The sequence below is a fragment of the Excalfactoria chinensis genome, chromosome 1, assembly GCF_039878825.1.
Source record: "Excalfactoria chinensis isolate bCotChi1 chromosome 1, bCotChi1.hap2, whole genome shotgun sequence".
In the NCBI taxonomy this organism is placed as follows: Eukaryota; Metazoa; Chordata; class Aves; order Galliformes; family Phasianidae; genus Excalfactoria; species Excalfactoria chinensis.
In genome coordinates, this window is record NC_092825.1 from 17,075,259 (window position 1) to 17,203,704 (window position 128,446).

General features: G+C 38.0%; 2 protein-coding genes across 6 annotated transcripts; one reads left to right on the forward strand and one right to left on the reverse strand.

Annotated features, from left to right (window-relative positions):
• Positions 1-28,152: 28,152 nt before the first annotated feature.
• BRD1 (bromodomain containing 1) lies at positions 28,153-91,673 on the reverse strand. Of its 4 annotated transcripts, none has more exons than XM_072327090.1 (13): positions 90,030-91,673; positions 79,718-81,098; positions 67,874-68,030; positions 64,242-64,373; positions 63,461-63,589; positions 62,357-62,669; positions 61,291-61,551; positions 57,652-58,140; positions 39,950-40,085; positions 37,924-38,051; positions 35,062-35,171; positions 32,845-32,999; positions 28,153-31,687 (listed from the first exon to the last, which is right to left on the reverse strand). In XM_072327090.1, the coding sequence occupies exons 2-13, from the start codon at positions 81,082-81,084 to the stop codon at positions 31,504-31,506; spliced, it is 3,561 nt and encodes a 1,186-aa protein (XP_072183191.1). In that variant the 5' UTR covers positions 81,085-81,098; positions 90,030-91,673; the 3' UTR covers positions 28,153-31,503. The 4 variants fall into 4 exon arrangements, with proteins under 4 accessions (XP_072183191.1, XP_072183192.1, XP_072183193.1 ...); XM_072327091.1 differs by lacking the exon at positions 90,030-91,673 and adding an exon at positions 85,172-85,505; XM_072327092.1 differs by lacking the exon at positions 90,030-91,673 and adding an exon at positions 85,172-85,296 and having other exon boundaries at positions 57,652-57,756.
• Positions 91,674-95,581: 3,908 nt separating this feature from the next.
• On the forward strand, positions 95,582-118,855 carry ZBED4 (zinc finger BED-type containing 4). 2 transcript variants are annotated; one of them, XM_072327095.1, is made up of 4 exons: positions 95,582-95,776; positions 96,590-96,691; positions 101,062-101,135; positions 114,430-118,855. In XM_072327095.1, the coding sequence occupies exon 4, from the start codon at positions 114,838-114,840 to the stop codon at positions 118,354-118,356; it is 3,519 nt and encodes a 1,172-aa protein (XP_072183196.1). In that variant the 5' UTR covers positions 95,582-95,776; positions 96,590-96,691; positions 101,062-101,135; positions 114,430-114,837; the 3' UTR covers positions 118,357-118,855. The 2 variants fall into 2 exon arrangements, with proteins under 2 accessions (XP_072183196.1, XP_072183195.1); XM_072327094.1 differs by lacking the exon at positions 96,590-96,691.
• The last annotated feature ends 9,591 nt before the right edge of the window (positions 118,856-128,446 follow it).

Consider the following 128,446-nt stretch of genomic DNA (forward strand, 5'->3'; position numbering starts at 1 on the left):
CTTCAGTAATGAGAAGCAGAGATTTAAAAGAAGTGAGCTGAGTTCCATTAATAACATTTCATAAACTTTCTTTCTGTATTCTCACCCGAAACTGTGTCCTGCTCTGCACAGCAAACCAAGCAGCTGTCATATGACAGTGACAGACCGTGCCATACCTAGATGTAAAATAATTCACTTGAGGCAGAAAAAAATAGGAAAAGCCTATGTTCTGCTGTCCTTCCTTTCCAAAATACATTTTTATACAAATTTATAAAACATAAAAGAATTTTTCAATCTAGTTCTTCTTTAAAGGAGCATCCACAAATGTGCATGCCTGATTATTTTCAGTAATTAGTTCTTAATAAAGACATGTTTCTTCAACAAAAACTTTGGAGAAGTTTGAAATAGAAGCTCAGTGACTAAAATTCATCATGAATTGAATGTAGGTACATAAAAATTCCATGAAGCACATGACAAGTCCTGGAAAGCAATCCAGTATGTCCCACATCCTTCACTGAATGAGGTACTTCTGGTTTCAATGAGTCATCAGCTGACCAGGTATTTCTTTACTCATATCATGAAATGCAATGAAGATGATCTCCTCAGCTGTTACTACAAAACAAACAATAAATATATCATTAATTTTTTTAAAAAAGTTGTTTTTAAAAAAGGGGCTTGTTTGTCTTAATTGTCTTTATCTGCAAAAAGGAACTTCACAAAAGGGATTAATAAAACACAGGCTCTCTTTTCATTTTATGAGATTGCTGACCATCAGGGTGAAATAATCCTCATGTGTGATTATACTGAATAACCAGATAGTCAGCTATGCCATCTCAACAAAGCCTAATCCAAAACTCTCCACCAAAAGGAGACATAAATTAAGAAACAGACTCACCATCAAATAAAACAATTTATTCCTCACACAATTTTCGTGTTATTGTCATTGTCCGTTTTAGTTCTTGCCTTTCCTGCTCCTTTTGCCAAATCCAATTTATTTTATTTGATCTCTTCTGTTATTTCTGTGCTGTGTACTGTCTAGTCATTTTCACCCTTTTTAAAATACCATCTCTATTCTTTCTTTTTTTCCCTTTTCAATTCTCTAAAGGATTTTTTGCACTCATCTCTTTCTGCAATCTCTTCTATATATTGTCTAAATATTGTGATCAATCTTTCATCTTGAACATGCACTTCAAATACAAAAAATGTTTCTTTAATTTTTCAGCTCAATTGCTTTCCTACTACATTGTTGTGATTCCTAGGTTTCAATTAAATTAAACATTAGCAATGTATGACTAAGTTGTTGTTAAGATGTTAACTGTTTCCCAATTAAAAAACAAACAAACAAACAAAAAAGTTCACAGACAAGGAAGTCAAATGTTTGGTATGACTAATGTTAATGCTTTCAGCGATGCTGAGCAAATGCAGGGAGGATCTCTAGTCTAAAGTATCAGTAACTTAGAAAAAGATTGCATTCTTCACTTTTACACTGGTACAACCCTTTAACTTTCAGCCTTGTCTGGATTTGCACATGCATGGCTTTGATGATTTTGAATAAGACAGGCCTACAATGCACATTGGAGCCCAACAAGCACCTCTCTGCTTCTGCACTGACAGCTACATGTCCATCAGGTGACATGCTGGCAAAACAACTCAGCTCTGAAAGCAGTAAAACTGCATCTGGGCAATGCTGCATCTGACTAAATAAGCTCCATCTGCCTTGCATGACTGAACTACAGTATAACACAGCTACGCTTCATTCCTTCTGGACCCCTGGGTCTGCTCTGGTGCCGCCCATAGGCTTACCTAAACCAGCTAAGTAGCTTTTACTTGGTATAGCTGGGCTTTTAAAATGACCAAGGACAATTCTTCATTCTTCCATTTTGCAGTCTGGCTGATGGGTTTTTGTTACCTGAAAAGAACCAAATTTGAATACATATCAATAACAGTGATGTAATTATGTAATATTTTATGAATTGTTAGTTAGGTTTAAATATATTTTTAAAGAATATATATGTTCTCTTTATTGTTGCTATGTAGCAAGAATTTCCATGGGCTGAGAACTATGTGAACCCTAAAATAAAGGCGTCTTTCTGACTAGAAACATGTCAGAACTGCTCTGAATTCCATCTGGAAAAACATCACTGAGACACTTTTGCCTGAAATAATGTGTATCTGGGGATCATCTCCACTGTGGTCCACTCTGTGGGCTGCAGGGCAACCTCTGCTCTGGTGTCTGCACCATCTTCTCTGACCCTGAAGTTCTCTGGGCTGTATCTCACACTATTTTTCTCTACTCTTTGAGGTGTTTTGACCCTTTCCACAAAATGTTTCCCCAGAGGCACTGCCATGCTGGCAGAGGGGCTCAGCCCTGCCTTTGGAGAGACCATTGGAGCCATCAATAACCTGTAGTTTGGCATGAAGCAGCCCGGCCTCTTCTCACAGAGCAGCCCTGCAGGGGCACAGACACACAACACAATTTTTTAAAGTACTTTAGCCCTGGGATGGAGGCATGTGCTTTTTGTGAGCACCTGGATGTGAACACAGGAACATTAAATGTGCCACCCCAGAACTTAACACCCCAAAACGTGACAGAACCGCCTCAGATTATAGCTTGTTGTCAGCCATTTACGTAGAGTCTGTCAGATTTATGTGATTTACATTGGCTAAGGCTGTGAACCATGAATAGAGGCAGCATTATTTGAGGGTTATGCACAAACACAGCTGAGCAGAATTTTTTGCCATTTATTTTAGCATCTTCAGATATTTTTGTCATTTTGTCCATAACCACAGAGAGACATATTTATTACTTGAAATGCTGCATTTATTACATTTTCACTCCTTTGATTTGTTTAGCTCACAACAGGGTCAGTAAGATGTTTTCTCTCTGCGATATTTCTTAGATCAAAAATACACTGTGACATATTCTAAAAAAGGTGCAACTACAATTATTATGTCTTTCCTTGTGGTAATAATATACTCAAATATCTTGCAACAGTCATGGCATTTACATCAATTTCTGTTTTATTGTAGGCCAAATAGCCTTGTATGCTTATATTAGTGTTGTTTTAAGGACTGTAGTATGGTAGATCCCTAAGGAATCTGATCTGAAAGGTGAAGAAATATCTGCAATGGATTCAAGCATATCAATGTGTTCAGCAGCTCTAGCTTTAGCAAATGGCTCATTTTGAGGTATTCCTATAAAGAGTTAATACAAAATCATGAATTGTTTGAGTTGGAAGGGACCTTTAATCCAGCCCCCTGCAATGAACAGGGACATCCCCAGCTAGATCAGCTCTCTGAAAGATCTTACAAATTCACTAGCAGGAAGGGCAACTGAAATATCCAATTACCCACCCCTCCCCACCCACAAACAAACAAAAAAATACTCAGATATAGTAAAGTCAGCTTTTTTATACTAGAAAAAAATTTATTATTTATCTTTATATCTGTTGTGCATAAGTATATAAGGTATAAAGGTGAGCTACCTGTGCAACAGATTAACTATTATCAGTCATCTTGTTTATTAAAGTTGCCCCTGGGTTACTTCAGTGTGCACTGTAAGGGATGGGATGAACACATCCTTTGGACTGTAGAATCAGCCAGAAACTGGAAAACACTGTGCCTTCTTGATATAATTTCTTTGTGCTTCACCAGATCATTTCTCTCATAGTAAACTCTTGGGTACTTTCATAACAAAGTAGTTTCTCCCTTTGACCTACTTTGAAAAAAGATCAAAAAGCTAATTTAGACTAATCAGAAATGTATATTTGCTTGACCTCTCAAACTAGCATCAGATACAGAGAGCCATTTTCACAGTACTGAAATTGCTCAGTATGTTTTCATTTTGGTTGAATTAAGTAATAAACTCACTGCAATTAAATATATTCCAGAATTATGTATTGTACGTTCTTCAGCAGATTACACTGATGATAAACACAGTGTTGAATGTAAGAACTATGACTTTCTGCAGCTGTATAGCTTCTGTTTCAAAGATCTTAATTTTTGTTTACTTCATCTCATAGTTATAAAAAGCATATAAATAAATAAATAAATAATGGAATCCTTTAGTAGTTTTACCACTACTGGCCTAATCTGAATATTGTGTAAGATGCTATTCACCAGCAGAGGATTGCAAAAGGTCTTCTTTGAATATATCAACCTTCAAATGTCTTTATAAGACTTAAATTGTCCTTAATATAGTGTCTGGACTAAACTAATTATCCTGAATATCAAAAGGTTTCCAGAAATACAATCATTAAATGTTTTTCCTTTTCCTGGCATTAAAAAGCAACTCCTGGCTTTATTAGCATAAGTTTTCTCTTTAATTGGGTGCTAATGATGGTGCTTTTTCAAGGATTTTCATAGTGAGTACCTTGGGGTAAATAAACACATAAATAGGTTGGGTAAGGTTTGCGGCTGAAATCTCAGGTTAACAGCATCATTATAAAGAGGACATACAATTAGAACACTAAGTATTTCCTTAAATCTCCTTTGGTGCTTTACATTTCAAAATGACTGATAACATGACCAAAGTTATTAATATATGCTCAAATATTATTGAAAAAAAAGGGGGAAAAAAAAGACTTTTCTCACAGCTTGAGTAAACCTTTAAATGGCCAGTTACTGAATTCTAGTGATGTGTTCTATAACAGCATCCTTGTCCATTGTTTTTCCTCTGAAGCGAATTCAAATTTGAGTAAGCTACTCTAGAAGAAAACTCGAAGTAAACTATCTCAAGCAAACGGAATCTGTAAAAACAAGCTCTCAGACCAACATGCTTGATACACATTTTATTCTACCAGATATTAAAGAGTTTGCTCATCGTAGTCACAAATGGCATTTGTTGGTACCTCAAGTCCTTCCATAATTCTGATTATCTGCTACTTTGTTCTGAAAGATTTCACAGAAGAGATGAAACCTTTTTTTTTTTTTTTTTTCCTTTGTAAGTTAAACGGATTCATGATAAAGCTTTTTCTTTTACCTTTTTGTTCCAGTAATGCAGGAGGAATGGAGGAGTGAGGGCTGTCACTGGTGACATTTTAGGCACAGGTTTGTCAGTGATAGAGTGCTACATAGTCCACATAGTCCAACACTGTCTCAGTCTAGTGGTACCACAAGTCATTATTCTTTAGGAAAACCCATAACAGTCTCCTGTCACCAACCTTCAGACTGTGAAAGCATTGTTTTCCACCAGAGAATATCTCTATTCCTGTTCTCAAAACATTATGACTTCTGCTTAGCTATTCCACAAGGAAAAGAACACATCAAATTATTATTGTGTTTTATGCACTGACCTTAGCAGCAGGAGCTTTAACTGGAAAAAAATATTGCTGTCTAGTAAATATTCTTTCCTGCAGAAATGCTTTATTCTGTGTAGCAGGCTCAAACCTTCCCCTGATCAGATAAGGAAGAGGAGAAGCTAGCAGCAGGAGAGCTGCAATTCAGCTACTTTCCAGATTTCCTAGGTCAAATCTCCTTTTGCTTGACATTTTTAAATGCTAAGTAACTAATGCTCATACTAACTGGAAACTCCTCATTCTTCAGGAATTGTGACATTTTGATCAAAATGAAAAGCCTACAGAATATAGGTAACAGAAAAAAAAAGTAAAACAGAATAGTATATGTTGATTAAGTTCAGCTTCAAATTTTGTGTCTGTTTGTATGGAACAGATATAGAACACCAGATTGGTGCGGCACAACCTGTCCTTGGTGAAGCTGCTTTGGCTGTCATGGATCAGTAAATTTTTCCAGCAGTCTTGTGGAAACATCACTAGTAGAACCCACAGTGCTGAAAATCTTTCAATTCTTAAGATTTTCTAGAAAAGGAAAAAAAAAAAAAAAAAAAAAAAAAAAAAAAAAGCGCTAATGATTTTGCTAAACTGTCCCATGGCATTTTTTTTTTTGTGTGTGTGTACTTTGAAACAAGGCAAAATTTTGTTGTGACTAAAAAAAATAAATGAAAATACTACCTCAAATCAATTTCCATCTCTCTTTGAATAAGGTGAAATTCTAACAATTTGATATGCCAGACCATGACCCGGTCCCCATCCTTTCCAGTCAGAAAGTTTTCTCATTCATTTCTTTGTGCTTCTAGCTATGCAAATGTATTACCTTCTTTAACAATGGCCTCTGGTCAGTTGGCTTACTGCACTAGGCATTCAGCTCCAGATAGATGTGGGGAATATTAATCATGTCACTGTTTTACCTCCTACTGCCCTGACCTTCACTGGGGAAAGCAAAGATCCCAGAAATAGAATATGTGAAGGAGTAGATTAATTTGGGATGAGTCTTCTCCATTTTGGGACAGAACCCAAGCCAGAATCAATCTAAAGACTCTACTTATGCCAACAGAACTATGTTATCTCAACCAGCTAAATATCTTTTCCAATAGTAGAACCTTTACCTCTCAGGAGATTTACTTTTTTTCAATTGATAATATGTTGTCTGAAAACAGAACAGTATATGTATATATATATTTCTATATATAAATGTTGCATTTAAGATTATGTGGGAGAAAAAATATAACTATCTTGATTGGCACCTTGCTAATTTCTACATGAATAACAATTAATTGCACTCTTGCATGCTATTTATGAGATATCTCAGCAACTGATCTTCTAATAATTGCTTGATCTTTTTTAGCACCTTACTGGTACAGTATTGTGAGTATATCCAGTCTTAATTTCTTATTTTTAAGGAAGGTTTTAGCCTTTGCAGCTACTGTAGAATGGAAAAAAAAAAAAAAAAAAAAAAAAAAAAAAAAAAAAAGAAATCCTTTCTAATATTTGAATGGCACTAGAAGTCTAAACAGTAAATAAAATAAAATCAAATATATAAAACCACAAAACCTCAGAATATTGACAAGAAACCCGTAATATCCTGTAATGCTGATCATCAGTTTAGCATTGACACTGGTACTTCAGCTGTTAGTCCCATTTCACAACTGAGGAAACAGTCAGTAGGGTTTTGGATAAAACAAGGTGATCTCCCTTTGAAAACAAGCCATGTGCTAGATCCAGAGGTAGCAGGGAGCATTTAGGGTCTCTATAAGTTCAGATAAAAGCTCATACTGTGTTGTACCTATTAGACTATATAATCATGTTACGAGCTGCTGCATCAGAGTAAACTAATCAGTCTTTACCTTTTCAGGGTGATCTTAGTGACAGGCTCCATTTTGGAAAGCCAGAGATCCCAGCTCTTGTGCGAAGTTCTCCAGGCTGGTGCAACATCAGAGCAACAGTTGATAAGGAAAACTGATATGAAAATAATATAATTCCAGTGCAAATAATGTAACAGATCCTCACAGATCATTTAACTAAGCATGATACTGACAGCTAGCAAGAAGCACTGCTGACCAGGATAGAAGTAAACTTTTGTTTGGAAAGCATTTTAATGATCTGTATTTTTAACAGGGAATAAATGTTCATGAGATCTGTTGTGTCAATAACATATAATTTCTTCCAAAAGCGGACACATCTGAGGCAGGAGCTGAGCAAGCTGCCCCACTAATGAGCCCAAACCCTGTTTTGAAAGAAAAGCAGTGACAGAAGGTCGATAAAACTCTGACGGATGGGATGGGAGGGGGCTGCATGAGCGACCAACCATGGTCACTTCTCAAGGCAGAGGAGCACCTGGCCTCTAGGGCAATCTCACGCATTGGCATAAGCAAACACCTGCCATCAAAGGGTCTCTGGTGTTCCAGGAGCCCATGGTCCAGGAGCTGCTCCACCATTTCCATACAGTGAGCACACAAGACGACACCAGCATTTACACTCTCTGAAGTTTACAAGACATTAGAAGGAAAAATGTACCTAACTTGAGTAATGTAGCTCCTCCTATGAAGAGAGTTCAGCTGTGAGGGAGGAAGTGTCATACAAGAAAGGTTTGTGTGCTGCATGGCAGAGGGCTCCCTGGGGAAGGCCACTTGTGGGATGGCACAAGCATGTATTCTTCAGGGCACCTGGACCTGGCTCCATCTGGAAGCCTTTCTGGGGCATACACACAAACAGTGTGCCCCCTGCATTCCAGGTGCTACACCCAGCTGGCACACACAAACAAGCCATGCAATAGAGAAACTTTTGTACACAGCCTATGAGAATCATTATCACTTACCAGCTTTCTTATTATTATTTTATTTTTGTTTTACTTTGTGAAGACAAAATCAATAAGCTTTGTGAGGGAAAAAAAAAAATCAATGAGTAGATGTTCTTTTCCTCCTCTTCTTCCCTGCCTAGTGAAGCCTCCCATCGTTTAACAGTGGGAGCTGATGCCACACAAGGAAGAATTGCCCTGAGATGCTTTGGAGCCGTGGTGGGAGATGGTCATACAGTTATAGCCAGCTCTGCTTCTCTCAGAGTAGAAAAAATAATAGCATTACAGTTAAGGTTCAGAAGAACAAATGTTTTCCATGGTTGTTCTTACACAATTTCAGTTTTCAATGCAATGGGTTGTTTTGTTTGTTTGTTTGTCTATAGTAATTAATTTTGGCTTTTTATTTCTTTTACCTTTACAGTACTTTCAGAAGTATCATTTTTTTTCTGAGATAACCTAAGGACTTTAAAAGGAGTGCATCAAACCAATAAGGACTCCAATCGCTTTTTGCAGTGTAATGAATTTTTTATACTGTAAATATTTTTTGAAGCCTTTTCTACATTTATATTACTTTCAATAACAGTGGGTTTTTTTGTGATAACCTACAAATCTGGATGTTCAATTAGGAAATTCATGTCCTCTGAACTGATTTGTCTTTTAATTTGTTTTTATTTCATGGATAATTTATATTATGTTTCTTAGTATATATAATAAATAAAAAGACAATATTGATAATGCATTTGTTTACTGCAGGGAAACAATGACACTGCAAACAATTGAGCTTTACATACAACAACAACAAAAAATAGACAAGCCAATGAACACAAAATGAACACAAAGTTATCATAAATAAATGGTTAAAATAAACTCCCCTTGTGTGCACATATTATAATGTTTCCTCAGGCAGTTTGGACCGAAGAAGATCTCCTGCTGGGACATTTTAAGGATAAAAGCAATTAACACAAATAACAGCCGACTATTTACATTCTCAAGACCTGATCTCTCTCTTATTAAAAACAACTGAAAGACTCCCCATTCTGTAACAACACTGGATGAGGCCTTTAATTTTTCTGTCACCTTTCTATAGTGTTATGTGGGTGTGGTGTCATTTCCCCAGCATTAGAGATGATAAAGTGAAAGATTACATGGGTACGTTTTCTTTGTGTTCAGATGACCTTTTTTACAAGCTTTAAACACGATTTTGTGGATCAGGCTTAACATTCTCATTAGTATTTCTGACTCGGCCCTTCCTTTAATAAGCATGAGATACTAAGGTTAAAATTATTGTAGAATGTTCTAAATTCATTTCACAATCAACTCCGTCCATGAAACACTCTATAATTCAGCCATATCGCATTCTGGTAAGCTCTATTTTTTTTTTCCCAGAAATACTAGCTGAAATGTGCAATGTGATTGTTCTCATACATGCATGATGAAAAAAATATTGGAGGTCACACACAGAGGTGGGACAGATTTATTGAAACACTCTGTGTAATGTCTCGTAAAACCTTAATATCTCCAAAATTAACTTCAATTGGAATAGCAATAAACATAATTGTGCAGGGTGGAAACTATCTGAATAGCTATAAACATACATTAATTATAAATGCCATTGTTTTGATTTGTGGTCAAGTGTCAAAAAGACTGGCAGTAGATCCAGTTTTGTTTAAAAATTCCTTTTCAGATCTGGAATGTAGAAGGAGAATATGGTGGCAATGTAAAGAAATTTGAGAAATAAAGACATTTAGGGAATTAATAAATGCAATATTGAAAAGCACTACTGTAAGGAAATACAGTCTCATACCTTGGCGTAAGACTAAAGTAGATCAAAAGTTGAAAGAGGGAAAAAAACAAGGAAAGCTATCACATCAGTGGTGGTCACACTGATGGCAATTTTCTGAAGCCAAATGCCTGGATTGGCTCCTGCCAGGCTAACATCACCACCATTTTCTGGACTAATCCAAGGCTGCAGCAGCCCAGATGTACAGAGGATGGGCATAGCGTCAGAAGACCTCAGAAAATGCAGTTCTCCTTGGCTACCTCAGTTTTTTTTCCTCTTTTCTGAAGGATGTGGCTTTTGTTATTTTGGTCCATATCATTCTTTATCCTGTTAACTAACTGTGGTGAGAAAAAAGTCATGATGATCTCATGTATACTCTGCACTTTACAGAAAGATAATAGCAACTCATTTTGATCCTCAGAAAGCATCAGTAACTCCAAAAATAACAGTAAAAGCCAGTGCAAAAAAAGACAGACTTACAAATCTTATTTTTGTTATGTTTCTCCCAGATAATTTCCTTTTTATCCTTCATATTGGGATTTTGTCCTTTCTGTATCACAGGCTCAAGCCTCGGCAAGTTTAGATACTCTGAACAATAACGAGCAGGTAGAGCTTGTTCACTGAATGAATGCGAATAAATTTCAAAACACATATAGATGCATGCATATATATGTTAGCTGAAGTGAATAAATTAGTATTCAGCATTGTCGGAGGCTTGGAGGGAACAACCAGGCAACCAGAATCCAAGGAGCAGTGCGTTCAGGAGGCAGTGACACCTGTGCTCTGTATGACCCCCTAGCACCGCCCGCTACCCTTTTGTGAGCTCATTTACAGGAAGGCTGAGCCATACCCTAGGACTACACTATTGTGTTCTCCATGTTAAACAGTCTGATCTTGCAACTGGCATAGTGCCTTTAAATCCTCAAATACCCCGCGAAATAGATGAGCAAGGTTGTATACTGTGGTGGTTATACTGAATTCAATGGAGCGACACAAAGTTCACAAAGTTAAGAAGCTACAGTTGTGCTGAGTGGCTGCTACCATTAGTTTCACACTATGTACAGCTCTCTTGCAAACTGCTACAACTCTGGTTAATGCCAGTGTATATCTCATGGAATTTAGCCATCTGTCCATGTGTCATTCTTCAAAGTGTTAGGCACCCAGCAGCTGAGGACAGCCATGCAGCTGCTTGTGCTACAGACCCCAACCAGTGTGGAGCCATTTGAGTGATACAGCAGTCTGCATTACAGAAGTTCCTGAATTTCTTGTCAGTGAAGCCTGCTGTATATCTAAAGAGGTGTTTCTGCCTACTATTCAGCTATTTTCACAAGACATCAGGAGGATGTCCACCCCAGGTCAATGACTTACCAAGTTTTGCTCCCCTCACGTCTCCTGAGAAGTGCACCTCTATGTGATGAAAGTCTGCAAAAAATCTCTCTTCATGCGTATTTCTGAGCCACCTTGAGGAAGAGAAAGGCCATTCATAAAAAGGAACAGCAGTACTTCCAACTTGATGATTTTCTGAGAGGACATTTGCTTTTAAAACAGCTGTCAGGGGTTTTAACACTGTGGTAAGAACAGGACTGAGTAACATCTACATCAACAACCATATTCTGTAGCACATGACATTGCATGACATTGCTCGCTGGGGGAAGTGATTGTCCCCATCTACATTGCTCTAGTGGGGACTCACCTTGAGTATTGCATGCATTTTTGGGCAACACAGTACAAAAAAGAAAAAACAATTTCAGAGAGTATAAAAAGGAGGGCTAGAAAGAAGGTGAAGGATATAGGGGGGAAGATATATAAGAAGCAGCTGAAGTCCCTTGGTTTGTTCTGCCCAGAGAAGACTGAAAGGTGGGCTACAGTTCCTCACGAGGAGAGTGGAGCAGCAGTACTGATCTCTTCTCTTTAGTGGCCAGTGATAGAAACCAAGGGAAGCAGTGATGGAAGGTTCAGCCTCAATATCAGGAAAAGGTTCTTCAGCAGAGGGTGACTGGGCACTGGAACAGGCTGCCATGAGCACTGCTCATCGTACTGACCTGGTGGAGTTCAAGAAGAGTCTGGAAAAAGCTCTCAGACATCTGGTCTGATTTTGGGGTTGTGCTGTGTGGAGCCAGTAGTTGAACTCAATGATTGATGTGGGTCCCTTGTAACTTGGGATATTCTGTGATCCTATGACTCTACATCCAGCTGACAATATACAGTACATGGGTATGTTTTATTCTTTTGTTTAAATGTACAGAAGCCATCAGGAGGTCTTCATGCTACTAAATAGCCTCTATACTCATCTACTCTTTGTTTCAATGCAGGCTGCTTGAATTAGAGTGAATATCTCTAGAAAGTGGCTACAGCAAAAGGGCAGGGATTTGCATCACCTGAGCTGCCACTTTTGATGGTACCAGAGCTCATCAGAACGTGCTGCTGCTCGCTTCAGGGGCGCTGGCTGTGTACCCCAGCGTGGCACATCGTGCTGCAGATCGGCTCCCAGAGTTGCTGCGAACAGCAGCACGAATATTAGCAGAATTATTTGCGGAAGCACTCTCAGTCCAAGAATGCCATCTTGTGGTCTGTGGTTGCTGTAGAAAAATTCAAAATCTGGGTTTGCTTTCCGTGATGAAGATAGATTCTGTGTAACATCTATTGCACTTAAATATGTATATATATAAATAAAAATAAAGACTAGTTTAAAATCTTTAAGAGAAAAGTAAGGATGTTGAGCATTCCTGAAACAATCAGAGAGACTGCAGTTTACAAAGAAATTAATATTATCTAATAATAAATATTTTACAGCTGCAGTGTTTAACAGTTACAGGGAGCTGTTTTATGTGTCAGAATTATCCATTTAATTTTATGGTTTATAAATTCAGATATAGAAGTTAGATTAAATATTCTAGAGAGTGTCTTGGTTAAGAAATCTGCTCTCCCAAGAGACATTAACTATTAAAGCAGCTTTAATACAGGAGAACTGCTCTCCTATTGAGTTACATGGTAAGTTGCACAGGTTTCTTTGAAGATATCAGTGGGCATTAAATATTTTATTTACTCAGCACATTTCTCTAAACTATTTGAGTATATCTGCATCCTAGTTAAACTGTTTAGGAAAAGTGATTTGAATATATGTATCCACAAAAATTATATGTAATAAGAGAAAAAAATAATCATTATGTGGATTAGAGAGCTGTATTCAGTAGGATGCAGCATTGAATATGTCTGATACACTTGATTTTGCCATTGCCACACTTTTTCAAATTGCCTGCTTTGTAAGCAGCCTGTCTTCCTGTTGCCTGATTGCTGGGCTTGGAAATCTGAAGCAATCAGATGCTCCCAACAGCAGGGCACATCTGGAGAATGCAAGTTCATTATGGAGAGCGATGAGCCCTGCTCCCTGCTCTGTCATCTGCTATCAAGGAGACTATTTCATCCAAAGATAAAAGCTAAGAGCATTGTTTTATGTTTTCCAAGGCCCTGCAGTGCGTGCAGCTCCTTCTTTGTACTGTTATTGTATAACTTACTATGAGACCTCAGAATGCAAAATGCATTTCAGAACCCAGTGAAAATATGATGAAAGGGCCCCTTGGTCAATATCAACAATAAATTGGAAGAAAATGATTCAGAGGGTATAAAACATGTCATTATTAAATGCATTACATTTTTGTTAAATTTTTTAGCATTTTATTTCAGACATGCGGTGAAAAACATTATATTTGAAATCAAATCATACAGTAAGTAATTATCCAGTAATAATCAGCCATTAGCATCTGTCTGAACTGAGTTTCTCTTGCAGGTTCATTGTCTTTAATGGTAACTTTCCTTTAATATTTTATAATGTGTTACAGTTTGTTTTGGGTTGAATTTATAACATCAGCCAGCTAACTGTAAGTTTATTCATAACATTTTATATAAAAGTTATTTGCTCTGAGTTAACTTCACCACTTATCTATTACTCTGTTATTTATTTGGTTTATTAATACATAGAATTGATTCTAAGTTACACACAGAGAAACTAAAAAAGAAGTTGAAAAGTGCAAATAGATGAATTTTCAACAGTGAGCATTATGGGTAAAGAAAGGCACTCCCATACTAAAATAGTCACACCTCAGAACAGAAATCTTAGTTTTTGAGCCTGTAAGCAGAGAGTAATGCACATGCCATAGGCAGAACAAACAGGAAAGCAACATCCAATTCTGGTGTTTGCTGCTGTAGGTTTTTCAGTTTTATTATTTTATCTTTTGTTCTAATTCTGTGACTTTACAACTTTTCATGTTATTCAATTTATCACATGAAGTATGAGAGTAGAAGCAGACATTTTCAGGCACGGCAATAACAACTGTACATCTTTCATGTGGTGTGTGTATTTTGGTGTTTATATTACCATCTTTCTGTTAGATCATTGTCACATCAGATGATGTGAAGCCAAATTTCATAATAAGGAAAAATTTATCTGACTAACTGGTTGTGAGTGGCTCAAGAGTGTATCTGCTCCATAATATCTCTGAACATATCAAGTGACAAAATCAGAAGTTCTGAAAGGAAGTTCTGACAATAACAACAACAAGCATTCAGTCTAATCCAGCACCAACTGCCTTTATACCAAAATGCTTCTCTCCACTAAAGAAAACAAACAAATAATACAGACTCCTAAAATAAGGTTATAAATATGTTGTTTGCATTTTATATTGCTCCATGAAACTGTTGGCCCTTCTACCAGGGGCTACAAAAAGAAAAATGAGGAATTCCTCTGTGGGTCTCATGTAATAAGTACTCAATTAAATTTATAGGAAAATGAAGGCAGAATTCAGGTTTGTACAAATGAAAAATGAACTGTAAAAGTCAGAAGTTTCATCTATTACTAGAAAACAATTTGTTTGGATTTTGCTTCTCTGGAAAAGATCGAACATCTATGGAAATGTTTTAGATATGTGTGTCTTGGTCATCACGAGCATATACCCGTGGTATTTTACCTTTCAAGCAAGGGTTACACTTTTCTATGCTCTAACCAACAAGATTAATGTACAGGCCATACACATCAACAGTTACATCTTTCCAGGCTGGCACATTTTACTACTGAAAGTTGTGTGTTGGTTTTTGTTCTGTTTTGTTTCAACATCTGATTTTAGCATGCATTAGATCCTTGCATTCCCTGGGAATCATTTTCATCTATCAAAGGAATGGGTATTTCTTGGGAATTTTTGTATGCACATGTTAATTATCTGCTGATCCATGTGTCTGCTGCAGACACATGCTGAAAATCACTTTAAAATTTCCTTTGATTAAAAAAAAAATAACAGCCGTTACTCAAAATTCCATTTTTCTGGATGGACAAGCTTGATCTTCTCCATGTAGTTTAACAGAGCTTCAGTATTTACAAAGATGACAAACCACCATCATGCCAACAGAGCAAAATATCTCTTAAACCGTCTTTGAATTTCAGTGGGTTTAGAACAGGCTTGAAAAGAATTTCTGTGCAGGAATACAGGTTTTAAAGAGCCCAATGCTGTGATCAATCCAGCATGCCTATAAGGGAACACATTTCAGTCTCTCTGATGAAAGTACAATACCTTAGACTTGTTTGCATCCACATGTACCTGTGTAAGTAGATAACCTTGTTGGAAAGACGGAGATCATTTAAAGCAATGCCACAAAATTAGCTTTGCCATTATTACTCTCAGGTCTGCTTTGCTATGAGAATTCTTTGTGACTCAAAAATGCATCAGTCCAGTGTAACAATATATCTTCTTTGTTGCTATCCCTTTTTATGACTCAGCTGCTGGATTCTTCCATGTGAAGATTCTGGGCCGTTCTCTGTTGCTGTGAGTCACATCATGGAGAAAAGCAGCTAAGGCAGAGGGTGCTATTTTCCACCTTCCTTTTTGGGCCATTAGCACAAGCAAGTTGACCAGTGCAGTAAAGCAAGTGATTATTTCATAGCAGTAGCATCAGTTGTGTTCCCACAGAATCAACCAGCATAAGAGATCCTGGTTTGCTTTCACCACCCCTATTTCTTATGAAGTGAGCAGCTGAAAGATGAAGTGCTACAGTGCCTGTGAACCATAGAATCATGGAATCATAGAATAGTCTGGGTTGAAAAGGACCACATCATCTTGTTTCACACCCCACTTCTACGTGCAGGTTCATCAACCAGTAGACCAGGCTGCCCAGATGCAAGGTGTGATTGCAGCACCATTCAGCAGCAAAACAAGTGCCACTTGTGAATCCTTCCTCAGACCAACACTGCTGCAGAACAGCCCATATTCTGTACACAACAGACGGGTGCCCACATCGCACAGTGCTCAAACAGCAGCGCTTTTCACAAATATTTGGGCACTGAATCAGTTGCACAGGAACCACACCAGCAGTCTCCCAGATGTCTTCAGAAAAATGTGGCGATGTTTTGTAATCCAAAAACATTAAACTCCACTGCTTTATCACAAAATAACTCAAGTTCCATTCTCAGGACTTTGAATTATTATTATTTATTTATTTATTTATTTTTCGAAGGAAAGGAAACTAATTTTGAGGTTCCAAGCAAATGATCTGCGAAAGGAGGATGGTGGCTTGGTTTGCATCCAAAGAACCCATAGTTAAATCATGTAACTATTTCAAACAAACACTTTCAGAGATCTCAGGGAAGTACCTGTCAAGAATAAGTAGAAATCCCTCCAGACCTTGTTTTGGACAGGAGGCTGCGTTAACCACCTGTCTCTACATATGTCTGTAGGGACATGTGGGACCAGATCAGTATGACCTCCATGTTCTTTTAGATTTATTTTAACAGGCAATATGTTATGCTAAAACAAAACGGTCCCTGTGGCATCATCCATCAAAGAGAATACCTGCAGCATAAAGAGTAGGTCTTTGTGGGGGAAAACACATGTTTCTTTTCAAAGTTGTCAATGTTTTTGAGTTTTTGCTAAAATAACATTTAGAGTTTTCTCTGGGTAAAAGTTGGGTGCAATTAGAAAGAGCAATTAGAAAGAATTAAAACAGGATTTGGATGCAAAGTTTAATCACGACTGGCATGGAAAGAAAACCTGAAATGATTCCATTCTTCCAATTAAGACAGACTTAAGAATCTTCTAGTTTTAGATTTCTTATCATACCTTATGAACAAAGAGACTTATTAACGTTTTGGTGACGTCTAGACTAGGTTTGTAGGACATTTTGGGTTTCCTTTATCTGTGTCTTTCAGGGCACATTCTGTATCAGATCTGTTATATAGTATCATGTTAGGATAAAAGGATTTACACCTCAGCCAGACGCAGCTTGCCTCTACAGAGCACTCTAATGAGAGTTCAGACACTAGCAAACCCATACTAATGAACTCATTTTTTATTACAATTATAACCAAGTGCACCATACAATGTTATCGTAGAATAAATATGTTCTTAAAGGTTCAAGTACTCTGCTACTTTCAAAGCTAACTCTAATACTGGTAGTATTATTTTAATATTACTACTGTCAAATACTTTGTCATCCAAAGACTAAGAAATGCAATAAGGCTCATAATAAATATGTGCTGTAGCACTGTTAATGTGGATAACATTAGGCATATACAACAGTTGTTCAAATTAAATGAATTAATTTTTAGCAGGTCAGACAGAGCATATTAAGCACGAATAAGTGCAGTTTTAACATACTGATTTACTTTTGCTGTTTTCATTTTGCCAACAGAACAAAATAAATCCTGCAGAAAATAAGAAAATAATTACTTACTTGGGTGACTCTCCTCTGATTACAGAAATGTTGGTGATAGTTCCATCTCATAAAGATTGTTTACCTTTTTATGGCCAACAAAAATGTTTGTAAATTTGGAGTTTTAAATTTCATCCAGATGCTTCAAGAACTTTCAACCGTTCTTAATTTGTGCTATTTCAGTTTACCAATTTGAAACATTTTACTTCAGGATCTATTTATACTTAGTTTTAACTCTGTACATCTAGGGAAAAGTAAATATTTTTCACATCAGATAATCTTCACAGAAGAAGGAGTGAAGTATTATCATACAAAAAGAAAGAAAAGCAATCCATCCAAAATAGTTCAATTGATTCCTGAGTTAAGATAGTAACTTGTAAAAAAAAAACAACTTTTGTATATTCACATATGTATGTATCTCAAAATTCACATACATCTCACCGCAAAGAAAGCTGGAAGTCAAGCCTACCATGGAATTCCTATGGGTGTCAGAAATCTCACAAAGCCCCCCAAAATGTAAAGTGGTAAAAGTGTAAAAATATGAAGGAAGAGTCAAATAACAAGGAAAAAAAAAAATACTAAATTTTGACCCGTTCTACCGCTGAGCAGACATATCCAAGTAATCAGTGCTGCCCGTTCTAGTGAAATTTCAGTCATTCAGGAATTCCAATTAAAATTAAAAGGAATAATGTTGAGCCTTTAGAAAAATCCTTTAGAAAAATGTGATTGTTCTTCTCATTTGTGACGTTTTTCACTCTTCTTAAATTGTCCTATAGGATTCTGACATTGCAATGGCTACATGGCTGCATTTGTTTTCTGTTACATCTTTCTTATTGAATTAAAGAGTGGAAAGGACATGAGAACTCATCTCTTCCATTCCTCCACCCTCAAGCGACTACCTTGAAACTAAATCCTTCATCACAAATATTATTCTGCCTGTTCAATCTCTAATAACTGAAACTCCACATCAGCCATCAAAATCTAAGCTGCACACATTTCTTACTGTTGGGGACCTTTTTCCCCGAATGTCAAACCTAAAACACCTTGACTCCAATTAAATATTTTATTTCTTTTGCTGTATGAAGCTGTAGCAGAGAAGAGTTTATTTGTGTTTATCATTTACATGCTGAAGACTCAGTCTTACCATCTTGGAACTAATCACTACTAGACAGCAATGAAACAGTCTTCACTACCAGTTGACAAATGAAATCTGTCCTGTTGTCTGAAAAACAAAACAAAACAAACACGTAAGCTTCACTCTGCATGAAGCCTCCAGGAAGATGAGTATAGCAGGACTCATGCTGCTTCGTCTTTTCTGATCCTTCTTTGCTGAGCAGGAAAAGGACAGGAATAAAATGACTGGATGAGTAATATCATGAGAAGAAAACAGTTCTCCTTCTCTTCCAAGTCCAAGTGTTTCCCACCCACTTGTTACTAAAAATGTGTTTAGCATGTATGCCTTTCTTTGCTAAATCTTATTTATATGGGTCTGAATTCAGCAGTCAGATCTGTTGTGTAACCATACAGGAGTAGGACAATGGCCATCATCTATACTAGCACCATCAGAACTTGCAAAAATTCTCAGGTTTATGCAAAACTCTTGGTAAAGTATGCAGTACTTAAAATATGCCTTGATAGCTTTATGTATATCTGTGTTTCAATGAACACTATAGCATAGAAGGAAGAAGAGGAAGAGCAGTGTCTGGCCTCATTCAAGAGTTTTAGACCACGGCTAGAGATTGCCTGAATCAGTTCTCAGCTGTGTTAAATTTAGAGGCCTGTGCAAGCATAAAAGACACTTAGAATGAACAACCCCTGTGTGAACTGGATTACATTACACAAGTTGGCCTATACACATATTCATACACAGAAAAGCTGAATATACAGGTGGAGTTATCAGAACATTCCTTATAATTAAATAGGTACAGCTTCTTATTCCTAAACCAAGATCAACTGCCTTAATTCTTTGCTCCAAACTCAAATGAACTTCAGGGCTGCAAATAATTTCAAAAGGCTACATGGCATAGATTTTTTTTTGTGTATGCTCTCAAGGAACCTGAACCTGCATGTTCCTTTGAGGTAGGAATAATTTTTATGCTGCCTATTTCTATAGCCTTCAGTCTCCAGATACTTATGCAGATATGAAGGAAAAGTTGTACTTGTAAAATGGTGAAGCTAAAACCATCATTTCAGCCCTTGAGGCTTGTTGCCACTTTAAAGCCTGTGTTAACAGTAGAAGAACAGCTGTTTTAAAATACCTGCTTCAGCACCAGCTTCCTCCCAGTTGTTCTGTGTTGATCACATTTATTCTAAACTGATAGATTTACCCCACAAATACTGATTCAATGGAAACTCACCCAAATTCCTATACATTTTAGAAGAATCTCTGGCTAATTTATCTGGATATGTTGGGCATGAGGAGACGAATCAGCATGTAGAAACAGAAGCTTAATGATCAGAAACCAGGGAAAGTGAGTTCTACCACAGATTTGGGGCACAGGGAAATAGCAGCACTCCAGAAATGATCTCAAGAAAAAGTATTTGGTAAAACTAAATGAGTAAATAAATAAAAGGGGGAAAAAAATGAACAAAGAAGCAAAACAAAGGAAGAAAAATACCTCAATAAATGCTATCTTCAAACTATGGCATTTCTGCAAGTGGGGTGATCTGTCAGGCATGAAAAGTCTATCATAGCACAACGTGTAGCTAATTGGCTATACATTAAAAGGCATAACACCACAGGGAACTGGACTGCTTTTATAGGTATGTAACTGAATATATCTTCTGTTGCAGAAATAGTGATGTTTGGGAAGCAAACAAGATTTTGAAATAAATAAATCCAGTTATTTCAGAAGTAAGAAGATTCAAATCTTTAATCTGAGATAAAACACCTTTTAGTTATTTACTCCAAGACTCTGAAAAACATGACAGAGATGAAAACAATGTCAATATCTGCATTGCATGTTTGATTTCGCTTTTCACTTGATGTCCCTAAAAATCTATGAAGTTAATTGTTTTCCTGAGGCCACTTTCACTCTGGGAGTCCTCAGAAGGCATGTAGAGGGAACTGTCCATTCTTGGTATGCATTATGCCCTCCAGTACACAGCAGATCACATAAGAATAAAGTCAGAAAGACAGCAGTGAACACCCCTTGCCAGCTGAGCAGAAGGCCCTTCTGGGTCAGAACTGATGCCTCATTTCAAACCAAAGTCACACAGATAAGCTTAAATCATCACGGTTAATTAATTTGCCTATAGTAATGAAATTTTTTCTCACTGCTGATGGAGTTATCCCACTTTAACTAAGCAGCTAAATCCCTGTCAGTGAAGGAATTTCAAACCAGGTATTGTATTTCTCGTGTTTGTTCCATGACCCATAGAGAGGATATTTGCAGAAATAACTTAAAATTTGCCTGAGTTGAGCAGTGTCACCAGAAAAATAAACCAAAACCATTTGACTGCAATGTAACCATGAAGACAGCAGTAAAGACAGTGGCGTTAGATGCAGCACAACCAAATTCACATTCCTTGGCAAATTCAAGCAGGGCACAGCACTGGTCCCACCTATCCATACAAATAGTTACTGCCCACCTAGAGGATCTTGATGGTGCATCTTTGATGGGCTGGCTGAAAAACACATTTTGGGACACAAAACACTCGTTTATAAAATCACTCTTTAGTGGAAGTTTGGAGTTCAATAAAGTGACCTTTTTGATAAAATAAACTTTTAAATGGAAAAGCTGCTTAACAGTTATGCCATAGAGATTCATCCTTTTCCAGCATATCTTTCCTGGAGGAAAAGTCAGGATTTAATGCTGCCACATCCTGGGGCATCCCATGGTCTTCTAAAGAGTTCAATTCCATAATTCATCCTTAGAAAATTATCAGCTCTATCTGCCAAAGGTCTGTTACCATTGGTATTTTCTATACGACCCTTTGACATCATTAGCAGCAAATCCACTCTGTGACTTCTGTTAAAGCTGAAGGACACTGCAACCTATTGCTCATTCCTGGACTGCATAAATTAAACCATTCCAATTAGTTATAAATTGTGTGAAAAGCAATTGACGTTATATAGCATAATGTTTTCCATGCAAGTGTTGCATAATCCAAAAAGTGATGATAATCTAAAAAGCATTAATGTACAAGTACAAATTGAACACAAATCTATTCTACTTAGTAGAATGCAGAATATTTACTGAATGATAAATATTCTAATTACCTTCACATTACTATATATTTTTGTTTGTTTGAGTTTTTAATTGCAGCATATTGTCTGGAAATGAGTATCTTTCCAGACTCATTTCTGTCTGTAATATATAGTATATATGTATATAGTATTTTTTTAGAAGCACATAGGAGTTCAATCAAAATGCTACTTTAAAACTTGGTATTTGATCTATTTGTTCTTGCAGTTGTAAATCTCCTAGTGCTAGTTTTAAGTAGTAAGAGCATTTACTTCAGCAGACACATTAGGGTGAATAGAGCATGGCCTAAGTAAACTGTGTCTGGTGCACCTTCTTGATCTTTGTTGTCTCTGTAAGCTGGTGTTAATGGTAAAGCTATTCCACAAGAAAAATCACGCTACCATCATTCTCCAAATCTTTGTAAAATATCTGTACTATGTGAACGTTCCGTCCATCAGGACAAAGGACTCAAATCCCTTAAAGATCATTGTGCAAATTTAGTGTTATCATTTGCTTAATACCCCGTGCCTCCACTTTTTCAAAATAAGGGAACACATATGTTTGGTTTTGTTTTATTTTTTTCATTTTCTCTCCTTTTACTATTTTTAAATACATTTTGGGAACTGGTGTTGACAACTGTCATCACTTTGCTTTGACTTCTAGCAATGCGAAGTGTATTGATATGGAAATTTAAAACATTCATATTTCAATTAGCAGATCAGGAAATGGAAGTATGGTTCCTAAAGGAACAAGCAGAGGGAGACTAGTAAAAACTTAAACACATTACAGCTGAATTTAAAACTATATGTAGGAATTATTTCCTGTGGTAGCTCTCAAATGCTCTCCCAAGGAGCATAGTAGAATTTCTACTTATTTCAGTCCCATCATGGTGTACCTATATAGGCTGTATGATGGTAATAGCTAAAAACAGCAGTCAATATAACAGTTAATAGAAACTACCTAACATTTGCTTTAGTAAGAACATTTCACATTATGCCTCACATCTTCAGCACAGAGAAGAGACCAGGCAGAGTCAAGAGGTAATATGAACTTTAGGCTGTCCACAGAACTAATTTTAGAAAGACAGGTAATAAAACAGATCCATGTAGATCATTAATTACATCTAACTCTAGAACTGACCGAATCACTGACAGCTTTAGTAACTTTCGACACAGAAGATACTGTCACACTAAGATTAATGAAAATACTGAACATGAATGTGAAACAAACCAGAGTTTTCAAAACCAAAACATTTTTTTGCTGAGGTGTTAAAATGCTAGTAGTTTATTTTTATGCAATTAGCTTTTAAGAAGCATGGAAGATTTGATAGACACTTTGAGCAATTGCAGTAATAAGACAGCAGCATGGGCTGGATCTCTGGCACCAAGGCATACACAGCTGTGCAGGAAATGTTACGCTATTATCCACTGCTGCAATTGTCTTTGACCTTATTTATTTTTTATTCTGACTTTAATTTGAGAACTCTCTGCCCTCATTTTCCAGACAGCTTCATATTTCTTGAGTGGAAATTAGAACTTAAAAAAAAATATATATATATATATATTAATGTTGTCAAATTCCATTTCATTTGGCTGTTTTAAAGTGTTAAAACACCTTTCTGTAGTCTGCACAATGAAGAATGAGATGACCTTTACCTTCTAGAAGCAGGTATACTGGGCTGAAATAGGCAGTTGCCAGCAGATGAATGGAGCTGATCCTTCCCCTCTACTCAGCTATAATAAGCCCACAGCTGGAATGCTGTGTCCAGTTCTGACCACCCCCACCAAGTATCCAGTACAAGGAGACATGGTCTATACTATAAAGAGTCCAGCAAAGGGCCACAACTGTGGGTAGGGTACTGGAGCAGCTTTCCCACAAAGAAAGACTGAGGGAACTGAGGATATTTTCTCTGGAGATTGCTCGGGGGGAATCTCATCAGGGCGTATAAATTACCTGAAGGAAGAGTACAAAGAGGATGGAGCCAGGCTCTTTTCAGTGATGCCCGGTCCTAGGACAAGAGACAACAGATATAAAATGGAGGACAGGAGGTTACCTCTGAACATGAGGAATAACTACTGTGCTATGCAGGTGGCTGGGCTCTGGCACAGACGGCCCAGAGACTGTGGATCTCCTCTTTGGAGACCGTCTGACCTGGACACGGGTCTGGACACCCTGCTCTGGGGGTCCCTTCCTGGGCAGGGGTTGGGCGAGGCAAACCTTCTCTTGGCCATTCTTTGACCCTGTGACACTACCATCATGTTCTATGGAATCATAGAATCATAGAATCACTAGACTGGAAAGGACCTACAAGATCGTCTATTTCAATTGTCCTCCCGTTACCACTGTTACCACAAGCCACTAAACTATATCTCATAGCTCCCCATCCAGATGCCTCTTGAACACTGCCAGGGACAGCGACTGCACCACCTCCCTGGGCAGCCATTCCAGTACCTGACCACTCTCTTAGAGAAGTTTTTCCTTATATCTAACCTAAATCTCATCTGGTACAACTTGCGGCCATTTCCTCGGGTCCTGTTTGTTGCCTGGGAGAAGAGGCCGAGCCCCTAGTCATCACAGACTCCCTTCAGGAAGTTGTAGAGTGCAATGAGGTCTCCCCTGAGCCTCCTCTTCTCCAGACTGAACAATCCCATCCTGAGCTGCTCCTCATAAGACTTGTGCTCCAGACCCCTCACCAGTTTCATTGCCCTTCTCTGGACACACTCCAGGGTCTCAGTGTCTTTCTTGTAGTGAGGAGCCCAAAACTGAACACAGCACTCAAGATGCGGCCTCACCAGTGCTGAGTACAGGGGGATGATTAACTCTCTGCTCCTGCTGGCCACATTATTTCTAATGCAGGCCAGGATGCTGTTGGCCTTCTTGGCCACCTGGGCACACTGTCGGCTCATGTTCAGTTGAGCATCAGCCAACACCCCCAGGTCCCTTTCCTCTTCACAGTCATCCAGCCACTCAACCCCAAGCCTATAGCGCTGCATGGGGTTATTGTTGCCAAAGTGCAGGACCTGGCATTTGCCCTTGTTGAACCTCATCCCATTCACCTCAGCCCAGCAATACAGCTTATCTAGATCCCTCTGAAGGGCCTCCCTACCCTCAGGGAGGTCGACACCACCTCACAACTTGTTGTTGTATATTTCCAGCAGTTCAATACGAACCTCCATTCACCATACCTAAAGCTCTCAGAATCAACAAAAAAACCCAGCTCAGCGTCCAAGAAACAGGGCTAATCTCATGCAGAGTAAAATGTAATATCTGAAATAAACATATTCAAGAAAACAACACTTAAAATGTATACCTACTTTTCTTCCTCCAGTCAGTTGTTATAAAAAAGCCCCATTCAGAGATTAACATTTCCATTAAAAGTTAGAATCATTTTCTAACTCAACCAACAGTGCAACCAAAACCTATATTTTTTCACCTGGGAACACCTGCTGACAAATACTATTTGCCAGTATTTTCAGAAGAAATAAGCATTTGTAGGGAGACATAAACAACCAAGAAGTAAATTAGATTATCTGATGAAGTTGATCTGAAAAGCTCATATTTAAGTTTCATCAGCATCCTAACTGCATCCAATATACTCACTCCATAATCATCATCCAAAAGAAGTACTGTGAAGCAGCTTCCTTAATTTCACTTTCTTCTGGAATATGTACATTATAGACTATTCAGTTTCATCACTGCAAATATGGGAAGTCATAGAAAAAGCTAAAAATTTAGATTGCTAGTAAAGTTCTTGTGCAATCCATCTGTAGTTCTACTTTTTTTACCTGCATAAATCCACTCATTACTGTAATGGTTGTTTTATGTTGTTGATTTCTTTTGTGTGTGGGGGGGGGGTCAAAGTTAGAAGCTTTCACTGAGAAGAGTAGAGAAGTACCAGAAGAAACGGGTAAAAAAAAACACCTCTCGTGTAGCATAGGTCTTAATTTTAGTTTCTAAATGAACTGCTTCCAAAATGCATCATCTTCTCCTGGTTTGGACACACTATCTCTTCAGTTCCGAGTTCCTCCAGTGCTGGTATTCAAACATCAGATTTTAAGGCTAAATCAAGGAAGTCTACATGTCAGTCTGTAAACTAATTCTGGGGCACCCACAGCATAGACAGAAAACTCACGCCAATTGTGAAGAATTAGCCTAAGAACTACTGCTGCAAAATGGAGGTTCAGAAAAAAAAAGAGACGCAGGTAAACACACCCAGATCTAAACTAGTATTTAAGACTTTTTTTCCTCAGAAAATGGGAAAATGCTGTTGCCCTCTCCCTGCCCACTTCAGGTATTTGCTTTCCACCTAAGTGTTACCTGTTGCAGTTTATTTCACCATATCCTTGCAGAGGCTTTACCTGTTTGTCATAGCAGAAACATCAGAACATAAAAATGAGCTCAGCTTATATGGACTGCAAAATGAACAAGCTGAGCCAGTAGAAAGGCAGTTTGACCAAAGTCTGTTTGTTTCTGAGGTATGATCCCACCATTCTTTTTTAAATAAGTATTTATTATTCAATCCCTTCTGTCGATGTACTCCTGGCAGAAAGTGTGATGGGATGACCAAAGTCAATGCTGCACTGGATTTTTAACAATATGGAAACGAATTGTGAGAAAAGATCTTGAATAACCCTGAAGTACAGCTTGCATTTTCCTCCATTAAAAAGTCAGGGCTCTCCAGCCTGCCTGGGTCTCACAATTAGGCAGCACAGCCTTCTCCTGTGCCAATCCTCCCAGCTTTGTATCATCAGCAAACTCGCTGAGGGTGAACTCTTAACCCTTATCTGAGTCATTGATGAAGATGTTGAACAAGCCCGAACCCAGTCCTGACCTCTGGCGGACACTGATGGTTACAGGTCTCCAAACAGATTGTGCCACTGATGACAACACTGCCAGTCAGCCAGTTCCCAGTCCACCTCTCTGCTCATCTTCCTAAGCTTATGTACAGAAAAGTTAGAGGACACTGTCAGAAGCCTTGCTGAAGTCAAGGCACACAGCAAGGCACACTGGTCTCTCCTCATCTACCCAGTCAGTCATAGCATCATAGAAGGCTACCAGGTTGGTCAAGTGTGATTTTCTCTTAGTGAATCCATACCGAATGTTCCTGATAAACTTGTTCTTTGCCAGTTTCTTGGAGATGACACCTAGAACAAGCTGTTCCATCAACTCACCAGGGACAGACATGAGACCGACAGGCCTATAGTTTCCAGACTCCTCATATTTCCTTTTTGAAAGACTAGAACAATGCTGGCTTTTCTCCCATCCTCAGGCACCTCTCCCATTCTCCATGACCTGTCAAAGATGATAGCGTGTGGTTCGGCAGACACTTCTGCTGGCTCCCTTGAGATGGCTCACTTTCTGGGTCATGTTATGGGAGGCAGATAAGCAACATCTGTCACTATGCTGCTTGGCTTGGCACATTCCCCTGCCAGTCACAGTAATGTAAGCTTGGCCATTTTGGGCCCCACCCCCTTCGTTTTAAAGCACACCTCACTAGTTTGGGGCAGCCTGCTGCCAGAGATTGCCCTGCCTCTCCTAGATAGGGGAATCCCACGCCTCTCTATAGAAATTAAGTCCCACTGTCATGAAAACCAAAACCCCTGAACCAGCACCAGCCATGGAGCCAGGAATTGATGTGCCTTATGCACCTATTCGTGGTTTCCCTCATTCCTTATACTGTCAGAATTGAAAAGAAGAAAACTTGGCCACCAGTGCTCTTCACTTGTGCTCCCAGGGCATTATGGTCTTTTCTGATTCTGCCCACGTTCCACCTTCCATCATCAGTCATGTCCACATTTATTGTATTATTTATTATAAATGATTGTTATATAAAAGCGTACACAAGGAAACTGAAAAGCGTTAAGCACGTGGACAGTTAATACTTCCTGCATTTGCATTTCACTTCTGTATGTTACAGACTTCCAGAATTATTTTACTGTTAAAAAACAACATTCACCAATGCAATCAGGCATAAGAGCTTTTGTTTAACTGAATCCCTTGAGAATATCCACAATACAACCTTCCTTTATCAGTTTATAAAGCAGAACAAGCATCTCATCTTTCACCTCCAAACATGAGTACTTTTGTGGGTAACTGCTGCATGCTCAGCTTCCACAATGTCACCAGCAGAGCAAACAGCTCTGGGTAATGGTCTGTTCATAATGCTTGAGAATGAACCTGGAGTAGAACCCTCTTAACAGGAATTAACAGCTAAGTAAACTGTGCAAAAAGGTAACGAGGTAACATGCCTGTCATGTCAGAGAGCCAGAGTCTGGAGTTGCTGCTCTACGTATCAGCTCTATGGTGAAAAATATGCACTCCCCAAACTTGCAGCAAGGCCTGAGAAATCTATTTGTAATATATTACAAAAAGTAGAAGCAGAAAAGACTGTTCAACAGCAAGAAGTTTTAATAGCAGCATTTTAAAAAGAAAATATTAAATATTCTTGTGAATGTTGATGGTCTGTGTGTATTGCTCCCTCTAGTGTAAAAATACAAAAATCAACAACAAACATTGCAAAATCCACTGCATTTGGTAACAAATACAAACTTTTTTTTCTTTTCTTTTTTTTTTTTTTTTAGAAAAAGAAAGTTATTACACTTTTTTTTTTCTTTTTTCTTTTTTTTTCCCCTAAATATTTATAACATGATTTCTCACATATTAATACAAGAGAGGACAAATTAACTTTGTTTTAGCTTCTGATCCGGGATTCTCACTCTTTATTAGCCGGGGATGTTCACACCAGAATTGACAAGTGAGTATACAGATCCACACCCTGCTTATACTGCTGTGACGCTCCATGAGATAACAGTAGGATACCTTTAGGTAACATGTTGTTTCCTCCTTTTACCTCCACTGGAATACTAATTTCTACTCCATGATTACTTCGGTTACTAATGGTCAAAGAGCAAGGTCTAAAACATAGTGAAACACATCCTCAGATACATGCGTATTTATTTGACTATTGAGATAGACCATAAAATTAGGAAACAAAGCAATTTTGGAGATCAATCTTCCTTCCCTAAATAAGCATGCATTTCCTTAAAACACATCACTGACGAGCAACAAGTCTGAGAAATCATTTTACATATGAAACCAACCTGAAGAATCACTGGATAATACTTTACTTTGGCATAGTGTAGGAAAAGCTGTAGCCACTGCTGCAACCTGAGGTCTGGGACAGCTTCCATCAAATGCACAGAAGAAAAAAAATCACAGCCTTCCATGCCCATTTCAGCGAACGAATACACAGAGTAGTTTGTACAGGTCTTCTCTCAAAATCAAGAAAAAGTTACCTTCTCCAAGAACTGACAGGAGATGCCTCTCTGCCTGTATAACTTATTAAGTGGGAATTTATACTTCAAAGGTATCAAAGTTCTACCCATATGAAATTATCATCTTCCTACCCTGAACTCCAATTAGTTTTCCAAAGTCTGAAAGACCCCCAAAACTCATTTTCTCTTCCTGCCAATCATTATCCCGTTTCACACACACTGATCTGGCAGCCCGTGTCTGAAACACGACCTGGCACAGGCTACTGCTGAAGGCTCTCTTAAAAAGCATCCCTAGAAGATCACAAGAGGTCTTACTGTCTCAATATCATGAAAGTTAAGCTCAATTCCCATCGAACATAAGCACAGTGAAATGGCAGATCCTCAAAGTCCTTACACAAAAGTACTAGCTAAAGCAAATGACCAAATTTTCATTTTAGTTTTCTACCCGATGTGTCGATTGTTTCTGTCACAGCAGAACACCTGCCATCGCTATTTCCCCTGAAGCAAAGTTTACTGTCAAGACCAGGAGAACTGTTTGTTCAATCATTTGTGAAACTTATCCAACTGAACTCTGCAATTACCGTAGTCCATTACAGGCAATTGCACTCAGCTAGTAGGGCATAACTAGAACACCTAGCACACAGAGGGCTCAGTGAGGATGGCACTGCATGCTGCAGCAAGAAAGTAAGGTTCTGGAACTAGCACCTCTTTATCAACTCAGTCATGGATTAAGAGAATGGGCGCTACAGCAAAATTTCAGGGGCCAAATTCAGCACAAAATTAACAGTTGAGAAAGAAATTTTATTTCAAGCTTCTAAGGGGGTATTACAAACAACAGAGAATAAAAACATTAAAAACTATTTATAAAGTAACTGTCCCTTTAAAATAAAGACTCAAGCAGGTTTAACAATGAAGTATGCTATCCATGAAGTTTTAAAAAAAGGTTTAAAAAGTATTGGTTTTGCTGTATTTGCTAATCCTTTATAAAAAAAAGCTGGGCATAAATACTTCGTGCATTCATATGCATTATTTGGTGTTTCATATTATATAACTTGGTACAGTATTTAAGATACCACTGCAAAAGAGTTCAAACAGTGCATTTATAAATAATGGAGTCATTATAAATCACATTGCAAACATACCTTGCCATTTTCATTGTTACAAATTCTGTATTCTCAGTGAAGGTAGGAATAAAGTAGCTACAACAATCAATATCTTGACTTTATTATTATTATTTTTTTTTAATATAAAAATGCAATTCTGGAAACCCCCCTCCTTCTTCCCCCTGCCCAAACATAATGCTTTACTTCTTAAAAATAAAAATAAAGTACTAATTCTATATACATCACATGTACCATACAAAAATGTATCCAAAGTTTCTATTGCTACCAAAGTGTTCTAAATTAAAAGTTACATAAATCCCCTCCGTGGAAACAGAAGATTACAAGTTACAAAAAAATCAAATTACACACAAACCATCAAGTTATTTTATACAATTTCCAATACATTTTTTTTTTCTCCCAAAGCAAGTTGTCTTCTCATGTGCCTGTATAAAAATGCATATCAATATATTTGTCAATTTTATTTTTCATTATAAAGCAAATTAATACATTTTCTACAATAAATAAAACACAGGGAGGCACATATATCAATAAAATAAAATCAATGGGAGATAAATGGGATATGGTTTTGAAAGAAATAATGTGCTTGCAGGCTTTAAGCCAGATTTGTTTAAAACAAAAACAATCTTAAGCTATTTGGGCAACTACGGAGTGTTTTTGGTGATTTGCAAGTGATGTACATAGTAGATTTTTTTTTTTTTTCCTTGATGCCTTTCTCACAAAGTACCCTCCAAAATAATGCAACTTCCTTTCTTAAAATACATATTTCTAATTGTAAATTTACATCAGTCTTAAAATATGTGGTACTTTGTGCAAAGAGCAATGATTTACACAAACATTCAGAAGTCTTTTTTCAGAAGCTACAGACCAAGGAAGAAATGATACAAGCAGCACCATATCGTATATGATTTAGGCAAACATATATTTGATGTAATTTTGATATTAGGCTTTACAATTCACTAAACACCTTAAGCTGGAAGATGGTGCTTAGGTAACTTAAACTTAAAAAGAAAGAAGGAAATAGCATGAAAACAAAAACCAACTCCCTCCCCAGCAAAATTATAAAAGAAATTAAAGAGCTATCTAAAATCAGAATAAGTTAAGTGTTGAATATACAGTTATGTACAATTATGCACACTATGAACAAGATGTTTTAACATGTTTAGTGGACAATCCTCCAAACTATAATAAGATAAAATCATTTGTCAATATGGCAATGGTGATTTAGAAGAATTGCTCAACAATTTCAAGTTTGCAGAACTCAGCCACTGAATCAACAATTAAGGGGTTGTATCTTCAATACATTCTTTCAGACAAAGAGGTTTATAAGTAGAGTTCAAGTCTGTGTGGTACTTTTCATGCCTTGGTAGAATCTGTTAGTCAATATCACTGAAGTCACTGACTGGTTCTCCATGTACTCTACTCAGGTGGTTCATAGCACGATCAAAAGCAATCCTTACTGCTTTTCGAATGCTTGAGTTGCGACCTTCCATCATTTTTAACTTGTCTATGGTCTCATCTATCCCAAGGGGAACCATTTTGGATTTGGGAAGCCACTGCCTATAAGAAAGGGCAAAATAAATAAGTTAAATGTAAAATAACAACATAAAGGTTGTACAGAACTGCAAGGCCTGCTATATCATAATTCCAATTAGTGGGTCACATTTGCCATCTTAAATAAAGTAGTAAAATTCCTTTTATATTATTACTTGCCTTAAATATTTTTAAAAATACATAATATTAAGAAAGTATCTTCCATGAAACAAAGAATACACTCTAATTCAACTGGTAATGTATTATTTAGTGACAAGTATCAACTGACTGAAATTGGCATGAAATATTTATGCAAGTTAATTTAGAATCACACAGTCACAGCACATCCCAAGCTGAAAGGGAACAAGGATCATGGAGTCCAGCTCCTGGCTCCACACAGAACCACCCAAAAATAAAACCCTAAGTCTGAAATTATCGACCAGATGCTTCTTGAACTCTGACAGTCTGGGACCATGATCACCGCTCTGGGGTGCTCATTCCAGGGCCCAATCATGCTCTGGTGAAGAGCCTTTTCCTAATAGCTAACCTGACCCTCCCCTGTTGCAGCTCCCCTGTTGCAGCTCCACGCTGTTCACTCAGGTCCTGCTGCTGTCACCAGAAAGCAGAGATGAATGCTGTATTTTCAGTCTCCCCATGATGCAGTTGTAAGGTCACCATGAGGACACCTCTCAGTCACCTTTTCTCTGGGCTGGAAAAACCAAGGGACTGCAACTGCTCCTCACATATCCTGCCCTCTAGACCCTTCATCTTCACAGCTCTCCTTTGAATGCTCCCTAATAGTTTTGTGTCCTTACACTGCGGAGCCCAAACTTGAACAAAGAACTCAAGGGAAGGCTGCATGAGCACAGTGCAGGGCACAACAATCCCTGCGCCCTGCTGGCCTGGTACATTCCTGGGTTCATTATCAGCACCAGCTTGTATATCAAACCAAAAGATTATTTAACACTTTCCATTATTGCCTTCCAAATAGACCACAAATAAGTACCCTTCGGTACAATGTGCCTTAGTTCAAGAACAAACTTCTGTATGAAATTTTAACATTCCAGTTGTTATAATCACGGGGAAAAGTATTTTTAAGACAGCATCTTAATCATTTCTTAGATTTAAGCTATAGAGTTAAAATTTTAAGCCACTGTATCAAGCAAAACATTTCAATAACATACCAACTTCTTTTATTGTCAAAAAACAGTACTAAGAATAGTTTCTCATCTGATTTGGTCTGCATTTGTTCTCCAATCTTCAATACATCCAAAGGTGGCACTGGTATAGTAACACCATTGTGATGACCAGCAACACGAGGCATTTTAGGGTCAATAATCTGTAAAAGAGAAGAAAAAAGATTTCCTGCTTTTTAAAACTGCATTTTATGTGTGAAAGAAGAAATAAACCCAACCTGTGTAACATGTTCCAGTATGAATATTTATTTCTGCAAAGAACAAGTTAATCGCACAAAATCTCAATCAAGAACAGTTTTAAACAAAGGGAAACAAACAAACAAACAAAAAAGCGGGAAAAAAAGTAATTTTCAAATACTTTGTGTAAGCTACTTAGTTATCAGACATGGCAACTCATTTTTCAGTGAACTGTGCTGTGAGAATCACAAATGAAACTCCTTTGTAAGTAATGCACAGCATTAACAACTGCTCAGCTGCCACCAAAAATGGTGTCTGCTCCACCCACCTCCTCTCCAACAGACTCATTATTTTTCCAGCTTCTGCATTAGTATCTACTTTAATTTACAATAAGCTGGTAATGGAAATAAAAAAAAACTAATACTGTAGAGAGTTCATAGAAATCACAAGAATCTTCTTCTCTTGACTGAGGTTAAAATATCAATCAACTAATCACACAGAGAAACACCTCTGTTTACATAAAGGAGAGAAAAGGAACTTTGTGGCACCTCCTACTTATGATCAGTTTACCTCCAACAACAAAGTCCACCATTCAAGAAACAATCAATCACAATATAAACATCTGATCCAAGTGTGCACTGATGAGTGAAATTCATGCTCAGAACCTTATCTCCACTAGTTTTAAATGACTGCGTAACTACACTACATGATCTCCCCAGTACATATATGTCAAAGCAGGCATATGATCATCTAGTTTACTGTATCAATAAGGACAGGCTGGCCTGCTGGGCTGAGGCCAATGGCATGAATCTCAATTACACTAAGCGTTAGGCCCTACACTTTGGCCACAACAACCCCAGGCAACACTACAGGCTTGGGGCAGAGTGGTTGGAAGACTGTGTGGAAGAAATGGACCTGGGAGGTATTGGTTGACTCTCAACTAAACATGATCCATCAGTGTGCCCAGATGGCCAAGAAGACCAATGGCATCCTGGCTTATATCAGAAATGGCATAGCAACAGCAACAGGGAGGTAATTATGCCTCTGTACTCAGCTCTGATGAAACCACACCTCAAGTACTGGGGAGTGTCTCAAGAAACTGTGATTGTTTAGTCTGGAAAAGAGAAGGCTCAGGAAAGACCTTATCGCTTTCTACAACTATCTGAAAGGAGGCTGGAGAGAGGTGGGAATTAGCCTGTTCTCCCATGCATTAGTAGTAGGACTGGAGGGAATGGTCTCAAATTGTGCCTGGGGAGGTTCAGGTTGGATATTAGGAAAAATTTCTTCTCTGAAAGAGTGATCAGGGGCTGAAACAGGCTGCCCAGGCAGGTGGTTGAGTCTCCACTGCTGGAGATGTTCAAGAAACCTTTAGATGTTGTAATAAGGGACATGTTTTAGAGGGGAAATATTGGTGGTAGGTGGACAGTTGGTCTAGGTGATCTTGAAGGTCTTTTACAATCTTAGTTGAAAGTAATGAAGCCACAGACTATTTCTCTGGCACCAAATGCCCAAAGCCACTCAAATACTTCAGAAAAAGTATTTTCTCTACAAGCTGTTGATTTAAGGAGAACTGCATGTCTTTCTCCTAAAACAACACAGACAACAACTTTTAATTTATGCATACAATTCACAACTGGATAAAATGATTCAATTTATACTATCAAGTACTTTGTTTCTTTAATAAGCCTCAGAAACAAAACAAATAGAATATTTTTATGCTCATTTTGCAAGATGTCTGTCAAATGCTTAGTCAGCCAATCCTTTAAACAAAACTGTATACTGCAGTAACAAAGCCTAGTGAAATATGTACGGTAGTGGATATTATTGGCTCAATATATGGTATTGTAATAATTTTACAAACAGAATTCATGAAAAGCTATAAAGATATAAAGAGAGACAAATTGATCCACTTTTACTCATGGTAATTTATAACTTCCCATTCAAGCAGAGTCATGGATCAAGATTTTTAAACCATAAACAGTATTGCTATTTGTATCAGTACGTACTGACAGAAAACTGTGCACTCACCAGAGCTGGGTAAGAGGGATATCCACTGCATTTGGCCCATACTACTTTCAGAGGCTCAAGAACAGATGTTGCAGCATCAGTCGAAATCCACATACTGCTATGACCAACTTCTGAAAACAAACAATAATTCCATGTAAGATTAGTATTTTAAAGAATGAAGCCTTAGACAAATCTTCTGCAGTTGTTTTCTAACCAATAAAACACTATAATTAGAAAACAAATGTATGCCAGTGACACTTTCTACAGAAACATCAATAAAAAAAGAGATAGCATTCCTACCTATTACTTATTCCTCCTTTTTAAAATATGCAGTGCTTATTATGACATCTGACATGCAAGTATACATTTTGACATTAAAAAACAGTGCTAAAGGAAAACAGATTCAAAACTTGCAGGAGAAGTAGTAGTGGGGGAAAGATTCTTGAGCTGATCACTAAACAAAGAGGCCAGACATTCTCCACAGCATATTATCGGTCAATTTTCAAACAGGCTTTCCACTCAATTACAGCTTATTTCAATTAATAATAGTATCAACATCCCAAGAAAATACTGTATTGGGAAGTTTAACCCTAGAGATTCACTGTCCAGAAACAAAAGTTATCAAAATGCAGTAATTCATAGTAACCTGCCACCACAACTTAAACAAGATGTTAAGATATTTCTGAAGCTATAATTGTTACAGGTTCTATCACAGCTATACGTATCAAACGAGCAAAAGAACCAAACACAATTTCAAAAGAACATGGGGATGTTTCCTATTAATGCCAGCAGGCTTGCTTGACAGATGAGTCTTTTAATCACTAGATTCCATTATATACAACCATGGAAATGATGTGTTTCTACTGCTCTTTGGTGGTTGCTGTTTTCGTTTTTTTTTTAACTGAACTATGTAGCCTTGGAAGAAATGATACTAGATCTACTTACTGGCTTCTTTACTTGTTCTTTTCTACATATTTTTAGAGAGGATTTTTCAGGATTTTCTTTATTGTCTCAGTAAAAGCCACAACACTCTTCAGATATATCAAAAAACATAAAATAGAAAGAATACATATAGGCATTCTTATGCTCCTAAGACTACAGCTGAATATACTAAATACTGGACACTATGGAAACACATGTCACTACCAGAATGGCTTATCTGTATTTATCTTAAAACAATTGAACAAAGTAACACCATGAAGAAAGTAATTTAAGCAATTTTATATCTCTGCTTTATTAATATTAGTACGTTAAGCATTCACATGGAAGCTAGACAAAGTTATGTTTAAATTAATATCTGTATCTGTTACTTAAAAACATCGTGGGCCTTCCTTTTTGGAACAGCGAATAGAAGAAACCAAAGAAGCCTACAATATTCTTAGCTACAGAATTCATATAAAATGAAGAAACCATATTTCAATGAAGTGCAGAAGGTGATTCATAATCTAACTGCATGCAGCAAGGCTCCTTCAGAGACTTCTTGAGCGTAACAATTGGGAAGAATCTCAGATTATTTTCCTAGTAAGGAATTTATTCCTAATGGTGTTAGGGGTTAGGTTTAGTTACCTAGCACACATGGTTAGTACTTTTGTCATACAAATCATTTACTTCCTCAATCTGTAAGTGAGAATGCGTTTAAGTTAACAGTCATGACAATGTACTCCTAAGTCTTTTAAATGACAATACTCCAAACATTTGAAAACTGACAGTAACGAAATACCTAACATCAGACTTCAGAAACAATTTAAAACACTTCAAAGACAAGGATGTCTCATTAAACATTTCCTCCCCTTGCATACTTTCTACTTCTCACAATATTTCAAAAACAACTGATATGTTGGGTTTTTTCCATGAACATTCTCATAAAGAGGTTCACAGGTTGAACTTTTTAAGGGCAGGTTGAGCAAAACACCCATTAGGTGTTAGCATCACAAGGTTCAAAACTTAAGATGCTCTTGCCTTCAAAAACTGAGCTAAGAACTCCAAGACTCAGCATCTGCACAGCTTTCAGAAAGGATGGAGGTTTTTTTTCTGTAGGGCAGTTACTAATGAATTTTGTTTTGAACAAAAAACTTCAGCCTCAAATAAGAAAGCCTTCTTTGACTGAAATATGAAGTTAAGAGTGCACAGCACTGTAAGTTTGCTTTTTTTTCCCCCCAAGGACAACAAAATGGATCATATTGGAAGGAAAGTACAGAATAAGACAAAGACACAGATAAACACACTGGAAAGACATGAAAAGCCCTGGTTAAATGGAGAAGAGTTGCAAGGTCAGAAACTAAAGACAGGTCTGCTAGACACAGCAAGCCTGATCCCCAGCATCAGTGTACGAACACTATATTCTACAAACACAACTCTCCTTACAGATGAGACAACTCGTATTTTGAAAAGCAATTAAAAACACACACAAAAACAGAAGATACATTATCAAAACATAACACATTCTCTAAAATCTGGTTATTATGCTCTACACTTTAAAAATTTCCACTTTTTTCCAACTTTTTTATTTTATTTTTTTTTTTTCCTCCCTGAATCAAAGCAAACCATGTCTTACTCATCTGTCAATACAGAAAAGTAGGGAGGAGTAAGCTTCAAATCAAAAAGGAAAAATGCAAACAGACCCACAAATAGTACTGCAGTTCGAGTTTTGCTTGTACTACTGGAGCAGCCTAAATCACTTTAAATGTCACTTTCTGATCCAAACCAACATCTTTTCTCCTTGCAGTTTTAAAAAAGTTGAAAGTAAAAGCATTTTCTGCTGTGCTATCAACATCACTTTCTGAACTCTCAGATGTTTTTCAGCAGAGAAAATAAGAATCAGTTAAACTAACAGACAAAATATGATTATAGAGCATTATTAAAAATACAGTCATTTATAGTTACCAGCTGCAATTCTTGCTGCTTTGGCATAGTTTCCATTTTCAATGCAAGATATCAATTCACTTCGATCCTCCAATGTGTGTCTCCGTATAAGCGCTGGTTTGCCTTTTCCACACTTTGGTAGGCTGAAACTGTAGAAGTATTAATACTATTAGTCAATGAATTAACATAGCTCACTAACAATGAAGATATTAACAAGAATTTTAAATTCTATATTTATATTCTATAAGGGGAAATAATATATCATACCAGCAAACCAGTGAATTTCATGCAATAAAAATTAACATAAGAACTAAAATCAAGAATTACTTTTACACACGTAACACACTAGTTATCAGCAAAAGACAAACAGTATTCAACTGCACCTCAACTTTTGAGCATGTATAACCTGCACCATGTAGGAGCAGCTGCTTTGCCTTCAGAGTTACAAAGGATACTGGCCAAATGAAACCTCTGCTCCAACAGTTCCACTAACCAGAAAATGCAATTATTTTCTTGCTCTTTTCATTACAAATTCAAACTCTTCAATTGTGAAAGCAATGTCTATGTACAAAGAGTGGAAGCTGTGAGTTTCCTTGAGATCGAAGAATGTGAACAGCAATTAGAAACAAGTTGCATCCCCAATATATCATGCACAAGAGATGCAATACTAAATTATCTTATTCCTGAAAACCTGTTTGACGCAAATGCATTGAAACCAGTCCTTTAAGCAATTTCATATGAAATATGAACAGATAAATGAGTCTAAAAACAAACAAAAAAAAACACAGGAGAAACTCAAAAAAATAGTTTCATCTTATACAACTCTATGTCCTGTCCTACTGTAACAAACTCTGTTCTTCTATTACATATTTTCAAACTTGTTCACCTGTCTCATCACACTGACAACTAAAAGAGGCTTACTATCACCTACCACATTCCTAGTCTAAGAGAGCAATTATCAGCTACTGTTAACGCCATGGATCCTAACAAACCCACCCAGTTCCACAACCAATGCTCCACTGCCATGTTACTGCCATCCTACTCACATAAGCCCAAAACTGGAGACAATTACAAGGACTGCTCTGAAAGTAATACCTCCTATTTTATTACGTTGATCCACAACATCAGTGGTAGATGTGGTGGTATGACAGTAGAGACTGAACCTTCCTGATAATACTCCATTACATTTCATTTGCTGTGTGACATATGGCAGCAGAGGGGCAATCTGACATTTTATGGAAACCAAATAGTGGATGTGAGCTCAGCAAGGCAGTGGGTGGTGCATTTCAGCAGTGGTGATATCAGGTCACCTCTGCTGGTGCTGATTTTTATGAGTGTGGCAGGCAGGCTCATGTTCATCAGAGGCAAAAATACATAGCTAATAGAGGTGATTTTGTTGAAAAAGAGTGTTTTGCAGCTTCCTCTATCAAACAGTCTCACTGTGCTCTTTGTATCTGTTGTAGTATCCATGGAAATAAACAGGTGGTGTTATATTTGTCCATTTTTGGAAGATGGTGCACTGGTGACAGTGGTGACTATTCTGACAGCCTTATAATTAGCAACAGACTGCACAAGGAAACAACGAATGCTTGGTATTGAGGTGCAATATAATCACTGCAGAAACTAACCAGTGACCTGAGTCACAGAATGATAGTCTACAGTTTCACAACTGCTGAATTTGTCTTCCTCGTGCAGAAGACTCAGCTATGTACATTGCCCCTTCTTATGACCCCTGCAATCTAAATACATGCATTTTTGAGTTCAGGTAATTACAACAAAATTCTACACGGATAAACTTGTGTATGCATTTATAGAGATCAGAAAAGCAAGACAAACACAGTTAATAGCAAAAAACCTGGATCTGCAATAACCCAAATAGAACAGTGGAATACCAGTAACCCTAGAAAGCACCTCAGGTTTGATAAACAACTGAGAAAACTTAAACATTTTTTTTCTAAAATGTATGCAATTGTTCAATGTGGATCACAAGTAGCAGGAAAAACCTGACATATTCAACCACAGATTCATAGTTGAGATTTAGTTTTACCTGGTGTTACACAAAAGACTGTTACTAGATGAAATACTAGATTCTGATGCACAGCGGCGACGAGGTTCAACTTTTCTTCCTGCAGCATCATCTAATGCTCTCTCTTTACTGCCGTCACCAAAACCATTCGAGAGACCTATGGAACAACATAAAAATAAACTGTATCAAGCTGGAAACCACATTGTTTTCAAGAACAATTTTATATACTTAAACACTGTGTCATTACTCTTCTTAAGTAACTCTTAAGTATTTTGATGAGATGAAAAAGAAAGAACAAACTAAAACAAAATACTCAGAAGACAGAAGTATTATAAATAGCAGGATCTTGTCATCTGGTTTTAAAATTTAGGATGGAAATTTACATAACAAAAATAGTGAAGATCACAGTATGGAAAATGCCAAATGGAGTATCAAATTAGTTTCCGTTTGCAATGCTTCCAACATGTAGTTTACTAAAACAGCCTGCAGAAGCTGGGTAGAAAAGCAAAGGAAAAAGAAATTTTACACATCAATCAGATTTACTGTGTCAACAAAAAACTCACTCGAATACACAGTTACAAAAAGCAATCAAGAACTACTGACAATTATTTCCAAATACAGTAAGAGTGGTAGGGATTCTCTCATGAAGTTATCTAGTTCTTCCTGAAAGACTTTTAGTAAATTAAAACTGAGATCATAATATTCATTTTCTGAGACCGAAACTTACTAGTATGTACCTGATTTTATTTTTACTATCTTTCCCCAACACGAGTTTAGATATTGTATTTTTACTTCACAAATTTAATGAAAATTTAACAGAAAACTCCTGATTCAATGGGCTGTCATTAATCCTTCCCTGGCTTGCCAATTCAGAAAATGCTTAGAGCTTGTTAAGCTATTTGATTAAACAGATCACTGAAAAGGTTTGGAGTAGCTTTTGTAAGAATTTTCTGTTTTCTTTTTTATGACAGAATCCAACATCAACTCCAAAATATCAACAGAATTGGCTGAAGACAACAGGACTAGTTTGGAAACAGCTACTACAAGCTGTAGACTGCAAAGAGAACAGAATTTTAACATGAACTCAATCCTGACTACATTTAGTTTCTGACAGTAATTGAAGTTTTCACTTAATATTTATGACCAGCATACTTCTCTTAATGCAAGAATGAATCCCTCATCACAGCCATCCTATTACTGGTCTTAAAAGTCATCATGATTTTTGTTCATGGTTAATTAACTGATGCATCTTCACATGCATGTCTATAAGGCATTGAACTAAAAGGAAATTAGGACAGAATTCCTTTTTTTTTTTTTTTTTTTTTTTTTGCTTCAGTTTGTCTACTACAAAGATTTCTGCAAAGAAGAAGGACAACTAATAAACTTAAGTTGAGCAAGTTACTTCATACTATTCATTTATTTCAATGTGTTCCCATTTAGTAACCTCACTCCCCCCAAAGACCTTGCATTTAGATTAATAGTCTGAATTATTTAAGAGTTTATTCAGTAGTCTATAATATTTAAATACGAGCATTCTCTTTCACTGCCTTTTAGTTTACATTACAGAATATTTAAGAGTGTTTCTGAACTCCTATATTTGGCCTTAATTTCCTACACAAGAAAAAAAGAAAAAGTAGGACTTAAGTCCTACACTATGTGAAAAGCTTGTAGAAACAGAGCGTGCTTTATGAAATAGCTTAACCACCCCTTAAGACTATCATGGTATGCTTTATATACTCTCTGAAATGAAAAGCTGAAGAACTACTTTCTGAAGATAAAAAGAAAAAAAAACAAAAAAACACATCTCAAGTCTCAACAAATAGCTTTTCTATTCTCCAGTACACCAAGCCTATTTTTCAAGTGAGTTGCAAAAACTTTTGTTTTCAACCTGCCACAAACCAAGCACACATTAAGTTATCAGGCAGGCACCTAGTTAATGTACATCAGCTACCAGCAGAAACAAGTTAGATCACAGATTACATTTTAACTCCATGAAAGATCAAGTAAACATTGCTATCACAGCCAGAGCAGGGTTCAGGTTCCCAATGAACTGAGAAAGTTAAAGGAAACGTCCTAAGAGTATTTAAGTGTTTAACTGCATGTATTCCAAATACAACTTACACCAGTGCTAAATGCATATATATGTATAGGACAAAAAAATGTGTCGGATGTGGCTTCCCATTCTGATTGCTTCAGTAAGTTTCTGATTATGCTGCTACTTGCATGGATAGTTTTTAGCACCCTCGGTTCCTTGCAACAGTTTCTTCTCATCTACACCTCCTCAAGAGCAAGAATGTAACTCTGTGATTAACTAGTTTGCAGGCGCATACACACGGAGGTAAGTAACAATGTGATTTCAGGAGGGATGATGCTGAGAAACAAGGAAAGCAACAGGAATATGCAACTACAGCAACAGGGACAGCTCTCCGCAGTGGCAGTCCTGTTTAAACAGACTGCATCAGGAATATAAAACCTCATTTTACAGCAAAGTTCTTCTAATCAACAGAATGCTTGGCAACGCGGGAAAAAGGGGAAAGGGGAAAAAAGGGGCTCAGTCTATGCAATGCGCTCTTAGAATATTGCCTTACAACTTCTTTAGAATGGAAGACCTCAACGCTTCAAACAAGCAAAACACTCTTCTCACAAGTGCAGCAGTTCCCATGTGACCCAACAACAGAGAAATCCTGACACAACATTCTTGTGTTTTATGATATAAACAATGTGCAAAAAATGAACGAATATACTATGTAGGTCACTCCAAAAGTAATGCCTCCTATTTATTGCCATGGATACAACACATACAAAGAACACAGTAATGCTGATAGAACAAATTCTACACTACAAAACACTCTTCTTCAACATAGTCACCACTATTAGCTATGACAGAGATACAGGAACACAGTAAAAATCCACACCCACTGTTGCTGTCACCACTGCTGAAACATACCACCACCACCTCACTGTGCTCAAATCTGCTGAGTGGTCTCCACTGATGTTCAGCAAATGTCAGTAAATGCCAGTGGGTGCCATTCTTCTGCATAGAGGAATTCAACAACGCACCCTTGCTTCATATGAAGTTCCATTCATGTCAGACGCCATTCTGATGGACTGCTGCCATCTGTTACATGGCAACAAAATGCAACAGAATACCGGCGGATGGCTCAGCCTCTACTGCCATGACACCAACATCTGCCTCTGATGTCATGGGACAGCACAAGAAGACAAGAACAGGAGAAGCTACTGTCAGAGTAGATCGCTCTTTACATATTTTGTAACCAGGAATTTCTTTTCCAGAACATTCTAAAAATCTTTTTCCAATGAACAAAGAAAACATGCAATCTCCTCTAGCTACTAGAATAAGTTAAATTAGAGAAGATTCCCATTTGCTTTGAGGAACTCATAGTTTACTGGCTTTACTAAGAAAGTCAAATAAAGAATATTTACAGGAGAAGTAACTCATTAGCAAATGCTAATGCTTTTGCAGCATTAGTCTGGGTAAGTTTGCAAGAAACATGTATGAGCCACTTATTTACATTTAGCAAAAGCTCATCATGTCATAAGCTCAAATGAGCTAACACTAAGTGAAGCTTCATTTGGTCAGATTCTAACCTACTTATACATACTTCCTTCACTGAAACCTCAGGTTAAAAACAAAGCAAAACAAAAATCCCAAACACCAAACTAAAACAGTTCATTAGTGGATTCTTTTTAGTTCCCTCATCTTAAGATTCTGCAAGAAAAAAAAAAAAGCGGTTCACTCAAAGGCTGAATGTTGTTTTTTTATAAAATAAAAGTTCACAAATCGTTAAGTTTGCTATCCATCTTAAACACAGAGTTACTGCTTCTTACTATCTTCAGTTCTGGACTCATATTTTTACATCAGAAGTTTCTTGCTTTATCAATCCTGGCACATAACACACAGTCATACAAAAATAATCCTAAAAAACAACGGTAAACTTAAATGAAATCAAAGATGAGGTTGATTGTTATCCACAGGCTTCTCTCTGCCCTGAAAACTGTACTTATCATGGAAAGTTTCTGTTTCTTAACACTAATAGGTTGTCCTTAAAGTGAAGTTAAGACAGACTGACTGACTTAGAATATTCTTATCTTTCCACATTAACTGAAGAAGGAAAAGATAACTCCAGAAAGATGGCATAAATTTGGAAAAATGAAAAAAGAGGAACAAAATCCAAGATAATCCAAGGAGCAGCATGATGCACAAACATATGAAATGCTACCACAGAATACAGAACTGTGCATTTTAGATTGCAGTCTCAGTTTGTAGTTCTGCTGCAACAAAATAAATAACAGAATCACAGAATCACAGAATCACAGAATTATAGGGGTTGGAAGGGACCTCTAGAGATCATCGAGTCCAACCCCCCTGCCAAAGCAGGCTCCCTACACCACGTCGCACAGGTAGGCGTCCAGGCGAGTCTTGAATATCTCCAGAGAAGGAGACTCCACCACCTCCCTGGGCAGCCTGTTCCAGTGCTCCGTCACCCTCACTGTAAAGAAGTTCTTGCGCACATTCGTGCGGAACTTCCTATGCTGGAGTTTCAGCCCATTGCCCCTAGTCCTGTCCCCACGCACTACTGAAAAGAGACCAGCCTCGCCACTATAGCTCCCACACCTCAGGTATTTATAAACCTGGATCAAGTCCCCTCTCAGCCTTCTTTTCTCAAGGCTAAACAGACCCAGTTCCCTAAGTCTCTCCTCGTAGGGGAGATGGTCCAGGCCCTTCACCATCTTTGTGGCCCTCCGCTGGACTCTTTCCAAGAGATCCCTGTCTTTTTTGTACTGGGGAGCCCAGAACTGGACACAGTATTCCAGATGAGGCCTCACCAGGGCAGAGTAGAGGGGGAGGATCACCTCCCTTGACCTGCTGGCTACGCTCTTTTTAATGCACCCCAGAATGCCATTGGCCTTTTTGGCTACAAGGGCACACTGCTGGCTCATGGCCAACCTGTCGTCCACCAGGACGCCCAGGTCCCTCTCAGCAGAGCTCCTCTCCAGCAGGTCTTCCCCCAACCTGTACTGGTGTATGCAATTATTTCTACCGAGATGCAAGACTCTACACTTGCTTATGTTAAACCTCATCCGGTTTCTTACTGCCCAGCTCTCCAGTCTGTCCAGGTCTCTCTGAATGGCTGCACAGCCTTCAGGCGTGTCAGCCAATCCTCCCAGCTTCGTGTCATCAGCAAACTTGCTGAGGGTGGCCACTATCCCCTCATCAAGGTCGTTGATGAAGATGTTGAACAAGACTGGACCCAGCACAGACCCCTGGGGGACACCACTAGTCACAGGCCTCCAGCCAGACACCGCACCGCCAACGACAACCCTCTGCACTCTGCCAGTCAGCCAATTCTCGATCCACTTCACCGTCCACTCATCTATCCCATACTTCCTCAGCTTTGTTATAAGGATGTCATGGGGGACCGTATCAAAAGCCTTACTGAAATCAAGGTAGACTACATCTACCGCTCTCCCCCCGTCCACCCAGCTAGTGACATCTTCATAAAAGGCCACCAGGTTGGTCGAGCACGACCTCCCCTTGGTGAACCCATGCTGAGTACTCCTGATAACCTCCTTTTCTCCCAGTTGTCTGGAGATGGCATCCAGCACAAGCTGTTCCATCACCTTCCCTGGGACAGAGGTGAGGCTGACTGGCCTATAATTACCCGGGTCATCCTTCTTGCCCTTTTTGAAGACTGGGGTGACATTGGCCATCCTCCAGTCTTCAGGCACCTCCCCAGTTCTCCAAGACCTTTGAAAAATTACAGAGAGCGGCTTAGCAATAACCTCCGCCAGCTCTCTCAGCACCCGCGGGTGCACCCCATCAGGTCCCATGGATTTATGGACATTAATGTTTCCTAAGCACTCACGGACCACCTCTTCCCTGACTAAAGGGAAATCTCCCATTCCCCAGATTCGATATAGTAGATATTTCGATATATTCGATAGTAGATATCGATATTAGATATTAGATAGTTAGATTCGATATTAGATAGTAGATTCGATATTTCGATAGTAGATATTTCGATATTCGAAATAAGTAGAACTTCTGTAAGATAATTATAAAGCAATTAAAATTTCACTATGCTTGTCTTTGCATCAGGCTATACATATCAAAATATAAGATGTGCTATATTACCATAGCTGAAGAGCTGAGAACTGCCAAAAACAGTTACAGAATTTCAACCAAGAAAGTGGGCACATTCAAAAATTTACTTAGATAACACTATTTTGTTTTTGCCAAGCCAAGACTAATCAAGTCTTGACTTGTACACTTACCCAGAATGAGCAACAGTCTTCAGTAAAAGAAATAAAGAAAAAGATGCATAAACACATAAAATAAGTAGAACATTCTACTGTACAATTTATCTCTCCAAGGAAGATTTGACTGGGATTTTGGGCTGGGAAAAAGATGAAGATGGAACATTCTTAACTAATCCGCTCTCACTGAGCATGGTCAGGGAATAAGAACACTGGGTCTGGTAAAACTCTGCGACTATTTTGAGTCACGTACACTACAACATGTACAACTTCATAACTTACGGAAATGGGGCAATATATTGAATGAAGAACATATCATATATGTCAAAGACTTCCTCCAACAGTATTCTTTTTTTTGTTTGTTTGTTTTGTTTTAAAGATGGCTGGTGTCTCCAACATGATCCAAAATAATTACTTCAAATGTAATAGTCTTTCTGTGTTCCAAAATGATCATTTAATTGAATTCCATTCCATGTTGAGGATAACAGAAAATAATTAGGATCCAAAGAGATAAATACCCAGCATGATATTAGTTAATATGAGAACCTGGAAGACAGTGAAAAAGCCATTAAGTCTCTCTGAAAGGTAACAGACCTCTTAAATAGTCATCCTTACAGCAGTGCCCAGAGACAGTGAGAATGATATGTGTTCTATGTATTCTAATATTCTAATACTCAGCTTCAGTTTCCAAAGTAGGAAAATAGACTGAAAGGTTTCACTTCTTTTTCAACAAAAAGGACAGAAACAAAGTCATTGAATGCACAGAATACAATCTCCATGTGTATGATATACATCAAGAGCAGCTTTGAAATCCATCTAAAAATCCCCATAGTAAGAATTAGAAGGGGGAGATGATCCTATTTTAAGTTTACATAGGTATACAGAGAAAGGGGATAAAGGGACACTTTAAGTCATTAAATAATTGAAAGATGCTGTATTCTTAACTGAGACCTTGAAAATACAGGCATTGTAGCAATAGGAAGACATCCAAAAAGTTTGCAAAAGTGAACTTCATAGTAACCCTATGAATGTCTTTTTCCTACTGTAAACTCTGTGCAGTAACTATTTTGGAAACTACTATTCTTTTCAGAATATTCAGACAGATATTTTAGCACGACAGAGTTCAGTCCTTTAAACTGTTCTCACAGAAGTCAGACAAAATGGGAACCAGTTCCTCTTAACATGACGATGACAAAGTTTGGGGTGAAGTGTCCCCTTGGAGATGAAGGTTTTAAAACCGAAGTTATTTGAAATTTGAATATGGCCAACCATATGTTTAAAAAAAAACAAAACAAAAAACAAACAAAAAACCACACAACAAAACACCAGAAAAAAGGAATGTGAGCCCAATGTGGCATCCATATGATGTGTAACAGCAGATTTCAAGATCCAAGACAGAAAAAAAATCTGGTTTAGGTAATGAATACAGTTTGGTAGCTCATAGAGGGATCCGTTTGATATGTTTCAAAAGAAAGCTTAAGAATTCATCCTCTATCTACTGATTTGCTTTCATTACTGGGAGTAAGAAGTCACTACGTATCTGCTAGAACAGCTGTGTGAGAACTGCACAACAGAAAGGAAAACTGATCAATATTTAATATCTGCAACTTCCACAAGACACAAGGGTTGTCTGTTGCACCTTTAACTGCAACAATGGGATTACTGTGTTGCAGGATGATTGAGACAATTTAAAATATACAGCTGAGAGGCAACACTAATGAAAGCCTTTGTAAAAATTCCAGAAAAAAAAACAAAAAACAAACCAAAAACAAAAAACAAACAAACAAAAAAGCTAAGAGTTCACAAGCAGAAAACTCTTTAAAAATGTTTTTCCAGAGATTATCAGCTCTTTTGATGGCACGGAAAAAACTGATGATAATGGTGATAGTAGTAGGAAGTGCAAGCACAAAAAATTAAAACTGGAATTCTTTAGTCAGCTTTTGCTGATATGATTTTTGATATGCAAAACATACAGAGATGACTGAAAAATACAAGACCTAAGTGTGTATTTATAAACAGTATAAACAATACAAGTCATCCAGGATACAAGAAACGTAAGGACCATAGGATGTCATTAATACTTCAGACAATTTATCTTGGTCAACTATGAAGCCTTGAAATCAGATTTCTATGTTCACAGCTATAAAATCCTGATATAAAACAAACAAACAAAAAAGAAAAAAGAATGAAAGAGAAAAAAACAAAAAGTTACTGTTAAAAGCTTAAGTTTAAAAATATTATTTTTTGTTCTCAATATATTATGTGAAACAACATGAGAATTACCCATGAACTGAACTTATACAGAAAACCCAGCGCCCAGCAGTCTTTAAGAGCTGTCCAGCAGGGCCTTCAAATGCAGACTCGGAACTTACTAAGAACTTACTTTTCTTAAAATAGGGAAATCTTTTTCTTTTTTTTCCCCCCTTCTTCTTTGAATGTCTTCTTTGAATTGTATTACTTTAATTCAGGGAACACAATTACTGGCCATGTTATCCAAAGGAAAGAAAAAAAACAAAAACCACACACATGGACAAATGAACTTCAGTGCTATCTTACATAAGCACTTCCAACAATTGTAGCCTACAGTTTATTTGCCTTTTTAAAGGTGTTTAAAAAGTGAGTTCTTAATTTCAGTTTCGTTCCAGAAGCGTGAACAGAAAGTACAGTTTTCCTTATGCACATCAAAGAAACTATGTCTGATTACTGCATAGGAGACATGGAAGAGAGTTATCAGTTAAAAATTTCCCAAAATATTTTTACCTACAAGACTAAGGGCTTCTCAACCACGTGTCCCTTAATTCCATTTTCATTTGTGAAGCCTTAGAAACGCTACCAGAAAAATCAATGAAAAAAATCAAATAAGAATCAAGTCCCTGAATTAGCATGAAGTTCCTGCAGCTACTGTTTAACAGAGTAACAAAGAGATAATGAGAAGAAAGTATAGCTGACTTTCTTCAAAAAGAACATTGATTTCCGCCATCAGCTCTGTTAACAGTAAAAACCTACCCGTACTCTTAAAATTACAGGACTGTGCATACGTGATAATGACTAGAACTTAGATTTTATGTACAGTATGCTGATGTACTGAGTCTGGCCAGCACGCAGTCAACTTCCCCAGCAGCAGATCACACACCACTGTGCTCTGCAGCTGTGGCTAAAAGAGCAGTGAAAATGCTCAAACGTTTTCGCTAGTGCTGAGCAGTGCTGGCACAGCAACAAAGCTGGCTCTCAGGGCAGCAGACAACAGTGGGCAAGATGTGGAGAGGAAACAAGGTGACTCCAACTGACCAAAGCAATATTCCATACCCTACAATGTTATGCCTAACAATAAAGCCTAGGAAAAATGAAAAAGTGGCACATACATTTGCTAGAAAGGCATTTGTGTTCTGAAGCAACCACTTTATGTACCAAGGCCCTGCTTACCAAGAAGTGGGACAACACTGCCTGCTGATATGAAGCAATTTTATTTCATTTTATTTCCCTTTTTCATTTATATGCATTTATCTTGTGGTTTTTTCCCTCATTATATTTTCTTTCCATCCTTTTGAGGAGGGAGAGAGCAGCAGCACAGGCGACTGTCAACCCACCACAACTGACTGTATTCCACTGGCAGAATGTTATTTTCCCAGCAGTCAACCTTAGTTTCGAAGAAGTTTGTTAGGCTTGCTTTTGTCAACATTCAGAATTGAATGAGTCTTCAATCGGGATTCATAATTGAAGCACACGTACTACATGCCTTCATCAACAAATCTGTGAGTTTTACCATCTCTAATGGTGTCTTAGTGAAATAAAAAGCTGAAAACCAGTTACAAAGAAACATAACTCAAACAACTACTTAGTACTGACACGCTGCTCAAGTTCTGAAAGACAAAGTAGTTATTATTTCCACCTTCTTATGCTGGCTGACATGTAGGTCAACCTAACACTGATTAATACTGTAGATGTTTTATGGTCTTCAGCAATTACCAAAAATAAAGCAAACAGAAAAAAACAACAACCAATTATTTACAGTATGTCTTTTCTGAGAAATCACTGCTTTTACTTCTTTTCCCTGAAAGATTAAGTAATTTATAACAACAGCTCCTACTGTGATCTAGCCACAAGAAAAACTTCAAAGCATAAACGGAAGAACTTGTACATGTAGGGAACACAGGGAGCTAATAAGCCAGGAAGAATATCTTCTGCATATTTTCCCCAGATTTTCAGCATTAACTTAATTGTCTTTTCCTAAATCAGCCAGAGTTACTGCTGCTACTTAGAAGATACCACTGTAATTTCATGAACAGTATGATTTCATAGAGGACTATGAGCATTAGAGAATAAGAATATAAAAGGAATTTCAGTTTTAAGGCTAGCATCATATTTTCCCATAGCATGGAGCATCAGCGGCAGTTGCCAATCACTGTATCTGTAAAAATGCTTACACACTCTTTTCTACTTTAAAAGTATACACAAACATACATAAATTCACAATTCAAATACTGTATAATTTCTTCAATTTCTTTCTATTTCAATCCTACTTGGCTCAAAAAAAATGCCTACGTTCTAGTTGGTATTTCCAAGAGAAAAATAAATAAATAAATAAATCTTTTCCTGAGGTCTGACTTGAAAGGCTGAAGTCAAACTCTTTTTAGGAGCTTTTGATGAATTCACCTAGCAACTCAGAAAAGAGATTCTTCTCTGACAAAATGTCATGTAACTGCCAGTAATGACTATCTAAACAAATTTCCCTTCACAGAAAGAAGCCTTCAAACATGAGTTTCCTTTTACTTCCAGTTCTTATTTCTGCTTATAGTACTGCCTCGGCAGAAACTTTAATCAGTCACTTTCCCTCTGTACCTCTATTTTGTAGAGTATTTAAGTCAGCACTCCACAATGGCAGGGTGCCATCCAAGTCATCCTGGAGGGCTGTTAGTTTAGAAAAACATATGGGCACAGAAAGACCGTGTAATAAAGGGAATGACTGAAGGCTGATAAAACAGTAAGAAGCTCCTGAATGCTGAAGTTTGCTCTATCAAAACAGAAAAATCTAGAAATGTATCACAGATGGAGGATTCATAATTTATGAGTTCATTAATTTTTTTGTTTTGTTTCCACTTCAGGTGAATACAAACCATTGTACCGAGAAAAAAATGAGCAGTAACACATAACCAACTGATTTAAAGACCAAACTAGACATAAGAATAACATCTCAGCAGGGACAGATTCAGAGGGCATATATGATACAGCGAGAGAGTACATAATACCAAATTTCACAATCCCTCTTTATGGAAAGCATCTCTTTATGCACATAACCATACAATTTTTGTCATCCCCAAAGAACATGAACAATGCAAAAAACAATATAGGTATGTATGGGGGAAGAGAGGGACAGGGAGCAAGAGAGATTTTCATATTGCAGTTAACATTTTATGTCATATTATGGGAACTGTCTCCCCATCTCTCCAGTCATACTAGAACAAGCCTTAAGGCGCATGTATCTTTCCCTTACATGTTCACTGCCTGAAGTTAGTGCTGGAAACACTATATTCATTCTTATGATTGTTCATTTCATCTCCTAATTCAGACCTGAAGGCAAGTATGTCCAAAAAGGGTCAGAGAGAAGGCTCATCTGTGAAATGCTATTTTGACGAACTCCAGTACAGCACGTTCCCAGTACAAGGAACTTTATGATATCAGTCTGAATTTTAAGGAAGGTCATCTACACAGAGCACTGCCATGAAGGCAAGTGCTATGCTTAATTTATAAACATAAAATGGATCTCCACTTTTTTTTTTTTTTTTTTTTTTTTTTTTTTAAACATTCAACAAACCTCACAGTTCTTATCCCATTGTTAGCAACAAACAAACAAAAAAATGAATTAGTGCTATATGCTGCAGATGAAGCACACAGGAGGCTATGACATTTTATCTTTTAAAAGGGAAAGCCTAGGCGAAGAAATGACTTAAGCAGTCCAAAAAAAGTGAAATACAGGAAAACTCATAATTCCACCAGCATAAAGAAAAAAAAAAAAAAAAAAAGGAAGGACATCTAGAACTTTTTTATTATTACTACAGAAAATTGAGTTATACTGATCTTAGAAAGCAACAATTCTAAGTTGGGTGCTGAAAATTAGTATCTTTAAAATAATCCAAAACATAGTGCTTTCAAAGAGAGTGATGAATCTAAGACCCAAGGAAATCTTCTTAACTGTACACTTTAATTCACTCCACCAATACAGAACATTTATCCAGTTGTTCATCAAGTCCCACTGTTCTTGACTACACTGCTCTAAACTTTCTTTTCTAATAATTTATACCAACTCAAAAGCAGGCAGTTTTTCAGAGTGAGGAATCTAACAGGGATCTTTAGACGCAATCAGCCAAAAGGAGAATTTATTCTTTTAAATGTTCATGCAGCTCTTAACAGGTTTTAAATAGTTTGTATTTCTTCTCTCCTGACTTAAAAACTTACCTCACTGTACCTGCATTAATAATATTATCCTATTTCTTAAACATTTTCATGAAACCAAATTAGCAAAAGATTCAGTAGGATGGTCAGAATTCTTGTCTAAAGCTTTCATAGCCATAACATACACTAAGATAAAAACACTTCACATCCACCCCCAAGGCCCCATCCAAGAAACACAGACATTTTCCCCAATAATTTTGCTAGTATTTTAATCCAACTTAGCTTTCTCAGCCTGCTTGGTACTTACATGCTGCTGTGCATAGTTCTATCCTGACAACTAAGCAGATGAACTCCCGTAGTCCGTATACAGACAAACTTAACAGGAAGGAATTGTTCCCTTTCCAAGCTTACACAGTCCTTGATGCTTTCTCTGAACATACACCTTAAAATGTCTTATACTTTCGGCAGGCAGTTGAAGATTTTAGACATCACTAAATGCTTAAATATCTAATTTTCATTATTTTACAGAAAGCAATCAATATGCATCTAGAGAAAAAAAATAGGCATAATTCAATGCGTGACAGGACTCAAACTACTGACATCTAGACAAGTTGCTGACTTTTACTTTTCAAGACAACACTGTATATGTTAACTACACTTCCAAGGATTCTGTTTTCTGATCTGTTTTCTTTTTTTCCCCACCAAGCCATCTTCAGCTAAGAATGTTGTTTGGAGCTTTAGTTAATTTTTTAGATAAGCATTAGTTTTATTATTTTCTCCCTTTTACAGAATGGTGATTGAATTCTACACAAAAGAAGTCTGACTCATCATCAAGTTGACTTGTGTTCAGAGTCAAAGATATAACATAAATATCTTGAAGAATCTAAGAAATAACCTGTGTTGTGATTCATTCCAAACATAACCTGTCCTTATTATATCAAATAAAATTGAGCAAAATGTAACAAGTAAAAGTGGAATTCACATACAGGTTGCTTCAAGACAATTCTTATCTGCCAGAGAGCATCTTTTAGTGACCAGGCAGAAAAAAAGGCCAACATTTGCTAATAGATTTAATAGGGCATAATCATGTTTGCTGTATACCAACAACTATGTGCAAAGTATATATTGCAAAATGACAGTTTCCCCCTTCAACTTCATATCTGTGCTTTTTGTTGCGTTAATACTTGAATTCATGCTTGCATTTGGTTCAGAGCCCTGAGGAAATCTGTGCAGTGGCAAGTGTGAAGAATACCGAGTAACTGAACTTAAACTAAAATACTGTACTGCTGTTATCTAGTTAAGAAATCAGAAAACGGCTGTACTGCACTACAATAGTCATTATTTGCAACCTTCAATTTATGTTAAGTTCAAGTGATGGCTTCACAATACTAAAATCTGCATAGTCTGTTTCTGCTTAAAGTATGTGGGTTAACAACACAGTAAGTATAAATTACTACCTTGTATTTAAGAAAGGTGATCCAGTAAAACGAAGATCAACTTGAAAATTTAATCTGAACTTGATTTATCATTTTGTAATAATTAAAAGGCATCTTGAAACAGTTTTTCCAGTTTATCTGAACTACATTCATTAATTGATAACTGATCAAAGCAAAATTTCAAATGGTTAATGAAACTATTCATTGATGAGCTCTATTGTGCAATCAAGTTTTGGATGCTAATCCAAGCTGATGAAAAGGATTCAGCTTTGCAACAAAATACATGGCACGTGTATGATATAAGTACTTTATGAGGGTCATTTAACTTGCAGTTAAGATTTGACATGCCTGAACTTCAAGAATTATATAGTGATCTCCAGTGTGACCAGAATTTCCTAAGTAAAAATCTTTTTGACATTGTTAGATAATATACAAAACAATAAGAAGACGCCTCAAGCATGTATCAAACATTTTAAAACACATTTCCTTGTTATGTAATCTTCAAATTCCACACAGCAGCTATGAAGAAAGATGAATCACATATGTGTGGGATAATGTCCCAGTAGAAAACTACTGATTCATATATATATATATATATAAACATAAATATATGTATATATGTATATATGTGTATATATATATATATATGTATATATGTATATATGTGTGTATATATATATATATATATATATATATATATATATATATATATAATGATTCACATAAAAAAGAAGGCCAGAATATTAAAGGCTACTTTTCTTCCACTCTTCTTGGAAGGATTAAGTGATGCTGTGCAATAACCAGTTATTACTGATAAATGCTAGGAAAAAAAAAACAAAAAACAGAGTATAAACATATCCTGTATTTTTCTTTCTTTTAACTAACTGGCAAGTAGCATAACCTCAGCCGTACTTCTGGAGAGAACAGTAAATAGCTGTCTATGAGAATATGGCAGTATCAGACAAAGTAGGTATGGCTACACCTAGCTAGGTAATCTTTGGAGTCTTGTTCTGAACCTCATGCAAGAAAACTTAAGAGTGATATAAAATGAGGACTCCTGTATAAAATGTGAGTGACAAAACAAGGCATCTCTAAATAATGTGCAAGAAGTAGGGAAGAGAATGAAACAATCCACCATATCAAAAAGGAAGAGGAAAGAAATCTGATATGTACCCAGCAGCCAGGGTGCAGCACTTGGTCAGTTATTCTTTCTAGAGATCAATGTTTCAAAGCCTTGTACATTAAGTTCTTATGGTTATTTAACATTCATACCAGTGCAATAATAACTGAAGTTACAGTGATTGCTCATGGAGGTACTACAAGGATGTGCATAAGGAGCCTGAAGTAAGCCTTATCTGTTATACCATGACTTCAAAGGGAAAAGAGTCATGTCTGCTGAATTCTTTCAAGGGAAAACATTCTTTATAGAAGTATTAAATTAGAATTCAGTGAAAAAAAAATACCCAAACAGAAGATTATTATTGTATACACCATCTTATTTCTTTTAAATCTTATCAGAACACAGACATCTGCATGAATCTACAACAGCTTGCATATGCAAAAGTAAAATAATTAACTAATTTTATATCTTTAAAAGCAGATAGGATTTGTGCTGATTTCTTGCTGAACTGGAGCTCAAAATAACTGCCTATTCAAATTGCTCAAACTACGATGAAGGCATGTTTGAAAATAACGTGAGGAAAATCTGCAATGTAAAATCAAAATTTGTTGTTTCAAATGAAAAAAGAAGCACAGAAACAAGATTTAACAAGTTGGCACATTAAAAGAAACCATACATACTTCAAAGAAAGCAGGTACTTTGAAAGAAAACTAGAACACTTACAGGTCAAAATAATTTTCATGTATATTTGCATTACTTTCAGAAAGACCCTATATATTAATATTATTATTTATAATAGTAAAATTAAAAAATATCCTTTTGGATTTTGTTCTCATCGCTGATACATATATATTACACTAAAAAACAAATCAAGAAGACAAAAAAAAAAAAATAGAAAACGAAATAATAATAAAAAAAACAGCCTGGAAATTCTGAAATGGAAAGTATACTGAAATTAGAAGGAGATTAAAAAAGAAAATTCAATCCAAATAGTTTTGGATTTTCTTTTTTTTATATACAAATTAAAAGCATATTTGTCCTACATACATGTACTCCACAGAGAGAAATGGAACATAATAGATTTTAAACGTAGTCAAGCAGCTTGATTTACTTATTTAAAGAATGAAATCAGTCTTCCTTAAAATTTAAAAATATTTAAAATAAAAGTTTCAAGCTCAGGACTAGTTCCTTGAATGATCTAGCATAAAATGATTCGCTTTGCATGATAAAGCACAATCTATAGAAAGATATATAATTTTAGTGTTTAGATTAAAGACTGGTACATTTGAATATTTGGAAATCAAAGCTTTGTGCATCATTAACACAGTTTGATACACTTCTATTATCGCTCTTGCCTACTCACAATTTCTACTTCAGAACAGAAGTTCAGATTAGATCTATGGGCTCTTTCCAAGCTTTCAAAGAAAGGCAAGCGAAGATTTCCCAGTGAAGGGAAAGAAACAAAAATATAACCTGAAAACACCATCATACCAAATCTTACTATTTTCATGTTTTATTTCCCTAGCATTAGAATATTTTCCCTTCTTGATTGATCACTAACAAGAAAAACTTGCATCTTCACAACAGAAGTTTTTAGTACATTGCTATGTCTTTCATTCAAAGTCAGAAAAATCGCATGCTCTTCTCAAACCTACACGTGGGCTTTCAGTCTAACAGAACATAGTGCTTATTTTAGAAGGTAATATAAAAGTCATAGGAAGGGCCATTAAGGAAATACACTTGGGTAATTTCTTAATGCTGCTGTTCTTCCTCAAATAAGGCTTTATTCAAGTACCTACAACAGACAGACTATAGTTTTTCTAAGTCACAATTAATTGCACTGCACAACCAAAATAACCTTGTTACATAAAGCTTAGATAAGTCTTGCTAGGAATACAATGTTGTGTTTATTCTTTATCTATTTGAAGTGCACAGACTTCAGAAGAAAAGGACAAGAAAAATCATTATCACTTGGATTTTAACACTTCTATAACATACATAATTGTACAAAGCACCTCATACACTATAATCCGTTTGTGGTCAAAGTAGCATTATAGCAAAGTGAAGTTATACATGGAAAACACATCTTCCATGTTCTTCCTAAAAATTCTAGTTTTGACATCACATGAAATTTCCTTTTAATTTAAGAGGGAATTTAAAAAATAAAAACAAACAACAACAAACAACAGCTGATTCATATTTCCCACTGGATGCAACAAAAGGAAATAGAAATATAAGTAAATAAAAATGAAAACATCACTCACACAGACATGTAAACTTAAACGATTACATTGCCAAAATGAAAACAGTGAAAAAAGAAAACTTGGTTCACTAAGTCCAACTGCTAACATAAAAATGAATCAGTAATTTTCTGAACTATAGCTACACCTGATTACTCAACTATGAGGGAAATACTTGTGCTAGAATCTCAAGATTAACAATTACAGGTATGTTAACTTTTGAGATGCATCCATTCAAATAAGTTTTGTAACATTTACCTGTATCCAAGCGCTTTACAGGGGACTCATCATCAACCTCAGAATCTCCACATGCACTCCTTGATCTTTTCCTTGGGTGCAGAAGTGTCTCCAACCTTGGAAGGACTACAGACAAAAAGGTTTTGGTCCCTAGCTGTGGAGAAGTTGGCTGGGTTTCAGTGTTCTTTGCAGACTTTTGGGGGCTTATACTTTTCGATTTGCAGAAGAGAATGGATGTACGTCTGTTTACATCAGTTGATGACTCAGCTACAGCAGAAACAGTCGACTCATTGAGATTACTGTCAAGTAAGTGTTCTGGAGTGTGTCCATTTATTTCTTTCTGAATGCAAGTGCTATATAATTCATTATCAAATTTTACTCTTTTGTAAAGCTTACTCTGCTCTGGATTGAGTTCTACTGGTTTGAGGGTTGGTGGTTCTGAATTAGTCTCCAAGTTTGAAGGAAGAGGTAATGCATCTGATGGTTCAAGTTTAGGGGGAGATTTATCTCCTGAAAAAATTATAAATAGAGTGTGATTTTTGAAATCTTGTAGTTATAAAGTCTATTATAAAACTCACTATAAATGTGCAGCCCACCAAATAAATTGTTGTTTGGAAACAAAGCATAACATTTTAAAAACAATTCTTGACTAACAACAATCTGTCCTAGTTAGTAGTTCCTACTTTTATACTGGGTATGTAACACGGATAGAAAAGTAGGTATTTATAATTGGTGTTAACAATTAACGCCTGGTACTTCTTACTTCTCATGCAGTTATGTTAGTTTCATTAACTAAAAACTAAGAAAACCTTTTTTTTTTTTTTTCTTTTAAATAGAAAGTTGGGGTGGTGGATGATTATGTTAAATGCACTTACACTGCCATTCAAGTAAAATATTTGATAAAAAACAAAATACAATTTTTTTAATGCACCTTACCTGCCTATGACAAATTTTAATCAGCTAACCATTTAAAAACTGTATTTTTAACCTGATCTACCAGAGTGAACTGAAGTGCAACAGAAAACGTATGAAAGGCAATTTCTGCAAAGCTGCTTATGGTTTTGACTAGTACTTTTATCCACAAAACAAAACAAAACACCAAAAACAAACCAACCCTAATAAAAAACAAACAGAAAACACCCCACTCCCAAAGTCTTGCAGCTCTACTAGGCACTAGCTGGTAAATTCTGATGTGATAGTGTAGACCTGACAGAAATCAGAAAAGCCGTCCTCTTTTTAACTTTATTTCAACCCTCCCTTTTATTCCCCCCATTATCTTTCCCAGTTTATTTAATAATTTCACACTGAGAGAAGACAATGGAGACATAAGTGTGAGCATATAAAACCAGTTTCTATTTCCCATCTCAAATGATGAAAATAAGCATTCTACTGTTGTAGCACTCCTAAATAGAAGCAAGAGGACTACCCAACCTGCTGGAACACAGACCTTAAAATCTTTATAGTTCCCAAAATAATCTATCAAGAAGTGAAATACGACAAAAGAAGATGCTTATTCTGTAAGAACAACTATATGACACCAAAGTAATGTTTATACTATCAAATGAAATTTTAAAGTTTAATTAATTTTATGTCACCTGATGACAGGTGACATAGCAAGATGAAACAGCAAGGGTTTAAATCCTCTATATGTAGAGGATTAATTAATCAATTAATTTTGTGCTTTTGTTTAGCAACGCTTACTCTGAAATTAATGACTTCCAGGGTTAGAAGAAACCCTGGCACATTATTTAAGGTACATCTGTACATAGCACAGTTCATATTAAAACTACAGTGCTTATCAAATAGTTCAGCTACACTCTCATCCTTTGAAAGCATACGAGTATTACAACTGGTAATATTTCAAGAAAATGTTTAGATAAAACTTAGTGCTAAATTATGTTACTTAATGCAGTGCCAATTAAAAAAAGCCCAATGTTTAGAATATGGAACGTCACTGTTATTTTTTGAACAAATTCTAATTTTCTCACAATTATAATTAAGAGAAGATTCCCAGAAAGATTTAAGCACTGAAGAAAAAAGAAAAAAAGAAAAAGACTATTCAGGCATGAAAAAATAAACTTCACTGGATTATTCTGCTACCAGGTTTCTCACATAATCAGAAAATGAAAACAGAATTGTAAGATAAACTAGTAATTCACAGCACTTCTAAAGTCAGTTCCCATAAAGATCCTGGGTAGAGGATTCTAATGACTGTTTTCCTCATCTCTCTTAGTTTGAAATTTGTTCTCTTTCCTTCAAGTAACTTCCACATCAAAACTGATAGCTAACTACTTTTCAGTTTAACAGTATCAATCAGCTCTGGATCATGCCCATATTTTATTTATATATATATATATATATATATATATATAATGTATTATAATGTACAAAAACATTTACTGCTCACTTTTAGGACTAGTATTTGCACACTAGCTGCAGAAGTTAAGGGCTGTGTAATGAAAATGTTAAGCTACAAGTTAGTGTCCGTATTATATGGCAAAGTACATTAAATTTCTAAATCACTATATTCAGAGGCAACATTATCTGAAAGAGGTTTAAAATAAATAAAATACCATAAAACATCTTAAGAATTTTTAACAGCTTCAGAACAGGATAAGTCATATGCCTATTCAGCTACCTTTTTCTTTCTTTTAACTGTTGTCACTCAAATCTCAAGCACATTACATATCTGGAAATCATTCTTAACTACAGTAAGAACCAAAAACTGTTACTGTTTGAATGGCAGTTAAGGACAGTCTTTTTATTCACTTCACCTCTCAAACATGCTAACAACATTAATCTGCACCAGACTGTATTTTTTATTAAAAACGCTTGCACTTTCCCTTCTGCTCTTTCCTCCCCCCTCTCAATACTGTCATTCAAAACATCTATAATGCTCCTAAATAAAAATAGGTTAGCTTTTCAGAAAAGAGATGAACAAGAAACAAAAACTCAAAACTTGAATTTATTTTGCAAACTGGAGTTTTTTAACTTAAGTTAAAATAGAAGAATCAAATACGACATTCAATTGTAATATATAGTAAGGCATTTCTAGCAAGTTGTTCTCAATGAAATCAGTGGGGCCTAGCAGAGAGCTGATATAGTTCTGAAACCACTGTTTTCAGGAGGAAGAAACACAGAAGGGAAAGGGCTGGTTAGATTTCGCTGCCCTGATTCAACAACATGAAGTTTGATAACTCCAATCAATAGATAGCTACTATTATTAAAAGGGAAACAAAAAAAACCCATACAAACAAATCTACTCTCCGAACTCTGCCCTTCCAGAGTCTTAGCAGAGGAGAGGATAGAAAAGCTAGAAAATGCAGTACAACAGCCAGCATTCTCAGCACTGTTGACTTAGGCTCACATGATCCCCAATATATATTTTGGTCTTTAAGTGTTTTTGTAAAGTTTAAAGTTGTTTTCCACTCAGACTTTCCTGATTCCTTTTTTGATCAGGCTGTTTGTATTTTACCTTCTTTAATAACCAGATTTTCAAAAAGCCTTACTATTGTGAAAGGAGGTTTTCATTAAAGTGATCATTCTCATATTCTTAAAAACTTATTGTACATAAGTGGCTATCTGCCCATTTAAAAATGAAATATAGCCTCTTATTGAAGAACTACTAGTACTAATTAAAACATGGATTAAAAATCTTACCTTCTTCTTCTCCATCTTGTTCTAGTGCTGCACTTTCTTCTTCAAAACTTCCAATACCTGATTCTATTTGAGGAGCTTGGTTGTGTTGCTGACTTAACTTGTTGCGAATACTGCTGATTTCTTTCTTTAGCAGCTTTGCTCTTTTGCTCCTTGATCCACTGGATTTCATTGCACAGGTAAGATCAAGTTTTTCTAGCAACTCTCTCAGCTGTTCTTCCAAGGACATATGCACTCGGTTTGCAGGGTTCAGTAACCTATCAACTTAAGTCAAAACACATATAGTTGAAAATGTGTTTATGTTTCCACATAAAATTCCAACAAGAAAAATAAGTAAACAAACAAAAACAAAACAAAACAAAAAAAAAACCCCACATGCTGGAATTAAAAAATGCAATCAAAATGCTATTAAAATGCTTACAGTATTAGTTAGCTTTACTATCTTCAGTGAAGAACCTATGTTGGCATAAGTTCCTACTGTACAATATTGCTACAGTTCTTTTTGAGTGGTATTTTGCTCAAGAAGTACAAGTAATAGAGCAAGGTCAGAAAGAAGACAATTAACCTTTTCTACCCTATTAGATGATCTCACTCTTATCAAGGAACAGACCAAGATTATAGTAATGCAAAAATAATGTCAACAATTCTCCTTCATTTTCAAAATCTCAGAAAATCAGCATGTATGTCTAGATGTCACTTTAATTCCCAGCACTGCCAGTGTCCTTGACTGTTAGAACTGAGTAGGTTATTTAACAATGCACTGAAGCTTATCCATGCTGGTAGTCATCTTCCATAACCTATGACTATATAAAACACGTAAAATAAGGCACTCAAAAACCTTTTTCATGTATCTCGTCAAATTAGGCTTTAACACTGTCAAAAAAAGAATCTGGAAGACAATGCTTTCTTATGGCAGACCTAGTTGAAGAGAATCAATCTTTCAATAACTGTTTGCAATAGAGAAAAAGAAATATGGTGAATAACCTGAAGAGCCAGAATTACAAACATCTACCTGGAATGTGAGGAGCCAAAAATGCAGGTTTTAAAAATAATTCAGAAAACTTCTTACCATCTTCCCAAGAGAAAGGCTGTGGTGACTCAAGTTTAGGCCGTTCAGGTAAGTGCATTCCAGTTTCATTATCATAACCAATTCCTTCAGCATCTCTCCTAGCTTGTCTGAGAACTACACCTCCTTGATCTCTTAACCGCACTGCAGCTCTATAGAATATTGTGTCTTTTGCATTATACTTCATACAGTTATCTATGATAAGATTGAAGTCTTCTTCAAATTCACTGAGGTTTTTATAGCCTTGAGCATCTAACCGTTTTCGCATGGTAGAGAAATCCATAGGATGTTTAATATGATCCAAATAGTCTGGAACCTTTGAATAAATATTTAAAACAGTGGGTAAAATATAATAAAATCTTCTTGGTAAAGTAATATCAGCTATTAACTGTTCCGCATGTTTTAAGAAAATAACAGCTCAAATCAATAAATACAAAATATAGCTGAGAACAGCATATCTTGAGACTGTAAACATTTACATACCAATATTACATATTACACGACTTTGTATCCTATGCAATAAATCAGAGCTCTACTAACAAATGTTGAAACTATTCATTTATAGAATTCAGGTATGCATATGCATAAATGTAGGTATATAAATGCATTATACATGTACATGTGTATAATATATATATGTATAAATGTCATGTACGTATGCAAATATATTCATATACGGAGAGATATGTAACATATTCTATCTATCTATCTATCTATCTATCTATCTATCTATCTATCTATCTATCTATCTATTTTCAGGGGAAATGAAAAGGAATTTTACCTCCAAGTATGAATACAGCATCCACACTTGAATTTTTAAGATATTATTCAAATTTGCTTCATCAAATAACCATGTAGCAGGAGATTAGTATTATTAGTACAGAATATTGCCACTTCGCTCTGTACAAGTATTCACCAGAATTTACTTTGGTATACAAACATACTTTCATAGCAAGAAGTAAAAAAACAAAAGGTATCAGAATAGAGGTTAGAAGATAACAGTGCTATTGATTACAAGATGCAACAATTTGCTTCTTCTACTGTGGTGCCACCAAGTCATAGCTAAAAATAAGAAAACACTGACAAAAAATTAAGTTTAAAACATACCTCTTTAAGGTTCACCGGCTGAGCAAATATACGAGCAGAATCCTTTTCCTGAAGCTGATCCAGGACTGACCGAAGGAGGACAGTGAATGGAGTAAGTTGAAGTTCCATAGCAACCTGCTCAATCTTGACCTAAAAAAGTAACAAAAAATAAATAATTATCTGAAAAGCTATTTAATAAATTCGTTTTTAACAAGGGAAAAAAAACCCAAAAAACAAAAAACACCAAGAATTTAAAAGTAACATGTTTAAAATTAAGCTTCAGTTGTCAACACTGAAATTTTTAATATGGCAAAACAAGATTCTTATGAAACATCAATGGTGTGAATGTATAAATATATAAACACACAAAGTTTCACAACAAAGAACAATTAAAGACTCTAAATGCAAACTTGCTACTTTCACAGTTTCTATATAAAATGTTATCTTTTTGCAGAATCACTTCCTTTCATCTTAATCCCAGCTATGTTAACTCTGTAATGTCCTACAAATTAGATGCAGTGTTCACTCATTTTTCAGAAAAATGAAGAAGTGCTACTCAGTAATCACTTTCTATTGGAAAAATGTGATGATCAATTAATCTACAGATCTTCAGAAATCAAATAACTTTGAAAATACAGCTGAATGGCTTGTTAAGTAATCGTATATTTTTTATCAGTTTGTGTGTGAGCACACACACAAATAGCATAATCTCTGTACTGCAAAAACTGTGTGAGAATACTCAGTCATCCTTTCAGAACCTTTTCAGAAGGCTTTCACCAAATTAAAATGGTACTCTATTTACCTGTTCTCTTTTTAATTTTTCACGCTTACGTATTAGTTCAATCAGTAAGCGTGCCCTTTCAAGATCATGACGCAGCCTTTGCCAGTACTTCAACTTTTCTTTTAAGGCTTGCATTTCTTCATCATCTTCTCTCTAAGAAAAGAATCGAGAGATTTTCAGGAAGTGAAAACAACTCATCACTTTCTATAATCTAGTTTTATACAATTCCAGAAATGCAGTCACAGCAAAGATGAATTTTGAATTTTTTTTTTTTTTAAATAGAGCACTTGGTAATAAGGTTCATAATACAGTTCTTCCATTTTTCAACTGTCTAGCTCAAAGCAAAATTTACATACCTGAAAAGCAGCCCTATAACGAAGGTTATTTACATAAGAAAAGCAATATAGCAAGTAGCAACCCAGCAGTATAAGAAGCTGCAAAATCTGAAATGGTATTGTCATATCAAAACCGAAACCAGGAGAATTAGTCCCACAGTAGTCAGGCACTCGATGGTCTTTGTGGGTCCCTTCCAACCAAACTATTCCATTCTAGTATCACCAGTTTCTCCAGAAATATCACATAAGCCAGGAAATACAAGTTATCCCAGTGCTCAACACAGTCCACCTCCGCCACTTCCAGCAGTGTTAGGGCACGTTTCTAACAGCAACAAGACCATTATGAATTCTGAATTCAGGAAATGAAAAACAGTTTCTCAAATAACTTCAAATAGTCCTACAAATAGGCAGCGTAACAATACACCAGTAACCTGGACAACAGGTTTCTTTTTTTTCCTTTTTTTTTTCCTTTTTTTTTTTTTTTTTAGTGTCTAAACACCTGTAGCACTGCAGTACTTCATTTGTCCTGCATACACAGAAAACAGCCTTTTTTGCCTGTTTTTACTATTTTTTCATAAGAAAAGGTAGAACACTGGAATAATAACCACAGTATTAAACAGGGATTTATAATTCATCAGAAACAAGGCTGTTAAGAAGTAGAAGTCCTAATACTAGTACCAAGTACAGAAAATAAGCATACGTCAGAGTATTATTATATTTTAAGTGAATATCCTAAGAATCCCAGGAAGAAACACAAAGCTTTGTATGCTTGCCCAGAACTAGCATAATGCAATATATATGTGGTATCTTTCTTTTGATGGTTTTTGTTTATTTGTTTTAAACAATCAAATGATAAATAAATTCCACCAGTTATAAAAACTAGAAGACAGACTAAAGAAAACCAGCTGAACTGGTGAACAATAACCATGCATTACAAACTGTGATACTCACAACAAAAACATGCCTAATAGGTTGTAATTATAGTCCTGCAAAGGAACTTTGTGCAATTTTTCAGCCATAAGGTTCTACAAATAAAACTGCAAAAAACAGCAGTTTAAAAATAGCTAATAGATATGTGAGTGCTGAGTGATCTACCCGGTGTTTTAGCACTTCATACATCTTAGAAAAGGAAAGGCAAGTAGCTATGGAAGCTATTAAGTCAGTTTTATCCTAATCCCTGACTTCAGTTAGACTGAAAGCAGGAGGTTTGTTGTCTGTTTGCTTGCAGCCATATAATAGCCTGCTCTTTTGCCCTGTGTAATTGCATAATTCATCAGATTAGGGAACTGATCCTACTGAAAGTCAACAAAAACATACTGGTTTTAAGGTGGGTCAGGAAACCTAAATACAGCAAGAAAAGAATGCAGCTCTGCTAGAGCAAGTCTGATATAGTTCATTTGAAACTTAAGTAATTCGCTAAATATGAAGGTGCAGTTGCAATTAAAAACCTTGTTTTTAAGATTTTTTGTTTTAAATTGAATCTGTTGTTTCACCTGGTACAGACTTGTATATTAGACAAACATGACATTTATTTTCTAAAATACATTTAAATCTGCTGATGTGACCCAAAACATCAACAGCACCTTGCTTATTTCTGTTGTCGGGCATACACATACACTCCCTTCCTTAAAATTACTTTGGCTCACAATTTAATAGTGAGCCTCCAATTTTGCATCACTACTATGCAAAGTAACGTTTACAGTTACACCAGCTGACACCAACCTCCTTTACACTTTATTGCCTGATATATAACACATGCCTCAATTAAAATAAATTCAGGCAAGCTGAGAAGAGTTGTTGGAGCATTAGTTTCCCTTATCTCTCTAGTGAAAATTTTGACTGAATACTTATTTTAAAAATTTTACTTCACAAAAGCTTTCTGACAAGCAAATTTTCATATGACTTTCTTGTGAAATAAGTCTTACTCCAAATCTTTCTACACCAAACCCAGAAACAACTTCTTGCTGACAGAAGTTAAATTCAGAAACTCTGACATTTCATCAACTTAGTTCTTACTAAATACCCAGCACTGAATTGTCTAGAAAAACTAAAACCAACATTTGTTAGTGCTAAGAGAGACACATTTTTAAGACATACAGATCATGTATCAATTGAGAACTCATCTTCAGCATCACCTCCCACCATAAAGGATATATTACTAACTGCTACGTATCAACACTGTCACTGTATCCAGAAATCACTCATGCTGGATGTGAATATATGGGGACAACCTCTTTCCCTACAGAGACTGTAACTTAACAAGAGCCAGAGAGAGAATTGCGTTAATAAAGCTGTTGATCAAGATGCAGCACTATCACAGTTTCTCCTACTATTCATAAGTCAGTCAAAACCATTTTGTGACTGCAACTGGTGTTCTAACTAAAATCTTCACTGTAGATATGACTTAATCAGCCGCACTTTTTAACTTCTGTTTTCCAAACAGCAGCTTCAAACAACCTTACAATAGCAGCAACAGCTAAACTTTTACAACTTATTTTTAATGAAAAATTAAGTACTTAAAATAATAATGGGCTGCAAGTTTTTTTTTTTTTTTTTTTTTTTTTTTTTTTTTTTTTTTTTTTTTAATTCCAATACCAGTAATTATATTCTAGGCAGAGAAAGAAGTGACAGCATAAATCATTCTTTCAGAGGTTTCCTCGTTCCTCCAGCAGGTGCGGTGTTACATAAGCCAAGATCTTTGGGGTTTAGGGCTGCTCACTGATATATCATCACCTTCAAAAGCATATCATTACTGAGCTCTAACGCATGGTCATTAAGAAGTAATTTGAAACCATGGAATGCTTCTTCCCCCATCAAATTTGTTTTAGTAAACAAACATTACACAAGGATCACAAATACCTTCCACTTGACATCCTGAAACCGCTTTCAGAAATTCTGACTGGTAAATACAAACAGCTTTAAGCAATTTTAAAGTTTTTTGTCTTTTTCTTTTTAAGATACTATGCATTTTACCAGAATAAAGCTTCAGCATGAACTTATACTTGTCTGCAACTTCACTAAACTGTGCCAAAAGTAAATCTAGAAGTTGAACCAACAGATCCTTGGACTCCCTATCTTGTTCTTGTTGTTATTACCAAACAATAAGGTTCAAACTTGAACACAATAAACTAGTATGTCTAATCCTTACTCCATAAAAATTCTCGTTTTATTTAGTGTCAAAGAAGAAATTTAGTTTGAATCTTTTAATGAATTATAGAAATACAATTTTTTCTTTTCTTTAATCTTTCAAATTCACAGAACACTGAGGTATTATTTCCAAGAAGCATAAACCTAATCAACAAACATCTGATCACGTACCTGTTGTGTGTTCCGTTGTGACTGCAAACTGGACTGCAGCCTTCTCAACAGAGGAACACCATTCCTAGACAGCCTTTTAAGCAACCAGTAACTGTGCACTCGTTCAACAAACTGCTTCTTCCGCTGAATGGCCACCTGATTCATAATCTTGTTTAATCTAAAATATAGAAAAATTGATATTGTATTTTTTCCAGCAAAAACATATTTGTCTATGGAAGTTAAATATCAAACATGCATATACATACGAATCATGAAGCAACAGCAATGATCATCACACTAATTTCCACCAATTACATTGCTTTCAGTACAAACATCTCTTCACAGTAGACTATAATCAAACAGGTTGGCTTGATATCATATTTCTATCAAATATATTAAGGTACTTCAATGCTAACTGATGCTAAAGGACATAAGTTTTTTCATGATCATCAATTTTCTCAAGAACAATTCCAGTTTAAGGCAGAGAATAAATTCTAATGTGCACTTTAGAATAACTTTCTTATTGAAAATAAAAAATAAAGCTTGACAATATATTCACACAGTATTAGCAGTTTATTTCGAAGACAATACATCTTTAAAAAGTACAGAAAACCCTTGGTGGCTGTAGAAGTTTGTCTTTGTATGACACTGATTTCTTTGCAAAATTAACACGAAATGTCCCAGTGTACCAATCACCTCTACTATTAGGAGAGCTGTTCATTCTCTGGGGGCAAGGGGAGCCAAAGACGGAAAAGGATTTCCCCTGAGCTAGATGGAAAACGGTTACAGAAAGGATAATACGAATGAACATAAATCTGTTAATTCTTCCTTCAGTATATTTCCTGCTGGAAAATTATACAGTACATAACCATAGAGTTATCAAAGACTGCCCAACAGAATGTAACACCAAACCAAACAGAATTAAGTTCAAAAGGTGTCTGATTTTTAGGACACTACCAAGACACATTTAAATAAAAATTCTAAGCACGCACATATTACTATTCAGTATTAGAAATAAAGTAGTATCTCAGCTAAGTGTCAGAAGAAATGTACTCAAATGCCTAAACAAAATGCAAAGTTGTGAGCAAGCCTAGAGTAAAATGATTTTTAAGAATAATTTGGAAGCTTGCATGGTATTTTTCAAACAAACATGCATACAAGTCTATCCTGAGTTAACCAAAGGCCATCTATCCCTAGTTGGTTTTTTTTCTATGTACAAAGTAAGGTGCAATAGATCTACTCAAGGCTACCCTAAATATACCTACAAAACTTTCAGTCATCACACAGTACAGGCAGTGCCAACAGAGGTCTTCAAAATACAGCGCCATTGTTTCCTTCACTTCTTCAGTATTCTAGACAAATTCTAACATAACCTAAAGGAAGCTCAGAAAGCCCGTTGAAGTCTTTTGCTGACTTAAGAGAGCCTACCACACACAAAAAAAGGCCTTGATGTGACCATAATAAACTTCACACAAAACAGAAACAGTTAATTATGTAATGTAATAACAAAAAGGTACGAACACAAAAAACCACCAATCAACCACTACACACACACATACACACAAATTACTGCCATGTCACTCTCTTGGAAACAGCAAAAGCTACTGAAACAAGTCAAAACAATGCAATAAAATATATACCTGGAGAGATCTCAGAATCCTAACTCTATATGAAGCAAAGTGCATTGGCTTGATGCCCATCAGATGTGGCAAGACTAACCAAACATCTTTAATTACAGCTTCAAGTACATGTACCCATTCACATAATGAACTATTCTGAGATAATTATGATAGTAAAGTGTTAGAATAAGCTCAGGAGAGATGCTTGCAGAAGATATCCAGCTTTTAAAATACAAACAAATAGAAGGCAATTCACTGCAGAAACTACCTAGCAAGCTTTAGCAATCTACTGCTCTCTTCCTACACTCCAAATAAAACCAAACACTGGCTGCTCATATTTCATTTAGACACCAGGCTTCAAGAGTAGCAAATACTGCAAATCACCTGTTCATTTCTCAAAATACAGAGGTCAGATGTTTGCCACACCAAGAGCCTCCACAAAGCAGATTATCTTAATGATACAACAAGACGTTACATCTGCTGCTAGACCCTAAAAGCCCACTAACTATAGCACAGTCTTGTGGTCAGCTTTTTGCTTAGTCAGATGCTCCCTCAAAGACTTCCAAAACACTTTGGATGACAGATGATACAATCATTTGGGGAAAGTAAGACAGGATACACCTTCTGCTGTAGAACCCTAGAAGTAGCATAGACAATGCTTTCTGAGGCTCCCATCCCTTGACATAGATTCCCCATCAGGAAAGAATTTGTCTTGTGCTCACAAAGAGGCATTCAGCTATGCTGAACTTGGAACACTCACATGAAATTAAGCACACGTTATGTACTGAACTTTAACTAGTTTCTTTCTACTACATGAGGTAGAAAGTCTGAAAGTTTGAAAGTAGTTTCTCAATTTTTCAAATCCTTCAAGGCACACACCACTCACATCCCACAGCCCCAGCAGATGTTAAAGAAATTACTGGTGAGGAAAAACAACCAACTAAACAAACAAAACAACAACAAAAACTAATGAAACACACAAAAAACCTTATTTATTCAGGGCAGGTAAGAGAAATCTATTAGAAGAGTTAGTAGTTTTGCAGGACAGGACTGACTGGTAGCACTGTCAGATTCCCAGAAAGAAGTGAGACTTGCAGAGAAAGGTAGGTCACCTCCCAGAACTACATAAAACCCTACAGTGATTTATCTTTAGAAATAGTAGACAAGGCTCACTACACTGAACAGGCTTTTTTTTTTTTTTTTTTCTTTTTCCCCCCTCTATTGTAAACATCTCTGTTGAGATTGCCAAAGAAACTAAGATCACTATTTCAGAGATCTCACAATGATGGGAAGGTAGGTACACACATTTGGAAGATAATACCAGAAGTATCACCTCCTCAATCATAACTGACTTTACATATCTCAGGGAAGCAAAAGAGATCAGAACTGTCCTTGCTGTCCATGTTTGTTAGATAAAAGGGAATTTGCTAATGCGAAATGCCCAAGAAGCCCTGTGAAGTGGACCATGTTAAATACTAAACATTTTCCTATCTAAATATTTAAACAATTAACACAACTAAGCTAAACCGAGAGCAGAACACGTGGTGCTTCCATGACATTTGGTGTGTTAGGTAACTGGTCTTACAACAGCGCTACTTGGTTTCAGGCTGATAAAACTGACAGTAACAATGCATAAACTGACACCCCAGGCCAGCCATTTTCTCAACCAAATCTGTCTGACCACTGCAGCCTTTTGGGTGCTCTCATACTCTCTGTACCGTTTGCATTCCAAAACTACAGATGTAAAAACATTTTTCAGAACTCCTGCATTGATGCCACAGACAACTGAGAAAGCTGATAAGGTACCCTCCCCCAGTCACATTTGTATCCAACTGTAAAGCACTGCTATATGCAGTACAAACACAATGCAGAAACAGCCTACAATCCCCTGCTTCTCTTTAAAAAGAGAGGTACTTTTTCAGTGGAAGCTTTCCAACACCAGCTTTTGAAGCCTGAAACTACTGTCTAGCCGAGGATAAATTAGAACATTAATTACAACACACTTACAAAAACAACAAAAGGAACAGAAAACTGTTTCATTCTGAAAGTTTAAGACAGACTCAATTACTATAAATTAAATTGAAAGTTAATACATAACATCTTTGGTGAGATCTTTCTTTTGAATCAATTGCTCTACATTAACCCGCTCCCCAAATGAAAAGGTTTGACATCTACCCTGCCAACAGTGGTGCCCAATGCACTGATCAAAGAGGAATGGACTGTGAACAGTAACATTTAGTCCCGTTGTTCTTCTTCTAAGTACCTAATATATTTTTCTCCAACCCAGGAAATTTGCTGCTGTCATACTAGCAAAGTCACAGCTTCCTCCTTCCTACTCACAACCGCCTTCCTCTCCCAGTTTCAGCTACATGTCACTCTGGCAGCTATGACAGTTACAAGAAAGAGTGAAAACAGCTTCTTTGGTGACTAACCATGCAGCAGTTTCACACAGGAAAACTGCCACTTTTTTATTAATCACCTCCAACAGCTCCTCAGACCACAAATGCTTTCTAACCTCAGAGTTTTAAGTATTCTAATATCTGAAGACTTCTACAGCATCTCTCTGTCCCCCAGTTTTGAAAATATAAATCAGAGAAAATTCCATACTAAAGCTAAGGACATTATTTTTCCAGTATTACTATAGTAACTCTACCTGAAGTCTTCACATAAGAATCAGTAAGACCAAATACCCACTAAAACCAATCATTTTTAATAAACTAACCATAGTATTTTACTATACAGGCCATCAGCCTCCAGTTTCATCAACCAATAATTTTGTATCTTCCTTTACCAATCACGGTTGTGTTAAAGCTACATGCAAAAAAACAGCATAAAACTGTACTGACAATCACTAAATCAGCAGTCTTTATACCTACAAACAATAAAATGGTGAGCAAATAAAATACCCCTATTTTCAAATACAAATATTGCAGATACGTTTTTAAAAGCTGTCAGAACAGAACACAAAACATTTAAATTGATTATCTTGTTACTGAGGAGGCTCAATATCAAGAGCAGCTGAACTTTTAAGTCTTGCTCAGTGAAGTTCCACAGAGCACAGTGAGACTCACAGGAAGCAAGGGGAAAAAAAAAAAAAAAAGACAAATCAACTACAGATGGTAACAGTGATTCCACTGACACTAATTGGATGAGAATTAACAGAAAAGCAAAGTAAAAAAAAGCTACAGAAGTTTCTATTTTGGGAGTTGGAATGAATTCTGGGGACTTGCCAACTATTCCTCTTAGCTCTACACATGAAATCTTCAGCTTCTAGAGATGCATCAGTTTTATGCTTTAAAAATCTACCTAATAAATTTGTCCTGTACAGTATCTTTTTCAGATTCTCTGAGGATCTAACAACACAGATTTTATTCACAGGTACACATTCTGAAGTCTCAAAGTGCCTCCAGGTTACTATTTGTTATGTAAATCAGCACTTAATTTGATTTTGACTGAACATGTAGGAAACACTTTTTCATGCTTCAAAAGATTATGAAACTGAGCATCTGTATCTCTACTTGCACAAGCGGCTTAGGAAAGTTTCTCTAGACAAGAAAGTAGAATGCTAAACTTAAGGGTTAAGTAAATGCTACATTAATTCTGGCCAATTCCTAATTAGTAATAACCAGCTACTTAGTTCCTACCATAGCAATTAATTTTGTGACATTCCAAACTTTTGGATAACAAAATTATCTAACTAAAACAAAACCCAGCAGTAACAAAATGCTGCCACACTGGAAAACTTCCCTACTCCTCACAGTAAAATCACATGCATATACTTTCACCTCTTTCTACACAAATAACTTACGTAGTCACAACTTTTCAAGTGTTCAAAGTATTTTTCAGTACTTTTTTTCTATTTGTATCTGTCACAACCATACTGCCTATAATTTTGAACTATTATCTCAAAAGCTAAATTTGCATCCAAGTACTAACCAAAGAAAGAAACAAGTAAAACTACCTTTTCTCTGTAACTATAGAAAACTTAGTTTACTAATTCTTGTGAATTCTGTAATTTGGACCACTGAAAAAAAAAAAATTACAGGAAATCATTCTTCAGACAATTCATACTGAAATTCTTATTTTCGTACAGCACTTAAAAGATGCATCACTTCTGTAACTGCCACAAAAACAAAGTCCACACAATTGTTGAAACACTTAAGAATTGAAGGGGAAAAAAACAAAACCAGCAATTAAAATAGCTTTGGCATTTTACTACTGTGAAATCCAGGCAATGAATTTTGAATCTTCGTAACTGTAAACCACTTGGAGGATCACAGGATGCCAACCATGCACCTGAACAAAATATCCAACATATTTTAATTTCTATTTTAATCTTCAATGCTCTGCATATGTAAAATAGACATAAAAGAAGGAAGTAATATCTATAGTTTGCTCCTCTATTCCCTCTGCAGAAAGAAAGTGTTTAAATACGATATATCCTTTCCACCTTGAGGAGGAGGAGGGATTGTTGCCTCTCAGAAATCAGTCACAACTGAATTTTATTGCCAGATACACAAGTTACCTTTTTTTTTTTTTTTTTTTTTTTTTAATGAAAAACTTATTTTTACAACCTATTAAAAAGTTATATTTACTTATATGCATGTACTAATTGTCATCTAACAAGGCAACCAAAGTCAAAATTAACTGGTTGAACATAAAGCTCCAAAGCCACAGTACCTTTCATTATCATTATTGTTGGCTTTAAATAGCACTGAGGCAAAGCTAGTGATCCCTCTTGTACTCTTTTTCTGGTTTGGGTAAAATTATACTTTTGTGAAGCAAAAACATAGGCTGACTCCAACAGATGATTTCTACATGTATCAGAAAATACTTTGAAGTTAATCGGTCCTATAAAAATGATCAGCAAAGTGAATGACTGCTGATATCCCCCCTTCTGCTTTACACCTAGGTGGTTCCACCATCTAATTATTAGGTACAACCATAAGGTGACATCATGTTCTCCTATAATTAGAGTATTTCCACATCACTGAGTGAAAATATACATACACGTATATTCAAGTACAAATGATTAACAGATATGTGGATTTATATGGCTTCAATTTTGTTGCAACACTGACTCTCAAAAGTATTACTCAATGCTTTTTCTAACGTTGAATTTTAAGTAATATTTCTTATTCTTGTCCATGCTTAGAAGGCAGAGAAAACCAATGCACTAAAGCCCCTAGGCTCTCACGCCACATATATGATTAAGAAGCAACATCCATGAGTACAAAGTGATAGTGTCTCAAACTCTTTCATAAACGTTCCCTTCTGGTTACACTGTGTATCACCACTATCTCTTCAGTTATTTTTCTCGTCCATATTTCATATTAGAGTCCACGAAGAGTCCTATGACTAGTATACCATGACAACATTACATTATTTGTTAAGAAGTCCTACTGTATAAATTATGAAACAATAGCAAAAAACCCCACTGATTCTACATTGATATATACAGCAATGAAAATCCATTTTTTACTACCAGGAACAACATGCTCTTTAATCACAGCAGACAAACAGAAAATTCAGATAATATGAAACATAAAAACGTTAGCTTTTAAAAAGTTGAAAATATCTTTAGCATTTCAATAACCTCTCAGTTATCTACTTGCTACTCCACTAGTTTCACAAAATTTTTAACAGTATGATGTAACACAGATGACACACTGAAAAGCCAGTCTAATGCCTTATTACTGAAGCAGTGATTCTTGAGCTTACTTTCTGTTCCCTGTGCAAGTACAGCATTTGAAATGCTTTCTTAACTTCAGGCAATACACATATACCATGCAGAAACAGAAACTAACAATGAAAGCATCTATTTACTTCCAACTATCTGCTTCCACTTAATAAAATACCTGCATAAATGTTATTTTAATGATGCAAATAACACAGGGTCTCAGCATGTGTTTCCAAATTACTGAAGATTAAGTATTTTATTTACGTTTCCCTCAAGTATATGCCCACAAAATCCTGGTTACACAACACTTCTTCAAGAACACAAATGCTAATACGGACTTTGTTTTGCATAAAACAATTACATCTTAGATGCCTCTTTAACAACACAAGATCAAAAGATTACACCAAAATGATGTTATTTGTACTACAGAATAAAGCACTCAAGAATAAGAGAAACACTGTAATGTTTGCTGTGAAAAACTAGCTTATTCACAGGGTAAGGCAGCTATTAAAAAGGATGATAATAGCAACAGGAGGAACAATTCACAAGAAAAGGAGTATAGAGCCACTACAGGGTAACTCAAACAAACATGAAGGAAGTCTTAGATTGTCAACTCAACTGTAAAAGTCAGAACTTCCTACCTTGGAAGTTTTAGACCTGAAATGTAAAGAAAACACTTCCCATACTTAATTAGAAAAAAGACTCTTTTATCTAACTATGTGAAATTCAACCACCATGTATTACCAGTGAAGTATGAGCCTTGCACATATTCAATGCAAAATCCACCTACTATTTCCAGATAGATCAGCTGGTGGCTGCAGGAAGCCTGCACCTCTGACTACTGCGTCAATGTGTCAAGTACTGTCTGTACAACATAATCAGCGATTCAATACTTCATATTTAAAGAAGAATTGAGTAGAATCTCTAACTAAAGGAGAACACTTACATAGCCAGGAAGGCCAGATGCATATCCATCCAGAAAATTTCCCAGTTGTTTACTCCAAGTGCTAAGCAACTTACTAAGAAACAAGAAATGAATTCACCTTAACGCTCTAACATGACACACTGCATCTCTGGAAGTGGGCACTTATGCAGACATCCTGAAAAACTGAGGTACAAGATGATAAATGGATGCCCAGAAATAAAAAGTGAGTGGGAAACGAGCATTCATCTCCTCTTATTGACATTTAACACGTTCTGATACTGTGGTCAGCGGTTCACAGATGACAGTCTGAAAGGCCATATAATTAGATCACAAATAACCAAGGCATGATACTACCTACATAACTCTAAACAGTTTCAAACATTACATTTGCTAAGAAACAATGGTAACTGGAAAGAATACAGGTCTCAAAGCCACTCACAGCAGAATCTAAGGAACAAAGAATTAGATACAGAAATTCACAAGTTACAAAAAACTGTGTAGAAATGATGATACTTTTTTACAACATTATTTTTAACGTATCTTAAAACAAACAGAGGCATTTCAGAGAACAGAATTACTAAAATGGCGTTAGTAAAATGTTCAGTTTTTGACATACATTCACTACACAGATAAGGAAACAAAATATATCCCTACTACCTTCAACTAAACATAAATGACAAGAGGAGTTTCTCCAAGCAGGTGTGTTCAAATTAGCATTTATGTACTACTGCAGCTACTATCTCTAAAGAACCAGCCATGGACACGTGCAGTCTAGGTATTAATGATGAAGAAAGTAAACCAAAACCAAACAGCTCCCCAGGTGTTCCTCAGTCCTCACAGATGAAAAGAATAAGGTTCACAAAACTTTAAACACAAAAAAACACCAGTGTTTAAAGCTGGAGTCTATTTTTTCTTCTCTAGAGGTGAACAGTTTAATTGCTCTTCTTAAAGTTTTCTGGAAAGGTAAATCACATTCCAACTCCAAGGAAAGAAAAAACAATTCACATACTTAAGAACAGATTAAAGGTACAATTTAAATGAAGACAGATACAAAACGTTTCACATAATTTGTTATTAGTATATAGATGTGTAGTTAACTCCACATCAAAAACACAGCTTTTCTAGACAACAACAACAACAAAAAAAAAAAAGAATAAAAAATTGGACAACTGAGAGTTGGGAAAGAAAAATAAAATTCACCTTTTAATGTGCTCATTTCTGTTTTGCTTTCAATTCAGATATTAATTTTCCATGACTAAATGTATCCTCGTCAGAAAGAATATTTAAGAATCTTCTTGCATGAAGACAATACATTTATAACAAAGTTAGAAACTTTAAGTTTTAAACTATGGGTGGTTTTGTTTGTTTGTTTGTTTTGTTTTACATTTGTGATATAAAGTATCATTAGAATGTGCTATCCCAACAAATATCCATGTATGCAGTAACACGAATCTGAGCATACTTGGAATCTCTCAATCTCTCAGTAGAAAGAAATTAACAGTCCTTATATATCTGCTCCTGGAAACTAAAAACTGTTAAAAAAAAAATTCTGATGATGGCATCCCTTCAGTGTCAGGGTCTGACTTTAACAAAAGTTATCTGTGGGTAGGATTGCCAAAGCTACAACTAGGAACACACATTCCAATTCTCAACTCTCATTTAGTCCAAGTTCTTTCTGTTGGAAGGAGACACAAAATAAAAATCAATCAGGATGATCTTCATTCAGGCAAATTGTTTTTATAAACTTTCTCCCATGGACAACAGTACAAGTTCATATAACAATATCTGCTGCTAACTACCAACTTAAGCCCTTCATTGGTGCATCACTTAACAAAAATAATACAATTTTGCCAAGTGAGCCACAACACAAAACAGTGCAATCATCTGATGATGTCCTTAAACATCACACAGGAGGCTAAAGGTTAACAAAATTAGTGAGTACCGACATACATTAGTAGTTCTTATTACAGGAAAACTGTCATCTCTAAACACTGTTTAGATTAATTTAACTGGTCTTCAGATGTCCACTACCTGACACTTGGTAGCCAGCTTTCAAAAAGCATTGCTTATTTATAGTATCTTAAGAGCCTTGTACACGATTAACCTGTACATGAAACCGGTGACTCTACTGAGAAACTTTTTAATGTATGGTTATTAAATTCAGTAAGAATTTAATTCAAGGGGTAAACAAATATACTGCTGCAGTAGATGCGGGAAGCAAAACACATAATAAAGACAAACTTGGTTTTAGTCCCAATAGTCCAATTTAATGCTTCTCAGCACAGTATATTATGTCTAAAATGCTCAGCAGAGCTAAAACAGTGTTTTTCTAACCCAGAGCTTTATTCCATTACTCAAATCCCATAAACATATATTTCCACTACTGAAATGCATTATAACTCAGTTTAAGTGAAAGAAATCTGAAGTGAGATGATGCTGCTCTTTTGAACTAGTGTAGCTAATTTAATCAAAATTCATTCCAAAAATCTTTAACTCCTGAAATAAAAAGCATTCAAAAACCATCGTTCTGTTCCAATTCTGTTAATTACATATGAAAACAGACTTTAAAACATTCCTGCTTTTTCATTCAAGCATCGCTTCACTAGCCTCACCAGATCTAGAGCCATCTGCCAGCCCCCTGATCATCACTGCTAAAATAAAAAATATGGCACGTTAGATGTAAAGGGCATCTTCAGCTCTGATGTTTACATTTTGCACTGAAATAACAGCTTCTGTGAAAATTTCAATATGCTAATAAAAGAATCAGCAGAAGTTCTTACAAAGGATAAATTCATAAGCAAACGTGGTGTTAAGATTAAAACTCTTCTGCACACACATTAGTTTTGGTTCAAGAAGAGAAACTGTACTAAAGTTACAGGACTACAGATATGCCAGCATAATTGTGTGGGAGAGCACATTCATGTTGAGTTACACAATAAGACTGCATTACCTAAAGTATGAGGGGTAAGAAATTCACCCAAATCTTCATAAATGCTATTGCATTTGCGAAATGTTAATGAAGATATAGGAAAAACCTCCTGAGAAATTATTTTGTACCACAAGGAAAATACCTCTTAGAAGACCTTTTGTACCTGCATAGATCATACAGTACATGCTTATATTTATGTTAGGTAAGATAAAAACATTATTAATATCCTATACATGCAAATCTAATTTTCATTTTGGAATTCTTAAGTTAGGAAAAGAAGTTTGATTACCAGCTTGTAAACACAGTTAACTTTGAGCTTGTTTTTTTAAAATAAAGTTCAAGTACATCAGCTATTTTGAATTCTGAGGCTAATTTTCAAAAGAACAGCAGACAACAACAGAGCACACAACATGACGTGGTCTGACAAAATAAAAAATAATAATAAAAACAAACAAAAAAAAAAAAAAAAAGAGAAAAAAAAAAAAAGGGGGAGTTTCTGAAAACTCCCTAATTCCTCTAAAGAAGCTACGGCATTTTTAACACACAGTCAATGAAGTGCAACATACACAATTTACATTAAACTTCTGAGCATGATCTTTGCCAAAGACAGAAGAAACAGACAAAAACTTCTAAGCCTCCATCTAAAAGCATTGGCTTAAAATTCAACAGATAAATTAAGTAAAGGTTTCTCTCACTTGGATGGTTTGCTTACCTCTGGGGGGGAATATAAGGAGCAGATACGGTTGGCATAACTGTACAGGGTTCAACAACTGTTTTCTTGGCTTTTTTTGTCTTTTTTCTGACTTTTGATGTAGACCTAGCAGTTCTGACTGATCCCTCCTTTCTACAAACACCGTTTTTGATTTCAGCTTCTCCATAAATATTTAGAGGTCTCCGTATGCAACCTGGTGGAGTATGTACATCACAATAGGCAGTCTTTTTTACAGAGAATGTTGTCCCACTGCCGGTCAGTTCTTTCACAGGTTCCATTTTCATATACAGACCAGCCTTTTGAGCACATGTCACATGGAATGCAGTATAGCAGTTTGCTTTGTGGCACTGGATGCAGGCACCAACACCTTTCTGTTTACAGAGGTAGCACGTTAACTTCCATCTGGCTGGGGGAATGTTCCTGACACCGTCAATTGGCTCAATAAAAACTGTATTGGCAAATCCAACCTCTGGAATCCACAAAGCACACACAACATGTCCCCAACGATCATCATCAGTCTTTTTAAAGGCACCTCCCTTGTTTGGGCACAGCACACAGTCTACAGGCCGAGAACGGGACTGCAGACAGTGTCTGCAGAGCCACTGGCCCTCAGGTATATATGGCACCCCATAGCATTCCTGATGTACTGCTAAATTACACATATCACAAAACAGGATTACATTGCTGTTCTGACATTCACCATCCATGCATATACAACACACTGCATCTTCATCTATTAAAGACTGATGATCACCCTGTTTTTGGTTCTCACAATAAGACTCTTTCTCAAACCTATCCATAAGGAATTCAAACATGTTTTGGGAAACAACTGACACTCCATCACTTTTCCGTTTCTCATTAATTATTTCTAACCACGCATAATCTTCCTCATCCATGTCATACTCGACTTCATTATCAAGTTCTTCTGCTGACTTTTCAATGAACTTATAATAAACCGGAGGTCTCCGAGGAGCTGAAGGGGGACTGTATTCAACAATCCGTACTTTTGGTTCTGGAAGAGGAGCTGTTGTAGCAGGTATGCCATGTGAGCTCGGAAGAGCTTCATTTTTCTTTTTCACTTTGTTATTTTTATGCCGTTTGCTTCTTAGACAAACTGGTGGTCTTTCGCTATTTTCTTTATTGCTGTTGCATTCACTCATTTCCTGGGCTGTAAGATCATCTTCTAATATAATCTCTAAAGGATCAAAGATACTGATCCTATGTAGGCGACCTTCAATTTCTATTTCAACCATTCTTTGAGCTTGAGCGTAAGTCAAGGTTTCTCGTGTGGGGGAGTGCTTAATACTGCATGGGGAAGAAGAATGTCTTGTTGCAGATACTCGATGACATCTTCCTTTCCTCCTCATTTGGTAATGTTTCCCTAAAATGAGAGCAACAGTTAAAATTATGAACTCTGAAAATTTATATAAGAAGATTAGTTTTATTACAGTAAGAAGCAACTTCAGTTCTATGGCCCCAAACTACCTATCCAACCTTTTCCAAAAGAAAATTAAAACAACAACAACCCTAGCTTATTTAAGTATAGCTGTGCTTACACAGTCCATAACATAAAAACGCTTCCTAAGAGCTAACTGTAACAACTATAGGAAAATAATAAGAAAGGCTCAGACAAAAAGGATAACTGTTACATTGTAGGAAAATCTTTAATACAGTATTTCCATTGCTGAGTATGTGCAGTTCTTTTCAACAGCCTGAAATTTTTTTTCCTCCAGGTCTCACCTCTAGAAGAACTGACATAATCCTGGAAGAAAAGTAAGTTTTCCCCACAACTTTATTCCGTGCAATTTTAAAATCATATTAACAATCCCTTTACTACCCCCATACTTAGAGCTAGAAAAATATTCATACCTCCAAAGCTGACAAAGCTTTTTTAAAAGAATACTGAGTGTATAGTTCTTTACCTAACTACACATCCACAGAAACAATTTCTGTTTTTAAGAATTACATCTCCATCTCCAGAAAGTTATTATCAGTGTACGTTTTATTCTTTTATCTAACTCCTACATTAGCAGGCTGAATCCCATTCAGTGTCAAAACTTTCAAATATAGTGATATGCACAGAATGACAAGAACAGAATTCAACTCATAATGTAAATATGATGAAATAGGACCGCAGTTAGGAAATGCTCAACTTGTAAAGTAGATTTGATTTATACTGAAAACATGCAAAATGAGCAGCTGAGTGTGCATGTACACAGATACACGCCCTCATCCCTCAATCCATTCTCATAGCTTTCCTCATAGCAAAAAGAGTAGATAAATAACTTCCAGTCTTTCAATCCAAATCCAAGTACTTTATAAAATGAAACTTACATAACTTTATATTTTCAAGACACCTACTGGAACAAGGTCAGCCAGCCTCTGTTACAAATACCATATCAAAAGAAAAAAAACCAAAAAAACTAGCTTTTTCCCTCCCTATGAAACACCATAACAAGGATGGGTACTCAACTTGATTACAAAAATCCTGAGAGCTTCCATGCTTAAACCCTTTAAGACAGCTCTTTTTCTATCAAGATTGAAAAATATTATAGAACCATTCATGACAAGCTTACAAGGCTCTTCTATCTTTCTCCTTTTCTCTTCCTGATAAGTCACTAATAAAACAAACTTGATCTGTAATGAACTGCTTAATCTATGATTACAGCCTCACCATTTAAATCCTCATCAATCAGAAATTCTGCACTTCATGCCTTTTTTCAGTTAAAATAATTCTACTCACATTAACATGTCAAAAGAGCTCAAAGCACGACTATTGTCAGAGCAGTATAATTACTTAATGAAGAAAACAGCAAAGACTGGAATGGTTGACACACAGAACAGTGACTTTTTTTTTGGTCAGTCTATGATGCCACTTTCAACAAGTCTACTCTCAAAGTCCTGAAGGAACTTCTTTTAATGGAGGACGAGATAATGTAGGCAGATAGCATTTAAAGTAGCCCTTTAGAGTCTTATCTATCTGCTCTCACGAGCAAATCTTCTTTTCCCAAGAAGAAAATTAAAAAATGAATCCACACTATCCCTGTTATTCATGTGCGAGTTCAGGATCTTACTCACGGATCTGATTTCTATGTAGGTATCTCTTAATTCTTATTACTTATTTTTACAGCACATGCTCAAAAGCCAGTCCTTAATCATAACATTTTTCTGATCATCTTTATAAACATGAGATGAATAAAAAACAAAAAAGATTCCACCACCTCTTCAAACAAGTGTGAAAGAAACACTTAATAGTTTAACAATTTATTTATCTGAAATTAGAAATTAGTTTCCACAGTTTCACAACAGATGTCGTAACACAGAGGTAAAAGATATCCTAGTGACTCTCATTTGTTTATTAGCAAAAATGAAGATTTTTCAGCTCAAACACACTGATGTGTAAATGTATAACAACCCACTCATGTCAGTGTGGTTGCGTTTTATGGCATATTTTGGTACTTGTCTTGCATTTAACCAACAAAAACCAACCAAACAAACACTAGTTCATTTAAATTACTTTTACCTCACATTTAACTTCAGTTTTGTCCTGATGTAAAGGTCTATTTTCTTTTAGGGTATCTCTCCCTACAACCATGAACAGACACACAACCAGCCAAGATATCCATGAGGGCAGTTCTGAACTAATTACTGAGGGAGAGATGGAAAGCAGCCCTCAGAAATGAGAAACTGTGCATATTTGCTCACGTTTAATTATCAAGCAAGCCTAGCCTGGAATTAAAGGAGAGGGGGGAGGAGTGGAAAGCTAGATTTCCAAGCTCTCTCTGCCTCTTCCTAAAATTCTTAAGCATGACTGCAAGAAGGCAACAAGAACAGGAAGAAAATATTTTAAAGCACATTCTTGCTCAGGATTACTGTCATAAATGTCAAACTGTATGAATCAGAATGCTAAAAAAATGATTGAGCTATCCATCTAAGCATCTTTCTTTTAACACTCATCTATAAATAACGCTAAATTACAAAGCAAATGACAATTTGCTGGGAGAATGGATACCATACAAACCTTAACAGAGCAAACACAGAATTGGAATTGGTACTAATCTGGCTTGCTTTTGTAAAAACTTAAGCATGAATAACTTCAATGTCCCAGAAGCCAAAGAAGTGGCAGCTTTTTATCTTTCATCCTTCCCGGAGAAAAGAATACTTGCAAGTGTCCTATGAATATTCTGGAGAAAGACTGCATTTCTGCATACAGAGTACCGATTAGCATTTGCTTTGCTTTTCCTTGTTAATTAGCAGACACCTTTCTTCCCTCTCCACCATCCCGCAGGCCCTCAGGAATGAAGACCACTCGACTATGACATCAGCTCCATTCTATACCGACGATATCACACCTTCAGCAAAAGGAGGCGATTCCTGTTAGCACATTTCAGCCTCTCAGAACAACAGAGATCAAACAGGAAAGTTTGCAGCTCCCCTCTCAGCACTCCATCAGCTGCTTGGGCAGAGAGGCACCGCTGACACTTCCCCCTCACCAGCAAGAGTGCACACAGACAGTTCTCTGTGCAGAATGCATGGTAGGAGGCTAAAATATTTTTTAGTAAGGAGCAGGAGAGCTAAAGCCAACAGAAAAGGTGTAACAGCACGCGATTCTGATCAAATTCCTGTCACAACTTTTGTCCCAGTTACCTTCCTCCTCTTCAAACCAATTGCCTCGGGTCCCCGCATACCCTGCTCAAAGGAAAAGGGAATGCCATTCTCAATGGACACTTTCATGCAGAGTATTACAAAGAGAAAGACACAGGAATGCTCTTTAGTCCCAGACAATGAGGCCGGATAAGCAGACACCGCTTACAGCATACGGGGAAGACAACACCCAATGCAAAGCGGCGGGGCAGGAGCACTGCCCTCAGGGGAACACAAAGAATTAGCGTTCGCGGCGCGGCGGATGGGCTCGGCTCAGCTCTGCCCGGGGACGGCAGCGCGGGCTGTGCGCCTCTCGCATCCCTCCTGCCGTCCCGTCACAGCCGCCGCTCGGCCCGGCAGCCCCCACGGCCGCACCGCGCGGGGCCGCCCACGGCCCGCCCCCGCCGGCTCCTGCGCGAGCACTTCCTGCCCACGCCCAGAGAGGCCGCGGCGCACACACACCCCTCCGCGCCCGATGGTTCCTGCCCGGTCCCAGCGTTCCCCCCTCCCGGCCCCCGTGAGGATGGTTCCTGCCCGGGCCCATCATCTCAGCCCTTCCCCAACAGTCGCCTCCCTCCCCTCCGCGAAAATACTCGGCCCACAATATGGCGGCTGACAAAACAGCTCCAGCGGCGCCTCCCCCAGAGCGCCGCGCTCCGCTTCCCCCCGCGCCGCCTCGCCCACGGCCGCTCGCCCTCCGCGCCGTCCCTCTGCGCCGGGCCCGGCCCCGCCGTCCTTCCTCCCCTTCCCTCCCGCCTCCGGACCGACCGGCCGGCTCGGCCGCCACGCCGCCCGCCCGGCTTCACTCACGTTGTGGGAGCCGCGGAGCGCGGCTGACAGACCTCCCGCTCCGCCTCTGCGCCCGACGCTGCGGCCGGTCTAATGGCGGCGGTCCCGCCGGCGCTGCTGCCGCCTGCTCCCGCGTCCGGCGGCCGCGGGCGGGCGAGCGGGCGCTGAAGGGGCCGCGCTGCCCGCGGCGGCGGGTACCCGGCGCTGGGTACGGGGCTGCTGCCGCCACCGAGCACAGCGCATTCGTGAGGCACGGCGCAGGTCGCGGTCCGGCTGCGGGCTCGGCGCTCGGCTCCCCGGGCTCGGCAGCTCCCCTCCCCCCTCGGCACAAACAATGCGGCTTCACCACAGCGCTGCGCCGACGGGGGGGGAGGGAGAGGGAAGGGACGTGAGGGCGCCAGGCACCGCCCAGCCCCGCCGCTGCCGCCGCCGCTGCTGCCGCCGGGCGGGGCCTGCGCCGCCGCTCCCCCCGTCCCCGCCCCTCCATGGCGGAGCGCGGCGCGGGGCCTGGCGGAGGCACCGGGCAGCACGGGGCGGGAAGCGGCAACGCTGCGCCTCCGGGGACGGGTTGGCGAGGCGCGGCCCGGAGCTGCGGGCAGGATTCGAGCTGGCGGCACCGAGCGCCTCAGCGCGCATTTAAGTACCTCAGCTCAGCTGAGGAAGGAGGGAGAAGCAGGGCGGAGGTCAGGGCTGCAAAACCAGGTCTCCAAACTACGAGTAATCGGTATTTATTATTTCTTTGGGCAAAGTTCAAGCTCGAGCTTAGAAAATTCGTTTCAGTTTGCTCTCACAGGGTCTCTGGGTCATACTTCTGCTTTTGGGTAACCATAACAACCTTACATTTTGGTCAAGCGCTGTTGTGTCATCTGTAGCTCTTCCTGCAAAGGTTGCCCTTTGTTATTATGTATCATTTTTAGGTGAGTCATCATAGCCCTATTTGAAGATGTGAAGGATTTTGCTGTGGGTGTCCACAGGACAGCTGCACGCACACACTCAAAGGACCCCTTTTGAGCCAGCCAAGCCCAGGACTAGCACTTGTGTTTGCCCATCACACAAAACAGGTCCTGTGTGCAGTAGGAAGGAAAGCAGCAGAGTGGGTATGGTCTTTGCTGCCCCTCTGTAGCAACCATCAGTGAATGCCTACTTAAGAATAACCTCCCAACTCTTTCTCACCCTGTTTCCACCACTGCTGTTTGCCTGCCCCCAGCAGCAGTCAGTCAAAGAGTAAATCTGCACCTAAAAGATCAGAAATAGATACACCTATCATTACTTAGTTGTGGAAAGTCAGTCAAGCTCCAGAGAGCTTAAGTCACTTATTTCAGGAAATTCTGTACAATAGGCAGCATCAGTAGTTTCCAACTCACTTTCCCCTATGAAGCACCATCCACTGGGCTGATCTTTACCAAAGCAGGAGCTTACAACAGCCAACACATGAAATTTTTAGGATCAAACTGGCCCAGTAACATCAATTTCTCAATTAAAAAACAAAAAAAAAAAAACCAAACCCAAAAAGCACAAAGATTGGGTAAGCTGTATAGGTCATCTGGTTGATTGCGTATTGCTTTTAAGGAACTGCCCTCTGGTTATATTGCTTACATGGCCACTCATGCCATCAGTCTCAGAAATTTTACAACACATCGTTGAAATGAATGAAGCTGCACTGGAATTCAGCCTGCAATTGTATAAATAGGAAGCAGTGCTCTAAATCGTATATGTTAGCACACGGCATAGTTGTAAAAATGACTAGAAATGATAAATACTGTCAAGAAGCTAATAATAAGTATAATAAAACTCCATCCATGATAGAAAACATGTTTTTTTCATCTTTTAAGTGATAATCCATATGTGTATCTGTCCTGCAGCTGTACAAATGCTTTACAACTGGAGACAAGCTTTCCACAGAGCTTGATGGCATCCATACTCTTCCCACATCTGATGTACAAGTCAGTCTGGCACTCTTCCCGTTTCTTTCTTCTGCCAGGTACATTACAGCATTCCATAGCTGCACATCCCTTCAATAAGACATTGTTCCATATATGTATTTGTTCCATTTAACTATCCTTTTGCTGTCTGATCTTATGCTTTATTCTCCAGTATTCTCTCTATTTATGTGACTTTCCTGAGATTTGTCTTCCTGCCCTGTATGTAGGGCATGTTTGGTAACCATAAGGTGTCATGTCTGAAACTTCATGCTGATAAAACCAGGAAGCAGTACTTCCAAAATCATTTCATTATAAGGCGGCATCATTGATTCCCATGACCTATTGACCAAGGACTTATACCACAGCCTGAATCGATTAGAATGATGTGTTACAGTGCCAGGACCCAATCTCATAACAAATCTGAAATGAGAGGCTTCTAATCTACTTCCGCATAATACAGAAAGGCTTCCAGGATCCTCAGAATCTCTGCAGAGTTTCAAAGGACTGCAGAGCTTCATTTTCTGGTGCCTGTGCTGAAGATGGTAACTCCACCTCAAATTAATAACTTACAGGTAAGGTTCACCACTGCTCTTGATACTCTCAATTACCCTCAGGAATGAGTGAGGTATGAGGACTTTGTCTATAGACCATCTAGACTCTGACAGAATGTACATAATCTTGTTACACCGCTTCATAGTAACAGCACAAAGATCCTAACAGGCCTGACAGGAACCCTCTCTCACCGACATTATAGTCTACCAGATCAGGATCCTCACTGTTAAATACCAGTAGGTTAGCTCATATTCTTTCAAAATGCAACAATGCACAGTAATATCTGGTATATTTGACAAGTCCTGAGCACACACTTCTATAATCTCAAAGATTTGTTTCCTTGCCTGCTCCATCTCACTAGTGATATGTGGTGCCTCAAAATAGTATTCATTCCATTTTTGGAAAAGGAGGAAACAACTTCTAATTTCAAGCAAAAAGATAAAGGCTCAGAAGGCAGCAAGACCCTCACAGCCTTTTTTTGGCAGTAGCTCAGCGAGTGTGTGGTTTTAGTCCCACTCCATCACAATCTCCACACCCCTGCTTTGCAGTATCAGGTTTTGATTCAAGTTGCCACTGCTGACTCACTCTGCAAGAAAGATTTTCACAGATGGAATATCTCCTTCTTACCAGCTTTCACCTGTGCTAGTTAACAAATTCTCAAGAGAAATATTTCAAGACGAAAGAATCACATAAACATAAAGTCTGTTCATCTGCCTTGGCATCATCTTCCCTTGCAGAATCGAGTTTCGAGATGTTGCTATATTGTACAAGTATATCACCTGCAGAGTAACATCTTTGTTCCAGATTAAGAGAGACCAACTCAAGCTTGCTGCTGCACTTAAGTTTTGGCAGAGGTACTATTCTTTACTGGATAGAACTTGACTCTATTACTCCTTTCCCTGTATGAACAGTGGGCTGCTAAAATAAAGAGTCAGATCCCACACCACATATTCTTTGGAACCTGTAAAAATCTTCAAATATAGATTTTGGGCTGCCTTAACATACGTGTGTGGGTCTTCATCATATCACAACAATTCTGCCTAACCTTTCTAAGGCTTGCTAGAGCTCTGAATAATTCTGCAAACCAAACCATCCATATAAAGTTTCCAAAGCCCGGCTTCCCCACTATCTGGTTTACTTCTTCACACTCACCAATACATAATTAATATTCTCCCTGGAATACTGTCTAGTAATATACAACATTACTATGGTTCCTCACAGCCTGCAGGGACATCCTTTTCCATTTCACTTACCTCATCAGTTGTGGCACTGACAAATTACTCAAAGAACTTGACCGTGCAGGGCCAGCTGTTGTCAAAAGAAAGGTTGTTCCCAGACCTCAGAAACCTGGATAGCATACACTGCAGATGCTCAACCCTATTACAAGACACATTACAGCAACAAGCTGATAAACCTACCCTCAGTCTATTAAGTTATATAGTTTCCCTGCATCTCTGTTAGCTGATCTTTGGGAACTACTTAACTGAAAGACAAATACACATATCCTATGTATCACTGAATCATCCGCTAGGTATCATCAATCCTAGGGCATTGGTATTTCTGTTTCGTACAAGATTGAGGGGGATTTATGGCCAAACGCCCTAGATGAGAATTCCAAAAAGGATGAACCTCTTAGTTTTAAATATGGAAGAAAAGTCTTGAGGCTTTTTGCCATTAGAGGATTAGTGAATATCTGTTTTATTCTTTGGCTAAGAAGAAACATGCGTTTTCCTTTTAATTCCTCTGATCTCAAAGACTCTGGACATGTTTTGACAAAGGGCGAATTAAGATGAAATAATATAGGTGTTCATCTACGTTCACTAACTCGTACAGAAACAAAGTTGTTTGTTTCTTTTGGCCTCATTAACTTATATTCTATATGCATAATTCTCCTCTTCCTTGGAAAGAAACTGGTTCTCTATAAAATTGATAATGAGACCCTTTATTTCTCCAGAACAGTTCAAGGTGATCCAAAAGAAAAGCCTTCTCTGAAATGAGTTTCAAAACATACTGCACTCTCTGTCAGTGCCTCTTACAGTACTGATAAAGACTGAGCCCTTTTATCATCTGAGCTCCAACAGAACTCAAGCTACATCACTGTTTGCTAATAGCTCCATGACTTGGATCTGCTAAGCAGTCCTGTGGAATGTTATCTACAGATAAAGACTGTCTGACAGAGTAGTCTTTAGGCTGTACAGCTGCTGCTATGCAAAGGCCCTTGTTTCCATTTAAGCATTTGGATGAACTACAGCTTGGAATCACCTACAGCAAGAAGAGGTTTGTAGCTTGTCACATGCAACAAGAACAATATCTTAAACAGTTCTTGGAGAGGCACAATTGACATGGAAACCTACTTTATTCCTTCTTTATCCTTCTGATGTCTTGACTCCTTTAACACCACATACCTTTGGGAATTTGCAGTTATAAGGCTCTCTGCAAAATGTGCTCATAACCTTTGAATGATGGAAGGAAGACAGGTCTTGAACTCACTCCTGTAGATGCTGCAAAGATGGGAGGGGAAAAAATAATTAAAAAATAAAAAATAATCAGTAATAAGATAAGTTGAAGCTTATCTATATTATACTTCACAAAAAATAAATCAGAGTAATTTTCATTTTCACAAAATGCTGCACCAAAAGCACAGCGCTTATCCATTTGCTTATTTGTGGGTTGTCTAAATAGTGGAACAGCAACGTGCTCAATGAAGAGGATACAATACATGCATCCTTTGTAAATCAGGACAGATAGCCATAGAACTCACATCAACCACACTGCTGAAATTTCAGGGTTGTTTTGAGGTATGACTGAGAAGCAGATCAGGAAGAAGAAACTGAAAGCTACATTGCTTTTTAAAGCTGATTATAAAAAACAAACAAACAAAAAAACAAACAAAAACCCCACACAGAAATCCCAATCTTTTAAGCAAAATTCTTTGCACTCGTATAATAATACTGTTATTTAAAAAAGAGCAGACTAAACCCTATACCAAGGAAATATTATTACCCCATCTCTCTTGTCATTGCCTCTTCAGCATTAATTATTCAACTCCTGGTGTTTACTGTTTGGCACCTTCTATATATTCTGTACAGTACCTTTACCTGCAAAAGTCTTTTTGGGAAGCTATCCTTGCCAAATGACAACTGCCATCCTAATAACCCTTCATAAACAGATGAAAGATTTTCTCTTTAGTCCCCTGAACTACATCACTGCACTACAAGATGAGCATAATTTAAGCAAATGTATATAAAAAAGCAGCAACAGAGAAGGAAAAAAAAACAACCAAGGACTGCTCTGCAAACATAGACTCAACACAATGTATCTCTCAAACCAATCATCATTTTTGGTGCTTGTTCTCCTTATCAGGTTTGGGGTTCAGAAGATTTTTCATTTGACATGAATTTGAAAAAATTTACACAAGCACAGCCCATGCAAGCAGTATGACCACATACATAACCTTATTTCTTTATTAAGAAAGAAAGAAATCTTGCTCACTGCCTCCATCATGTTTAATAACTTAGAAACTTAATTTAATAAATTCCTTAAAGTTACTTTATTTCTAACTTCTTTCTGTCGGTATCAAAACTCTCAACATGTAGCAAAACACAAATTTTGAGCATTCTTCCAAGTTAAGTCACTCACAAAGGTATACCTCCAAGAAAGAATCCAGTGTTTACACTGAGTTAATACTTCAGCTCTCATATAATCAAATCAAAACCTCTATCTGCAATGAGACAAATCTAGTCTTAATTAGTTTACTACCTCTTCCTCATTCACCGTGGAAGACAAACCTGGTCTGCAGATGATTAAGATGGTATGCAGTGGAGAAAGCCTTGCCGTGAGAATCCCTAGCCATTTGCTGCTGAAGTAATCCCAAAATAGATGGGCTCATTCAGAATTAAAGTCCTGTCTCCTCACTTACGTGGGGAAGAGCTACAAAGCAAGGCAACATCGAAATCCAGGGGAAAAAAAAACAATGAAACAACGAAGTCAATCATGACTCAAAACATGACATACATGCAAACACTAACAAACAAGAAAACCAGATGTAACTCATAGCTTCAGAACAAAAAAAAAAAAAAAAAAAAGAATTTAAAGAAAGATATGCCGTGTTCAGAGAAATCTGATACTCATAAGTATCAGATAACAAGCAAGCAGTAATGAGCAGGTTTTCTTTACCCTGTCTCAGACCTGGCTACCTTGGGCCAGTGCATGATGCATTTCTCTATTATTCATAGAGATCTTCCAAACTCACATATATACAATTAGATCTGGTATACAATATGGCTTCATATAAAAGATAATCTTAAGATGCAACCCCCCCCCCCCAAGAAAAAAAACAACACAAAACAAAAAACCCACGCCACAAAGTGGGATCTTCAACTGGAATATTCCTGATAGATGGATTCCAGCATCATCCTTACCCCACATAAAGGCCAAGCACAAGTCCTGTGAATATCCTGTTATACATACAGCTCCTTGCCCAAATTACAGACTTGTATTGCTGATGTGCCATTGATCCAAGATGATACAGAGATTAGACAGAAGTTTACAACAAATTGGGTAATTAACAGAAAAGTGCAATGGCATCATGGTTCTGGCAGTGGATACTGCTTAAAGTTGCCCAAAGCCACTGTGTAATCATTCTCTCTTTCTTTTCTGGCCATCCAGCTTAACAGCTTGTATACAATAAGTATAGCCAAGCACTGATGAAGTTAATGGAGTACGTATGCTAAATATACGAGCACTCTCTTATGTGTTCTTAGAAACCAAACCCTTGTGACACTACATTGGACTTTTGAATTTAGTACTACTGATCTTTATCTGAAAGTTCTGATTTTGAGTCACCACTGTCTATAGAGTCCTGGAAAAGAACACAGTCTATACTATAGCCCTCCCCTGCAAAAAAAAAAAAAAAAAGAAGAAAAAAAAATTATATATATATATATAATATAGATACACACACATATGCACATATATTAAATAAAACAATCTCTTTATCCCTGTGCATACAGAAGGCAGCAATTATTTGTGCTCAACTTAATAACCATGATTTAATATGGTTTTGCCTTAATGATTTCATATGGAAAAATATGCATCACTGATGTGTTTATGATTAAATTAAAGGTTTGAGTGATTTGGATATAAATAAGCTTATCAGAGCAATTTTAGAGATAAATTCTGCTAAAACAAGGTAATGGCAACAAAATGGTTATGGCTCCCAATGCTAGCATAACATCATGCTGGCATATTGATAAAGTGTCTCCAGTAGTAAAGAAATTCAGGAAGAGAGAAGTGCATCAATTTATGATTGCGCTATCAATGTTATCACTACTATCACGGATGAAAAACTCAAGAATAGCTCAGAGGCTGGAGAGACTTTGGGACCACAGAACACAAGCTCTGTCTGCAGCAACTGAATCTCTACAATCGTCTCTTAACTTCTAAAAGGATATTGACAGAGGAACAGATACATTTAAGGAATATTCATGTTCTGTCATAGTAGAAGTAGACGTTAAGCTGTCATGTAGTTGCCAAACAATTTTAGCCTTTTATTATGGCCTCCCTTGTATTGACAATGACAAAGAGCTACTTACGGTTACTGCAGTGACATTTCCTTGTTTTCTGAACCTGTAACGCTCATTCTCTGGAGAATCCACGAAGTTTCTTTGGAAGCATGCTCTCTTTGATTTACAGCAGTCCACAAAAACAGAATGGAAAGCTAGGTATTCTGCAGTTTACTCTGAGGACTGAGAAATGAATTTCAGATATTCATTTATTATCAGATCACTTCTAATTCATGTCAGGTTGTCAAAAGTGCAAATAAAGGCATTTATTCACAATACCTGAAACAGAAGAACTTACACAATAAATAAAGGTGGCAAAATACTCCGAGGTTTAAAGAAGAATTTTAGTTACTTACTGTCAAGATGCCTTGCACAGACTTTTCTAATATCCACTTTGTCAATGGACTACCTCTTTTTTTTGCACATTTACACCTGACTGCTGCTTTATGGAGAATCTGCAGCCTTAGACAAGCACTAGAGCACTGCTGTTACACCCACCACAAGCCGGCAGTCTGGAGCCCTCCCCTGGAACTGCAGTTTCTTTCCATGCAAGTCGTGTTATTAGATCATTATCACCTTTTTGTTTTATTCTTCACATGAATCATAGAATCATAGAAGTTATAGCTTGTGAGGAGTTTGGAATTGGAAACTCTTGAAAGTTACAGCTGTTACAAAAATAGAATAAAGCTGTCACAAATGCATATGCCTTCCACAGCACCCTGAGAGTAACTACAAAATTCCAAGTAAAATTCAACATTGCTACCATTTTATTTCATTAAGAGATGTTTTTTTGAGAAGATATATTTCTATTTCTTAATGTTGCACGTTAAATAATCACCACATTATCAGTTAACAGACCAATAATAAGACTATTTCTAGTTAAGTTCCCATGTGTCTTTCATTGAGTCCATCTGATCAATCCGGCCAAGACAAAATTCTGTGTTTAGACAGCTGTTGCCATATAGATGCATTGTTGTAACACGGAAAATGAGGCAAGCCTCTATATACTATATTAGCAGTTCAGCTGTACTGGTAAAAACAGGCTGTCAGTTATAAGTGGAATAAACAAGGAATAAAAGGCTGTTAGCATACACTCTTAATACTTACTTTGTTGCAAGTCTATGTAGCATGAATGAAAACGACTTTGAAAGGGATCTCCAAAGGAAGCATCAACTGCAACAGCTCATTTACTTTAGATACATAAATACTATACAAGTACAGCCATACAAACCAAATCAAAAAGGGATCAAGCTGATCTGCTGTTTTTTCTTTTCCCCTGATATACTGATATATGCCCAATAAAACACTTCTGACATTTGTTCAAATGAAAATAAAAATTAAAAAAAAAAAAATCAGTTAACTGATAAAGATAGCTCAGATCAAGAAATACGTACTTGCTTAAACACACTAGCTAGAGAAAAGAAGCTTCTTTCGCTAAACACCATCTCAATTTAGTTATAAAGAGCAGCATCTTACCATTACTATTACTACTGCTTTTCTCCTGCCTGTATTGCAATCAGTGACGCGGAAGTCAAAGCAGTAGCCATCTAGGACTGCCACCAGGCACTCGACAACAAGTGTTCAAGCCTCACCACATCTTTATCCGTCTCTATAGAACAACATGCATTAGAAGACAGCACATCACCACACGTCGCTCCCACCCTACTAGAGAAGCATAGCTCACCCAATGCCCTGACGGCCTAAGCAGTTCTCATCGACCAGGAGGGCAGCAGGGCGTTACCCAGGAGAACGCCCAGATGACAAACACGTAGAGAACCGCTGCTCGGCCGGAACCGCTACAGCGCACAGCCCCGACCCTGGGCAGCCCTTCCTGTGCTATAAAGGCGATCCCATCCGAACGTCGCAAGGCGCCCTGACGGAGTTAGCGGGCAGCAGGCAGAGTTACACACACAGCTACGCAGAACCAAATGCGTGGCGGCTATTAGACCACAAACACGCGGATCTTAAAAAACAAACACGTACAACAGCCATTAAAACCCCGAAACAGGAGAGAACGCCGCTCAAGGCGGCGGCGCCCACCCGCTGTGTGTGCGTGCTGCGGTCCGGAGCCACCCACCCGGCCGGGCCTGCAGCGGGTCCGAGTCCCACTGCGGTCGCCGCCGAGCGCGCTGCGAAGCACCGGCTGCCTCAGCCGGGAGCTGGGACAAGCCGCAATCCCAACAACTCCCAGCAGGCCCCAAGACAGCCTTAAAGCCACAGCCGCCCCTCGGGACCCAGAGAAGACGGCCGCGTCCAGCTGCCCGGATCCGGATGGCGCCACCACCCCGCACGGCTTCGGGGGCGGCCATTTTACGGCCCAGCGGATGACATGTTGTGCGTCGTGCGTGCCGCCGCTCGACGGTGCGGCACCGCCCCCCGTGCCCGGCGCCTGCGCAGCGCGCCCTGTGGCGGCCGAGCCGGGGCAGCCTGCTCAGCGCCGCGGCGGCGGCGGCGGCGGCTGGAGACAAAGCGCCCAGCTAATGAATGGGACGGGCTCGCCCGGCCCTTCCTTTTAACTCCTTCGGGCCCGGCCGGGCGGCGGCGGCAGTGGCGACCTCCGGCTTTCCCTGCGGCGGCCGCCCGGGGAGGTGAGTGGCCCCGTTCCGGCACCGGGAAGGGGCCGGGCAGGGTAGGGCGCTCCGGCTCTCCCCGCCCCGCTGCCCGCTGCCGCCGCCGCCCGCTCTTTGCCTTCGCGGCGCCGGTGCCTGCGGGCCGCGGCTCCGCGCCCCGGGCCCGGTAGCGCCCCGTCCCGCCCAGGAGCGCCTGCGGGACAAGCGGCGGCAGGGCGGGCAGGGGGTGTGCGGCGGGCAGGAAGCGGGGAGTAGGCCGGCGATGCGGGCTCCATTGTCTGCGGGGCCCTGGGAGGGGGCTCCGGCGGGCCGGGCTGCGGAGGGGGGCGCTGCTCCCCGGGGACCCGTAGGGCCGTGCCGACCCCCCGCCCAACCCGGGGTCCCCGCGGCGCCGTCGGCTTTGTGCGGGTCTGCCGGGTCGGCGGCACCCCTCCCACCTGGCCCCGGCCCTGCGAGAGGCCGCGGGAGCCGGGCCCCGGCGGGGATGGGAGGCGCCGGGACCATGTGGCCGCCGTCGGCCCCGTCCCAGATGGCCCCGGGGCGGGGGCAGCCCCTGCGGGAGCGTGGAGCGGGGCCCGGGCTGCACGGAGGGGCCGGCTGATCCTAAAAGGGTTTCTCCGGTACACGAGGGGACGGGGGAGGTGACCTCAGCTGCGGCGTAAGCATCGCATCTCTTCCTGAGCTGTACGGGTCTCCCAGCTCCGTCCTTCTTAGAAAGAGCCGCTGTTAGTACGCGTGGAGAAAGTGCGCTGCTCAACTTCAATGCTTGCTCTTCGCGTTCTCACTTCGGATGCCGTGATTTTGCTTAAAGATGTCTTCTGTAACTTCTAGGTCTGTGCTGAGGCAGTGCTGACAGCAGCAGCCGGCTTTATTGCAGTGCTCACGGAGTTTGGAGGGTGTCGTGTGCTCCTGGCGCTGCACATGCACTCTGCTGTAAGTGTAGAAGCATTTCTTAATGCTAGGAAAGTCACAGCAGTCAGAGAGTCCTTTTTGCTTTGGTGATGCTCCATTCGTTATTTTGAAGTTCAGCGGTGTTTGGCTCTCCCTGTGCTTCCTCAGTGCTTCTGTGTCAGAGATGGTTGTGCCATGCTCCAGTGGTATCTCTGGGAGATCTCAGAAATTCAGTATGAGCTGTCACACTGCAACTGCCAACCCAAGCAGAGACAGGCTTCTAAGCCCCCATAACACAAACATGCTTCTCAGACTGTCCTTAAATGCTGCTTTCCATATGGCCTATCGTGCACTTGTGTAGTTTGCTTTTTAAGAGAGGGAAAGCGATTATTTTCCTATACGTGATTTTTTGAGAATTTGGTGTCTTCCTTAAAACAAGCCAGGTACCCTCAGGAGGGTGTTAGTAGGTTGCATGCTGCAGGCAGCAGAGCCCACAAGACATCGCCTATCCCCAGGATACCGGGCTGCTGCTGGGAAGCTCATGCAGGTACTGAGTGGGGGCTTCCTGGTTATTAAGTGCTCTAGAGTTTGGTTTGCTACTAAAAGCAATGGGAGTTCTTTTGTGGACTCCTGAAAATGCTTGTGTTGTCTGCTGGGGACAGGATGGCCTGGGACCTGAGGTATGGCATGCTCTTGTGTTTCTGTCCTTTGAGACTTAAAGTGCTGTGTATTCCTAACAAGTGTTGATGGACTGATAATGTAGAAGTTCTCTGGAGTTAAAAATTGATAGAGAATAAGTAAAACGAAAGTAAATGAAATAGCTTGACTGAGCATCTCAGAGAAGAGTGTTCCCTAAGAGTTTGTGCTTTTTAACAACTCTAACTCATTTGCTGGTACACTGTATGAGGCACAATTTTTATAGTTTCCACTGACAGGTGAAAGTCAGGCTGTAGCAGTGGAAGGCTCCACAGGTGCTGGCTGAGCTTAGAGGCAGTGCTGTGCTCCTGGTACCTGCTGTGGACAGCCTCTGCTTCTGTATGGCTGTTTTGGTTCTTCTTAATTGGGCCTGCACTGATTGCAAATGTTCTGAACAAGCATTGTGTTTGTAGAAGGGCTTGTGGTGTGGGATTGTGGTGGAGTGCACAAGGGGACTAAGTGCATGTGGTACGTCACCAAGGCTTATCAATTGGAAATAAGAGACCAAATGAACTCCACTTAGGCTTTATGCATTACGTGGGTTAAATGACACTATCCTATCTATCAGTGACTCTTAAGAGCAAGGTGCGTTAATAGAGGAAGTCCTAACAAAATCCTGCATCATAAAGAATAGCTGCTGCTTCACGTGGCCTTTGAGTGTGCTGTATCTCTTGTTTTCCTATCCTTTTTCTTGGAAGATGTTTTATTCTGATTTTCTACAACCCTAACTGTGGTAGATTCTGTGGGATTTCTTTGTGGCTCTGAGAAAGTTTAAATCAAGAATTAACGTAGGTGTTTTCGGTCTTGTCTCCCAATGCTTTGCTGTGTTTTACCACTCTCTGCTGTGGAATCTCCATCAGAGCAGAGTTTCTAAGTCCTGTCTCCAGAAGCTTACTTTTAATTTGTACAAGTTCTCACCTTCTGAATAATCGTGATGGGCTGGCTGGTGTAATGTGCAATTAAAATAATCTGCTTTATGCAGATAGGTGTTATTACGTGCGCATTAGCTTACTTTCAGAAAGCACTCTTATTCATAGTATAGTTAAGGATCTTGCACAGTGTGGGCCATAGTGTTCAGAATATGTAATTCATCGTCAGGTTTGACCATTTATTTTTTTTCTTAAATATGGATAGTTTGGGTATTTTTATTAATGTCAGCATAAATGAATGTAATTTGCACAGTGTTTTCTGTTCTAGCATACACTTTTCAAATGGGCTTCACAAAAAGGTGTTCTCTTGCATTTGGCAAGCGGATGTTGCTTTCTGTTCGGTTTTGGCCACTTGCTCTGCATTTGCTGCTGGCATTATCAATAACTGCCAACAGTTCTGAACTGTGAGATTGTTTAATTTCAAGCAATTATTGAAAAAAACAGAGTCATTCCCATGACCTGAAGATCGCTTTTATGTGAAATGCGGAGTGTAAAGCAAGAAGAACTAAAGCTTTTATCATTTTTTTTTTCAAAGCATAGAAACTGCTATCCAGAATTACATCATGATGAATATTTTAAACGCGGTAGCAGAGTTCTGTTTGCTGTTTCTGTGATGAGACAGAGGGTAATGTGATAGTCTGTTAAACTAAAAGTGGGGAAAGACCTTGGTTCTTAAGGGCCTTGTTTGTGTTCAAGTGTGGTCACTCAGAGCAAATGACACATGTTTTGTTTTTTTTTTTATACTGAGCACACGTTGGAGAGAGTGATATTAGCCTTCTCTATAAGTTGTGTAATATTAATTTTCAGCAGATGTTGGCGTAGGAAATATTACAGTATTACCATAATCTTTATTTAAACTCACAAGTGGTGAGCTTTGTTTGGCCATTACTGCTCCCTGTCTCTGTCCTCTTCTCCCTCCCAGTTTGTGTTGTAATGACATGTAGGGTTGAGCCGTCATTCACTGAAGAGTTACTACCTCATTTTTATGGCTGTCTGAAAACTGTCTGGAGCTCTCATTTTTTCCATGTCCTGTTTGCTTGTTTGTGGTCACTTCTGCCATGCAGGTGTATTCTTCTTTCCATGCAGTGGAATCATTTCTGTTCAGTTACTTTGATTTTTCTGCTGTATGTGCTTTCCTGAATTTGTTTTTCCCTCTAAAGAAAAGAAGAATAGATGCAGTTAAAGTGACATTTTTTCTTTGTTATTTTCACTAGAAGAAACTGTCAAGAGAACCCAAACATCAGCTTGAATTGAATGAAATGTTTGGCCCAGCCTGGAACTGTTTTATAGTCATCATTAATGAACGAAAGAATGAGAATGGCGGTTTGTTGTTGTTTGTTTTGTTGTTTTTTTTTTCTTAGACACCAGGAAGGGTGAAGATAGTGCTTTCATACCCTTTCTTGCCTGTAGACTGATGGCTCTGGAATTGCAAGGAATGTGGGAGCACCAGGTTTGCTTCCCCTCCCTGCCCCAGGACCTGAGTCCGCATCTCCCAGAGCACCCTGAGGAGCTGGGAGTCATGGGAATGGGGTGGGTCTGCTCACCTCACTGACACCTTCTGCATGTTGCCTTGTAGAAGGGACAGCCAAAGGTCTCAGCAGTCAAGTTAGCCAGGCATGGAGCTCAGGAGATGTTCTTATTTGCCAAACAGGGTGTATGGATGTATTTTTAAGTGAAAGTATTAGTATAAGACCTTTCACGTTATACATTTGCTAATGCATGGTAAGCAAGCAACCAGGATTTTCCTTCTGTGAGTGGTTTTCAGCTTCTCAAAAAAATACATGTATTTATACACGTGTGTATTTCAGACCCACAATCTAACGTACAGTAAGCACTGATTACTGGGAAAGATGCTTCCCTGTTGGCACTTGGTTCATATCTTCACAAGAGGATGAAGCCTCATCCATTAAGCACTGCAGAATTCAGCTTTTTAAAATTCTTATTTAATAATTAATTTGCATTCGGATTTGGAGTAGACAGTGATGTACTGGATTTTCAAGATTGCAAAAGATACCTTGCTGGTGTTCTGGTGGTGTTTTGTTTTGTTTTTGAATACATCAGGGCAGTGAAACAGTCAGGGATTCTGCACTATGAAGCTTGTATCTGCGTGGTCATTGGGACTAGTGCCCCGTGATGGACCATTTTGCTGTTTTTTGGTGCATTGCCAAATATATCTGACTTAATATTCTCTGCTTGTAATTATTCCTTTCTTGCATGTGGGGAATGATAATCTTGTGCTTATCCTATGTTACCACATGTTGGTTAATGCGTGTGCTAGGTGCAGTGTGTAAGCAATGCATTTGGCTCAGGAAGGGAAGCACAAGCTTGCAGGTGAATCCTGTATTGCATTAAAAAGTGTTGACAAGCTCCCTTGAGCTATCATGATGTAGTGCGGACTACTTTGGTGAGAAGCAAGTTTGTTGCATTGACTTCGTTTTGGAGAGTAAAATGTCATATCGTCACTCCTAAGTGGAAAAAGAATTCATGGAACGCCAACACGTGTACAAAAAAATGACTTTCAGTGTTTTTGCATATTCATTTTTGGTTTTGCTGTTATTTTTTTTTAAACATCTAATTTTTCCTGGTGCTTATGTGACTAAATATTCCCTCTCCCCCACTTTTTTGTTTTGTTTGTTTCTTTTTTTCCAAAATCCCAAGTCTTCATGAGTGCAGCTCCTGGAGCTGTAATCTAAAGAGAAATATGAAATGTCTCATGACTCGACATTGTAACGGATGATGTGACTAAAAACTTCTAATTAAAAGGAATTACTTTCTTCTTTTCCTTAGATACAACATCTTTAAGTTCGAGTAACAAGCATTTAACCTCAAATGAAGCCTCCTGCATGCAGCGGAACAGATATGTAAGTTTCTTCTGGTTTTTTATTTTTCTTTGTTTATTAATTAGTGGGCAGCTTGCTTGTTTGTTTAGGGTCTTATATTATTGTTAGTAGTATTAATTTAGATTAATTAAATTAGATTAATTAATTTGGAGTAAGCCAATAGATAAAGGGAGTGAAAAATTATATACTTGAATTGGCTTGTATGGAGCTTAGTAATTTAGCAGGAGGTTTGTGTGAGTGTCTGAGATGTAAAAATTAACTTTGGAAGCCTGGATATCTTTACAGTGTTACATTAATAGTAACTGGCTTATGATTTATGGTGCACCTCCTACTCTGTGGTAACAGCTGACATATATACATCCTCACTCTGCAGTTTACCTCTTGAAAAAGAGGGAAGTAACTTGCATGCTCTACATCTGTCCCATGCCCCAAGTACAATTGCCTCATTCCAGGCTTTTGTTTTGTATTGCATTCTCACTGATAAGAGTAAACTTAAGTATTTTCTTTTAATGTTTTTGTCTGAAACAGGTTTTTTTCTTTATAAATTCAGTTTGATTTGTGACTACGGATTTTTGGAAGTGTAAATTTAATTTCATGCCCCAAAAAATATAGGTAGATCAACAATCACACTGTGTTATTTTTGTATGGTATTTCAGATAACGCTGTTCCTCCCCATCTCTCATCCAATAAAAGCAGTTCAACTTTGGCTATGTGATTTGCTAACACATATCTTAGCAGAGACAAATAGTTTAAGGGTTAAAATGCTGAGCTAGGAAGTCTTGGTGAGGTCATGTAAAACTGACCCTCATAGGAAAATAGAATAAAAACATGATTCAGATTCATTTCTTGAAGGTAAGCTTCATGTTTTGTTATGTATTAAGACCACTCCTGGATCTTTCTTTGTCAAGAGTGTAAGCAAAACTAATTGTTATTGCCTTTGAAGTCCATAGCATAGCCAAAGAACAGGAAAGAGCAGTCATTGTTTGCAGCAGCCTGCTGAGTCAGTTCTTGATCACTGTAAAGGAATCTTAGAAAAGGGATGATGTTGCATTTCACAGAATGTTTAGAAGTTCAGTCATATTTGATGCTGTATTCTAATACACTCATCTAAGGATCACTTTGTTCTCTGTGCTGTTTCATTGTATGATGTCAAGCACCAGAGCCTTTTATAGTTCTACCTAAAGTGGCTCTCAAGGCTAAAATGCTCCGAGGAAAATATCCATTCTAGTATTACTTTTTGACTAAAAATGATTATCTTGTCTTAGCATCTTCAGTTCTTTTTTTTTTTTTTTTTTTTTTTTTTTGTATTACAATCCAGACGATATAAGTGCTGACTGCAATTTGGATTGTTCTGGTAGGCTGCAAAATCTGTAAGTGGTTAGTGCCAACATGAAGTCCAAAAGAAAAATACATGTATTTTATTACCGGTATACTGATGTTCATGTACTTCTTCAAAATTCACATTGTTTTGCTGTTTTTTGTTGTTTTTTTTTTCTTTAAGTATTTTGTTAATGTTTTATAGAACACAATTGTATTTGCATGCTTATTTTGGGAAGTGTGAAATATGAGCAATATATTGTATATAATCATAGAATATGCAGAGCTGGAAGGGACGTGTGAGTGATCATGCGAGTCCAGTTCCTGGCAACAGTGTCTAATACTACTTCTTGCTGGGGATTGCTTTTCTGCAAAGGGCTAGGAACTATCAAGTTTAGTTTGCACTTAAAAAAAAATTCTCCTTCCTGTATGATAGTTGGAGACTACCATTTTTTCCCTGTGCAGAATGAAGTATACCTGCCACTACAGATTGCACTGTACTGTGAATGAACAAACTATTGCATGGTGGTTTTTAGAGCTAAGTATTGTGACCTGAAGAGCTAGCATTTTGCAAATGTTCCTTCTGTTTGTCATGCTTCCTTCATTAGTGATTCATTAGGCATTCTTTTGGTAATGGATATGTACACAGAGCTGAAAAGTTTGTTGAGAACAAAGATGGAAATATTAAGCTGTCGATAGATTGGAAATACAGCCTTTGAACATATATAATATGCAGTTTAGATAATCAGGAACTAGATCTTCTGCAGTTATAGGGAACTGATAGATCTCTTTGTGTGTGTTGAAAAGCTAGAAGGGGCAGCACTGTATTATTACCTCTTCAGAGCTCCCTGAAACTGTTGGCTATCAGCTTCTGGTGGCATTTCTTGTTTAAGATATAGGACTACAAAGCCATGCTGAAATCCAATGCAGATGATGGCAGTTGTCTTCTACTTTCTGCTTTTATTTTGTGTTTCTTCTTCCTTCTTCTGTATTAAAGATGGGAACATGATATGCTGATAACAGTGATCCACAGACCGAAAAAATGGGATGATCCTCACTGCATGGGAGGTTTTCACGTGCTGAGATGTGTGTTAGTAACCACTTAAACAGCAGAGTGGGCCAGATTTCAGGGAGCCACTCGGAGTACAGGCCGTACTGTTGGCAACATGCTTGCATTTGACACTGGGCAATTGGGGGAGGTACTTTTTTTTTTTTTTTTTTTTTTCCTCCCTCATAATGGTGTGGAGTTGGTATCTGTGGCTTGCTGTGCTGTGAGGGAGACTATAAACTGTTTAGGCCAGGAAATACAGTGGTGCTCATAAAGAGCATGTGCTCATCCTTCCTCCTTCTCTAAATGTTTCTATTAATCTCCCTTTTCTATACCTCACAAAATATTAGTTTTATTGAAATAATTTTGGCTTCTGTATAATCATAAAAATCAAGCAAATGGGAACAGCAGGGGCTAATAGTTCTCTTTATCTATTCTTGTACTAAAAACGTCTTAGATCATGCTCTGAAAAAACACCCATGCATCCTTATTCTGTAAAAACTTACTTAAATTATAAGTTGCGTTACAAAAACTAAAGCTTTGCTTTGGTTAGGATAGGTTCTCCAAAAAACTTGCTTTTAAATTAAAATTCTATTTTTCATCAGCTCCTTGAGAAAAATCCTATTTGCTTAAATTAGAACTCATGTCTACAGCAACAGTATAGCTCTCCTATGAGCCATTTATTTAGAGAGAAGACTGAGCTATTTGTTTGCCAGAGACAGGAGTGTCTTTTTTGGATTTCCTGCTGATGCTCGATGTGGTGCTAGTGGAAACAATGCTGGCTTTCCTGGCTGGGATGGCTGTGTCAGCTGTGCCTTTGCTGCAAAGTCTCACCTTGTGTGGAAAAGGCAGAGAGAACATGTCCTGCAAAGAGGTTAATGGGGAAAAGACCCTTTGTCATGAAGATTAGGGTTAGCCTGAGCTTATTGATTCTTAAAACAGGATATCAGCTATGTGTTGGATGTTGCTGATGAACATGCAGTTTACTTAAGAAATGCCAAACAAACCCCCAGACCTTAAGAATGGTATTGAAAAGTTCACCCTTCTCATGGGGGTGGCTGACTGTACTTCCATGTGTTATGGAACCTTGTTCCTGTTCTTAACAATGTCAAAGAGTATTTCAAAGCTTCTTAAAAGTATCTTGTTTAGTAGATAATATTTCGTTTGCTTCAAGTGAAAAACAGGAGGAAGTTTTTCACACAGAGGGTGGTGACACACTGGAACAGGTTGCCCGAGGAGGTTGTGAATGCCTCATCCCTGGAGGCATTCAAGGCCAGCCTGGATGTGGCTCTGGGCATCCTGGGCTGGTGGTGCACATAGAAGAGGGGTTGAAACTAGGTGATCATTGTGGTCCTTTTCAACCCAAACCATTTATGATTCTGTGATTCTTCAAATTTTTAGGGACTATCAATTGTGTTCTCTTTATAACCTGCCTTGATATGCACAGGATCGTAGTTCCAGGGCTCAACTGTTTGCTATGTACCTACAGTACTGTATCTTATTTATTACATGTATATGGGTAGGATGGAGAACCTCAGCTTAGCACAAGTGAAACTCTGAGGCAGTAACAAAATGACATTAATGAGAACACAAAGTTACATCTAGTGGATGGTTATGAAGCTTTTTTAAAGCAGAGCTCTTCATGTCTAATCCTTGTTACTACCAAAAGAGATATTCATGATAATCTTAGCAGTTCAAAAGATAACTTTTCCTTTTTTTTAATATAAAAAGCTCAAGCATTTTAGTGTTATGTGCTACATTCTGTAGAAGATCCTATTTAAATTTTGTGAGGCCTTTTTCTTACAGTATTTCCATGAATATTTACAGCAAGAGTCCCAGGCAGTCTTGCTAGGAGTGGTATGCATCTCCTAGTGCTCTTCTCATTTTCTGTCATCCTACCTGATAAGAGCTGATAATCCCATTTTCTCCTTTACAAATTTCTCACTTTCAACTCTGTGGAATAGCCCTTAAAATTCTTACAGTTTCATTCTTGCTGAGCTTGAAGATCAGCAATTTTTTATTTTATTTATTTATTTATTTTTGTAACTTAAAGGAAGTTACAGAAGTATCTGCGCATTGCAAACTAAGATGATGCACTCATCAAGAGAGAAAGCAAAAACTAATGACAACTCATAACCCACTTGTTTTCTTAGCTGTGCCCTGCCAGGAAGGAGAGGGAGAGCCCATGGGCTAAGCAGAGGAATTGACCACTTGGAGAAAAGAAGTGTCAGAGGAGCTTTGCTTTGAGTTTTCTGACACCTTTCTGAAACCTGATTGCTGTTCTGTAGGAGCATGGAGTAAATGTTGTGTCTTTCATCTCTAATTCTTTCAGAACTTATCTCTTGTTCCTGCATTTTTGGTTATGTTTTGTTTCCTGTTCCATGATAATACTGATATATGTTTCCATGCTTCTGTTCTTATTTTTAACTTCGAATTTTAGCCTCCTATTTTGTTTCTAGAACACTTCTCTTAACCCTGAATTGTACAGCATGAGATATCAAAAGCCGTTTGGCTTATAGAATAAATTAGTGTAGGACATCAAAACAGTACATACTTCAGTTGTATTAGTTTTTTTCCATAATAAAACTCTCTCTTTCAGCATTTCTGAGAATAGCCCTTATTTTATTAGCATGCAATACATATTTGTCCAAAAATACTAATGATAAAAATGTCCAAGGGTAACTAAATCCTTCCTAGTTTTTATTTTTCACTTGGGGCAACATTTAACTGATGTGTACCATTTACAACAATCCCACTTAAAGTTTATTCAAGTAATTGCTTAACGCATCAACATTTTGACAAATGATGGGCAGGTCTCCCGCTTGGTAGGTGTAAACAGTTGCATAGAAACAGATTCTAAAAGTATTGCTTTGTTAGCATCACACCAGATAATGAGGAAGAAGGTTCTTCAACTCTGAAGAGAAGGTTTGGATCGTAGACAAATGTTGACATAGTTTACTTACCATGACAAATCTGTTTTTTTTTATGAGCAGTCTCTTAGTAAAAGCTGTGACAAAAATGATTAGCATATGTACAGTCTGCAGTTTTTTGTTTGTTTTTTTTTTCCTTTTGTATAGCTTGCAGCTATGGGAAGTTAGCAAAGGACACGTGAAGGAAATTAGCCACTTTTGAGATGCGATGCTATTTTTAGTGCACCAGGAAAGAAAAACTATCAACAATTAAAGGCTTATCAGGTGGTTGTAGATGTAAGTAGTGTTACTGTGTGTGGTGATGGATAATATATGTTGTTACATACAACGTGGTGTTACTTATTTGTTTATATGTAGAGTTGAAATGCCATTGGTTAGTCAGAGATGAAATGTATATTTTTGTTGTTGTTGTTGTTAGTTTTGGCTCTTTGTTTGCTTTTAATTTTTTTTTTTTTTTTAAGTAATTTGTTTGAAATACTGTGGAGTAGGGGTTTCTGTTCTATGGGCTTTATAGCGTTTAACAGAGTTTTGCTTAAAGCTTCGTAATGGAAGCTGAAGATCCAATTAAATGCTTAGTATATATGTTTAGTATATTAATAATTTTAAATAAAATAATAAGTTGATGAAGACTGATGTCTTTTAGAAGTCAGTTTGAATTTTAGCTCTCTACCCTATATCAGATGTGTGTTTTATCCTAAAAGAGAATAAAAGCAGTGGGCCTGCATCACTAAGGCCCAATGAAACTTGGGTGTCGAACCTGCTTGCATATGTGGGGGGGGAAGCAAGGATACAAGAACTTAATGTTGGATGGGAGTGAGTAATATGCATATAACACAAACATCATAATTTGTACTAAGCTTTGAAAATAATTAATACCAAATGTGCAGTATTTAAACAGCAGTGTCTCCACTCTTGTAAAAGTTGTGTGGTTGAGGAAAGGCTGATGTAGGAACTAAGTACCAGATCCATCCAAAAATGCTGTTTTTGAGAATGAAACCTTACTTCATTTCTGCTTTGTGTATTTTTTAGAGTATTTTTTAAACGGGTGCTAAGCTGAAAATTGTACTGTTTTAATTTTGGATTACATTAATTATTTTCACATCTCTATTTAACAGCTTAAGAGCTGGTGTCATTCTTAGCAGCAGGAGCTGGTCCTCATGCTTTCCTCCTTGCTCTCTTCATTGGAGTCAGGCAAGGTTGCACAAGGCTGGGACAGGGAGAGCCAAGACAGAAGCAGGGTTCCACTTCTTGAATTTTTTCCTGAGGTTTCAGGGAATATCTGACAATAGTGGGTGAACAGAATCCCATGGACTTCTTAATGTTTCCAATAACACATCAACAGCCTAAGCTGTTTTTGAAAGAGTTGGAGGGTAAATCAGTCCGAGCTGATGAAATGTTTCTTGCTCTGCATGTGCTGGTTAGATTTTTTAACTTGATGCTGTCCCTTCAGCAAGAGCCTGGGACTAAAACTGTCATTTCTGAGCTGTGCTGCTGCTTGTTATCTTCCTGTGTTGATTTTAATTGAGCAGTGGTAGGGAAAACTGAGGGGAGAGAGAAGAATCCAGAGACTGCTACACCAAAAAGTATGACTTGACATTAGCTGGTCTATCATGTGACTAAATATAAAATAATCCGTATTCTCAGTAAAATTACTTCACGTTTTGGGAGGTGGGAGCCCAAGAGAGGGCTACTTTGTCTACTTTGGCTTCATTCCTGCATTTGTAGCTAGGGTTGTGCACCTAGGCTGTTACAATAAGTTAGAGCTGTAACATGTGTTTCTCCATACCTTGTTTTTTCTCTGGCTGCGACTAATGACCGCCTTAGGCTTCACCTTACACCAGGAACTGAGGTGTTTTTATTACTAAAAAATAATGGAGGGGCATTAAAGATCTTTGTTTAGACAAATCAGAACAAGAGCATCAGGGAGCTCACATGCATTTCTTGGAGGCTCTTGTTCCTTCTGCCTCATATCTTAGGTCTCTCAGCACATACCTTTTGTCCCATTAGTATCCTCAGCACATTTTCCTTGACCTCCTTGTGTATCATTCTGGGTACATTTTCTGTATGTGAATTGTCCTTAGCTTCAGGGATGTGGGAGTTCAGGGCATCAGCTGCCCAGACACAATGTTGCCCTGATCCTTCCAGCCTGGCATAGTTCCTGTGCCTGTATCATGCTCAGCCACACAACTATGAAATCCTCGGCCTTTGAGGAAGGAATACTAGTTTTTTAAATTTAACTTTATTCCCTTCCCCTCCACTCCCCCACTAGCAGTTGTCTTTTCTTGTATGTGCAGAGACACTAAACTGGATGTCCCCTAGGGCATTCTAGGATTTTTCTCTAGCAAAATGTTTGTGTCAGTTCAAAATAGAATCTTAAAAATAATTACAAAAGCGGGTGTTTTTTTTGTTTGTTTGTTTGTTTTTTTCTTTTTTCTTTCTTTCTTTCTTTCTTTTTTTTTCTTTTTTTTTTTTCTTTTTTTTTTTTTTCCCTCCTTTTTTCCCCCCCTCCTTCATTATAGAATCATATCAGGAGTATTTAGGGACTCAGTAGACGTAAGGCATAGTAAGGACAACTCTGTAAACTCATATTGGAATAGATTAAAAAGGAAAAGAAAGATGAAAAGCTCCATCTTATCTGGGAGGGGGTGAATTTCTCTTAACAAGAGAAATTTAGCCTAGGAGCTTGTGGCTGAACAAGGGAAACCTAGAAACTACTATTTCATAGAATGGGTTGGGTTGGAAGGGAAGATTAAGATCATCCAGTTCCAACCCCCTGCTGTAGGCAGGGACACCTCCTTCTAGACCAGGTTGCTCAAAGCCCCATCCAGCCTGGCCTTGAATGCTTCCAGGGAGGGGGTGTCCACAACTTCTCTAGGCAACCTCTTGCAGTGTTTCACCATCCTCACAATAAAGAATTTCTTTCTAATATGTAGTCTAAATTTACCCTCCTCCAGTTTAAAACCATTTCTCCTTGTCCTGTCATTACATGCCCTTCTGAAAAATCCTTCCCCAGCTTTCTTGTATGCCCCTTCGGGTACTGGAAGGCCATTGTAGAATCCCCCTGAAGCCTTCTCTTCTCTAGGCTGAAGAGCCCCAAGTCTCTCAGCCTGTCCTCATAGAGGAAGTGCTCCAGCCCTCTGATGATCTTCATGGCCCTTCTCTGGACCTGCTCCAACAACTCCATGTCCTTCTTGAGTTGGGGGCCCCAGAACTGGATGCTACTCCAGGTGGGGTCTCACAAGAGCAGAGCAGAGGTGCAGAATCTTCCCTCGACCTGCTGGTCACACTTTTCTTGATGCAACCTAGGGTATGTTTAGCAGTTGTCCTAATTGTTATGTTCTGTCCCAGTATGAAGTTAGGGTGAAGAATATTCCTATCAGCAAAGATCAGTATGCAGCATAGGTGGTACTGTTTCCATAATTCACTCTCTTGTGTCCAGATGGAGCATTTGGGGTTGCAGACCTAAGAAGGTATTTTGCAAACTGCAGAGAACACCTTTGTAAAATCATCGAAATTACGGGTTAATGTAATGTGGACTACAACTCAAAGACATTCAGGATTAAAGGAAGTAGCTGTAGCTATGGCTTTCAGGTGTCTAGGAAGGTAATGGAATAGTAAAGGTGGCTTTGCCCTTTTTTCTCTCCCAACAATCCTCCACAAATCATACTTTCCATAAGGTCCAGAACAACTTGTTTCTTTCATTAAACCTAACGTTCTCTACTTTGATCCCAATTACATAATAACATCCATTAGTTCATGCTTGTATGTCTGTGCACGTTCTTGTGAATTTCAGTGAGACCCAAGCTTAGGACCCACATTATGGCAGAGAGTAACTAACATGCTAATGTCAGTGCCTCTTCTAATACCTCATTTTAATCACTCAGTATCTTGCAAGTGAGCTGTGACCAACACCTTGTCAGAGTAAGTCTCCATAGAAAAAAATCTGTTACTGTTCTTAATTTTGTTTCTTCAACAGGTTTGTAAAATGGAGTAAGGTTTCTCTAAGCTATACCTTAATTAGGATTTGTTATTTTTCACAGGTTTTTTTTTGTATGTTGTTTTTCAAGAAAATATTACTTAATTAGCATGGTACTTGCCACTGAAGTGGGAGCTAATAATAATTTCTTAAAATGCGTCTTTCTCATTGCTTGTATAATTGTAAGCATTTTCTTTTCACTTGATGCTGTTAATGATGCCTGTAGAATTTCGAAAACAAACAAGATTAGCACTATTCATTCTGAACTGACATTAATTTTGCAAATTGCTTTTAATGTGTATTTATCTACTTCCTACTCACAAAATCTGTCACTACTTTTGATTCTTGAAACTAGTAAATAGTTTTGCTTTCACTTTGCATCCATATTGTGCATCTTTCTTTAAACCACTTACTCTTGCATTTTGCAGGTGTGTGCATGGCTAACAATTTAAACTTTGTAGTTCTAAACTGATTTCTGTAGTTAAATTCAGATCTAGTTAGATTCAGATTTGTCAGTTTTGCAGTTAGGTTCTGTAATGTGATCAAGTCCAGGACTATCACCTGACTACTCAATCTAAGATTTAAAATTGTTTGAAACTTGCAGGACACTCTCTGTTTTAAGAATAAATGATCTGCTCATGATTCAGTGTTCTTACAGTCTATTCATACTTCTCTGTACGGTAATACACATCAGCACAACCCCAGAACACTGCTGTTTCTCTCCTTCACCCTGTTCCTAGTGAGTTCTTCAGGTCACAGCAGTCTGCTGTTTCACTCGTTGTATCAGTGATGTTCTCCTGACATTTCTCGTCAATCACTGTACACTCTCAGTAATCCAATTTTGAATGGAAAATCCTATAAAATGTTTCTGCAGGCTTCTGACCACAGCAAGCCACTGATTGTGTACTGCCATTTAGGGACTAATAGTCTGAAAGTGGATTTGAGTAGATAATTGTTCCCTGGTTTATTTTATTTTCTTTTTCCATGTTTTTTTTATTTTTATTTTTTCAAGGTCTCAATTCATAGAATTGTAGCTACTTAAGGTGGTCATAAGCAAATTTCTAGGCTACCATAAAATGTTAAAATTGGATGGTGTGTAGTATTTGTTTTAAAAACAGATTGATTCTTGCAAGGAGTTGGCCTGCGAGGCAGGGATTAAAAATATCTCTCTCTTTCTAAACTTATACATGTTGAGGACTATATGCTAATGAAAATTTCCTTTTCACCCTCAGGGGTGCTAGATGGGAGAGAATTCAATTTAATTTTACAGCCTGATGTAGTAAAACTCAAAGTAATAGAGATCAGACTTGAATGTTTTTAAGAGAATTGAAAAAATGACATGGAAATTCTTCCAAGGAGCATCCAGCTTTTGGAATTTATTGGGAACCATGGACACCTATCAAATAGACTGAACGTGCTTTCTTGCCTTAAGCTCAGATACAAATAAAATAGTCTAATTAATAACACTGCTGATAGCGTAGCCCCCCTACTGATGCTAAACATGAGTACAGAAGTAATATGCAGTTGCAAAGGGAGACGTATGTTAATTGCACAAATAGGGGACAGAAAAACATGTGAATCAACAATTAAAGAATGAAAATCTGCAAGTTAAAACAAAGGGTACTGAATAAGTAGGAAGCATTTCTGGTGGAACCAGAACAGTTTCTGGTCCTGAAGAAAATGAGATAATCATGTCAGGAGCAGATGAGATTATTTCCCACGCCCTTTTTTTTGGTAGAGGAGTTGACAAGCATTAAAAGCACCAAGCAACAGCAAGGAAAAATAGGGAAGATTGTCTACAACTACAGTTCCTTCTTCAAGGCTAACTCTCATCTGTTCACCTCAACTTGATCTGAGACCATCAAGGAACAGACCATCAGTGTTGCTCTGGCTTCTGCTCAGTGGTATCTTGTACTGAGAGGTAATTTAGGATAAGATGATTAGGGCCTACTTGAATATCTGGTGATAATGACTGATAGTGATTAAGAACTAACCATTTTCCAATGTGTATTGTTAATGAACATCGATCTAGTAAGGTCTTGTTAGGAAGTTTGCAGTTGGGCTCCTTTATCAGTCTTCTAAATCTTCCCATCACAGTAACCTTAAGTTCAGCTGCGTTAAGTGGTTACTGGAGCAAGGACAAGTGCAGCGTTTGCATGGTTTTTTTTGTTTTGTTTCTGTTTCTGTTTGTTTGTTTTTGCTATAAAAGTCCAGAAATGTCTTTTTTTCCCCCCCCTTGTTGTTTGTATTTAGTTTTTGTTTGTATGCATGTGTGGTTTTCATTTTCTTAATTTTTTCTCCCTCATGCAAAAGAGGTTAGAGCTACAGGCTAGAGCTGTGGTTACCTGTTTTGAGGTAAAGGAATTGTTTTCAGCAGAAGCTGTTGCTGATGGTTGTTTGCATTGTGTGAATCCAACTAAGAATTTGTAATACTCTTACTGTAGCTAGTACTTAGATGCATAATTTATATTCTCTAAACTGTGTATGAAAAATTTGTGAGACTTTCTATTCCACGATCCCATGTTACAACAATTCACTAAATATTCCTGCTTTTGCATGTTTGCAGTACTAATTCCGGACTCAAAAATAAGATTAGAATTCACATGAAGAATTTAAAAATCCTCTTTGATTGACTTCAAAACGTTGACTGTTTACATTGTCATCCTCATCGCAGATGTATGTGCTTCCATATCATCAATATGGGTGTGATTCCTACTTCCATTTCATTCAGTGTCGTATTGAGGGTTGTAAATTTAGCCTCTGCTGCCAGACTTGCTTTCACAAAGCACTGGGTGGTGTGTCATTGAGTCGACTCATGGAAATGTAAGGCTCTTTTTTTTTACTTCTGGTGTTTCCTAGAATCGAAGTTCTCTTCTAGTGTCTGAAAGTTTGAAAACACAAATACTAAAACTTTCACAGAAAGAAAAAGCAGGGTGGCTGCCTTCCTCTTTGCAAAATTTTGATGGCTCTGTCTCCCTTGTCTTTAAATAGCTCTAATAAGCTGATTGCCCTTCCTTTTATCTTCTGCTGCAGTGGGGGGAAAAAAAAAAAAAAGTTATCACTACAGTACCATTTAAAGAAGTCTGAAATCCAGGGAAAGCTAGTTTTTAGCTGTTCTTTTTGACTTCTCTTGCAAACCAACTGTAGAGAGGTAACAATTGGAACCACACAGCTACTATCTTGTTGGTCTTGCTACAAAATAAAATGTCTGTGTGTAAACTTCAACGTACGTTTCTTGTGGCTGTGACTAATTTCACCTTTTGTCTGCTGAAATCCTCGTTTGAGCAACATAAAAACTGTGTGATAAATTCAAATTTGTCTGTTTTAACTTCAGATAAAGTCTCATAAAATCAGTTTTGCACAAATTGCAGTAGATAGTGAAGCATCAACTCTGTGGTTTAAAAAAAATGTTTTTTGATGGTAATGAAGGTACTAATAACTACATTAATGATACAAAAGAAAAGGTTTGGTAAAATTTAGAATTCAGATAAAAGTGTAGGAAAAATAAAAATTCAAAACAAAGAGTGGCTGACAAATGCAGACATCTTCAGGCTTGTGTGGGGCTCTTTGTTTTTCTGCCAAAGGATAGCCTTACTTTGTATTTAAGTGAATGTTTCTGTGTTAACATGACTAAATGCCTGCTTGTCTTCATAAATGTCTGTAGATATAGATAGTTGTATGGACGTGTGTGTATGTATGACTATGCAGTGGTTGAATTAGGATGCATGGTGAGGAGTTGTGAAGAAAGAAACACAAAAGCAGTGCATGGACTGTAGTTTTTGACAGTGCTTAATCAGAGCTGAGTGTGTAGGTATGTATTTGCTCTGTATTGCTCAATATAAGAGATGCATTGAGTAAATTTATGGTCTTGTTTTTGTCTTGTTTAAGGGGGAGGAAGGGAATAGCATTTGATTGAATTCTTTTTACCTTAAAGGAAGTGGGGAACAAATATAGAACATTTATTGCATGTTCACAATTCACGTTGTTTATTATTTATTCAGAATGTGTCAGTCAACATTTGTCATCTAACTGTTTCATTTCTAGATGGTGCAGAAGAATCACAGTTGTCCAATCAAGATGAACAGAATGGCTTCCTTGACCAAGAAAATAGAACATTCATTTTTTAGGATGTTGTCTACAACATGAAGCGTTCAACAGAAGCTGCCTTTGAGAACGTTCATCATCTATGACCTGAAATGTCCTGATCCTGGAGAAAAAGATGAGATTCCATTAATTAAGTCTATAATTTCTTAATGCATCCTTATGACTAATCATTTTTGCGTCTGCACAACACGGATACAGAATTCATAAACCAGAGCTTATTTTAACACACAGATTTGTGTTTGTGCATTCAGTATACAAGATACGACATCTTAATCAAATTTTACATAATCTTTTAAATTATCTGTATTTATTAATAAATGAAGACTTGGCAAGAGGAATTTGTCAGCCATGGAAAACAGTAAATCAGGTTCCCCCATCATGGATGGTAATTTCATCTTGGGAAAAATCAATAACTTGAAAGTGGAGCAAGAGGAAGATGGCATTAACTGTACTCTAGAAAGAATGGATATAAAGACAGAACAAGATGAATTTAAGCATGCAGACAGCAGTGATGAACAAGAAGACAAAGAAAAGAACTTCATTAGCAACAACCCTAGCAAATATTTATCTACAGAAAATGAAGATGATTATGGATCTCTTTTTTCTCAGTATAGTAGTACGCTGTATGATGTAGCAATGGAGGCTGTGACACAAAGTCTCCTTTCCAGCAGGAACATAAGCTCCAGAAAAAAGTCACCCGCTTGGAACCATTTTTTTATATCTCCTAGAGATAGCACTAAAGCAATATGTATGTACTGTATGAAAGAATTTAGCAGGGGTAAAAATGAAAAGGACCTAAGTACAAGCTGTCTCATGAGACATGTGAGGAGAGCCCATCCTACTGTACTGATTCAAGAAAATGGGACTATGCCAAATATATCTTCCTTTTCCTCACCTACGTTGTTACTGCCTCCTCAGTCTGCAGATATGGGAGATCTGAGTTCTATGTTATCCCCTATAAAACTGGTAAAGAAAATGGCTTCTAAAATACCATCTCCCGATCGAATAATTGAGGAATCTGTTTCTATTGTTTCTTCTGAAGAAATAGCAGATCTCTCAGTTTCTGAAAAGTGCAACAAAGAAGAAGTCATGGTTGGGTCATCTCCACAGCTGCCCAACAACCAGTATGATGAAACTGTGGAGAATGTAGCAGAAAAAACTGTTGTAATTCCAAAGAACGCATCAGGTTCTAGAAGGAGATCTGCTGTCTGGAAACACTTTTATTTATCGCCACTTGATAATTCTAAAGCTGTTTGCATCCACTGTATGAATGAATTCAGTAGAGGAAAAAATGGAAAAGACCTTGGAACGAGTTGTTTGATAAGACACATGTGGAGAGCACATCGTTCCATTGTCCTGCAAGAGAATGGGGGTGGTACCAGTATACCACCTCTCTACACCACACCTCCAACTCTGTTGCCTTCCTTACTACCATCAGATAGTGATCTGAATTCCATGTCATCCTCTCCTGGAAAGCTTATGAAAGAATCAGCTTCTGTCTCCTCTTCTCCAGACAGAATCTCAGAGGAGATGCATACTAATCTCTCTTCTGGAGATGTTCTAGTGGAAGACTCAATGCTGTCATCTTCTGATGACATAGGTGAAGTCTCCTTTGTGTCCTCTCCTGAGAAACAGTGTGAGGGATTAGGCCCGCTCATATTTGAACCTACTGCTGTATTTCAGCAAAATAAAAGGATTATGAAAAGGCTTAAGTCAGAAGTTTGGCATCACTTTTCATTGTCACCTGCTGACAGTTTAAAAGCAGTATGTAGATACTGTAGTTGTATGATAAGTCGTGGTAAAAAAGGAGATGTGGGCACGAGCTGCTTGATGAGACATCTATATAGACGCCATCCTGATATAATTGGAAACCAGAAAAGCTGTCTTGATGTTAGTTTGGCAAATTCTCCTTATGCCACTTTGGCTTCTGCGGAATGTTCATCCTCAAAGTTGACCGAATTACCTACAATGGTTACACATGATAATCAAATTATTTTTCCTGTCAATAGCAAGAAGACCTCAAAACTGTGGAATCACTTTTCAATTTGTTCTGCAGATTCAACAAAAGTAATATGTATGCACTGTGGACGTACAATAAGTAGGGGGAAAAAGCCAACAAATCTGGGCACAAGTTGCCTTCTAAGACATTTGCAGCGGTTTCATAACAACGTATTGAAAACCGATGTCTCAGAGACTGTATTATCCACATCTACGGATAATCACATGCCACTGAGCACAGAATTATTAGCATCTTCAACTTTTGATGAAACCAATGACAAGTTTTGTGACTCTCACCCAGTTGCCAAAAAAATCACAAGTCTTGTAGCTGAAATGATTGCACTTGACCTTCAGCCATATTCTTTTGTAGACAACATTGGCTTTAACAGGCTGCTTGAATACTTGCAACCTCAGTATTCTTTACCTTCTCCATCTTACTTTTCTAGGACAGCAATTCCAGATATGTACGATAACGTAAGGCAAATAATTATTTCACATTTAAAAGAAGCTGAAAGTGGAGTGATCCATTTTACATCAGGAATATGGATGAGCAACCAGACACGAGAATATCTAACCCTTACAGCTCACTGGGTAACATTTGAGTCTTCATTTCGACCGCAGTGTGAGGATTATCATTGTTCAGCACTATTAAATGTATCACAGATTGATTGCGACTACAATGGAATCAGTATTCAAAAGCAGTTAGAGTACTGGTGGGAAATGTGGATTACTTCCATTGGCCTTCAGATTGGGATTACTGTTACTGATAATCATAGTATAGAAAAAACTTTAAATGAGGGTGATCATTCAAGTGTGCAGTGCTTTAGTCACACTGTTAATGTCATCGTAAACGAGGCCATTAAAAGCCAGAGAATGGTTCAGAATTTGCTAAGTATTGCAAGAAAGATCTGTGAACGTGTTCATCGGTCAGCAAAAGCAAAAGAGAAGTTAGCTGAGTTGCAAAAAGAGTATGAGTTGCCTCAGCATCAGCTTATACAAGATGTTCCATCCAAGTGGAACACGTCATTTCATATGCTTGAACGTCTTATTGAACAGAAAAGAGCAATTGATGAAATGTCAATAGAGTGCAGCTTTCGAGAGCTAATAAGTTGCGATCAGTGGGAAGTTATGCAGTCAGTGTGTCATGCTCTCAAGCCTTTCGAAGCTGCAAGTAGGGAAATGAGTACACACATGTCTACTTTAAGTCAAGTGATCCCAATGATCCATATCCTTAACAGGAAAATAGAAATGCTATTTGAGGAGACAATGGGCATAGATACTATGCTGAAATCTTTGAAAGAAGCTATGGTGAGCAGATTGTCCTCCACGCTTCATGATCCAAGGTACATTTTTGCGACGCTTCTGGATCCTCGCTATAAAACATCTTTATTTACTGAAGAGGAGGCTGAACAGTATAAACAAGACTTAATCAGGGAGCTGGAAATAATGAGTTCTACCTCAGAAGATGATAAACCTGTTTCCAATGGATGCGATATAGGTTCACCATCTACAAATTCATATGGAGAAGATAATCTTTGGTCGCTCATGGGTGACATGAAGAAAACGAAAGACCTGAAGGAGAGAGCAAAGCTACCAGAGGAAATGGTGCTTTCTTACTTGGAGGAAGAAGTACTCGAGCATAACTGTGATCCTCTAACTTACTGGAACTTTAAGAAGTCATCTTGGCCAGTACTGTCAAAGTTGGCTGTCAGGTTCTTGGGTTGTCCACCAAGTATTGTTCCTTCAGAGAGATTGTTCAATACATCCAATGAAAGCAACAACTTTAGTCAGTCGAGATTAATGATTGAACACTTTGAAAAACTTATCTTTTTGAAAGTGAATCTTCCTTTAATATACTTCCAGTATTGAAACTAATGAACAAACTGCTAGACTAAAAATTTTGTTGCTCACTGGATAACAACTATCTGTAACTTGGATTGTTAAACTGCTCCAATAGGGGCCATGTATGACATCGAATCAGTGACTATAATTCCAAATTTTAGTTTCATTTTTTTCAGCTTTCAATATGTCTACATGTGCCTTATTCATAGTACTTCAGGCCAGATATTGTATATATGTTTTTTTAAAAAGTTCACACTAGAGATAGACTGTCTTGTCAAATTATACAGAATTACATAGGTTTTAATCCGTAACTGTAAATGAACTTTAAAAAACAACAACTCAGTCATTTGTTTTATTAGGATGGGGAGAGAAAAAGAAAAAAAAAAAAAAAGAAAAAAAAAGATGTAAACAGTTCTATTCTGTAGTTTTTTATTCAATTATTATGTAAAAACCATAAACCAGGTACTGTATTTTAGTTGAACATTGCTTTAATTGCAAAAACAACAACAAAACAAACAAAAAAACACCTGACAAACAGCAAACAGCTTCTGTAGTTGACAAAAGAAAATCATATGTGAAAGATGGGATTCAAGCCATCTTTTTATCATATGATGTTTTTACCTGCAAGCCCTAAAGTACTTAAAAGGATTAATAAGAGTCATTGAGGAAGGTTTGTTTACAGGAGACTATTAACGTAGTATGTGAAAATCAATTTGAGATGATACAGAATATCAGCTATACAGCTATCTATAGTAAAACTTCCCATCCCGAGCTCTCCTGTTCAGGTTATACGTGTAATGGAACAATGGAAATATTCTGGGTATTTATAGAAGCTCTTTGGAAGTTTTATCAAAGTTTAAGAATTAATGCTTGTTATTTAATGCCGTGTACAAAAAGAGAAAAAAAAAAAAAAGGCAAAAAATTTACAATGAAGACTATGAAGTCATTTTAAAGCCTTTTCTTATCTTTAGTGCATCAAAACTGTAAGGTTTCCTATTGTATAAACTGAGCCCTTATTCCTAACATGATTTCAGTTCTGTAGAACAGCCTGTCTTTAAAGCTCCTAGTACAGAAATAACTGATCTTCCGATTTTCAGTGATAGCCTTATGGATATGGTGCACTGCTTAGAATTTTATGTAGTAGGGTTGATTCTAAACTGTCAGAGTCCATCAGGCAAATGGGATATAGAGCCCTCAAGACTTCAAGTAAGAAGAAGAAAAAAAACAGCCAGCATTTTAATTTGAACGGAATGATCTCCGATGGCTTTTTTTTTAACTCTAGAAAGGTAAATCTTCTCATTTCAGTTTTCATTTAATACTTTTTGGGGAAAAAAAAGAAAAGAAAAAAAAAAAAAGTTGTCATTTGCCTATGACCTTTTAGAAAAGTTGTAGCTTTGTTAAAATACTGTACCTATGCCTAATCTAATTTTGCATTTACTATGTTTTAGTGTATTTATAAATGGTGAACTTCTGAAATTAAACATTTTATTTGCAATTTTCCAGTGGTTGTCAATGCTGCCTCTTCTTTCTTTCTTTCTTTTTTCCTTCCTCCAGGCAGATTAAAGACAACTTTTGAATAAAAATGAATCACAATAATTACGGCCATAAAGACGCAACAGTACATGCCATGTGAAAAGATTTGTGTTCCATTTCTCTCTTAGGACTTAAAAACAAAACAAAACAAAAACCACAATTGCTTTTAATTGCATTTAAAGTCTTTAGCCAGTTTGGTGAATTCTTTCCAGGTGATTTTTGGTTTCCAAGTGATTTTTTCTTTGAACGTTCTGTAGTTTTACATATTTTGATTGTTAGTCAGGCAGTTATGTTTACATCTGTACTGTTATAGTAATATACCTGTATTATTAATATGGTACAATCAGGAAGAACTCACTGCATTTTGTGCCCGTTATTTTAGATGTTAACTTTTCATACCATCAACAGTCAGCATTTCCCTATTGCAGGGTTAAATGAGAATGGGTGCTCACATTTTATTTTCTTTTTTTCTGCAGCAGTAAAACAACTTGTTATGTACATTTTGAATGAGGTGATTTTGAAGAAGCTTATTGAGAAGCATGTTTAAGTGGTTACTGGTTAATTATTACTGCAGTTTTTTCCTGCTCTTTAACTGTGAATATAACTTTGACCTTTGTGAGATGTTTAATATCTCCAAACCCAGAGAGAGGTATGTAGAGAGTAAAGAAACTTTTTATGTTTTAATTTAACAAGGGATTGTTTTCATTTAAGACTTTGAACTTGATTATGAATACAGCCTTACTCCTGAGGCACTGTCGAGCTACATTACAGTAGCAGGAATACTGAACAAGTTTACCTGAAATTCCCAGTTCTCTGAAAACAAGTATCTTGGCTGTTCTGTGTTAAGGCAGTCTTTATTCCCTGTAACTCTCACGTAGGAAGTTGAAATGATGACATTCTGAAGTACCCTTCAATTTTTTCTTGTGAAAGATACTTACTTGTATGGCCACATTCTTTGTAAAAACATCTTATGAGAGCGTGACAACCGTAGTGGCTATTTTAAGAAGCAAAACTTTCTTAGCCTACTTCATTTGCAAGTGTAATTTCCTTTTTTGAACAGCATTAATTCTTACAACAGCACTGTGTCAGCATCAACTCAGTTAAGAATTAATAACACACTTATTAGAGGATGTTTTTTTTTTTCACAAAATAATTAAAAAAAGGTCACTTAAGCCAAGAAAAACCGAAAGCATAATGTTGCTGTTTTGGGAATGGAAGTCTTGATCCTTCTATATGAGTTATGTGAGCATCTCCATCTCTAGCTGAGGCAGTGATGCTGAAAAAAGAGCGCCTTCAAAAGAAGCACTGAAAGCTTTTGCTGAAGGATTGAGATAGATTGTTAGGGTTGGGTTTTGTGTTGATTTTATTTTAGAAATATTATTTTTAATAGAAGCTTTTAGCAATTGCTAAAACTTTTTTTTTTTTTTCCTTTTCATACTTGTAATGAAAATCCTTCATTAGAAACTCCCTTATTTTTATGTTATACTCTTCCAGACTTCAGTAAGGCACAAGATCTGTTAAAGTAGGAGTTTCATTAAGCTGAGTTTCTGCTGGACCTGTCCCTGCAGCAGTATGGTTTTCTAATGTATAATCTACATGAATCTACAACAGTGATATGAACTTCATTTAAACAGCTAATTTCAGTACATTAGTAATAAATTTAGTGCAGTTGGTACTAAAGATGTCATTATAGGAATCTAAGAGCTTTTGTATCTTTTAAGAGGAGGTATAGGTGTAACCACTAACCACACCACAGCAAGGAATATTTTGCAGTACTAAAGGTAGGAAGGGGAAAAAGAAGGTATCTTCAATAACTTTTTCAAAAACGTCTCAAGTCTTGCAGGGGTATATAATGCATTTATTGAGATATAGACTGCGATATATATATTACACAATAATGCTTCTCCCATTTGGCCCTTTCCTGTTTGGTCTCATTCCACGCCCACCAAGTAAATCTACTGACTGCAGAATTCATCCAGTGACCATTTATTGGGAATGCACATAGCTTCTCCCCACTCTCCAAGAATAGCTTCTTACTTTACAAAGAACAGAACTCTCAGTCTAGAACTGTGTAATTGTAGCATAAGGATGCGATTAACGAAATTCAGATACATACAACAAGCTCAAAATAGATGGGTGAAGTGGTTGAGAGATCTGTCCCCTACAACAGCTTTCTTTTTTCATCACTGTACAGAATGGAAGTAACAGACTTTCATTTAGGGACTTCCAAAACTGGGAAAAATAAACCTGTAATTATCAAATATCACTTTCTAATTACAGATTAGATTTACATTTTAAAAACCATTTAAACCAAGTTTTAGTCTTCCCACAAGTCCCTTCATCCTTTGCCTTATTCTTAGCAACAAGAGTGACTTTTTATCTTCCTGGTTTCTTTGCAAAGCTGACCCAAAACTGCCTTGTTTCATAAAATGAACATAACAGCCAGAAATGGCAACCACAGTGATGTACCCAACTTAGGTACCAGCTTGGATTCCAAAGGCAAGATCTATGCTTAAGTCCCTTATGGCAGTTTTAAAGGAAAAGATGGCCACAGTTTCAGAAAGTATTTTTACCTTACACTTGACCTAACTGGACACCAGTCAAGCCTTGGTACAGAACCAACAGCAGTTTCAGCTGAAATAAAGCAGGATTTGTGTCAGGCTGCCCATGACAGTAAGATGAGGAAATTCAGAAAAAGCATTGAGTGTCCTTATTCTAAAAAAAAAAAAAAAAAAGTTCTGAAACAAACAACTAAAAGTAGCTGTAATTGCTCACGGCCATCTAAGGAGCTGATAGAAGCTGGATATAAATGGCTTGTATACTAAGTACAAAACCCACATATATTTAAGTAAAAAACAAAACCTTCACTGTGGTACTCTATGTATGTCATTTAACTGGGAATTTTCACAAACATCACCATAATCTGTGTCACACGCTGAGCAAATAATGGCAAACTTCATTTGAGACAGAGCTGTGACTAATTACGTAACCAGCTAACTGAGAAAGCTGTGGCTAAACAGACACTGGTGATAAACTCAGTCTGTGGTTTTGCTCTTCTCTTGCAAATAGAAAGTGAAGGGTGGAATTTAAGAATGAATCTAATGAAGCAAGGAAGGCAAGACTAGACTTCTGCGTAGCTTCTGTTATACTTGAAAAAGCACTCAGATGCAAGGGAAACACAGATGCACTGAAGATGAGATACAGCAAATCAGTGCTTAAAGTTTTATTAGCTGTCATCAGGCTCCTTAGCATTAATGGACATAACAAGAGGTTTAGGAAGAATGGCACAGTCTCTAGACCAGTTAACTACAGCACATCTCCACCTCCTTTACCTGAAAGTGTAGTGTGCCTCACCAAGGGAACACATGACCCTGGAGTGAGATAAAGGAGTGTGATCAGACTGTTTCATACACATTACGCAGTTAGACTGTACTGAAGTTGTACTCTTAATAGTTTGAATGAAACTGGATATAATCCAATACATGCTTTGACTTTTCTCAGTTAACAGAGAAATGCATTTTGTCTGATCTGTGACAACTGTTCTTTGCCTGTCCTCTTCCCTGCCTTCTCTTGAAATCCCCAGCAGGTACACAGGACACATACAAGGTAAACAATTGCATTTTTCCCCCAGATCTGAATGCTTTAACACACAGAGAATCTGTAAACCAGACACTGTTCCTTAACCTTTCCTTTTCATGTTATGTTTCGAATTTGCTTCTACTTTCATCACTGAAAATACTGTCAATCAGCAAGTCCTGCAAGGTACAACTGCTTTTAGTTTTACCATAAAGGCTGTTCTAAGTCTTAATCTGTCTTACAGCACATTCTGCTTGATTGTCATAGACATAACTCACATATGGACTGTACTACCTGGCTTTGGTTTTTTGTTTCAATCAATTATGTTTTCCGTATTTCATCTTTTTTTGTTGTTTTAAGAAGTTATACTCTAAGCCACAGCAATTTGTGGTCAGTGAAGACAAAAGGAATTAGGTCTTTTTTTTTTTTTTTTTTTTTTTTTTTTTATGAACTTGAATGATAACACAAACTTTAACATTCCTTTGTAAATTCCTACCAAATTCTCAGTGTGTCTCTTTCTACACTGCTAATGTAGTAACTTGATGCTTCCTCCAACCCTTCCCAAGCCCCTAAAGGCAGAAAAAGTTGTAATGCTGCACTCCAACATTGTAAGGGGGTGGGACACTTCCTTAATGCCCTCTTATACCTAGGGAGCTTAAACCCACACTTTCTTCTATGCAAATATTCATCCACATTAAAATAGAAAATGAGCTCTATATCTCTTGTGGAAGCTCCTTGCTGATCTAAAGACAACAAAAGACATAGAGATAAGAGCATTATAAAAGAGAGTTTATTTTCTACTCCAAATATGGTTGGTTTGTTAAAATCAGACTTTTGGGGGAAAAAAACTGCTGCAGTTTGGTAGATACTCCTTCCTGTTCAGGGTGTGGGCTACAGTGACACTCTTGGCCTGTGTTGAAGAGGTGTTACATGCACTGACTGCCATAGATTCATACAACCACCACTGCTACACTGCTGCACAGGTCACAGAATGGCCAGGGACCTCAAGGATCTTGAATCTCAAACCACCCCCCACCCCCAGCCACAGGCAGGGCCACCAACCTCCACGTATAACATGAGACAAGGCTGCCCAAGGTCCCATCCAATCTGGCCTTGAACACTTCCAAGGACAGAGCACCCACAACCAGTTCCAGCACCTCAGTGCTCTTATAGAAAAGAGCTTCCCCCTGACATCCAACCTAAATCTCCCCTCGCTCTGCTTTAAACCATTTCTCTTTATCCTGCTGTTTTCTACCCTTGCAAAGAGAGCTGACTCCACTCCCTTTTTTAGGCTCCCTTTTAGGTACTGAATGGCTGCAATGAGGTCACTCTGCAGCCTTCTTTTCTCCAGGCTGAACAAGCCCAGCTCCCTCAGCCTGTCTTCATAGTGGAGGTGTTCCAGCCCTCTGATCATCTTCATGGCCTTCCTCCATGACCCTCTCCAACAGCTCTCTTTCTTGTACCAGGAGTTCCGCACCTGGACACAGGACTCCACACTGGGCCTCATAAAGGCCAAGTAGAGAGGGACAATCACTTCCCTGTCCCTGCTGGCCACCCCTCTCCTGATGGAGCCCAGGATACCATTTGCTTTCCAAGCTGCAAGAGCACACTGCTGGCTCATGTTAAGTTTTCCATCCATCAGGACCCCCAGGCCCTTCTCTGCAGGGCTGCTCTCAAGGACTGCTCCTTCCAGTCTGTATAAATGCAAAACTTTGCTGTGTTGAACCTTATTAGATTCACCCAAGCCCACCTTTCAAGTCTGTTGAGGTCCCTCTGAATGGCATCCCTTCCTTCCATCATGTCAACCACACCGCTCAGCTTAGTGTCATCAGCAAACTTGCTGAGGGTTCACTCAACTCTGTCATTGATGTCACTGATAAAGATGTTAAAGAACAGTTGTCCCAAGACAAACCCAAGACACCGCTCATTACTGGCCTCCACCTGGAGGTGGAACCGCAATCACCACCCTCTGTCTCTGGCCTTTCAACCAATTCCTTATTAATTGGGTGGTTCACCCATCAAATCCACATCCCTCCAATGTGGAGATAGGAATGTGGTGGGGGACCACATCAAAGGCCATGCTCAAGTCCAGGTAAATTACATTGGTTGCCTTTCCTTTGTCCACCAATGCCATCATTTCATCACAGAAGGCCACCAGATTGGTTAAGCATGACCTTCCCCTGGTGAAACCTTGCTGGCTGTCTCAGATCACACTCTCATTCCTCATGTGACCAAGCATGTCAACCAGGAGGATCTGTTCCATGATCTTCCCAGGTACAAAAGTGAGACTCACCAGCCTGTAGCTCCCCGGGTCCTCCTTGCTCCCTTTTTTATAAATGGGAGTGATGTGACCCCTCCTCCAGTGATCCAGGACCTCACCTGGCAACCACAACTTTTCAAATATGATGGAGAGCAACTTGGCAATCACCTCAGCCAGCTCCTTCAGAACCCTGAGATGCATGCCATCCAGCCCCATGGTCTTGCATGCGTTCAGTCTCATGAGGCTCTGCCCTTACAGTAGGAAGGGTTTTACTGCATAGGTCCCTGCCTAGAAGTTTAAAGTTGCAGGGCTTAGAGACACAAGAAACATTAGAATCCTGGCTGTCCATGAAGATCAAGGCAAAGAATTCATTCAGTACCTCAGCCACCTCTTTATCCATTGAAGCCAATTCTCCTTTTACATTTATCAAAGGAGGTACACTCACTTTGGCCTGTCTTTTCTGGCCAATGTACCCATAGAATGTCTTCATATTGTTTTTCACATCCCTCATCAAGTTCAGTTCTGCCTGCACCTTGGCTTTCCTGATCTCACATCCGCAAGTCCAGACAGCAACCCTGTATTCTCCCCAGGTAACAAGCTCTCATTTCCAAAGCTTGTATACACCTTTCTTTGCTCTCAGTTTGCCCCCAGCAGGTCCCTGCTGAGCTATGCTAGCTTCCTTCCTCTGCCTGCCTTCCTATTCAGAGGGACAGAAAGCTCTTGTGCTTTCACAGAAAGGCAACCCTGAAGAGTAACCAGCTTTCCTAAACATCTTTAAGGACAGCATCCCAGGAGATCTTGGACAACAATTCCTCGAACAGCTTAAAGTTTGCTCTTGGAAAGTTCAGGGTCCTGGCCCTGCTCTTTGCCAGGCCCACATTCCTTGAGAACACAAACTTGACCAGGGCATGGTCACTGCAGCCCAAGCTGCCTCCAACCTTAATGCCTTTAATGATCTCCTCTGCACTGGTGAGCAGCAGGTCCAGCAACGTTTCACCTCTGGTCAGTCTGTCCAATACCTGTACCAGAAAGTTATCATCAATGGATTCCAGGAGCCTCGTGGATCTCTTGCAGCTCACTGTGTGGTCTTTCCAACAGATAGCCAGATGGTTGAAGCCACCCACCAGGACAAGAGCCTGTGAGCACAGTGCCCCCCACAGCTGAAGCAAGAAGGCCTCATTAGTAGCCTCCCCTTGATCAGGTAGCCTGTAGTATACCGTATACCCCATACCTCAATCACCAGCTGGCCTTTATTAGTCCTATCCCTAATTCTAACCCAGAGGCTCTCACAACCTGTTTCTGACCGTTTCTCAGAGAGAGCTCCTCACAGTCTACCCACTCTTTGACGCAGAGGGCAACTCCCCCACCCTTCCTACCTTGCCTATCCCTTCTAAAGAGCTGATATCCTTCAATGGTGATATCCCAGTTATGGCAGTCATCCCATCATGTTTCCATGATAACAACGTCATAACTTCCTAAGTGTATCATGGTTTCCAACTAGTTCTGGTTATTTTCCAGGCTGCATGCACTGGTATAAAGGCACTTCAGCTGGGCTTTCTGTCCCACCACCTTTCTAGAGGATCTAGAGAACCTAGAACAGCAGCATCCCCCTCCCTACTCCACCCCCTTGTACTCCACCCTCTTCACCCATCAAGTTTGGTATGAGCCCTCAAACTACCCGCTCAACCCTAGTTTGTACGTAGTTCAAAGGCCTTTCAATGAGTCCTGGCTAAGACCCCCTTACCCCTTGGAGAGGAGCTACTTCCATCTGCAGCCATCATGCCAGATGCTGAGTAAATTGCCCCACAGTCAAAGAAAAAAACAGAATTCCTGCATTTGCACCAACCTCTAAGCCATTTATTTATGAGGTGGGGTTTTTTTGATCCTCTCAGTATCCTTCCTGCTACTGAAGGTATAAAAGAAAGAACCACTTGCACTCTTGCTCCATCAACTACCTGCCCCAGTCCCCCAAAGTCTTTTTTGAGAGTTCCCAGGCTTTTCTCAGCATCACGATCTACAACCCCAACTTGGTTTCAAACAGAAAAACTAAGCACTTCTTGAGAACCACAGATGTAGAGCAAGATATAACAGATCTAAATAAACCCTAGAGTCTGTCTGAAACTGCAATTCAGTATTTCATTTCTTCCTCCATGTATTTCCTTTCACTGCTCCTAAAAAACATAATAAATAGGCCAATTGGAGCTGTCAGTATCTACTTTAATCAGCAACAAGGCTGAAAGTAGTAGTACACACTGTTACCATTGCCAGATGTTTGTCTTTACTTCAGGCAGGATAAATTTCACTTCAGGCTCTTGAGTTACAGCTTACACAGTGAGGGAGTTACATAAAGTAGATCAGGCTTAACATACAAGGACTTACATCCTTACTCAAGAGTTTTCCTTCATCACGTCCCAAGTTCTCAGCTATTTGCATACATACTTCCTTCTGTATCATGTGAATTATTTGATGTTCAAACTGGCTCTGGAGGAAGCTGAGTTTTCTTCCAAAGACAAGTCGAATAGATAGTACTTCAGTGATTTCAATTTCAAGAGGAGCCAGGGACTGGACTAACAAGTTCTGCAGGTTGCCTCTGCCAGATCTCAGTGTGAGGAAGCCTGCACAACAGCCACCCACCACAGGACAGGCTCCACCCCACCAGATCAGTTCCTCTGATACATAATCTAGAGGATAAAAGGAAAACATGGTCTTAAAAACTGGAGCACATACAGGTAAACAGTTTCTGAATCA

Excerpts from the sequence above, each read along its gene's own strand:
- BRD1 (XM_072327090.1), bottom strand. The coding sequence starts at position 81,084 with ATGAGGAGGAAAGGAAGATGTCATCGAGTATCTGCAACAAGACATTCT. Across the intron at positions 64,374-67,873 it reads CACAACGGAACACACAACAG|AGAGAAGATGATGAAGAAAT; the intron begins GTACGTGATCAG and ends TTCTTTTCTTAG. Across the intron at positions 58,141-61,290 it reads ACAAGATGGAGAAGAAGAAG|GAGATAAATCTCCCCCTAAA; the intron begins GTAAGATTTTTA and ends TAATTTTTTCAG.
- ZBED4 (XM_072327095.1), top strand. The coding sequence starts at position 114,838 with ATGGAAAACAGTAAATCAGGTTCCCCCATCATGGATGGTAATTTCATC.